This window comes from Phasianus colchicus, chromosome 4, assembly GCF_987193195.1.
Source record: "Phasianus colchicus chromosome 4, bPhaCol1.hap1.1, whole genome shotgun sequence".
NCBI lineage: Eukaryota > Metazoa > Chordata > Aves > Galliformes > Phasianidae > Phasianus > Phasianus colchicus.
This window is the reverse complement of record NC_143439.1, coordinates 62,900,546-63,041,087: the sequence shown is the minus strand read 5'-3', so window position 1 is coordinate 63,041,087 and position 140,542 is coordinate 62,900,546. Positions and strand designations below refer to the sequence as shown.

General features: G+C 38.8%; 3 protein-coding genes and 1 long non-coding RNA gene across 4 annotated transcripts; 2 read left to right on the top strand and 2 right to left on the bottom strand.

Annotated features, from left to right (window-relative positions):
* Positions 1-39,671: 39,671 nt before the first annotated feature.
* LOC149918292 (uncharacterized) lies at positions 39,672-110,228 on the bottom strand. The gene is made up of 4 exons (XM_090140114.1): positions 109,761-110,228; positions 108,561-109,678; positions 48,077-48,178; positions 39,672-40,480 (listed from the first exon to the last, which is right to left on the bottom strand). Exons 1-2 carry the CDS (start codon positions 110,226-110,228, stop codon positions 108,758-108,760), a joined length of 1,389 nt encoding a protein of 462 aa, XP_089996240.1. The 3' UTR covers positions 39,672-40,480; positions 48,077-48,178; positions 108,561-108,757.
* LOC149918293 (uncharacterized) lies at positions 64,304-69,752 on the bottom strand. The gene is made up of 4 exons (XR_016466523.1): positions 69,713-69,752; positions 69,206-69,326; positions 64,508-64,565; positions 64,304-64,387 (listed from the first exon to the last, which is right to left on the bottom strand). It is a non-coding gene; the product is annotated as an uncharacterized LOC149918293 (long non-coding RNA).
* Positions 74,878-75,663, top strand: LOC116225965 (histone H2A-like). Its single transcript, XM_031588686.2, has one exon. The coding sequence runs from the start codon at positions 75,055-75,057 to the stop codon at positions 75,562-75,564; it is 510 nt and encodes a 169-aa protein (XP_031444546.2). The 5' UTR covers positions 74,878-75,054; the 3' UTR covers positions 75,565-75,663.
* Positions 110,189-115,010, top strand: ADRA2C (adrenoceptor alpha 2C). Its single transcript, XM_031588325.2, has one exon. The coding sequence runs from the start codon at positions 110,227-110,229 to the stop codon at positions 111,565-111,567; it is 1,341 nt and encodes a 446-aa protein (XP_031444185.1). The 5' UTR covers positions 110,189-110,226; the 3' UTR covers positions 111,568-115,010.
* Positions 115,011-140,542: the final 25,532 nt, after the last annotated feature.

Here is a 140,542-nt window from a genome sequence, read left to right as displayed (position 1 = left end):
GCCTCTTTAAGGCTGTTTTTTTTTTTTTCTTTCTTTCTTTTTTTCTAAAGACAGAAGTAATTTTCAGTTGTTTGCATATGACGGCTTTCTGACTGAGCTGCTTCGCAGTCACCTGTTTCTAATCCTTCTTGATTTACACAGTGCTTTTGGCAATTTCCCAGCTTTACTCTACTGTACTGTAGAGAGTACACTTAGCACAGGCTCTAGCTGTTAGTTTCTGAGAGGGAGGTCGGTGATTACTTCTGCCTTGCAGCCACAACAAAAGCAAAATGCTTTATGAAATGCTAAGTGATGCTGTGTTCTCCAAGTAAAGCCTTGGTTTCTTGTATCAGCAACAACTGAGCACTGGAAAGCAAGCCTATTTTTGCATTCCTACTCTTGTTATGGAGCCTAACAAAGTCATTCAAATTTTTGTATTTCTGTCTTCTGTTGAAGTTGGTTTTTGTTGTTTTTCTTCCATTAACAGATGGAAAACCATACACAGGCAAGCTTGGAAAGAGAGTACAAGACAGTAAAAGAAAATAGTGCTGTGTTCATGTTAAAAAATTGCTGTCTGTATTATCAAACACACTCAAAAGCTATATGCTTTCAGTGAGAACAGACTGTATTTCAAACAAAAAGTATGTATTTCAGAGACTATGCAAATTTTCCCAATAATATATGCATTTCCTCCTTCACGCAGGCAGGTCATGCAAAGAACCTGGTGGACCTGTGCTATCCAAATTCCCCCAGTAGAGGGAGTTAATCAGGAGTCAAAATATCAGTGTAAGTCAGAAAGCACATACAGACAGGACAGACCAAATGAACCCTGGATATCATGCCAGTGAGGTCTCTGCATTCAACTTCTGGATAGTATTTTCACTTCCATTTCTTAGTTCTCTTGACATTTTCTGACACTTTGAAAATAGGTTCCTATTTGAAAATACTAGCCCTATCACCTTTCCCTAACACAATAAAGAACTGCAACTTTAATTTCTTGGATCTAGCAAATCTAAAAGATACTTCCAGAAAGCATGTGAAATATGAATATTAAATATATATATATATATTCTATTCCTTCATGCAATACGTTCTCCTCTTAAAAACCATGTGAAGTTTAGATACGTTTGCAGATAAATCTCTTCAGGTGATGCATCCAGTGTGTGAAGTGAGCTGATGTGTACTGGCATATGATGATGGCTCTTGAGAGAGGGTTTCCAGCATTTTCCAAGGAGTGAATGAAGACGTAAAGAGAACAGCAGGATGTCGTCTTCTGAAAGTTTGTACCCACACATCTAAGTTTCAACACTACAAGCACCCACTCAGAGAAGATTCAGAGGTCTTGTAATTTCAGCATAATACCCCAAATCGTTCAGTACCTTCAGTCAAAGATGTGTTTAAGGCATACAAAGCCCACTTGTGTTCAAGCCAACATTAGCAGGTTTTGCACGCTGGAGCAAAATCAGCTTATAACTACAGAAATAGGCTAAAGTAACATGGAGCCTTTTGTACCCATGTAAGCGGATGAGCTCTAGGTGGTTCTCTCAGGTTGTGTTTTCAGCTCTTACAAGCCCTTAAACCCTTGATTCTTCTTTCTAGGACACTGCTGCTAAGTACAAATCCCAGTATGAACCAGAGCAAAAGGCCTCAAAACAGTTCTGTTGTTGCGGTAACAACTTCAATAAGCTTTGTCTCTCTGTTACACAAGCAGAGAGGTTGTTATGGGATCTGCAAAGGCAAGAAGAAAGTTAAGAAGTGTGATGCTAACATCAAGGAAGGGTTGGAGGAGGTATTCTTTGTCAAGCATTCCCAATTAGAGTCAGAATGACATTAAACAAGTCACTCAATGTGAGCCACGCGGAGCAGCATCAGCAGTAGAAGACTGAGGGGAAAAAAGAGTAATAGGCCTTGCCATGTATTGTAGAATAGGGGACTGCACATTGACATAGGATACCCAAGGCACATATTCATGGCTTTCATGTGTCCTGAGTCTTTCTTTTAGGAAGCACAGAAGTATACGAGGATTCAAGATGCAGGGTTTGTTTTTGTTTTGTTTTTTGTTTTTTAACAGTATTTGTAATTTAAATGTGATGTTACAGTATGTGTTTGCATTTCCTTAAGGCAGAACTTTTCTGTTTTCCGCCATGAATATATATGCAAAATCTCCATTATTTTCAAACCTCTAATCCTGTCTGTGATCAGAGAAGGTGGATACACACTGGTGGGCACTGACAGTGCTTTGGCAAGACAGCAGAGCAGCACAGGCTGGTAACCTGGGCACAACTGATTATTTTTTTTATTTTTAAATGCAATATCATTTCTGATGTTCAAAATAGCTTGTTTTGCCTTCATATTAAATTCTTCCACAATGTGTTATCAGGAATCAGCATTGACAGTCTAAGGATATAAAATGAAGTAAAATCTGTGGGGAGAAATAATCCTATGTCCAGTAACATACTTTGAAGAAGCAGTTACCCTTCAAAGCCCACATTTTCTCCAGGAAAATTAAAAACCTAATATAGCTTGAGAGCATTTGCTAAGTGTTTAAATTGTTTTCCTGAATGAATGAGTCAGTTTGAGGGAGATGGTGGTCAGTTCTTTTGGAGCACATAGTGATATTAGCAAGGGAAGGAGTGACGCAAATCAGCACATGAAGCAGCAAGGTATTACTCTGGTATAGTAACTATGGCCACGTAAGCAAGGTCTTCACTGAAGTGTTCACTATCACTGAACAAGTTATTCTGTTTTGTAGTGCTGTTAATTGAGTTCTTGTCCTTGTTGCTGTGACTCTCCAAGTTAGCTGGGCTGAAGCTAGAACAAGAGTGCTTGCTTGAGCTGTTACCTGATTTATAATAAGAACAAGCTGTGGGCAACAAATACTGCACAGGCCAACTTTCTTCTCTTCTTCCTTTCTTCCTCACCCTGTCAGCACATCCCCTCATTACTGCTCTCTGATTTTCTAGAAGCCTTCAAATAGAGAATACCATTTATCTGAGTCTCCAGAGCTCTTCTCCTCTCTTCTGATTGTTAGGGCTTCTCCACAGCATTGTGCTTGACAATCAGTTAAGAAAATGCATTAAAAATGTGCTGATTCATCTGAAGTAATAGGATGTTAGAGACAAGAGAAAGATGAATCAGAAGTATAGAACAAGTGCTTCACTCTAGTTTCACAGTTTCAAATAAAAATATATATTTTTCAGATCTGCAGCTCCAAGATCCCCTACTGCTGAGCAGGGGTCAGTATCACAAAGAAGAGGATGGAAGGTATTCCAGCAAAGTTTCACCACATAGAACTGGGGACTCCTAAAATCTATTAGACAAGACAGGATAATAATGGTTAACAGCTCCTAGACTCCAGCTATACACTGGGGTTTCACAATCATATTATTGCTTATGTACACTCCTTCTGTACCACTTTAAGGATGTATTTTAAATGTAATGTTCTAGAATGCTGTAGTAAATATATATGAGGAAAAATCCAATCATTTATGTAATAAACTCAAGGCAGGTTTTGAAGGAGGTTGAAGCAAGAGTATGAAATAATAAAACACTTAGAGACTTATTCTTTGATGCTCTGCCCTTGTGAGGGAATTGCCTGTTCTGCAAGTGTATCATAAAACAAAAGTAGCCAGGACTGTATGAGGGAAAATGCTTAAAAGGGAGAACAGCTTGTAAAGGAAATAAATCTTGGGGCTTTACTGAAGACCATTTAAATGTTTATTACGTATTTATTTATTAAAGATTGCCAAAGTCTACTGAGAGTGGGTTATAATAAACATCTCCAGATGCTCCTTATTAGAGCAACTCCAAACATTTTACAACTACTGATAAATCCTAAAAAACAATTTAAGGCGGACTTTAATGAACCCAGGCCTTAGATGAAGTGACCACAGTAAGAAACAGACAACATGCACAACATTTCTATGAAAAGGGTAGTAGTAAAAGTGACAGAGTGTTTCTCACGTGAAATTAGCTAAGACAGTATATCCTTCTACTACTTTTTATAAAGGTACATGCTACTAGACTGACTGTGAGGAAAACATAATACAACTGGCATCCACCTCTGCTGTGCTAAGGGCTGCATCACTCGTGTACCCAGGTTTCTAAGTCTAGGTGACTGCTATGAATCCAAAGCTGCCTGATGTGCTTATATTTGAAAAATTGATGAAAACTGGCCTTCAGAAAACAAAGGGAGAATGTTCTTTTAAAATTGCTTTGGCTTTTCTCAGCATTGCCGCATTGAATTTAATGTTGTTTCTATGCTGAAGACTACCTCTTCTACCTGATTTTTACTGCAGCAGTAGTGCTGTTGTCACTGTCATGATCAAGGAATATAAACAGGACAAGAAGAGGTCACAACTTATATTAGGCCTGCTTTCAGGCACATGAGTTCTTCTTCGGGTCTGAAACAGAGCAAGCCATTCTCAAATGTAATTTCAGAGTGCTTACATCACCTGGAAACTTACGTGTGAGAAAGATGCTGTCAGGAAGAGAAATGAGGAATTGCTGCTTTGCCACCTACAATTCCTTCCATGCTCTAGCTGTGGTTAAGAGTGAGCCAACAGACTCTCCACCAAGAAAACCCAAACATAAGCCAACCTGCTTGCTACAAGCTAAATGGATGAACCTAGCCCTTATTGCTGCCTTTAAAACCTGGTTCAAGTACAGCCAGTAATGGCAGTGCAGATGTAACCAGCAAGACTCGCAGTAGGGAAGGAATAGAACTTAGGCAACCTTACTGCCAGAGCACTGCAGTGATGTTTTTCATCTTCTGATTACTGCAATCACTTTAAACAGTCAAATGAATGACAAAGCAGTCAGAGGCAGACAAAATTTAAACATCTATAACAAGGCCATGACAAGAATGTCTCTGTAGCTATCTGTCTTCTATCAGTGCTCTTTAAAAAATAGCATACACACAACTTATTTTTCCTATACTTTATCCATGCTTATTAAAACAGTACGTACTAAGACATTAACATATCTAGATTAGATATGACTGAGAGAGTCTTGTGTCATAATGCAGACTTTAAATGGCTTAAAAGTAGTTAGATATTAAGAAAAATAGAAATTCCAATATAAAGAAGTAAATGATTATTAGATACAGTTGGAGATGAGAAAAAGGTGAACCTGGGTCATTAGAAAAGACAAAAACAAATTCACTGTTTTTATGTGAACTCTCTTGAAGTTCTTCGTGTGGAAGAAATATTTTTCCTAAAAAAAATGGATTTTCTGTCTCACTAATGTTTCAATTTTATTCTTACCAGTCAAGGAGAGTTTTTCCTTTGGTAAAAAGGTCTCTGGGTTTCCAGTATAATAAAGTATCATTAAAAAAGCCTGAATTTCAAAAAAAATGATGAGAGGATGTGTCTATTTTACACTAAGTATCAGGAAAGAAATACCATGACAGTTTGGTTTTCCTGAGAGCTTTTTACAAAATAACTCTTCAATCTAATCTCAGCTTTATACCACCTATCATCATAGCTTCAACCATGTGTGGCAATTACTACCTGGGTTCTACTTTAGCTGGAAATGGTGAAGAAGAAGTAAGACCTTCAGCTAAGAAAACATGAAGAGAATGCAGAGGCAAGTAATTTGCTGACTACCATTTCAGTCTACTCCAAATATTGCTAAAGATGTGTGCTGGGGCAGCCATCTTTACTGCAGTGGAATTAGATGATGCAGAGGAACTGAGCACTGTTACTCGGCAAACTATTTTGAAGGAAGATGAATTTGCTTGTATATTATTACTGGTAATTACCTTTAATCTTAGTTTAAATTATGTATTACCAGAGCTACTCCATTGATGTCATTGGCGTTACTCCAATTTTACAATGTAGTGCTACATCTCAGAAAAGAGACCTGGCTGTCTGAATCTGCACTCTTCTTCAGCTAGCACATTATGTGATCAGTCCCAGGAGGACTAGGCGTTGTCCAGTATAAAAATGAAAAAAGAAAAAACTAATACCTTTAACCAAAGTACAAGGATTTGCTAGTGGTTATCAATATGAAAAATTGACATAAAATGCCATCTTTTATGTGTCTCTGAGTACACATGTGGTAGCAGGGTTCTGTGGATGCATTTAAATTAGCAATTTAGATCTCAAGAGGAATTTATTTTGGTGCAAATTTGGCATGCATCTGTACTTGGAATTCAGCAGTGTACATCTGTACACTGAGCTGGATGCACTTTCCCTTCTGATGGAGCCAGGACTGAAGATGTCTGATGGAAAGGTACTTCTCAGTCTATCTTGATACACTGTGCAGTCATGTCTCTCTGTGCAAGAGGTGTTAACCCTGGACAAGCAACTGGGTCAAACTTCACTGCTGCTTCAAACACAAGGTGAACATGTTGTCTTTCAACCACCACAAGCAGCACCAAACTTATCCCTGCTCCTTCCACCTTTGAGCCACTCTAGTAGGTAATGTGATTACCCCCATGCGTAAATTCTGATAACAGATGAGAATATCACATGCAGGTAAAACTTCTAAGAGCCAGCTTTTCTCTTCTGATAGTTTGAAGATTACTGTTCAGAGGGTTTAGGGTGTTTAGCATGTTCGAAGTGTTTGGAATGTTCAGTGTTGTTGATAGAAGGTGCACCTTGCCCGAATTTGTGTTTTTATTATCTCCAAGAATGGGATTCTCCTTTTTCTTTTCACTATTATTTTTCTTCAATTACTTAAGGAAAGAATGTGTAAGTATGTCTTGTGTCCTGTAATTCATAAGAAATCTCATATACTGGTCCTGAGTCAGCACTTATCTTAATGGATTTTCTACAGGAGTATTGGAAGGATTTAATCAAAGCCTGTAGTTTGACCAACATATTTAACATCTGTCTTTTGGACAGTATTAATTTCCACTCAAATTTTCTTTCTTCGTGCTCCTTGTATCTAACTTTGTTTTTATTGTATAAACTGAAATTAAATCATGTGATTATTACTTTAAATCAAATATGGTTTGTTTTCTGTTGGCCAGGGCCATCTCTAAGAACAAATTTAAACTGCAGAGGGAATTCAGCTACTCATACCATGTTTGCTTCCACAAACAAATCTTGCCAAACTAAAGAACTCTGAATTGAGTCATATGGTTTTGATAAAACATGGTGACTTGAAATTTATTTTCACTTTGAAAAACAAAAACGAATGCCAAAATACTGTATGTGAAAAATTCAGCATCAGGAAGATGTCCAGTGTGTCCAAGCACTTGTCACACTGCTTGGGCACAGCATTTCTACAGCTCAAGATGATCCTTTGCAGTGTTAGAAGTGAGAAAAGAGAAACTTGAAGAATAAAAGTTCCGAATGAAAAATGCTCTGATGGGACTAGTGAATGTAGGTGATCATTTTGTAGGATCTGATCATAAGTCTTTCTGAAGAGTTCCCAAAAAGCATTTTGAAAACTTTTTGAAATGAACTTCCTCTTCTTGAGTACCCCAAATTGTTGTTTCGTTTAAAAGAACTGAACCAGTAAATAGCCCGTCAATGAACTTCAGAGAAAGTAGCTATAATGAGTATGAAAGGGAGCTATTTCTGTGCGTGACATGGCTCCTAGTGCAAGGCATGCAGTATCATGCACTGTGTGAGGTGCTGCACTGTCCTTTGTGTCCTAGTGCTGAAATTTGATTTAAAGCCTTCAGTTTCAAATTTCTGAATTATAAGCTTCTGTAAGACTTCATATTTAAAACTTACTGTCCTTTAATGCTGTCCTGATTTGCATACAGACTTTGAAATATCTATTTATGACCAGGGAAATACAACTATTTTGGTTTATTCAGATTTAAGACTGCTTGTGGCTCAGAGTCCTTCCTACCATAATCAGAAAACATAATCACCCAGCGTGACTCTAAAACAGTGGTAACGTGCTCTTATTTTGTAAAGCAAGATGAAATCCTGGAATTCATCATGTCTGCCTGTTGCAAGGGCTGAATTTTTTTGCTCTGTTTACATCATTCTACTTGCATAGCACTTAAAAAGCATATTTTTTTTCTAAATAATTTAACAAAAATATGTAATGTTTTTGTTAAATAAAGCGAGAAAATCATGTTGATGTTGATAGGAAAAACCTTGTTTCTGGAAGTAATACTGGACCCCTGTTAAGAGTTGAGTCTATGCCTAGGCTTGTCTCTGTTGGGGTTGAGAAAAGTGGGTCAGAAGAAGCTTATCCAAATCAGGCCTTCCCGTGAGTTTGGTCTGTAAATCAGATAGTCCATGCAAATGTAAATTAAATTTTAATAAGTACCTAGGGAGAAAATTGGTCAATATATATTCTCTAGGAAGGGTTATAGCTTCTGTAAGCTGAAGCTTTCCAACAAGGAAATTTTTGTACTCAGTGCCTCTCTGTAAGGTGAGAAATAAATATACCTAATCTCAGAGAAATACAGTAAGGATTTAGTTATCCATTGCTCACAAGGCAGTCAGTACTATATAATCAATACTACAGAAAACAATACACTAACTTAAATAATTATGATTGGAAGCACTTATTTAATAATTTGTAACACTGTGAGCATGAGGCTCCCCCTTGGGCAGTGATGAGATGCCAGAAAGCTGTTTATGCACTGGGTGCACCCCTGTTCTTGACTTCAAAAAGATCAAGTCCTGTGGTCACATAGAGAAAGACAACAAATCAAAGCAATGCTTAAGGAGAAAATTAAGGTTGCTTAGGAACTTCCTGATTTTTTCAGTGCAGCTTAATTCCAGGTGTGTGCGTGCATATTCTGCAGTAGTATGGATGGTTCAACATATCAGTGGCTTTCATTCCTGTGATACAGTAATACCAACATTTTTCTCACTGAGCCACCAGTGATGTTAAGACATTCTATTCCTTTTTCAGGCCTTTCTGGGGAGTTTTAGGCGTATTTTGATGTTTTAAGTTGATAGGAGGTGGAATCAAATCTAAGTGATTAATGGAAACAGTGCCAGCAGGAAAACTGCTGAAAATAAAATGATCTGTGCTGTCTTCCAAATGCCCTCCCTCACCAAGCTCATGATTACTGCCCCAGGTCAAGTACTAGGCTGGCACAAGCTACTTAACAGTAAGAACCAGGAGTGCAAAATAATGTAGGCATTGCAGTTTTGGGGATGAACTTTTCCACAAAAATGTGCCCTTTCTGAAGGTGGGCAATGCTCTAGGCCACCACACTGCTTCTCCTGGCCCTGCCCAGGCTGAACCAGAGCCTGCTGGGACAAGGAAGTTGCCTCCTTGTTCATGCCTTGTGATCTGGGCTCACACTGTTCCCCTCTTTCTCTGTCTGCTCTTTTAACCCACCCCACAGGGACACTCATAGGGATGCACATTTAACTTAAATAATTAGTGATGGCAACTGAAAGCTTGTGATGGGAAATTGCCAGACAACTGGCTATGGATAGGATGCCATCCTGACCTATTGCATTAACCCTCTGCTCCTGAGCTCTGGGAGAAACATCACTTTTCAACTTGCTTCCAGCTGATTTTGTGAATTTACATTCCTTTAATAATATATACCATCCTAATATTGATATTTTTTTTTCTGTAATTAAACTAATTTATATTGCAAAACTGTACCAACACAAATGGAATTTCACCTGATAAACCAGCGTAACTGTGAGAAGGATGGCAACACACTTTATATTAGGATATAAGATTGGGATCAAGTAATGTTTCCAGAAGTGTTTGGCCTTCTATAACTTTTCCTATTTTTTTCATTTTTAGTATTGAAAAGTGTAACGATGACCTATTTATCTGCTTCCCAGCAACATAAACCTGTTTGACATAATTCTATGTTTAGTGATTTCAGTATTTAGATTTTAGGGCTTTCTATCCCTTGAATGAGGATTTATAACTTTTCCACAGTTCCCACCTACAGGGAATGTTTCTTGTCAGTACTACTTTGGAATTAAAATTCACCTATACTGTAACTGTTGTTTTGATAATTTTCACTCTTAACTCTAAATTTGAATTTAACTGTTTGCAGTTTAACAGATTTCAGATTTTTTAAAACTTATTTAGTTTTGAGATACAATTTTTTATGTGTGAGTTCTTTAACTTTTTAAACACAAGGTATGACCAGTGTATATCATCTTCCATTGCTGGTCAAAATGTGTAGTGTTTCACAATGTACACAAATCATATGTGGGTACTCTCTTGTCTGTAGCTGGTGTGCTTATTTGGACTTGCACAATGCAAAATTACGAACAAACACAAATGTAGCAATTTCATCTAGAAAGCAACCTGAACTGGAATTGGAGAACTCATCTCAAAGTAAATTTGCATCATTTTGTTTCCATGTAGGTTATTTTTTACTTTCATGATCTCTACAAAATTGCCAAAAAGCTGGACTGAAATGTGATGCCAAATTGAGGTCTCTACTCCTAATAATCATTAGTTTTAGCCCAGTGCATATGTTTTATAGTATGAACTACATGGAGATACTATCTATACAGTCTATAGATATATGGTAAGGGGAGGTCCATTACATGACAAATCTTAGAGGAGAATGGCATGATGGAAAAAGAACAGGAAGTAAACTTTGAACTAATGTTTTCTATTGCTTCAAGAAAGAAGTTGTCTCATTATGACTTATGTTATTAGTTGCAGAACAATATCCACAGATGACTGAAAATAATTGGAGACTTTACAGGAGCTTGTAATTCAAACATACATTAGCAAGATCTCTGATATGTCACCTAAAGCTAAGTCTGGAAGATCAAGCAGTGCTAATGCATTTCTGTAGATAGATGAGCTTCTTCCTCTTTCTCTCTAGCTAAATGGTCTCAGAGTAGACCAAAATGCCCGAGGATAGTCTGACACTCATATTAGTAGGGGCAGAGACAAGCAGATACTATGCAGGCCTTTGACCCATCCTTGGATTCTTGTCTGTTTGCTTTGCATTTCCATGGAGGAGGATGTTGACTTGAGCAACAAGCTCGGTGCAGTGCCTTGGCTTCAGGATGCAATTTTGTCAAAGCCATGAGGAAATGAAGCTTCAGTGATGTCACAATGGTGAACGACATCCATCTGCCTCTGGGGCCTGCTAATAGATTTTTAATTTGCTGGTTATTACTAACTGTAGAGGACAAGAGATCTCAAGGTATTGAGTTTCTACAGGTTTTATAAAAATTAGTCTTGGGATGGAGAAAAACATGCCAATCCTTATTCTAAGAGGACCACTGAGTGTTTTCATCCCTTATTAAACAGTGAGTAAGATTATATTCCAGACACGAAGTGCATTTAAAGTTAACATTCACTGAGCTTGTTGCTTGCAGAAATGCTAAGCAAAATGAATACTCATAAGTCAATCTTAATGAAGCACTGTCTTTGAAGATGGTACTGAAAGGAGTGCTGGACTTGCCTTATATTTTTGCACATCTGGCAAGTAGATGTGTTTACCTAATGCTGAAGCAATGCTGTGGGGCCATGCCTCTTGTTGTCTGTGCTGTGCAGCAGCTTTCAGTGTTGTGAGGAGCACACCCTGTGTGTGGGATGGTGAGCACTCACATTCTGGAGGAAGCAGACTGTTTTTGCTCTGCCTTATGATTCTGCTTCTTCATCCTTTGTGTTTGTCCTGTTGATGCAAAGCCTTCACATAACAGAGGGCTTCTAATCCCTTTATTTGAGGTTCAGGCTCAGCACGAACATAAATACTCTAAGCTACTGAGAACTCACTGTGATAAACAACTAAATACCATAAAACAAGAAAACACTATCACATGGAATTATTTTATTTTCTTAAGAAAATCTCTGAATAATGCTCACATGTCTTCTTTGTGTTGTGTGGCAGTGAAAAAGATCAGTATTCATTCAGGTCACTGAATGCAGTTCTTCTCTTGAAGCAATGATTATCATTTTGTTCTGCCCTGCAAAGTTTTACATCTGCCCCTGGTGCAGTCACCAGAGTAGCCTACCCAAATTAAGCTGGCAGGGGATAAATGTGAAGAAATTACAGAGGAAATGTTTTCCTCAAAGAAAGACAGTGAAAACAACTTTGAGAAATACTTGTTTCCTGCCACTCCTCCGCCAGAGAAGAGGTAACTAAAATGTTTTCCCATTGTAAAACAAGTTTCTCTCCTCATAGAAGGAAGAGTTAATGAGGCCTGGTATCACACACAGGTGCTAAATGCTCATCATTGCACTGAATCCAATCTTTGCCATAAGAATGCCCAACACTCAGTAACTTAATGGCCCAATGATTTCTGCATTTCCACACTCCCTAAGCCTCCTCACAGTACTCTGATATCCAAACCATTTTACTATCTGGTCCCTCTGGCTGTTTTGGGAAGTTGCCAGCCCTGTCTTCCCTTGCACAAGGCTTGAGGTTTTGAATAGCGTGGAGGACTCTACTACGACATCCACAAAAAATGAAGCTCTTTCCCACAGTCCAGGAAGGGTCTAAAACTGGGGCATGTTTGTTAAAGGATTGAGTCCCCAACCACTCCAGGATCCAAGAAGATAGGCAGAAATCACCAAATTTCCAAGTTTTTTGAATTAATGCTGCACGTCTGCAGTTCAAATGTGGGGCCCACCTGCCTTGAGGTGTGTGCTGCTGTACTGGTTTCTGGGGATGTGAGCAGAAGTGAGAGAAGTGTTTCTCTCCCACCCTTTTCCTCTTCCCATGGGTAATTAGCATTGCAATAGGAGTTTGCTGAATCTGCGTGCATAATCTGAAGTCCTTGGATGTCTAGGTTTAGAGACAGATCTTATTCACATTTAAGTAGGCTTAGCTGAATTGATTTCATATGGCTACATGAATATACTCCAGCCAAAGACCTAGACTTTTCAGTTGTTGTTCTGTTAAAAATAAAAGCTTTTAACTTTTGCTGTTGCCTAGAAGAAAGAATTATAAGAATTATAGTGCAGCAATCTCACAGTCAAAATATTTTTATTCAATTCATTCTGCCAGAGGAAACCTCTTTCATGGAGGCTTGGAGATACAGTCCATACCAAAAGCAGAAATAGATATTCCAGTGTTGCTTGTAGGAAAGCCACTTAAGACTTCTAGGGCAATTTTGACTATAGAAGCACAACATTTAATGATACATATCACTGAGTTATTTTTTTGCCCTTTTCAGGAACTGCAGGGGACTTTTTATACTTCTATATGAAATCCTTTCTCTTTCTACTACAAATTTATTTAATTGCATTTCACACTGCAAGCTCTCTTTTTCCTGCTGTTTTTGTTCTGCTCTGGTGCCTAACAGTCTCTTATGTTTGGGACCTGGGGGACAGCTGCAGCTGTAGAGAAAATCTGTTCATATAAGTATTTGGATCTAAAGCAGCGCTTGCTTGTGGTCCTCTATAATCTATTGAATAGTTTTAAGGAACCCAAAAATGTGTCCAAGAAAAGAAAGTTTGGATAATCTACATATATGCAATTTCCAATGGGATACAATGTATGAAGGCTGCTCCAAAGGTAATGCCTCCTATTTTATTATGTTGGCCCACGGTATCAGGAGCGGATGTTGGTGGCATGGCAGTAGAAGTTGAACCTTCCCATCAATTTTCTGTTATATGTTGTTGCTATGCGACAGATGGCAGCAGACGGAATGGGCAGGCTGACAGAATGGTGTCTGACATGGAAGTGCATATGAAGAAAAGGTGTGGAACTGGATTCCTCTAAGTGGAGAAAATGGCACCCATTGACATTCACTGATGCTTTTGGAATGCTTGTGGAGACCAAACAGTGGATGTGAGCACAGTGAGGGGTCGGTGGAATGTTTCAGCAGTGATATGAAAGACAAGCCATGATCTGGACAGATATTTATATAGATTTTTACGAGCGTGGCATGCAGGCTCTTGTTCATTGCTGGAAAAAATGCATAGCTAATGTGATGACTATGTTGAAAAACAGTACTTTGCAGCTGAGAATTTTTTCCATCAAATAGTGTTATTGTATCTGTTGCAGTTTCATGGAAATAAATAGGAGGCATTACTTTTGGAATGGCCTATGTTTGTCCAGTGATCATTTTCTTAGGAATTCTATTTAAGAATTAAATTCCTAAATGCTTAGACATTTTCTGCAGGAATTTTTGCCAATAATTTAGAACTTAGGAATTTAAAGTTTCTGAAAAGTCGTCCCAAGGAATAGTTTTAATCCTATGTTTATAGTCACTCACGGTCAGTTAGCCTGATCTACTCCTTATTCAGTGTTTCACCAATGTTTATGTCCTCTCAAATTTTAGCAGTAACGAGTTAATATTTTCTTCCAAATTTTTCATTAACTTATAAATGAAAATAAGAAACTATCCTTTAAGGACTTTACTATCATTTCCTACTTGTTTTACTGCTTACAGCTATATTTCAAGATACATACATTTGAAAGTGTGTAATTTGTTCAATGTCTCTACTTCCCTTAGAAAACAAATCTCTTGAAGGAGTACTGCCAGCATTTAGCTGAATTGTTTTACTAGGACACAGCAAATATTAGCATTCCAGATATGTGCACAATACATCTACAAAGACTGAGCTAAATTACTGAAGAAAACATTGAAGCAAATCATATTAGACTGGCTGATAAGTATACTGTAAGCCACAAAGAATTTAATTAGAACTTCAGCATTTGATAGCTAGCTACCAGGCTATGAGTATCTGATGATCTAATTTGACATTGTATTACCTTGAAAATTCTTTATCCACAGGCAATAGACCCCAAAACATCAGATTATAAACACTGCATTGTTTTACATATCACTTGAAAAGCACTGAATTTGGCTAAAATACGTGAGCATCTGCAGTGATACTCCTAGCTATACAGTAAATTAGATAGATATTCCACAGATAGACAAATATACATACATATATATTATATGTGCACAAGGAAGAGGCTCATTTAGAAGTCTAAATGTTGGTCTGTACATATGTGCCTCATAGCACAATATATGAACTCTTTGAATCCTTTTCCTCAAGGTAGCTGGACTTTATCTATTGAATGTAGAACTTTCCTTCCCATTTTGTAATGTTAGGAGGTCATGTTGACAACCAATTTGAGGTGAGATATGTTGTCATGAAAGTGCCTCTAGAAAATGAATTGATTTAAAAGAAGTTGGGATCTGGGAAAAAAAAATATATATATTCCTTTGCATTTTGTTCATCTGCTGGTGAAAGTGTGGATGCCTGCTAATTTTTAATCCTGAGCACAGGGCATTTATTCTTCAGTAAATCAGTGATGGACTACCAGAATATTTGGCAGCATGGAAGAGGCGTGGAACAACAAGAAGAATGTAAGAAAGAGAAGGTTTTCCTACTTTAAATAAATTTTATTAGGAGCTGGAAAGGTTCAAAGGAGAAATAGCAAATCAAAAGCAAAGAAATATTTATTATATCAATAGTATCTAGAAGAGAGTTGTCATGACTTTGATCTAGAGGCAAGCTGTAACTCTCCTGCTTCTGCATTTTTCTTCTCCAAACGACTTTCAGTTGTGTTCTGCAGCTACTGGAGCTTGACTCACCTATTGCAGTCTTCAGAATGCTGGGTACATGCAGTTGCAAGCATGTTCAGTGCATGCTTGTTTGTATGCTAGAATTTTCTCCCTTTTACTAATTCTCTGCAACTACAAATACAAACCATAGTTTCAGATTGGACAAGTGATACTAGATTTCCAAATCAGCATGTTGATCAGAACGTTATTTGTTTAAAAAGAAAGTCAAATTAAATTAACTGTCACTGAAGGCAAAGTAAATTAACTGTCATTATGAGCAAAAGCTGAGAATTAGGATCTTGCCACAGGAGGCTAAAGGCTATGGTCCTTCCCACTTAGCTCTACACACATAACTGAAACACCCTACATCATAAGACTGATTGTTTTATATTCTCTCCATAGACAAATGAGAGAACAAGGTATTATGAAGGGTCAGTTTGGGTGTGAGATGGGCTGAATCACTCTCTGCGGGTGACTAAGCTTCAAATTTAGGCCTAATGAATCTGGGCTTTTGCAAAGAGGAGTACTTCTAAGAGGAAAAGCAAATTAACTGCTTTGAGTTCCTGAGGAGATCAGGAAAACCATAATGATAGCACAAGTTTTGCTGTCAAAGAAAAATGAGATGTTAATTGAGTTAAGTGATAGACTAAAAAAAACCCTTTTTCTTGAAGCAAATGGTGAAAATAGGAGTTTCAGAACCTACAATGCTTAAAAAAGATTTAGGGACATGATGATACTAATAGCAGCACAGAGAGTTGTAAGTAATTAAGAAGTATTTCATAGAATCACAGAAAGTCCTGGGTTGAAAAGGACCACAATGATCATCTAGTTTCAACCCCTCTGCCACAAGCTGGGTCACCAACCACCAGACCAGGCTGCCCAGAGCCACATCCAGCCTGGCCTTGATGCCTCCAGGGATGGGGCATCCACAGCCTCCTTGGGCAACCTGCTCCAGTGTGTCACCACCCTCTGTGTGAAAAACTTCCTCCTAATAGCTAACCTAAACCTCTCCTGTCTCTTTTTTTTTCCCCCCCCCAGGACATTTCAGTATTTCTTAGATAAGAATGAGATGATATGTCTTGAACTGGAAATTACTCATGAGGGGCTGGAATGTTCAAAGAGAATATGCGCATGTCATCCATCTGATTTATGAAATGCACTTCCTGCACAATCTGAGGGAAATTAGATGATTGTGGAGGGCACGCCCTCAATCTCACAACAGAGGTATGCTTCATTCGTTGAGTGTGCAGCCACCTGCTTGAGTATGATCCTGGACAGAGATGCAGTATATGGATTTCTATGTTTAGTTCAAGAGGGACAGCAAGAAAGCACATTACTCTGTCCCAAAGCTACGGGCACAGTGTATCACTGCAATTATTAACTTGTTTCTTCAATAAATTTTTCTGGTTGCTGTGGGTTACTGCTTGTCAATGGGCAATTTCATCAGCCAGGGAGTAGAAACAGAGCCCCAGGCTTCAATTCTTTTAAAGTTCCCTTCTTTCAGGCCTTGTTTTTATTATCCACTGGATGACCATAAACCATCTGACAACACTTGAACAATCATGCTGGCAGTTCTGTGACTATTTAGCATAGAGAAGAAAACACATTTTTTTAACCAAGAAAATACAGACAGTAGCCCTATTTCCCATAACTTTTGATGAATGTTTTATGACTCTTCAAACCCAACTCATCTTGGAGGAGGATTGTGTTCTCAGCTCACAAAGAAAAGCCAATGAAGCAAACTCTAAAGAAAGTACTGACCTGGTTATTTGCTTTACTGTTTCACTTGACGCTTGAGTGATACATAGCTTGCTGTTGATGTCCTGTCCTTTTCCATATTCCATGACCAATGATACCCATCTTTCTGAATCACAGAATCACAGAATGGCCAGGATTGGAAGGGACCTCAAGGATCATGAAACTCCAACCCCCCAGCCACATGCAGGGCCACCAACCTCCTCATGAAAACACTAAGCATCTACTCAAAGGTTCCTTGTGGATCTTCTGAGTATTTTCCTTTTCTGGGCTCTTAGAGCCCAGTTCTTTGTGTCACACTGAAAAATTCGTTTTGGCCGATTCTGTACAGATGTCTAAAAAAGTTAACTTAAATAAACGGAGATAATGAACTGTCCCCATTAAAATTGTTGGTAGCGAGGCCTGGATGTTTGGATCTTTCTGAAGAAGAGACACAAAGCTATTAGCAAAAATAAACAGCAACAGGACATTAACTGAGTGTGCTGTCCTGTTGCTAAAAGGGTCAGAAACCATCATTGTAAATGTAAGACTATTACCTATTGCCTTCTTATAGTTTCCACACTGATTCTACCACAAAACTAAAACGTCTGTAAAAACTCATGCCTATTGCTGTAGGACTTCAACTTGCTCTATGATTACTCAGGTTATGCAAATAAAAGATATGCTGGATGATAAAACAAAATTTCCATCTTTGTCCCATTCCACAGAAGCATTTTTATTCACCTGGAAACTTATCATTACCTGTAATTGCAGGAGGCATCTCAATTCTTTCAGAATGAGCTGTAATTCCTGGCTGCGATTACACTCAGCCACTTTTTCTGGGCAACTACTTCTAATGACAACAGATTAAAGATGCTAAAATTTATCTGATTTAAGCATTTCTTAATATATTTGAGTTCTGCTACAGTTATTTCAGGAGTCACAGCTTACAGTATGAGAAAAAAATGGAGTAAATTGTTGTTTTAAGCACTCAATGTAAATCAAACTCAGCTCCTTAAGCACTGAGCAGTCATTGTAAAAAAGCACAGTGCAAAAGCATCAGATGTAAGAGGGCATGAAAGGACAGAGGCAAGGCTGTAGTCTCTTACATATGTAGCTTTTTTTTTGTGAACTCAGTCTGATTTTCCTAAACTGTAACTTCTATCTTAGCTTTTGCTGGAACTCAGCTGTCATTTTCTATTCCATACTGCACAATGTTGTTCAGCAGCAGAAATATTGTGTTATGGGTGAAAAGAAAAGAGCCTCTTATAAATGTTTGTCTTTCTGGAATCTATGTAAAGTCACCTGAAATAATCTGTGCATCTCAGTTCTTGCATCTCTGTGCTGGAGGGCTGCTCTTTCACCCTGGAGAAGGTCAGATGTGCCAGAAACTCCACTGTTACCATAGAGACTCAGAAATGTCACTGTGCACCAATGGGACAGGAGTGAATGCTGACTCTGCTTGTCTCCATAGTAACAGATGAATGTCCCCATCTTCACCTCCAAGGGTTGTCCCTTGAGGAGCTCAGTTGAAGAAGCTCAGTGTTGGCAACAACTTTTGAATTCTGCCAGGCTATCTCAGATGAGCTAATTAAGCTTCTGTGAAGCATGATACATGATGGTTGAGGAGAAGGCTTCATTATTCATCAACGGAGCATGAAGAAGTCTTCTACTGCTGCCTCAAATAGTCAGTTTGTATAAAGTAAAATGACAAGGCATCCGAGGGCAGAGATAACTGGTAGAAAATTGATGCATGTGGTCTTGTCAGTTATCTTGTTACAACACCACACTGACACCAAGGCTGTGTATGATGATAGAAAAGCCTTTTAAAAGTAAACAGAACTATACCTAGTTTCACTATACCTGCTCAACTGACATGGAACTGGAAGAATGTCACTCCTGATATATATATATATTTAACCAAATTAAGTATTCAGTGATCTGTTGTTTGAGATGCTTTCTGAGAATTACATCTCAATGGGAAGCATGAGATGATATAGTAGCAGCTGTGACCATCATCACAGAATCATAGAATGGCTTGGGTTGAAGAGGACAATAATGATCATGTAGTTTAAACCCCCCTGCTATGTGCAGGGTTGCCAACCACCAGACCAGGCTGCCCAGAGCCACATCCAGCCTGGCCTTGAATGTTTCCAGGGATGGGGCATCCACAGCCTCCTTGGGCAACCTGTTCCAGTGAAATCACTAAAATCATCCAGCAAATGGCTTTCCCTCATTCTCATTATAGACAGAAGTCTCAATTTCAGATGAATAGAATTCTTGTAGAACTTCTTTAGTGTGGATCTCAGTGAAAAAATAATGATGTATTGTAATTATGCAATACCATATTTGTTCTGGTAAAGTTTGTCAGAAAAATGCTTCTTTCCATATCACTATTGTCAGTGACAGATGTGTTGACACTGGTGCTGGATACATGCATCTGCCTCAGTTTCTAACATATATCATCAGAGACTGGCAATTGAATTTGCATTAATTTCAAAAATATGAACAATTTATAGCAGTAAAAGATCTAGCAATTTCTAGTAATTCCTGTTATTAATTCTCACGTCTCATATAAAGGTATATTCTTAAAAAAAAAAAACACATGCAGGTGAACCAGAGATAGAAATCAATAAGTATGTCTTGGAATGGCTTATTTTTTATTTTTTTATTTTTTTGTCATTTCAGAATAATTCCTTAAGAAGCTTTAGTGGAAATGCTAAGTCACGGCTTGAATCAGTGACTGAGCACCTGGTGGGAAGGCAGGGACAACCCAAGGGAGCTCAGGTGTATGCAATACACCTGAGTGACCAGAAGAGGTGGAGCCAGGATCCATCCCTTCCCAGACCTCATTTAAGGGTTGGCAGTGGAGGCAAGGGTATCTTACTGGATGTCTCTGTACACCTGAAGCCTTCTGAGGGTAAGTAGCTTCTTTCCTTTAATTTTTGTGCTTGCTGCTGTATTTGAGCAAATCCTCACTTGCTGCAGCATGGGATCTGCTGTTCTGCTGTCGTTGTTGCACTTTCTAATGTATTGTAGAAGCCTATAGAGGCTAGGGTTGGGTTTCTAGCTATGTATCTGTTTATTTTATTGAGTGATGTAAGACTGAAGATGCACAGCCTGCTCTGTGGAATTTGCTTGCTTTGCAGAAGGTGTTCTTTTCCTATGAAGCCCCATGCTTGATGGGGGGGAGGGGGAAACAACACTAAATGTGCTTGCTCCCGTGTAATAGAGCTTTTCAAATGCTTTTCAAATGCAGATCTGCTGTAAGTGAGAAGGCACTTTTCTTTTTTTTCTTTTTTTTTTTGTCTCTCTGCAGACTCATTCTCTCAAACTCTGAAAGGCTTGCCCTGATGGTATACTTAATTATTCTTACCCTTAAAGTACACTTTCTTCCTTGTTGAGCTTTCTCTTCAAAGTTCCATGGGTGTTGGCTTAGAAGATGTGCCTTGAATGATAAACTGTAGAACATCAGCTATTTCTTACAAACAGAATGCAAATACCTTGTGATTATGATTCATACAGCAGTCTCCACACTATCCTACAGAGGTGTTCTTAAATGACCTCATGGGAGTTTAACTGGCAGATGCAGACAACCAAACATGGGCTCTGGAACTGTTGAAGCCTTGCCAGGAAGGGCTGCAGATAATATGAGAGGCACTGACCAGAAGTGCAGATTGTTGGTTTTTGTGGTTTATTTATTTATTCAGAAAGTGGTGACACGCTGGAACAGGTTGCCCAAGGAGGCTGTGGATGCCCCATCCCTGGAGGCATTCAAGGCCAGGCTGGATGTGGCTCTGGGCAGCCTGGTCTGGTGGTTGGTGACCCTGCTTGTGGCAGGGGGGTTGAAACTAGATAATCATTGTTGTCTTTTTTTTTTTTAACCCAGGCCATTCTATAAAGTAGCGAGAGATCTTAGCTGATGAGATAAGGAGTCAGGTGTTAGAGGTTATATAAGTTCCATACTAACGATTGATTCCTGTCAACCTGCTCTCATGGGTGTTGGCTTCCACTCTGACATTCATGTTGCAGTTGTATTTTTTTTTTTATCCCCATATTCTTTCTGGAAGTACCCTCCTTGCCATACCTTTTGTATTTTTCCCTAAGCTAGTTCTCTAATCCTCCCTCAAATCCCAAACAGCTAAATTATCCTAATATTCCTTGACTCCACTTGTGGATAGCTCTTCTCCCATTTCTCATCTGAACAATTTTAAACAGAATTTTTCTGGGACAGTGACCCTCTCAATTTGTGTTCATAAAGCAGAGATTTGGAGATCTGTTCTTGGCTACCATTAGGCGCAACAACGATATATTTGACTGCTGATGTTAGAAGCAAAGGCACAGGTTTGCTCTCCTGCTGTAAGGCAAATCACAGGCAATTCACCGTTTTCTCTGTGGTATTGATGCTGCAGTCACATTTTCTCACAGAAATATAATAAAGATCAAAATTACATCTTGAATCTGGAATCCTTTTATGCCAGTGCAGCTAAATCCTTTTGGGGAAGGCTGTGTCAGGGAACATTGGCCTAGCAAAGAGTTGTAGTAGAGTAATGATGTTAATGTACTAAGACTTGTGATTAAATTCAACATCAAGTCCTGATTCTTAATTTTTTCTTTTTTTAAGAAGTGTGTGTGAGTCTTTCTTGCTCTTTCAGATTAGAGCTGTAATTTAGCATCCGAAGGTAAATTTGGAGAACTCAAATATACAGGAATCAAGCTATTATGCACTTTTTTAATACTGGTTTCATGTTGTGTTTCTTCTTACTAAGACAGGACAACTTGACAATGCAGCAGAGAAATCAGTATTGCTTTAGAGAATTATTGAGCATAGTGTTCTGGAAATGCAGAGAAGGTGTAATTCCCTAAATAATACCTGAATAGGTCTACTAAGACTAAGCTCATTTCTCCTGAACCATAAGAATAAAAGTCTGCTGATCATTGGATGTATTTGGAAACCAAGCAAATCTCTTCACTAGTTCATCATGTTCCTTATGGATTAGCATAAATAGACAACTTGTTAGAAATAATTAACTTTACTGTAAGGTATTTACTATCACACTGACATATGAAGGATTGATTGCAAAGAGTAGTTTTAAGAAAGAAAACCAATGAGAAGCAAAAGTAAGGTAGTAACTTGTTTCAAATAATTGTTTTCTTCAGCATTAGTAAAAACAAAAGCAGCTAGCTTAATTAAACAGAAATAAATGAGGTCTTATTTGTATTTCATACTGTGGAGTGACAACTCCCAGTACTATATTCCAGCTCCTCAAATAACATTGCTATCATTTCAGTTTAAGGGACTAAGATGAATTATTTTCTATCGTGCAGACACTCAGTAAAATGTAGGTCTGAATTTGTTAATTCTAGGCACTTTAAAATTTATTCAACAGGAGTACATTATTTTTTCTTTTTTTTTTTTTCTTTTTGTCTTTGCATATGTCACTGGTGGATTTTCCAGTATTTTAATATCCAGTCAATGATAAGTAACATACAAAACAAGTGAGAAGAAAAACACTATATACTACAAACTAGAGACTTTTTTACAAGCACGTGTTGAATAATAGCACTTGTGCTTTAGCTGGTGAGTTGGGAGTTAGATTACATTTCTTCCAGTTTTCAAAAATTTTTTTGCTTTCAGTTTCCTGAAATACTGTAGGAGGGAAATTAACCTCCCACCATACCTCCATTTCTTATATTCTTAAAACTTCCAAGACTGATTCACTGATGTATGACTTCAGTTTCAAATGATGTTACAATGGATGTGCACAGGAAAAAGTGCAGCTGAAGTAGCATCATGGAGGATCAGACCTGTTATCTTGGCAAGTGATTAATATCGCGCTCCATAGCACAGGCTTTAAAACTGCATCACACTATTTTTATTCAGAACATAACTTTCTGCTTCAATAGAAATGCTTTATTTTTTCCAGGAAAGCCATGCTGAGGTTTAGTTGAGTGGGGGGAAGTAAGCTACCTGGATAAATAACAGGTAGCAAGTTTATCTTCAGTGAGAGACTGGTTATATTACAGATTAAAGAAGAGTGAAGTAGAGATTAGGAATAGTTAGTAAACTCTGGCTAGGATAAAAAATAGACTGCCCAAAATACTGTGAAGATCAACTATTTGTAGTGTTTTCAAATTGAATAAGTCAACAGGAATCCAGTGATATTCAGTGAAGAGAGATTAAGTCTTGTCCCTGGAAAGGATTTTCAGGTCCTGTTTTGATCATTTTACTGATAGAATTTCATAATTGTTACCTCAAAATGCTCTTTTCAAAACAGAATCTGGGGTTGTCAGCTTTGACGTATTGTCCTTAAGCTTTTGTTGAACAGTCACTCCAGGAATGGGTGGCTTAGCAGAGACATGTTATAGCAAAAGGTCAAAGAAAATCACACACAAATCTTGAGTGTATTTTCAAGTGGACACTTAGGAGCTTTCCTGGAATAAAAGGACATTAAGGACTCTTTGTTCCTAGATGTCCTTCAATAAGGATTTATTCTATTTAGTTGTGGTTTTAGAACAAATGTTTAGCTCAACTTTGAAATATTTCACTGAGCATCTCAAATCTAGCAGCAATGTCTGTGCCTTTCAATATGTGAAGTAGAAATAACAAAGAAAAAAAGAATAGGATCCCAAAATTGTCTGAATAGATTTGCTTAACAGAGCATCATGTTTTTTGGCAAGGTTAGAAACATCAAAACTGAGAAAGACAAGTTCAGGTTGCAAGATCATGTTCTAGAAGCAGCAATTCTGAAAATACTTTAAGGTTAATGGTAGATAACCTTGATATGTGCTACCGATGAGATTCTAGGGGCAGTGAGGTGTTGTTTTTTCTTTTAAAGAAAAAATATTAGGAAGAAACAAGAAATGAGATTTCATTGATGTCTACAGAATAGCACTTCCAGGCCTTGTGCCCACACATGAAAGTAACTTTGTAAAATTGCTGAAAGAGCTACAGGACTGATATAAATTCTGGAAAGTACTCTACTCAGACAGATGGAGAGAAGAATCTTCAAATAAAAAACTGTAGTCTGAACAAAGTCATACAAAAAGCAAACTAATATCTCAGTTCAGAGATGTTACAAAATGTAATCTAGCAGGATTAAGAATCTTCCTCATACCTATGAGGACTGCAGCTTCTGGTTTAAAAAAAAAAAAAAGCAAACACTTAAAAACCTTCCTAAAAAAAATCTGATTTCAATCCAGTAGTCAAATATTGAAGTCTTAAAAATGCAAAGTGCAGTATTTTTCTTCTTGTTCAATTAACCAATGAAATACTTGTTAATGGGAGTAATAAACTCGCAGTTACTGGAGTCTTTTGCTCAAGACCGATTTCATTTCCTAAAATATGTTCTGTGTTAGGTATTTATATAGCTCTGTTTGGTATTGGAAGTACAATGACCTACTTTATGCATAAAGTCAGTTCAATTACCATTTTGACTTCCTAATCTTTAAATTTTAAAAAGAAATCTATACAATTTAGGATTTATCTAAGTTTCTAAAACACAATCCTATTTAGGATATGAGGTTTCAAATTCTTGTTTTACTTATGCGCTTAAATGTCTTCAGCTCTCAGAAACAACTGTAATCATAGATCTTTATTTTTTCTGTGCAAATGTGCCACCAATTCCTAATGCTTCTGCAGGACTGATGTGCTGTGGTTACTCTTTGCTCAGCAGTCTGTATGTTTAGCTTTGTTCTGCCAGCTGAGATTGTGGACAAGATTGGCTCCATGCTACTCTGTGAGCAGACCAACATAGATTTCCATTTCATTTAAAACTAGTATTTATGATCTGGTCATTAAAGTTGGAAGGAAACTACCTGTCCTTATTTATAGTATTAAAAACACAACCAGGCAAAATTTTAAAACAGTAGCAATACATAAAAATTACAATAAAAATTACAAAATCAAATGAGGCTAATATCCCATTCAATGCAGTTTATTGAAGGCTTATTGTTTTAATGACAGGCTGAAGGAAAGGCTGATAAAGGCTGATTTGCCATCTGAGCTATTCAAATAATTATCTTGGCGTATTCTGTGGAGAAGTGGAAAAGCAGAATACTTTCCAGAACTTCCAAATTTCAATTCTGATACCTCTTCACTCCATTAGAGTAAGAAATAAGTATACTATAAGAAGCCATTTTATATAGTATTTTTGTATAAAAAGGATTATTTAGCACTAACAGGAATGGCAGATGCCGGCCTGTAAATGCATCAAAAAGAGATGTTATGTAAGAATCTGAGCTTATTTTCTTTAGTGCAACTGTCACTGATTTTGGTGAAGGTATTCCTGCCCTGTTGCTGTGGTTGGGATCTCTTTCTTTATACCTGACTGCAAACACTAATTAGCCTTATGTTTGCAAGAGGACCCTAATTAAGTACTTGCCTCAGCTGATAGGTCTTCATCAGAGATAGCAAAAAGTTTCTGAGATCAATTTTTGAGATGAAATCCATAGTGTGCAATGGATTTCATGTCTGGTGGGCGTGAAATGATGCTCACTCTAACCCTTTCTATAATAATGAAATTATTCTTTGTTCCTGTAATAGTACACTAACTACAGCATTGGTTAGTGCAGAGACAGTGAAGGAAATTTCAGGGAATGTCATAAAATGATCCAAGAGTAACTTTGAAAACTGTGATTGTCAATGTGATGTAAGAAGGGTGAGGGGAAATGGCAACTATTTCTGAGCATGGATCATAATGCATGGGTTGGATATGCTAATGGTAAGTCAATGATATGGTAGTAGAAGTAGGAAACATTTTAAACATTTTAATAGTGAAGGTAAATAATCACTGGCATAATTAACTGGATGTACACTGGATTCTCCACCATTTCATCAAGGCTAGATACCTCTGTTTGAGACTTTGCTGTTTGATAAAGAATCTTGTGTTTATGACTCTGTATGACAAACTTGATCAGAAAGGATTATTGTGCTGATCTCAGCTATTTCTAAAATACCTTCAGTTTCTCCAAAACTAAGTTCCTGTCAGCAATATGAAATTTAAAAATGATCTATTTCATGGACCTACAGCAACAATAACTGTTGATTAGAAGAAAACTTGAGAAAATACTGAATATGGAAGAATATCTTCCATTCTCATCTACTTCTTCTAGAAAGTTATATGCTGAATAAACTCAAATTTTTGAGATCAAGGAAAGCAGAAGAGGGATAACACTCACAGACCAGAACAAGTGCTTGTGTGATTCAAAAGATTAAAGAAAATAGAATAAAAACTAGAAAACCCAAATTCAAACTAAAAATGAAAATTATTTTCTTATGACATCAATTAAGAAAGCCTATATAGTAGTAGAATGTATGCTGCACACCCCTGCTTCCTGCTTTATGGACCCACAGTACTCTAGGAACAAGTCAGAGTAACAAATTCTTTTTGAAAGCAAATGTGAATACTTGCTAGGCGTGCTGAATTGCACTGCAGGAGAGAGTATGCATAAGCCTCTGTTACTCTGTTATGGGCATGTGAGTTCAGAATAAGTTGACTGTACCTAGACTGAAAGAAGGAAGGACTCAGGAACACTCCTAAAGATGTTCTCAGTCATTGCAGCTTGGGCCCAGGGAAGTGCCAATACTGACATATGATACAGGCTGTCAGTTTCCACATTCTGACAAAACATGGTATTTTTTTATGCAGTATTGTCTTTCGGGTAATTGAGCATCATCACAAACTGGGCACATAATGACAATTGGGGAGGGATAGGAATATCCATAATCGTATGTGAGTATTTCTTTATATGGTACCTTTGACTTTCCTGTCCTGGTCATCCAGTAACAGCTAAAAGTAATAATTCTCCAAAGTACCAAAGTCATGAGAAGAGATACTCTTCTCTTGTACTATTATTATCCTTCTGCCACTAATTCTTCAGTGTTCTGCAGATAACAAATGACCTGCCTCTCTTGTTTTACTCTGTTGATACCAACTTCTCATGTAGTCAAATTGAATAACACTGCCAAATAAATTCAGAACTGTTGTTCTTAATCTGAATCCAGCTTTGAACTTTCCAGTTTGTTCTAGATGCATGAAAGAATTTGTATGAAACCAGTCATTTTTATCCTTATTAGATCAGCTAGTGTAGTTATATTACCTCTCCATATAAAACTTGCATTTTAATTTGGGTGTACTGTAAATTCGCATTAATGTTAAGCTGCAATGGACTCCTAGGGAGATCGTCATCAGACTCCAAACTTGAGGTCTTTTTCTACTTTAGTAGACAGACAGCACTCTTTTCTGAGCTGACATCAACTTCTACAACAACAGTTACATGAGAACATTACCACATTTAATGGCTATATATAGTTTCTAGGTTTCTGACATATAAATGAACTCTCTCAAAAACACATGAAGTTGCCAGCACACTTTACACTGCAGTTGCTGCCAGTCCCACTACAATTAGTACTAATGCTAAAGTATGCAGAGAACTAACACGATTCATTATTTTTTTTTTATAAAGAATAATTCTGTGGCCTAAAATGCTGCTGTGTAGAACAGTAAGGCTAGGTCTTGTGCTTATAAATAACATACTTAAAAAGAGTTCTGTATACTTACTCTGAATATGTAACATCCTACAGCTTAAACAGAAATTCAGTGAAGTCACTAGGAACATTTATGTCAAGGATTACTTGTGGGTGTAGATATATCTACTGTACCTAAATTGCTATATACAACAATTTGCATATCTCTCTCTGACTTAGTTTCCATTTGAAAAGAAATCTTCAAAATTAAAGAACAGACCTTCTGTTTTTCCAATGGCATTTTGTTCTATACTGACAAGTCATCTTAACTCGATCATTACCCTTTGCAGTAGAGAACAGCAACTGAGGCAAAGTCATCCTTAAAGTTAAAACAGGAAACATTTTCTTTCATTTCAAAAATAAAACTTGCTTTTAAAGTAAGACTACAAAACCCACAAATAAACTTCCTAGGCCTTAGTCTTCAGGCAACACTTAAGAGATTTGCTATCATGCTAAAGCAGGAGTACATGGTTGTTAGAGCTTCAGTTTCTATGCACAAGTACACATTTTCTGATTGTGGAAAACTATTTTTCATTTTAAGTAAGCAAGAGTGGTAGGATTAAATGTTCTTCAGAGTGAATTGACTGCCACTGAGTGCAACTATTCACGCTGTTTACGTATTACCACAGAGATGTGTGCAACAGACTAATCTGATGGATAGCCTCAGAATTCTGTGTAGACTCATTTGAACTCTACATTTAGCATAGTTTAAATTTTTTACACCAACCTGTGTTTTTAGAACAATTTTGTGATTAAAGTTAGCTTCCTTCCAGCAGTTCTGAGATCTGCAATTCTTCTGTCCTTGCAGACCTCTCCCTTCGGACTACGCTTAACTGTAAAATTGTTTGTTGTGTGTTCTTTGTAAGTTACAGTGCATGAGTTTGTGATCTGGGAACTCCCTTCCAGAAAGATAGTTCTTAATAGAGATTACCTGCGGTCTGAAGTGCAAGGAAGACCCGAACTGCCCGATGCTGTCAGTAACCTCATCATGAGCACATACTGTTAAAAACATTGAAGTCATCACTTTTCCTTGATACCAGTATATAGATTTCTTTTTAATGTTTAAAATGTCCTTGGACATCTCACATTTCACTTGGTGCATGAAATAGATGAACCATTTTATTTTATGATTAATTACTTTCTTTGAGTATTACCATGTGCTTCCCATTACACAGATTTCTAATATGTACAGCAGCTTTTTCTAGTGCAGGAGTTTCAGACTGACATTAGCTGGCTTCATACTATTGTGATCCTTTCTAAGTCATCATTAAGTAGCAGCAAGGAACGTGGAAAACAGCAATCTCAGTTTTGTTTTCTGTGAATAGCATATGCCTTATTAGAAGGAGTACAGCTTCACTGCTGTCCTGATGCACTCTGTTCTATAGTTTCTCCAGACTGGTTCACAGTGGGTGGGATCAGTGCTGTTCTCTGGGCTGAGATGTGACGTTAGCAAGGAAACTTATTTGGGTTCAATCACTTCTCAAGTTGAACTTACTTTTCAACTTTAAACTCTATTCACTGATGTCCATAAGATTTAAAATAAAAAAGAATTGTTCTTCCACAATGGAGCACTCAGTCTAAATAATTCATTGGAACACTGATCCTATTTCATACTTGCTGCCATCAGACTTCTTATTTTTAAAGTAAATTATATTTCTCAAATTGTTTTTGTAATGGGAAGTTACTTCTATTCTTCCTTATTCAAGCAGTATGTGTTTCCTATTAATGAACAGAGAATGCAGGCATTTTAAAAAGAGTCAAGGACTTTACACAGCAGCATTTTTCCTCAAAAGAAAGTGATCTTATATCTTCCTACCTGCATCCAGGAGGGAGCGGACCTTCGTCTTTGCTGCTGACTCCTTGTAGCCTCAATCTTGAAGCATGGGGACTCAATGTTATGTACAAGGAAGTCTTGCACCTCTTCAATGCAGCAATGACTTTCTTGAAGTGTTGGCTGCTTTCAGTGAAGCCTTTGCTGAGAAAGGGAACAGAAATACATAAACCAAAACCTGAGATTTCAGCAGTTTGTGTAACATAAGTGTTCTGCAGAGCAGAAATGCACAAGTAAGAAGGCATGTGACTTGTTAATGGCATACTGAGCATAATTAACCTTTTAACACATTAATACATTTGAAATGTTTGCAGACTAGATAGCAACTATGTTTTGGCATTGAGTGTCCTTGAAGGCAGATTAATTTTTTTTCTAAAATACTTATGAAAATTGATGTCTGACAACTCTGTGACAGCTGGTACTGTAGCAGTGGAGAGATGTAAACACAGTGTTAACAAGCAGTCAATATTTTGAAGATGATCTAATTTACAGTTATTACTTATAGGAGCACACCTTCACTGGATAGGTTAAGGTTAGCCACGTCTGCTAATTGCAGGAGCAAACTCTGCTTTTTCTGTCATTTGTTGCATTGCAGACAATCCAGAGAGACTGACTGTGTTACAGTAATTTCAGTCAAAAACATACTTGACTTTAGTAATAACAAAATGTTTCTACTGTGAAAACAGAGTAGTTCCTTCCCTGTTTTCCAGATGGTTGCTCCATAGGATGAGCCCAGGTTAAGGACTGCTTTCTTAGACCGTCATTAACTACTAGTCATGGACATCTTATACTTAAGAGTTTCTGGTAGGCAAGATTTTCAGAACGCACTGAGCTCATTCTGAAGTATTTCCAATTGGACAACTAAAACTTGAGGCTAGAAGAATTACTAGCTCCTAGTCATTAGAAATTCTGTATGTTGTACGTGGGTGTGTATATCTACACAAACTGAGTCTTAAAGCAGTGTCCATGACTGCAGTGAGTAGTTACCTTGTGTTATGCTGAAGGAAACCCACATTTCATTTGATGAATTAAATGACAGCAATCTCTTTCTGCAAGATACTAATAGTGCAAATGAAAACTATAGTTAACAAGGAACAGCAATAAAGTAAAGGAAACATAATGTAAATTGAAAATGGCTTGACTGTAACTGCATGATTTTTTCCTGAAGTTATAGCACTACAATATTGAACTTCTGGTTTCCATAGCAATGCGGTGCTCACTGAAAGCAAAAAGACCAACATTTTCCCTCAGTAAAACAAATTCCTAAGGAAACAAGAATAAATGGAGGAAAACAGAAACGTCTTGGACAAAGTGGAGAAATTCAGGGTACTTGAGAAGTTTTAGAGAGACAAGGCAGAGATTGTAGCCTTTGGGATTGTCCCTTCTGGAAAAGGAAAGACTGGTGGTGTTTTAGGGGGAAATGGTCACTGTCATCACCTCCCCAAAAAAGGGGCTATAAGAGAAGGGATTCAGGCTTTCCTCAGAGGTACACTGTTGTTATATGCTGCAATGGGGAAGTTCTGATATAAGTAGGAAAAACAAAAGAAACCACAGTGAGAGCAGATGAAAACTTGAATATAAGCCTAAAGAGACTTGAAGGCCCCAGACCCTTTACTATGAGCCCTTCTTTGGGCAGGAGGTTGGATTGGATGAGCTGTAGAGGTTTTTTCTGAACTAAACAGTTCTGATACACTTCAACAGATGCCTTTCCTTTGTCTGGCTTTCTGTCACAAGGCTCAATGGAAAGATCCAACAATGGGAAAACTGATTAGGAATCCTTGCATGTCAGGAGGAGGAGAAAGGCTTTACTTGGAGGAGTGGTATGACATTTTCTTCTTCCAACCTGGCTGCAGGCCTTGCAATGGGGTATATTCTCCCAGTTCTTCCTCACCTACTGCTTTATAATCCAGTCACCTCTTAAGGGAAGGCACCTTACCAATCATGTGACATCCTTAGAAGATAAGGTACCATTAGTTGACTATAATGTTCACCCAACAACAATCCCAGACAATGGTAGTTGCACTGAAATCACTGAAAGCCTAAGTCAACTTCCTACCTCTTCAGACTAACTCATATAAGGCTCTAATCTCAAGGAATAGATTTTTGTCCTTGTGTTAGCAGTGCCTGGATACACGCAGGAGCTGTGCAAATGAGTGACATTAATAAAGAGGAATGAATGCATTACTGAGATGAAATAATTCCGTATCTTCAGTGTGATTAATCATCTGGGTGGTACAGACATCATGTCACTGTATGTAATGTACACTTACATGAGGCTTTTGTCTACAGGTAGGAAGTATGTGCCTTTGTATTTCAAAGTGAAGGAAGCAGAGTGTTTGGTATGGTCTGAGCACAGCTGAAAGGAGTTAAGGAAAAAAAACTGGGGTCTCCATCTGTGGCACTTTTTCATATTTTTTATAGCATATTTAAAAATACAGCCAGCTTAGTTGTTAGTCACTGAAATTACTGTAATCTTTTTATTGTTTCTGTGACATTACAAATATGCTTCCTCAGGTTTTCAAATCTGCTCAGTATTTTAGCTTCTTTGTACATCACTGGCTTAAATAGAAGAAAGATGAAAACCAAAAGAAAATCCAGAAAATATCCCCATTATTCACAATTAAAACTGCATATTATCCATGCAAAATTGAAGGTTCAGTGTAACTGGAGCTTTATTGTTGAAGAGCATATTGAAGTTTTGGGAATAATGCAGGAGAGGCCAAGGTCCCTTCTTTAATTTGAGAGTAGTGGAAGACTTACTCCAGCTACACAAATGGTCATTGCTTAATACTGTGCTGTGGTTTGAAATCAAGTGATCCTATTTGTAGAGATTGGAGGAGTTCTGGAGATACCAGAGAATGGTACAGGAGCCTGGACAGAATAGAAGCTAATTAAATCACTCCATCTGTAATATTTCTGTTAAACTATGTGAGGTGCTATGAATTTGCCATTGGAAACAGAAACATGTAGAAAAAGGAGTTAAGAAAAAAAACTAAGCAAAGGCATCTGCTTTTTAAACACTTTAAAAAGCACCGTACGCCTGAAGAGAGATGATCTTTAGCCCTGCTTTTCAGAAGTATACCTTCACTACACATGCAGATGAACTGAAGAAGTATCTCTGCACATCAGTACTCGCCTGTAATGCCAGTTGTACCAAAGTAGTTATTACTCCTTCCTACCTTGCTTGTAAAGTCATAAATATCCTGAATTAGACAATCTGGGTATCATTACAGTAAGAATACCTCCAAATCATATTTTTCCATGAGAGCTGCAGATCTTTGGCTTTCAAGGGTTAAGTAGGCAAAATTCAGTGAGGGTATAGGTTTGCTTTTCAGTGTGGGATTTCTTTATACCTGGAAGTGAAACTGCAATTAATCTGTTAATAAACCTTAGAGCAGTTTTGTACTTGAAACTTTTTTGCACTCTTGGGTAAAGAAGCTGTTCCACGAAGCTCAAGAGCAAGTGAGATAACAGTGAGATGCTTTCCAATGGGAGAACCAGTTGTGGTACTGAAGGGGCTAAACCAGTTATTGTGTATTTTGTGATGAAGTGCAGCCATGTTACAGGGATGGGATGCATGCAAAATATTTGTAACTTCAGCATGGAGAATGAAATGTGCTCTTCAGCATAAATTTGCTAAATCTTAACAAGCCAAAGCACAGTGGACAGACCAAAATAATAGAATCATAAAATATCTGAAGTTGGAGGGGACTCATGAGGATCATCAAATCAAACTGTGGCTCCACACAAGACCACCCAAAACTCAGACCATGTGTCTGAGAGTGTTGCCTGGACGCTTCTAGAACTCCAGCAAGGTTGGTGCCATGTCTGCTGCCCTGGGGAGCCTTTTCCAGTGCATGGTCATCCTCTGAAGAACCTCCTGATATCCAACATGAACCTCCCCTTTCACAACTTCTTGCTATTCCCTCTGGTTCTCTCTCTTAAAATGCAAAATAACTGACTTAGATCCCTTAATAAAATGAACTTTCCTAAGCTGGGTGATCTCCTACTTCAGTAGTTCCAGTGGTCTCAATGGGGTTGCTCAGGAAGTGAGTGCCCACCATAAAGCTGTCATAATCTGGCTCTTTACAAGAGAGATGTGGACACCCTCAAAATTATGAGGAAAACGCTGTTTCACAGAACACAGACACCTTTAAATAGGTAAGAGATGTGCAGTATCACCTCTCAAGGAACTGAAACAGCACTTCTGTGGAAAAATGTCACAGACTTAACATGAATAGAAACAGTCAGTGGTGAGTGTCTGAGAATTAACATTGGCATGTCAGATTTGGTCTATGATTCTAAGAGGACTCGCTGTTTCTTGTGAGAAGAAAAGAGGGAGAAGAAAGCAAGGGCATGAAGCTTGCATGCAGGGACTTCCCTCAGTAGGACCAGAGCTGCCCCTTCTTAGACTATGCAGTGCTCCAACTGCAGTACACTTGTGATTGAGATTCCTGCAGGTGAGTGGCAGGAAGAGCAAGGAGAAAAGCAAAGATGAGAATAAAATAAAAGAACGCAAGAGGATAAAGAATGAGAGACAAAGAGAAGAAGGGGAAAATATAAGAATTGATGTGGAGATAACAACTGAAACATAGCAAGAATTCATTTTCCTTTCTGGCTGGCTTCATGTCTGAAGGTGTGCTTTTGGAGCTGCCTTATTAACTCTTAACCTGGAAGGCAGGGAAGGCAATATGTTATCATCATGCCCACCAGCAAGACTTCATTCCGGAACCTTATCTGCTAAGAAGCAGATCTCCCTAGGGCAGCTTGTACATTTTTTCCATGCAAGATGAAAAACAGAAAACATTAATTGCCTGCACTTCCCACTTTTTAACATAACTTGGTCCAGAGGCAGGAATCATAGCCCAGGGCTAAGATGCTCCTTGTAGGTGTGGCTGCATCCCCACTGTATGCAGTGTAACAGTCAGCATGTCTCCAGTTCTGGTCCTTTACTTGCTTCCTTATTCCTTCACCCTATCTGAAATAATTTTTTTTTTCATTTTTTAAAATGAAAAAAGCCCCACAAAATAGCAATAGTGTATTTTGGCAATAATAAAATTACAATCCAGATATTAATTTTATTTTATTTATGATGGTTTATTAAACAATGACCATTGATTATTGGAAAAATAAAGTCCATGCACTGTAGAATGCCAAATGAAAATTTATTCACTAGTGTCCAAAACAGTGTCTCATATCAAAGGCACACTGAGTTGAAAATATTCAGTTCAGTCATTATGATGTTTATAAATGATGAAATCTTATTAAATGAGTTCTCTACTGTATTAGCTTAAAAAATTCTGTATTCAACATCAATGTGAACTGCACACTGCTGAAACATGGAAAATTCCATTCCTGGCAGTGAGTACTGGACTGTGTACCTTACTGTAAGCTTGTGGCCCGGTAGCATCAAAAATATTTGTTCTGTAAATTGATATTTCACTGAATTTGGGCCTGATTCAGAAGATTTCTCTTACTCTGCACTTCCAGTAGTTTATAATGTTCTCATTTCTAACATAATTTATCCTGGAAAACTTTCACAAAAAGGTAATAGTGAAAGGAGTGTTACTGTAAAGCGTGAGCTCTAGAGGATGCTCTGGATATTGTAAAGGTCACCTCATATCATCATGGTACATTAAGCTGGGTCAGTGTGAGCCCAATAGGCATGTGTGTGGAGGAAGCAGAGCGTGAGGCATCAGCCAGGAACATAAGCCTCATTGTGGCCTATGGTTTCCTCACAAGGAGAGTGGAGGAGCAAGCACTGATCTCTTCTCTCTGGTGATCAGTGATAAACTGGAGGGAATGGAATGAAGCTATGAAAAAGGAGGTTGAGACTGGATATCAGGTAAAGATTCTTCATCAGAGGGTGGTTTGGGTACTGGAACAGGCTCCCCATGGCAATGGACATGCCACCAATCTAGCCAGCGTTCAAGAATTGCCTGGACAGTGCTCTCAAATGTATGATCTGATTGTGTGTGGAGCTGGGAGTGGGAATCGGTGATCCTTATGGGTCTCTTTCAGCTTGGGATATTCTATGATTCTGTGATTCTATGTAAATCATCTGGCTGAGACACAGATGCATAATAGGTGAATAATGAGCTGAATGTCTGATTTGTCATGATAATTGGAAACAAATTTTGCAAACTGCATCCGACACAACTCACTACTCCTCTAGTTGTCAACTGGAAGTGTTTTATTGATCCTATAAATGGATAATAATATGTATAGGACATATTTTTATTGAAGTTCATCAAGAAAGGAATAACGAACAATGAATAATCTATACTAAAGCATTATCAAGAACCAGACCTCAATACCTACTCCTGCTGGGGCAATCAAACATCTCTGCCTCAGCCTCTTCCTTTCCTTCCCTTCCTCTGGTCCCAAGTATGCTACTAACAACCTGTGGAGGTGCAGGAGGTTTTTCTTCTGGGCAGGATCAAGAACGAAGGGGCACAAAACTCATCTAGAAGACTTGTTTCTTGTCAGAGGTACAGATGGGCAGGAATCTAACTTTAAAACAGGGTTCCTAACATTTCCAGATCTCTATCTGAAAAATGTTTCTTTGCTACACTTTGTTGTGACTTTTGATGGAATTCACCCTATCCAGCTGTTGCAGATGTGAACAGAGCTATCTGTGGTCCTCCAGCAATAGAGGCATTCATTTTCTATATATTCCCTTGAATGCAGAGAGAGCAGAATTCAGAGAGAGAGTTTCTCTCTGTTTGTCTTTAAGATCCTTCTAATTTGTTTGTTTATCTCATAGCTTTATTTTTCTTCAACAAGAATTATGGAAACACTTTTCCCATTTATTAACCTGACCTAACCAGTTTGAAAACAGCTCCCTTCATTGTATCTGCAGCAGTGAAATACTTTCTTTAATTATTAATTTCTGCCATCAATCAAACTTCATCTTTTCTGCAGCTGAAGAAATATCTTGTCACTTCTTGTGTGGAACAGCACACCAATTAAATTTGATTTATACTGTTGTATATTACATTCAGTTAAATTTAATACATAGAGTGTAATTTTCACTTCTCAAAGCCTTAGGAATAAAATCAGTTACAATTTCATTGGTAAATGATAGGATAAGCAGAACCTCTACAACATTAGACACAGAGAAAGGAAACTCCATGATTTCTCGTTATTTTGTGTCAGCCAAGGTACTGAAACTTGGAGATATTTTCAGTTATTCTCATAATTTAAAATTACTGTGCGTTATAACCTCATTTTATCGCTCACCACAATGACCCTGCTGGAGTAAAGCACTACTTTGTTCTGACTGGCAAACGTAAAGAGTTTTTAAGATTTGACTTAGGATTTTTAAGAATCACTGAATCATTTGAGTTGGAAAGGACCCTTAAAGGTCATCTAGTTCAACTCCTGTGCAATGAACAGGGACAAATTTTCTTTCATTCTTTGATTTGTCTCCTTTCTTGTTCCTTCAACCAAATTTGTTTTCGTATTTATATTTTTCTTACTAAAGAAACATTCATGTTTTTTGCACCTTGAGTACAAAGAGGAATTTTTCATTAATAGCAATCCCTACTTTTATGAATTCTGTCAGCTTCTCCAGCTACTCAGCTCTTGGATCTGAGGATGGGAAAAAAAAAGTATGAATAAAGAAATAAGACAAAAATATTTCAATGATAAAAAAAAGCTGTGTGATAATATACAGAAATGTTGTGAAAATGAATGGCTAAACAAAAATATTTTATAAGACAACTGGAATGACACTTGTATGGCGAAGATGTGTATCTTGATACAACTCTTTTAATCAAGTTATATCTGAACTGTTGCAAAAGAAAGGTAGAATATGGACAGTATCATCCTTGTAGATTTTCATGCACACTGCCCACTGTCTAAAAGCATTTTTGCTTTCAGACAAGAATGCAGCTGATCATTCTGGCCCAAGGCAAAAAAATCCCTTGAAGTTGTTTCTTTTCAATTAGACTGTTTTCCCCAAAGCAAAAATCCAAAATTTGATATCTTCCTCAGACAGTACACATTAAAGAGAAAACATCATTTCTTGTCACTGTACATTAAAATAAAGTGGTGAACTCTGGGAAGGGCTTTATCCTGTTGGTGCATAAGCACAACTTCACTGGCAACTTGAATACTGTGGGCTGATAGTGCAATGCCCTGGAGACTTTCACAACCTTTCAACCTGCCCTGAACCCTTTGGGGATGTGTTTCTTGCTGGATTTTCCCCTAGAGCTAAGGCATACCATCACTGCACTATCTAGGCGCTCATTCTCATGTGCAAAACAACTTCAGATACTTGGATCCAATGTGTTATCCAGAGTAGGTTTTTAATTATGTAGTCAGAGTTCTGTCATTAAAAGTACTTTTGTCATTAAAGTATTTACAGAAGATTAGGAAATTCTTTCCATAATGATGCCTATGGATGAAATCATCTGTAGAGTGGGAAGATTAAACAGTGAAGAACCAATCCATTAAATCAAGTGAAGGAAATTCATGGGTAATAATGGAATTAAAGAGTAGCAAAAAGAAACATTTTTATGACAAAATAGGCTGTAGTAAGATTCTCCTTCCCTCTACAACATCCTAAACAGGGAGAAATCCTGGAGGCTATGAAGTAACTGGCAGACAAATTAGTTAATATTCTACTAGAGCAATACAAAAAACAATGCTATTACATGAATATTTCCTGATACCTTTTGAAGAAATCTACAAAAGGTAACCATGATGCTCAGGATTAAGACCTTCATAGATGTAAGGCATACCAAAAGAGAAACAGTGATTGGGGTGGAAGAAGCTGTCACTTGGTTAAAAGCTGCTGTTAAAGGAGGTAACAACCAGACCCACTTAAAACCAAATCACCTAATGAAAAGACGTGACAAAAATCAGTAAAAAGCAGCAAGAGGGAATTTTAAATAAAACAGTACTGCATCTAGGTTAAACAACATATGGTTTATATCAGGCAGCTGTTTATTCAAGTGAAGTAAAATAGGGTGATTGATCATATAGGTCTGAAAATAATTGCAGCAATGGAAAACTACAAGTAAAATTAAATTGTGCATTGAGAGGTTTAGATGTTCCTGTTATAAGTTAATTATCTTAAAAATCATTTTAGTTCAAGTTAATATTTTTGTTTCTTTCTTCTGACAGATGGTATGGGATAAAAATAATGCAGTCACCTCACTAACACACTATCCAGTCAGATGCCATTGGAAATATCTACATTTTACATAATATTCCAGAAGAGAAATAGAAGTTTTTATATAGTGTCTTATGTATCTTAGTTAACTCCAAGGAAATCCAAGGTAGGGTTGGTACTCATATATAGTCTAAAACAACAGCAATATGTTTCCATGGTGCAGGAGAGGAAAGAATTTGAAAATCTCTGGGAGAGGGTCTCTGTGACTGAATCAGTCCTTAGGAACATCTGGCAGCACCTATGACTGTGTCAAGGAACATTAAAATTGGTTTTGTAAGAGTGCTAATGCTGGACTCAAAAGCAGGTCTCACAAACACATTATGAGTCTTCTGCTCTTGGAAGGAGGTTGGTGAGATACTATACCTCAGCACAATGCTTTATACTGTAGCCTGTCTTTTTGGTTCCTATTCTCCCCTTTGAATTAATTAAAAATACTAAATGAATTATTTAATTGTCTGTGTTGGAAGTGACCTTAAAGGTAACCAAGTTCCACCCTGCCTGTTCCGGGACAACTCTCAATAGATAAGGAAGCCCAGGATTCCATCCAACCTGGCCTTCAACCCTATTAGGGATGGTGCACCCACAGCTTCTTTGGGCAACCTGTTCCAGAGCCTCATCAGCCTCATACTAAAGAATTTCCTCCTTACACCTAATCCAAATATATGCTCTTTTCAGAGCAACATATGACTGAAGCTGTCTTTAGGGCAAACTACAGTGATGCAAGTCATTATGGAGAAACTTTTATAGAGAAAAGATGAACAATTTACCAGGGATATCACATTTGATAGAGTGTTCTGATATTTTAAACTAAATCCCAAATTCTAATTTACAGAAATAATCAATATCAACCCACACCATAGCACTCAGTAATTAAGATTTTGTAGAAATTAGCACTACACTTTCTGGAAAAATGATATTTTTACTATTCATCTACTCTGTTACAAAAATCAAAGATCATTTGGAATATAATTTGATATTTCAAATTCTTATGAGGAAGTTCTGTTTTGTAAAATCAACAAGAAAATGTTCATCATATGCCACATTCCATCTCTATTTTTTGAAGTTTCTTTTCTGTCCTGAGGCAGCTGCTTGTGAGGGCATAGATTAGTGTCAAATCAAGTGTTTCTGGTATTTCCCAGGCTGCAGTTCAAACTTTCAGAGGTCTTTCACTCTCTACAGATTTTTGCAGTTTTCATCCAAGTTTTCCCTCAGTCATGGATCAGTGAAATGTTAGAATTTCCCAAGAGACAGAACTACTTGTTTCCAACCATATTCCTATTTTTTCGCATGTATATGAATGAGTGTACTGATTTCCCAGCTGCATTATTCCCAGCTGTATTAATCCCAGCAAAATCATTGAGGTTTGTAGTGTTGGCCCTATGTTTGAAATCCTGGAAGGGCCTTTGGATATAAAACCACAAAATGGCACAATTGTTAGGTTGGCAGGGACCTCTGGGTTCATCTGCTCCATCCTCTCTGGTCAGGCACATCGAACATGTTGCCCAAGATTATGCCCAAGCAGCTTTTGAAGATGTGCAGACAGGGAGTCTTGACAACCTTTGTAGGCAAGCTGTTTTGGTACCTCCTCCCCGTGAGGAGTTATGTTCCAACTTCCACAGTTCATTTTGTTTCTTGTTAGCAAAACTGCAGGCAGCAGTGGAGCTGGTATTTCAGGAACAGGAAGCCCAGGGAAGTGGTGGAGTCTCTGGATGTTTTCAAGAACAGCTAAGATGCGGCACTGAGAAACATGTTTTAGTGGGCATGGTGTTGACGTGCTGATGGTTGGACTGGATGATCTTAGTTGTCTTTTCCAACCTTAATGGCTCTATGATTCTCTGAAAAAGAAACAAGGAAGTGCAAAACGTCACAAAACAATTTGTTTTCCAAAATTAAATGCAAAGATCCTTTGCTATCTTTCAATTCTTAATAAAAAATACCACCTTTGAAGTGTTTTATTTGAACAGATTTTGAAAGGGAATTCAACATCATTATAATTACAATATAATATTAATTATAATTATTAACATTGTTCTGTGTTAAAGTGAGCAGCAAATTTGGCTAGGCTCTGAATGGCCAGATTAAGAACTGATAACAACAAAATTTTCCAAATTACCAGGGAGGCAAGAACTGCAGTTGACTATAACTGAATGATGTTATTTCAACTGAAATAGTCCTCAAAGTGTATGGCAGTATGAAATAGAAAAAGAAAGGAATTTGCATTTCTCAGAAAGAAATTTCCATTTCTCCTGTTGAGTGGACATATCACACATTTGATCTAAGAGGAAAGAACAGGTATCTTTGAAACAGAAAATAAATATTGCTAAATGAAAGCTTCCAACAGTAAAATCCCGTGTGTTCCAATACACTGGGACATGAGTTTCATAACTTGTTTCAAAACAATCTGCTCAGAAATTACTAAAAATATTTCCTATTTTTTAGACCAACACATTCTCCCTGACATAAAATGTAAAACAGCAATGGCAGTTTCTTATGCAACAAAAGGAAAAGTGGTGAAAACTGAAGGCACTGCAAACTGGAGCTCAGCTGAAGATCAGCTGGCAGCATCCCACTGTACTGCTTGAAACACAAATCCCACCCAGCTGGAAGAACTCCTCTAAGCATCATAGGGGAAGCTTTTGATGGATTTAATCTGTTTTGCTTAGTATATTCATGAAAACAAACAGCATTAACTTAGGTTAAAATGATTCAAACAAAAATGTTTCTGTCTCCCTAAATGCAGAATGGTTTCTGATTGTCACACTGGTTTAAACTTTAAAAATGGTTCATTTGTGTTTCAAATTCATTTTGGGAGTAATTCTTTTCATGCCTGTCAGAGCTTTATGTCTTCAGAGAAAAATCAACATGCTTTCCTCTTGCAGCTCTTAAAAAGACAGCCTCTATGACTGGAGACTGAGGAAACTCTTAATGGTTGTGAATAACTAAAAAGTAGACAGGGGCTACTTTCCTGTAATAACCTAAACTCCTTTGCAAATGATGGCTTGTTTGAATGAATTAGCACTGACTGTCCGTACTCTTTATATTTTAAAGAATGAATTTATTTTTCAGGACTTTATGTGAATGTAAAATAGGCATTCCTGCCTCCTCTACATTGTATTAAGGTATTGAGCTGCTTATACGCTTAAAAGATGAAGAGAGGCTCAGACTTGATAATAAATTGTTAATTATGTGAAAAGTTTGGATTTAAATAGACGGAAAAATGTATCTCTGTTTTGTTTAGGAAGGGCTAATTTAGCAAAAAGAATCATACTTTTCTACACGTAATAAATATTTTTGAAGTTTTGTTACAACGGTTTCCCAGCTGGAACAGAGCAAAGAAATAAGTGCAGAAATCATAGATTCAGAATCGTTTGAGTTGGAAGAGACCCTTTAAAGGTCATCAGGTCCAAATTTCTTGCAATGAACAGGGACATTTACAGCTAGATCAGGTGTTGACTGCACATAGCTCAGTGTCATCTGTAAGCTTGTGGAGGGAGCACTCAGTGTGACTGTCAGTGTCACTGATGAAGATATTAAAAAGCACCAGTTCCAGTACTGACCCCTGTGAGAAACTACTTGCCACTGATCTCCATCTGGACATTGAGTCATTGACCACTACGTAAACCACTTACGTTTACCACTAGGTAAAATCTCACTATCAGTTTCTTGTGCATTGAACAGTCTGCTCATAAATCTATAACTTTCCAATTGGAAGAGGAGGATATTTTGGGGCACCATGTCAAAGATCTTTCTGAAGTCCAGATAGATGACATCAGTGGCCCTCACTTGTCCACTGATGCAGCCTATACTGTCATAGAAGGTTGGTCAGATAGTACCTGCCTTTGGTGAAGCCATGCTGGTTGTCTTATATAAGAAATGTCCAGTAGGACTGGAAAGTTCAATCTTAAAAATCATAAAATATCCAATAAATTGTAGTTATTAATTTCTAGACTAAAAGTTTTTCTGTTCTCCAAGTATATATGGCAAAGAAAAATTAAGTACCTGTGAACAACAACAAAGTTCTCCTGGATCTGCAGCTTTTTAGGGCAAAATCATTCTTATTTCAGAAGACATGAGTGTAAAGCAAATATTAAAACAAACTACAGTTACTGCCAAATGAAAGCTATTTTTTTTTTTTCCAGTATGTCAATTTATGAAAAGGTCATGTTATTATACCTAAAGGCAACAGATGATTTTTCAGGCCACCCTTGCCTGATGACATACAGGAGAAAATGACTGAGCAGCAGGAGAGTGAAAGAAGTGTTTATGAGAGGTCAGTCTTGAAACATCATACAGCGAATAAGCACTCCATTAAATCCTGTGCCTAACAAAGACTATGACAAAATCTCTACTGATATCAGTGGGTACTGAATATGCATCTATGAAAAGATGATATTAAGATCCTCGATGACAGAAAAGGTTGTGTCACATCCTGCCTAGGAAGGGAGGAAGAGGTGACCAGATTCACAAATCCTCTGGGTTAGGCTGAGTTGAAATAACACCCAATGTCCATATGTAAAAGAAAAATGGATTAACTTTCTTGGGAGATTTTCACAAAACAGTTATCTTATATGTGTTGACCCTCCCACAGTTATATCTACCTAAGCTGTATGGTTTATGGGAAATTCAAGTAATTGTTGTGTCATTTAAAGTGAGATCTGTGCTCTCTCTTGCCTCTCTTGCATGCTGCAGCTGTACTGAGAGCCACTCTGACTGCAGCTGAGGGAGGTACATGCTAATTTTTCAGACTTACAAAACACTCTTTTGCTTGTTGTTTCTTAGCTCTTGTGACAAAATGGCCTCTGTATTCTACTGAAGCTGAAATTGCTACTATCAGGGAGCCAGAGACATTTAATGACAGCTGGAGCAGATTTCAAGGCACTCTGAACTACTGTCATCTGTTCTCTACTGCTCTCCATTTCCAAAGATGAGGGTTCATAGTGCTGCCACTTTACAAGCTAGAGCTGAAGAGCAGAGGGGCATGCAATCTGTTTATAGTCCCAGGTTTTTCAACAAGCATTTGGAGCTGTTTTATACCAGTTCAGTAGGGTTCCAAGCTGTTCCTGTTAATAGCAAGTATGATTTGAATTTAAATGTTTGTCTTTATGGTAGTCAGTGTAACTGTGGAAATGCTGTCAAACGTTAATGGGGACCTAAAAATCACATCTTTGCCCCCAGAACATAGACATACAGAAGGCAGGACAAAGCATACAGCTTATACAGCAATAGAGGGGTATGGATGAAACAAATTGGCTTATGATTCATTCACAGGTATAGAAAAGAAAGAAAAATCAGATGGTACATAAAGAGATTATTAACAAGGGCTGAATCTCAGAAGGTTCATCTGAAGTTCAGAAAGTAATTCTTGCTCTTGTCAGCTCTCTGAAACTTAGATGTTTCAGCAGAGCTCAAAGTGTAACATGGTGGATTTTTACAATTAGTTTCAGAAACAACGAGCTGTCTTCAATTGCTGCTCCATCCTCCTCCCTCTAGACAGGATGAAATGCCACTAGAAAATCTTCTGTTTGTTGCTTCATTTCAATGAATTCCATCCTAGATCAAGAGTGGAATGTGATAAGGTTTACTGTAGTTCAAAATTTGGGGTTTGACTTTAAATTTAAAAAAAAAAAAAAAAAAAAAGATTACATAGAGTTGTTTGGGCCTTGTTTTGCTCCGTTTTTCCCTTGAAAAACTTTACACACTTCAATGCATTTCTCCTTTTCTGTGCAAGAGAAGAATTTTGGAATCATTTTTCACTTCTGTACTTCAGTTCTTCACTTGGTGCCATGAATTGAAAAGTTGTTGTATGGGTTGTAAGAAGGAAAAAAAAGTATGAGCAGAAAAACAAATACAGATATAGATGAGAGTGTGTAAAGAGTGTGTAAAAATACCAGAACAGGGTGGATAGCAAATGAGTGACAAAATACAACTACAAATCCATTCCTAGGAGGCAGTATTATGGTAGCAAATCTAGCTGAATTTATGTGGTAACCATGATAAGTCCTAAATACAAAAAGACAACAGTATTTCACAAAAGTAAAAAGACATTGGAGAAATAAGTCCCAACCTCAAAGGCATTCAAGGCCAGGTTGGAGGGGGCCCTGGGGAGCCTGAACTGTGGCATCTCACGACAGGGGGTTGGAGCTCAATGATCCCTTCCAAACTAAGCCACAATTCTGTGATGCCATGAAATATGGAAGAAGTTTGTAACAGAGCCAGAAGCAAAGTGCCAGCCTGTTCTTAGAGCTCTGATAAGTTTTTAGATGACTCTGTTCCTGGAAAATTTGGGGGTAATTGTGTGCATCTTGAGTTAAGTGGTCAGCAGTAAAAGGATTTCAGCATTTCCTGCGTTTTGACCACATTTTTAACAGATTTCTTTCCTAGAGTGTAATTACAATTATCATCTGCCTATGGCTATGTTATGCAGAAATGAAGTGTGAGATGATTCACAAAATTAGCACCTGAAAATGCAAATTGGTCTTAAATCAGATACTGTTAGGGATAAGTTCTTTGTTACTCTCTTACTCAAAAATCCCTCTTAAATGCCTTTCCTTTTCAGTAGGTTTCAGCCCCATAAGTGTAAATGTACACACAGAAAAATCCTTTTCTTGGAGACAATGGTGTTTTGATGCAAGTGTAACAGAATCAAAACTTTTTGGTTGAATTTTTTTCCTCTAAAAAATCCTCTGACAGAGATTTTTTGTGATTTCTTAGAGACACAGCAAAGGTCTTGGTTTTGTGCTTTTAAAGAATAATAAGGAATAAGAGAAGGTGAACTGTAGAGGCAGGAATGAAGCTAAACCTGCAATTTTGTGTATATGTCTATAGACTCTGTGCATAAGCAACACATATGCATTCCACATTACGTGTGCTGTTTGTGTGTGTGTGTGTATATATATTTGTGTGCATACATTTTTGTGTGTGTTTTCTGTATGTGCGTATCCACACCCAAGCACAATTAACAAACATCACCAGACTGTTCGCAGTCTCCCTGATGATATGGCAACCTCAGAAGCCAGACCAGCCAATCTGTGCATCCATATGACAAAATTTAATCAAAACACAATTGTTCCAAAGACTTCCCTGTCACTTTATGTTCTCGATGATGAAGAAAACTGACAGTCTTGCTCTTTACTGTGATATATTGCAGTGCTTGAATTTTCAGCCTGCTTTGCTAAGGGCAGGGCTCCACTGACAAATGAACAACACAGTGCAATACACTGACAGCCACAGAAATATTTGTACATCTGCTGACCCAGGGATATCCTTGTATTTAGGCAGCTCCTGACTCGCTTGATAAATCAGAATTATGCTGAATCCCTTGAATTGAACTTATGTATTTCCCCTCACATTGTTTACAGTGGCTGGAAAGGTGACAAGTCACTCTTATATTGTGAATGATTAAGTCCTAGTCAAGGATAACGACAGTAATAACTGGCTGACAAGAGCATCTTCCACATAAATAAGGGCAATATAATCAGTAATTCTGCCACCCTTTTTACATAGTTTCCTGCATGGGTATTTCAAATTCTAAGATGAAGAGAAATATAATAAAAAGCAATCATGATAGTGCCATGCTCTGCATTAAGTATCTGCCACACAATGGCATTTTTTTGCCTGCTATTAGTTTTACATGATGGTATAGCAATTACATTGCTCCTGTGAGGAATTGCTACTCGGTATCTTTGAGGCCAAGAGCATAACCAGGATTTAGAAAAAGGGTGAGAAGTTTACACAACCAGTGACATACTGCTAAGTCGCACAGATATGTGACTCTATGTATACGAAATATTTGCCTGTATGTTTCTGGCAGCAGCCAGAAAATGACTTCTAGATTTGTACATAGCTGGTTTTTGAGTACTTCCCTAAATTTGATGCTGACCTATTTCAGAGATTGAGGGCATTGCTGAATTACTGTGTGCTTTAGTTTGGCAATTTGTATGGTCTTGTAACCACTGTTTTACCACCGGAAACATGATAATTGCTACTGGTGCTTCAGTGCTGTATCTGTAACATGTCAAAAGAAGGGAATGCTGACACAAGGTATGAGTCAAACACAAGCATTTTCTTTGGGACAGAAAGAAAACCAGGTATTCCTGAGCATTAAAGGAGTCCATATGTAAAAAAATAATCATTTTAACCAGTGCCATATGGAATTAAACTAAAAGAAGGGTGATTTAGATTGGATATAAAGAAGATTTCTTTTACAATATGGGTGATGAGGCACTATCACAGATTTCTCAGAGAGGTGGTGGGTGCCCCATCCCTGGAGACACTCAAGATCATCCTGGATGGGGCTGTGAGCAACCTGATCAAGCTGTAGGTATTCCTGTTCATTGCAGAAGAGTTGGACTAGATGGCCTTTAAGGATCCCTTGCAACTAAAAAGATACTATGATTCTATGAACTAGACAAATAGGAAGTTGTCATTGGACCAGGAAATTATACAGCACAGCCTTCATGTGGGATTACCTGCTTGTGTAGCATTGCTACATTTCCATAGATGCCAAGTGACTTTATTTGCTTTTCTCCAGACATGTGAGCCATTCACATTGCCTTTATTCAAGACAGCAAAATACTGTGTATTCTGACGACATTTAGCACCCCATACTCTCATACATAGGCAAGAACTTACCATGACAGGGTCTTTATGAAACCTGATAAAAGCTGATCAAAAGACTCCAACAGACAATGCATGGATTTCAAATGAGAATTAAATGAATTTAAAATGAGTTGGGAGCAAATGAATGTCCATCTAACACACTGAGAAAGCACAGATTGAAATGATCTTGCTGGGACTGAGCTCCTTCAACGCTCCCTGAGAAATTCAAGGCTGCATTTCAGACACAATACTACCACACTGTACTTCTTGTCCAGGCTGATACCCAGACTTCATACAAATGCTCTGTCTGAACCACAAATATCTCTTTTTCGTATCTTTGTTTCTCTTCTTCCTGAGTGCGTCGTGGGAGTGTGTATTTGGGCTGGTGGTGTCTTCTTCCAGATTATGTTAGTGGGTCTCAAAGCTAATAGATAGAGAACTATAGAGAAGAACGGATAGAACTGTAGAGATAGAGATAGAACTATAGAGATAGAATAGATAGAACTAGAGAATAATGTCAATGAATGTAAGAAATTATAGTATCAGTTATTAATCCACATCTAAGTTTCTTCCATGGCTTGTTACAGAACTAATTTTCCACGTGGCTCTGATATCACCAAATTTCAGGAGACAGGTCTTTTTTGGAGTCTAACTACATACGCACCAGTGACATTCTGTGGCTATAAACCACAAAAGAATTTGGTGGAAAATAAATTTTCCTCTAGCATAGAGAAAAAATGATTTCATTTGAAAAGCAATCCACAGTATAGTGCTTGTTAGAAGTAATATCATTCTTTGTTACTCTCTGCTGAATGGTTAAAAAAGTGAAATACCATAGGTCTTTTCCAGCCGAGCCTTCAGAACTGCAGAGCATTCTAGAACTACACTCTATTGTCAAGTCATTTATGCGTCTTCCAGTAGCACTTCCCATTTACCTGTGGGAAGAAGAAAGGGGAAAAAAGGAAGAGAATGCATCAGACAGTGACAGGGAAAAGCAAATGCCTGGTTCCAGGCCTTAAAGGTATTTTCTTGCATGAAAGCTATCTCCTCTATTACCATATTGAGCTTTCAGATGTGAAAAGACACTGAGAAGATTATATGAAAGCCTTGTGTTAAAATTCTGTAGACTCCAAATCTTTGTTTAGCTTGGGTTGAATCTGGCAGGAAAGGTAGGTTAGGGATTTGTGAGGACTTAAAATTCCAGTAACACGAGAGATTCTTTTTTCACGTTTTCCATCTGAGTTGCACTTGAAGAAGCAGACGGATGTTTACAGATGTATGGCTACATGTATAGAATAAGTGCCCTCAGATTTAAAATTATATATCCATGGATAGAACCCATTTTAAGCTTAACACAAGCCTCCCTCTCTAACATTCAGATGCAGATTTCAGGCAGAAGGAAGCCACACTTCAGCATCTGTGTTTAAGTCATCATCAACTCTTTTGCAACAAATCAAAATTCAGAAGAAGTGATGGAGATAAGTACCATAAAAATCCACTGCAACTGTTAGTTTTGTCCCTTTTTCAGTTGGATGAAATTTGGATTGCTGGGTTGGGCAGCGGTACGTTATTAACATTTTCTCTAAATGGCAGATGATCAAAATAATTGGTACAGTTATGAAAATGGGAGGAAAATAAATTTTCTGATGTTTTTGGATTTCTCTAGCACAGGCATTGTTATCAAGTATTCTCAACAGCAAGCAGGCTTTTGTTGTGTTCTTTTTTCCAGCCAAGAAACTCTTGTATTTTGTCAGACTGTATGATTAAGTGAATAACAGGTAAAAGCACTGTCAATTTGTTCTTCTCATGAACAGCCAAGAACCACAACAACCAAGCTCGTTGAAGTGCAATGCCTTGTACTTCAAGCTTAATAAAATCTCCAAATAAAGATTCTTTTCACTACTCAGTTTTATTGCAGCATGTCTGCTCTCTTATTGCTCCTTTGGTCTTCAGGTGCCAAGAGTTTTGAATAAGAAAATAATCATTATTGCTGTTTTTTGTTGTTGTTGTTGTCATTAGTTCATTTTATCTTTTATTTTGTTTCAATAATTCTTTAGGTATTGTATTTTAGGCACTTCTACTATCCTGCGCTAGGCTGCTAGATTGTTAGTACTGATTTTTATTTAAATCCTGCACATAAAATTTGATCTCTGTTACGTTTAAAATTCTGAGTTACATTTCAATTGAAAAATATATTGTGTGTCTGAGAGGCATTTATTGCTGCTGATTTGCCTACTTGCTGTGTCTACCCTCTGCACAGCTTCTTCTGGAGTAAGTGCTTGGCTCAAGGAAATCACTAGGAGTTTCATCCATCATGCAAATGGGTTCAAAATTTAGCTCTAGTCTTCTTGTTACTTTTTAATGTATTTTATGTGTGGTTCTGCCTATATCAAAAGTAACTTGGAGTAGCAAAGATCTGTAGGTTGTTTATGTTTAACTGAGAGACAAAAATACTACATTACACTATTGATAAATAGTATACAAATATTGTACAATAGCTACAAAATAAATAGTGTACAAATAGTGTACAATAGCTACAAAACAACTTTTTCAGCATAGCCACCACCATTTGCTGTGCATTTTTGCCAGTGATGATCAAAAGCCTACATGCCACACTTGTAAATATCTGTACCTGTGGAGGTGACCCACTGTCACTGCTGCCACTCTCTGTACCGCTCACTGCCTCAGTGTGCTCACATCCAGTGTTTGGTCTCCATCAATATTCAGCAAGCATCAATGAATGTCAATGCCTGCAATTTTTTCCCACATGGAGGAATTCAATGACACAACTTTGCTCTTCCATGTCAGACTACCCCTCTGCTGCCAGCTGTCACACTGCAACAACATCTGATGGAGCACTGGTGAGAAGGTTCAACTTCTACTGCCATCTCACCAACACCATGGGCCAATATAATAAAATAGGAGTAATTACTTTTGGAGCAGCCCTTATCTATTTGTTGGAGCCAATAGTTTGATGAATAATGTCACAGATTATATATAAAATGTGCAGGTATAAAATGAAAATCCAGTATATGCAGATCAAAATTAAGTCTCTGAAATAACTGAAGATTTTTGTGATGTCTGATTTGAACTCAATGATGGCAGCACCTCCAGACCTACTTCAGATTCAATGTGGTGTTCTGCTGAGCAGCCACTCTGGCAGTGTATAAAGACAGGACAAAAAGTCAATGGGCTCCATTTTATATCAGTGACCTGATATTTCCAGTTTAACATTAGACTCTTTTTTTTTTTTTTTTTTTTTTTAGCACAATACAAGCTCAGAGGGGCAGCATCCTGGAATGCACTTCTGAAAAAAAAAAAAAAAAAAAGCAAACAATCAACCAAACAAACAAAAAAACACCTGAAAAAGAAAAACCATCACTACAACAACAAAAAAAGAACAGCAGAGATTTTTAAACGGAAGTGCTGCGAGCAGAAAAATAAGCTTCTGTTTTCTCTGCTTAGTTTCTCAAGAATGACACTAGTGACACAAGAATTGTTTACATTTCAATATTTTCAATACAGTTGGACTGGCATGTAAATCTTGGGGGTGGAAAGGACAGATATCTAAACTGGACAGGTGAAAATATTTTTGTGATGGTGAGAATAAATATCTTATTTGAACCAAAATAAAAGACCCTGTAAATAGTAAAAACAGTGCTCATGTTGGAGGAAAGAATGTTCAAGAGCAGCGTATCCTTACAAAAACAATACTGGTGTTACTGTTGCTGCTAAACTGTGATAACAGAGATAAAATTTGGGGAATGTACATGAGATTTTTAAAACAACTCTTTAAAAATTTGCTTTTTGTATACATTAAACTGTATCTTCCCTTTGGTAGGAGGTATTTCAACGCTTCCAGTTCCTTCCCTCTCTTACAAGAGCAGGATTTTGCAGGAACTCCAGTGAATGTATTTAGCTTGGGGGGGTGTATAATAGTGTATAATAGGCACAAATGGAAGATGGGCATCATAAAGATCAAGACTGTTTGGAAAGGACAATCTGGTTGTAGTCCAACATATACAGTTACAAGTAACCTAGAGAAGTAAGCTCTAAACATATGAAATCACTAAGTCTCTTGCTGTTATGGTGACTAGCTTGCTCTCAAGGGATTCATCGGTGACGCACTACTTATATTGAAGTTGGTGGGTTGGTTTCCTGGTTACCAGTCTGGAAAAGTTACAGTTAGGATGAATTCAAAATAATTTCCAGTGAAGTAAATTTTCAATCATTTCCTGAACCACAGTCAAAATTTCATTTTAATCGCGGTTATTTGTAGCTTCATAAATGTTTTCTGCATTTTGTCATGGACCAAAGAGAAACGTCGTATGATCAGGAAATACACAATTTCAGTAAGAGAAGAGAAATAGCTGCCAGGCATCCTGAACAATCCAAAATCCAGACAAGATCCTGAAAAGAGGTATTCTCCAAAAGTACCTACCACTTGTTTAGTGTAAGAATTAAGTACATTTCAAAGACATTCGGGATTTTCAGTGTGAGCTGCATCAAGCTCCATACAAGTTGAAGAAAGAGTTTCTGAAGTACAAAAAGGAGAAAGTAGGAAATGTGTTGCTTACAGACTAAATTCCTGTGTGGAGCCAGGAGTTGGACTAGATGATCCTTCTGGATATTCTATGATATTCTATGATATTCTATGATTCTGTGATTTTAATTCTACTCTTTCTGTTGCAATGGACTCAAGTACTGATGTTTAAAGAAAGAGAGAACAGGTTGCTGTCCAGGAGATTATATGGTTTAAGAAATATCCCAAAATTAATTTTCAGATCTGAATTGCACTATAATTACTTTGGGATGAGCAGAGTAATGAGAATAAAAAGAACTAGGTGAGCAGCGAACACTTAGGGGATTCTCTTCCCTGTTCAGTTTCTACTCCTGACAAAGGGGCCAAGTGCTGTAAAGAGCATCCATAGCAAAATCTGCCCCAATGCCACTTTTCACAGCTATTTGATAGTCACCACTGATCCACTACCAGAGGAGAGCAAGGCTGGGAATCTTCAGTGTGGTGCCATCAGACTATAGTGTAAGAAATTTCATCTCCTCTCATTGCATATGCCCTGATTCTCTGACATAGGCACTGCCTCTCCAGGCAGAAGATATGGAAAGGAAAGTACAGTGTTGGTGACTAGAAAGCAGTGCTCTGCACAGCACCGTGGTACATAGCTGGTGCTCTGCACCATGCACTCACTGAAGGGCTTCTGTCTCATCTACCTCTGTAAAGAACATCACCAGTGTCTGCTCTCCAGAGTGGTAAAACTTGCTTTGATAAGAGCAATGTGGCAAATCTTGTCTAGCTTATCAATCGACCAGCTAGTCACAGAATGGCCAGAGTTGGAAGGGACCTCAAGGATCATGAATCTCCAACCCCTCTGCCACATGCAGGGCCACCAACCTCCTCATTTAATGCTAGACCAGGCTGCCCAGGGCCCCATCCAGTCTGGCCTTCAACACTTCCAGGGACAGGGCAGCCACAACCTCTCTGGGCAGCCTGTTCCAGCACCTCACCACTCTCTGTAAAGAATTTCCCCCTGACGCCCAATAGTCAATACCAGACTCTAAAGCCTTTACAAGCTCTGTATTATTAGGACATTTCAACCTCTATATATTGTGGAATAATAGCAATTTACTACAATAGTTGTTTAAGAGATCACATTGAGAAATAATGCTACTCTATCCTTAGGAAAGCTTTTCTCTATTTTTTCAGCTTATCATGGCACCAGCTAATTACAGCTTTGATGTTCACTGGCCTAGGTCCAAATAACTGAAATCCCACAGGATCTATGTACTGTCATTTTTCAGAAGCTTGAGTTAGAGAAGCAAATCTTCTTCAAACTGGTTTCACAATCTAAAGCTTAAGGGAAAACCATGATTATACTCTCTTTCAGTGTCCAGTGGTTTAGTACATGCTTAAGAACTTATGCAGAAAATATTTAATACATGTGATGATTGTGATTAAGAGCAGAACTTTAGTAAAGCACTTTCAGTACCTTGCTAATTTCTCTTTGTATATTTTATATGAACAAGGAAAGGTGGAAAGGAGGAGATTAGATTCTCATAAAATTGCGTGGTTAATTAAATTGCCTCCTTGGCAAAGAACGAGCCCTATTTAACATTTTTCATGATTACCTTTCTGAAATTGATAAGAAATGTGCTTTAGTCAACTAAGCTATCTCGTTCTTAAAAACCTTCAGATGTCTAGAAGAGGCATTTTATATAAGCTTGTTAAGAAACTGATATTCAAAATAAATCATCTTCTAGAGATTTAACCATGACAAAAGGTGCATTTATGTCACATAAACTTCAAACACAGATGCTTGATTTGTTTTGTGTGTTTAGTTCAGTGTTAGTAGTTTGAGACTCAGCACAATGCCTTTTACTTTTTACTGTTGCATATTCTGTTGCTATAACAATTGTTATAACCATTATAATTGATTGTGCACAGAATCATAGATTCGTTAAGGTTGGAAAAGACCTCCAACATCATCTACTCCAACTGCCAGCCATCCCCATCATGCCCACTAGCCATGTTTCGTAGTACCACATCTACACACTTCTTGAACACCTCCAGACACGGTGACTCTACTCCCTCTCTGGGCAGCCTGTTCCAGTGCATTACCTCTCTTTCAGAGAAGAATTTTTTCCTAAAATCCAACCTGAACTTCCCTTGGTGCAACTTAAGGCCATTACCTCTCATAATCTTCCCTTTCAGATTGATGAAATGCATGTTTCTGACTCATTCTTTTAGCTTGCCCAAATTCCTCACTGCAATAGTCAAAAGTTAACTGGGTCTTCATTTCTTGATATCTTTCTTGGGCTTGCTGTGGGTAAATGCAGGGTACCATCCTTACTATGGCAGTGGCTGAGAGAAAGCATCAGCATGCAGCAATGCAGTTCAAGTTGGGTGAGGTATAAGAGCTGCACTGCTGCAAAGTTTAAGCTGCTGTGTTCCCATGAGTAAACTACTCAGTCTTTAAGCCTTTGAAAAACTCTTTCCATATCAGCAGAGAAGGGCTGGAGCTTAGCAGCTTAATGTGCCAAGGACTCCATTTGGAGTCTAATGGACTGTGCTTGGGGAAGAACCAGGGGTTTGCAGAGAGGTAAGTTGCCCCACTTTGAAACTCTTTCATTTTCTGCAAGAACCTGGAAAGAGATGAAGAACAGAAGGAAGAGTATAGGTATGGCAAGGACAGTCTCATGTGAAAGTGCATTAGCCCTCAAAAAATTAGAAATCTCTGCTCCACAGTTGCCATGAAATTCACATTTACGTGGAAATTCAGACCATGGCCAGAGTGATACACAGACTGCAGTATTTCTGGGGCGGCTTACCTGAAATTTGACCCAGTAATCACTACAGAAGCAAGAAGAATAATCATGATGGTACCTTTCAGAGTTTTCTCATGAGGACAAAGGGCAAAGGAAATAAAAATTTGCAGAATGAACAGTTCAGGTTTTGGTGTCAGAAGAATACCTGACATCTCTCACCTCTAAAGGCAATGCTGAATGTATTTCAGGGACATCTTGTGTGAAATGTTTTCTAAAGAAAAAAAAAAGAAAGAAAAAAAAAAGGGCTTTGTACCAAACTGTGGTGGTGTTTTTTGGTAGTACTGCTCAAGAAAAAGGAGCAAACAAAACTAAGCTCCACTGCTCTTTGAGCTAAGAAGGCAGAAGCAGATATTTGATTACTTCAAATAGATTAGGGCTGGATTGTGTCCCTGGATTATCATTTCCCTGGATTATCATTTCCATGGGAACAGAGATGAAATGGCAAAGAAAATGAGAAAAAAAGAAAGTGGACTTATAACCAATTAAGAACATACAAGGCAAATATGAGAGGCTAGGTGTCGCTAATAGTGTAGTACAGTGTTTGAAAACTTTTAGCGTTTCAGGATTGAAAAGATTTTCCCTTAAATGGAAGAAAAATCAGCCTCGAACCTAATGTATTTCAGCTTTTATAGTTCCTCAGAAAATGGCAGTTTTAGGTCAGCCAACAGAGCTAGCAAGAAGTAAATGAGTAAGCAGTTTGAAAAGAATCAAAGAATATACTGAAGGCAAATCTTTCCAAGAATACTCAGCAGTAATATTGCTTACTGCTTTGCAGTAAATCTCAGTGCAGTCACTCAGCTGTCCTGCTCAACATATCACTGCTCTAAAGTAATTACATCATTAAAGGAGCTTTTGAATCAAAAGTGAAAGGTTTACTGGAGATGACAGAGAAAGTGGAAACTTTACTTTTGTATCTTGTTTGAATTCACTCAAAACAAATCTTGGCTCCATTTGTTGGTGGTGCGTTTTTTGTGTTTGGGGTTTTTTTTTGGTTGGTTGGTTGTTTTTTTGCATTTTGCATTTTACTTTTTTTTTCCCTTAGAAGTTTATTGCAAAGTAATTAATGCAACATGGCAGATTTGAATAACACATCTGGATTGATTTTGTTCTGTGGACTTTCTCAAAACTATTCATTTCACTTTGCCACAGTTGTACTGTGCATATGCCTTGCTGAAAAAAAGTTGTCATTGCCATTTTCAGAGAGGTGCCCAAAATGATCCTAAACTTTAATTTCTGTGTGGTAATACTGTGCTTGTATGTCCATCATTAAACATGGAGAGCTAGGTTAGAGTTCCTGTTCTTTTATGTGGACTAATTACCATTCATCAGCCCTGAATACCATCAGTCTTTTAGCACTGTGAATTTCCTGCACCTCTGCATAGCAGCTTTAGACTTAACTATCCAAAATAATTGCATATCCTCTGCAAAATTTTTTCCCTCACTATTTACCTCTTTTCCTTTATCCTTTACAAACATGCTGTGCATGACATGTGCAACCACATATCCTTTGAGACTTTCAGTTAACTGCTGCGGTATTTATTTGTTAATAAATGTAGTTACAGCAGGATACAAACAATGATTATTCTTCTTGAAAGAGGAAAAACTTTTGCAGCTTATGCTGAAGGCCCCCTTTTTTAAAGTCCAAATATATTTTGTGTCATAATACTGTGGTTGGATGTCCACCATTAAAAACAGAGAACTAGATTAGATTGGTTTTGCCTTACTAACAAACTGATACTTTCAAAGAACACATCATTTCACAAGATATGTGAAATTTCACCTTTGGCTCATGCCATATCTATAATTTCAACCATAATATTAATTTCAGTCTTTATTACAGTTCTTCACCAATCTGGTTGTTGCCAGTAACCAATCTGTCCTTCTCATAATGACCTGAATCACCCTCTGTGACAGTGGCACTGTCTTCCCTATTTCTCTGATTCAGGCTGGGTCAAGCAGTAGATCTTTTGATGAGTAGTTTGGTGAGTCCAAATCTGAAAAGTTTTTAAAAATATCATCTCTCAGAGGTTTGTGTTTAGTTTATTGTTGACTGTTCCAATTGACACAATTCCCTGCCATCCTTTTCTCTGCTCTTATGTATTAGTGATAACTTTCCCACCTTCATTCTGCAAAGAGTGAGGATTAAAGATTTCCTCATTTTCTATACATTCATTGCCTGTTCACCTTACTTAAGCTTCCTAGTATATTTGAATTTTTTATTATAAGCATTTATGTCTTTGTGTTATTTATGTCTTTACCAAGTTGGTCCTTGTATCTTTTTTTCTGATATTTTATGTGCTACAACCCTTTATCATCTTCTCAAATGAATACTGCTTCTGCTTTTAAGGGTGTGGATTTTTTCACTTTTAACATTCTCCTTTAAACTTCTGTTCAGTGATGGTAGCTTTGTGTTGTGGGAATAGAACGTTTAGGGCCTAAGTTTCTAGGATAAGTTTTAGAAGCATTTTACCTCATTATCTGCTCCTTTTAAATGTCTCTATAACAAGCTTCCTCATTTTAGAGTATCTTTTCCTTTTCAGTGTTGGTGCTCAGAGCTACCAGCTGCTTGTCCTCTGCTCTTTTGACAGTTTGCCCACAGAGCAGGCATGAATGTGTGACTTCATCTTGAAATTACATTTACCCATGGTAGATGAGGTGTCTGATATCTCCTAGCGCTGCTCTCCATTTTTTGCCCTGATTTGCACCCTTCCAAAATGATTTTTAGCTCAGCTTTCCAGATCTCACTCCCACTGACAAGGCTGTAGGAGGAAGGCAAACTGCACCAGGAAATGTTCATCTTATTAGGCTCTCTACAAATCATCTCCACAAAGGGAGACAAGCTTGAAGGGCTGCAGATTGGAAGGCAGATGATCCAAGTATCCAGTGACTTTATCTTTCTTGCCACTGCCAGAAAAGACCTTCTCTCTGCCTATGCTTCTCATGTACATCACTGCTACCACACTTACCTGATGTTCTATTGCAGCCACAAAGATTCTTGCAGAAAAAAAGCTACTCAGTTCATGTAGTTTAAATCATTTCAGGGGAGAAGATGTTTAATAATGTAAGGCACATAATTAACTGATAATGAATGGATTATCCATTCAGGACCAATGCATACCGCGCCCTATACCTAGCTGAAGCCAATACATAAAAGGCAGACATCTTGTCTTTTGTTTCAACAGCTAGTTCTTTAGTATACTCTGCAAGCTCTTAAATGATGAAAATCTGTTGTTTTTTATTGTTTGTATTTAATTTTATTTTTTTTTTTAGTGGTAGATAGTATTCATAAAAGTCTATGAACCCAAACAGAGACACATAAAGAGAATTCTTAGACTGTCTTTCATATATTTGGTCCATAACACAGAGGTTCAAAAGAACAAGTGGCTGAAAAGGTAATAAAGATTTTGTAACATGTAAACACTTGGGTCAGTTATTATCATAAAGCACAAGGTTTATGGGGTTTGCGACATGGTGCTTTATGGTAAAAATTGTTAGTAGGCTGAAAATGAACTTCACATCTATCTCTTGCACAGAACAGCCTACTCCAAAGCTGCCTCATATTTCTCTATGCACTAGAGCAGGGAAGAACGTGTTAGGTTCTACAGAGCCCAAACTTCTTGAAGAGACAATTACCTGAAGAGAACTGACTGAAGAAGGCTGAAGGCAGCAGCAGCTAACAATGAAAGAAAAAGAAAGTTTTAAGCTAGCAAAAACAAGACACTTGAATGTCAGAACTTGTAGAACTAATTATATTAGCAAATTAGGTACATTGTGAAGCAGGAAACAAACATATTCTTTGTAATCAAGTTTTCCCTCTACTACTAAAAAATAATCAGTTTGTTGAAATGCAAGAGGGACATTTATCTTCTTTCTTTACAAGATGCCGTGTGAACTTCTCTCTCCTGCCAATTAGTATTGATCTTATTCACTTTATGCTTCCTTTCTACACTGTTAGGTAATAGAATCTGACACATAATTTGCTGAAATAATTTTTTCATTAGACTGCACCAGACCTTGTCAATATCTTGAGATGGTTGGCAGTTCATTGTAACAGTATCTAGTAGTGTTCATTTAATATCTTTATAATAATAAGTTAGTCTGCAAAATAAGTATGCTTAGGGAAGGTTTTGGTGTTCACATTTCTAGCAAAGTTGAGTGTCATATAGCTGAATGCAAACACAAGATGACAATTTGCTTTGATACCACTATGACATTTGGTCTGGTTTTGAATTGCTGGTTTTTGGGTGTTGTTTGTTTGTTTGTTTTTGTTTTTGTTTGTTTCTTTTTTCTTTTTCTTTTTTTTTTTTTTTTTGGAGACAGAAGCACAATGCATCAGCTTTCAGAGATTTATATTAAAGCCAGTTTAAAAGCCAGTTTATTCTGCCTGAATATATTAAAAGCCAGTTTATTCTGCCTGAATATATAAGCAGTTTACTTTTAGCTTAATTTTGAACCTACCAGAAAAATGGCAGTTCTGTTATTCTGTTCCATTATCCCAAATTAGTTGAAGACATGCAAAAAACTAATCTCAATGGAATGATGGAAAGGTCTTCTGCATTTTTCTGGCAGAAATATAGTGAAGATACACAGAGGTTCATACAAAGGTGCACCAGATGTGATAGAAGTAAAAGGTATTTTTAAGGTTTGACTCAGGGATCTCAGCTTAAGACTTTTTCCCACTGACTTCATTTGGCAGTTATAAGGGCCTTTAACATGGTGCATCACAAGTTCTCAACCCCATAGTCTTTCATAATGAATGAAAGACAAAAAAGAGTAAATAAAATGAAATGATCATACAAATTTACAATATAGTGAGATTAAGTAATAGTCCTGTAGAAATTCCACAGATTCCTTGTTGTGAATCTGAAACAGATCTGAAGTAGTCACACAAATTTATGCCCAGAAGGTAGACCTTTATTTCTCTGGATATGATCTGCTCCTAATGTGATACAGACACATAAATGCATAAATAATTATCAGCAGTCAAGCAACTATATGCATATAATTGTACTTATGAAATGTGCTGCTCAAGATTTCCTCAAAAAATCAAGATCATATTCAGAGAAAGGCAACAATGCTGATGACGGGTCTGGAGCACAAGTCTTATGAGGAGTCGCTGACGTAACTGGGATTGTTTAAGCTGGAGAAGAGGAGTTTGAGGTGATCTTATAGCTCTCAACAAAAACCTCCTCAGAAAGGAGGTTGTGGCAAGCAGTGTAACTAGCGATAGGACTAGAGGGAATGGCCTCAAGTTGCACCAGGGACAGTTCAGGTTGGATATTAGGAAAAATTTTTCACCAGAGTGGTCAGGTGCTGGAATGGGCTGTCCAGGGAGGTGCTTGAGTCACTGTCCTTAGAGGGTGTTGAAGACTTGGAGTTGTTTAAGAAATGTTTAGATGTTGTGCTAAGGGACAGTGTTTAGTGGAGAAATATTGGTGGCAGGTAGGTGGTTGGACTGGATGATCTTGGAGGTCTTTCCCACCCTTGGTGATTCTATGATTCTCTGATCAAAACCAACATAAAAGCTGGCTCAGTAAAAACTTTGGCACTGAGACAGAAATGTATACCTAAGTCTCCAAGCAAAAATGAAGAAGTTCATTTTCCATTCCAACTGTAAACAAAGGACAATTACAGAACATATAAAGCCATTTGTAACCTCACAAATGCATAAGAAAATCTGAAAGCAAAAAGCCAGTATTAGAATCTTCTGAATATGAAATATTAGATATACAGAAAAAAACCTCTCAATATAGGCTTCTACAGGAATTTGTGTATAGGAAGAGAGAAATCTATCTCTAGAGAAAAGTGGAGGGCTAAAAATGCAAAAGATACTGTTCTCCACTCCATTCTCTATTTCATTCTCATTGAAAAAATCTATAAAACTGAGCTATTTCCATGATAGCAAAGAAGATAGTCTAACTATTCTCACCCAAAGCTATTTTTTCCCCCTGAAGTCATCCTAATACTTTGAAAAGTCAGTGCAAAATAAAGAAGTGAAACTGACTTCTGCTAGGTGAATTCATGCAGCATGTGGCTCATGAATAACCTTATGGATAAACTATTTGCTCTTTAGGGTATTAAACTGCACTCGCATCGTTCTTTATTCAGAATTCACAGCACTGCCAAAAGTCATAAGCTTTATCTTCAATTTATTACAACAACAGTATTTCCCTTTGGCTCCTGAAATAGATCATTGGAGTGTTTCAACGGGCATGTGCACAGCCTTAATGACCCTAAATGACTGGTCTTAACTGGTTGTTAGAACTGATGAGGAAACAGGCAAGCAAACAAAACACCTAAGGTCAGTATCTCCTTAAGAAATCAATAGAGATAACCACACAGTGGCAACAGCCACTATTCAAATAGCAAAGCTTCAGACATTAAGATGGACCTTAAAAAAAATTCAAAATCAAAGTCAACGCTTTGGAAAAACATAACCCAAACAACACAGCCACTTGCTGGCAGCTTTCCTTTGGCTACAAGAAATTAGATCCTTTGTGGGAAACATTCTAATCTGTAGACAGAACAGAAAAAAGGAACTACAGCAATATTTCTGATTTTGTTGAATACATTAAGATGAAATTTTCAGTAAGCTAGCTTTCAATCAGAGACATTCAACTGAAAGGCATAATTTGGGTGCATACCATCCAAGAATGAAAGCAAAGGGAAAATTAATGTAATGTAATTTAACTACACATGATTGCAAGTGCATGTGAAACCTAAATGTTCCATCCATTTCAATGGGAGTGGGAACAATTCATTTAAAAATAAATACAAAACTAAAGATTGTCAGAATCTTTTGTTGAACTGATTTTGCTGCAAAAACATGGCTTTATTTTGCAACAAAAACTCTTACTGTATTGTACCCAAAAAAGTGTTTCTAGATGCAATTTCTAGAAATTTTGAAATTTTTTAGAGAGGAAGAAAAGTGAGAAGCCTGTGAGCACATAAACCAGCCCTGCTTCAGGTTCTCATTAAAATGAAACTGCTTATTCAAACTATATAAACTGAACTGAATTATTGTTATTTAAAAAAAAAAAAAAAAAAAAAGTTTTTAAATAACTTTAAGCCTTTACTGTTAATTTTATATAATCTATGTTGGTTTTTTTAATGCTTTAATAACATTTTTGTTGAACTTCTGAACATACACAGGAACTACTAAAACAAGCCAAGGGAAATAAAAAACTGGCATTGGACCTCAGTTCTCTTGGTTATTGCAAAGTATGTGCTGAAGTGGTCATTCTGAAAATAAAAGACTGAGGAGTCAAGTCTCCCAGGAAACACAGGCAAGAGTAATTTATGCAAGCATTAAATTAACACATAAATGTCAGTGTAAACTAATTGCGTCAGGACATGGGAGGATGCCCAAGAAACTCCAGTACAGTCAACCAGTTAAAAAGGAAAGCAAAGATGTCATCATGCGAAGAAAAGGGAGATTAAAAGAGTTGTTGCATCAAGACATCTGCTCTTAGATCGTTAATTAAGAGATAGAGTGTATTCTTCTGAAAACAGGAGACTTGAGTGATAGTTTTCCAGTTTCATCAGTAATATCATTTTCCCATGTATAGAACAAAGTAAATATATTCTTATAATGTTCAGCAAAAGGATAATCCAGTCAGAAGTTGGTGTTGGTTTCCCCTTTTTTTTCCTGCTTCTTTTGTCAGTCCTATTTTTACTTTTTCAAAACACACTGAAAGGTGCATGTTCTTTTGCAAAACAAAATTTTTTTTTCAGTCTCTTAGTCTCTCTTACACACATGAACTTATTTTTAAATGTTCAGTTTATTTTAACATAAAAATAGTGGAGTGAATGATAAACACTTTACTTAAAGCCTGCATTTTCATTTAATCATTATATATTTACAGTTTTATAGGTGGGGCACAGGCAGCATGGTCATAAAATGTTTCACCATTAAAAATGATGCAAAACTATTCCCCCTTTTTTCTAACTAAGAAAGTTAGGCTTTGAATTCTCTTCTCATCTCATTGGCCAGTAGACTAAGGGAGATTGGTTCCAGATTTAGATTTTTTAGTCCATCTAGATTACTGTAGGTGAAGATGAGATGCCTACAAGTGTGTTAGAAGTTTTGAGTTCCCATTGAAGCCAATAGATGAAGATCTCAATCTCAAGTAAATGTACAAATAAGTACCTACAATGAACAGAATTCTGCTTGCAAATTTTTCACAGACGCATTCTTTCAGTCTTTCTAAATGAAATATCATAGAATTGAGTTGGAAGAGACTCTTAAAGGCCATCTAGTCCAACTTCGTTGCAACGAACAGGAACACCTACAGCTAGATCAGGGTGCTGTTGGAGAGGGTCTAGAGGAGGGCCACGAAGATGATCAGGGGACTGGAGCACCTCCCCTATGAGGACAGGCTGAAAGAGCTGGGCTTGTTCAGCCTGGAGAAAAGAAGGCTGCGGGGTGACCTCATTGCAGCCTTTCAATACCTAAAGGGAGCCTACAAACAGGAGGGGAATCAACTCTTTGAAAGGGTGAGTGACAGCAGGACAAGGGGAAATGGTTTTAAGCTGAGGGAAGGGAGATTTAGGTTGAACATCAGGGGGAAATTCTTTACGGAGAGAGTGGTGAGGTACTGGAACAGGCTGCCCAGGGAGGTTGTGGATGCCCCGTCCCTGGAGGTGTTCAAGGCCAGATTGGATGGGGCCCTGGGCAGCCTGGTCTAGCATTAGGTGGAATGGTTGGTGGCCCTGCGTGTGGCAGGGGGGTTGGAGATTCATGATCCTTGAGGTCCCTTCCAACCCTGGCAATTCTGTGATTCTGTGCTCAGAGCCTTACACAGCCTCACCCCAGATATCACTATAGAATATCACAATTTCCAGGATTAAAGTCACATCTAAATAGATTTTTATCATTAACATTCAACAGTTCTACCCAGCAGTTTTACTCTCTTGCGAGACAACACCTCGAGGCATACTGAGTTATGAAGAAATAGCCACCTACACCTACAGTATGTGCAAAGCGAGACGTGTGTTCACAGAGCTTCCTGGCTCAACAGAAAGTAAAATTAAAAGAGCAGTTCCTGTGGCTTTTGTTAGGCAGTGTTTTCTGGTCTTGAGAATAAAGCTATGAGCTTTAGATTTGATGTAACACTCAGCAGTTTCAGCAGCTTGCTGTGTGCCGGCAGGAAAACTGCATCTGCAGATTCTCTCTCAGCTGCTGCTTACGAGTTTAAGAGCAGCAGTAACCTACTGGTGATGCTTTTGAGCCCAGTTAATAATCAGATCTCGTAACAAATTCACAGATCATCATGCAGCTCCTGGATTTTGGAAAGTTACTGCTTCCTTACCCTCATCACTAGTTCCCAGTCTCCTTGCAAAACTCATGCCCTGGTGGGTTACAGAGGACCCATATTTTTCCTGTGCTGTGACTGATGTTTGCTAGAGCAGTACTTTTCAGTAAGCTGAGTAAGTGTATTCTTGAAATACACCACATCAGTCATGAAGTATTTTGTTAGTAGGGCAGCATGTTATAAGGGTGATTATGGAATCAATTTCAACCAAGGGGAGAAAATTGAGGCTGAAAAAAACCCCAAACCGTAGCATTTCCCATGAGTCAACACAGCTTTTTCCTTGTACTTCAAATATAAAAGAAAAATATAGATATTCAATTTTTAAAAATTCAGCTTTGTAAGTTGGACAAAAGAAAGCATTGTTTAATTCATGTGAGATATTACATTCATGGACTGTGGATTAAATGAATATGAAGCTTATAGACTATGCATCCCATTTATTTATTTGTTTGTTGCTAGGGCTCAGGTCCTTCGGTTCCCCTCAGATACCTGCAGCAGAACATAAAAAATAATAGAGACCATGCCACTTCATCTAGCTGGGGAACAGATCCAAGCTCTGCAGCTGTCCACAACTATTATGCACATTGATGTAATTTGCAAAAGGCTCACATTTCTAGCATATCCACCCAACTCTGTCAGCATTCCAAATTGTGGTGACTTGCAGTACCTAAAAGAAAAACGAAATTTCTAGAGCAGCACAACCACTAACACACATAAATAGGATTTCATAAGGCTCTTTTTCTTTTTTTTTTCCCTCAATTAGTCCATTTTTTAAACCCAGGTTCTCCAAAGAGACTGTGTAATAAAGAATTAATTCATTCACTACAAATGCCTGAGATTTGCCAAACTATGAATTAATGATAGCCACTCTTTTATGTCAAATCACTCTCACCGCTTTCTCTCACCCAGGAAAGTTCATGACATTTTGTTATCTATTCCAAATGAATTCACTGGATTTTAAGGACACAGGTTCAGCTGTGGACAATTTTTACCCTATGTTGCCTTTCTCAGCAAACCAATAGAAAGGCCTATGGCATTAATTTGTTTGTGCCTGTCTTCAGGGCTGTGTTGTTATTGTGTCCTAGTAGGAATGTATCCAGTAGTCTTCAATGAGCTCAGGATCAAGTAATTAAGAATGCAATAACATTGTGGAAAGGCATGTGGCTTTGTATAAAAGAGATACAAGCTGTGTGTTGTTGAAGGCCATAAAATGGAGCAAGCACACAATCAAGGAAAAACCAGAATCCTCCATCAACCAGGGCTGAATTTCAAGAACCAATCTTTCCAATGGGAGAAAGAAATGGAGCTAGTTCTTATTTTGGTCATAGAATCACAGAATTGTTTGAGTTAGAAGGGACCCTTACAGGTCTTCTATCCAACCTCTTTGCAGTGAACAGGGTCACCTAAATCAGCTAGATCAGGTTGTTCAGAGCTCTGTCCTAGCTGACCTTGAATTTTTCTAGGGATGGGTCAAAGACAGTCTGACAGAATTAAAAAAAAAAAACACACACTTCTTTCCCTCTAAAAAAAAAACAAATCAAGAATGAATAACCAGACCAAAAAAATGAGTTGGAGACAATAAATTGCAGCCTGTAACCTTAATCTTCTCCCTTCAACCAAAACACCTGCTCAGATAGCACAGTCTTGCTGTACACCTTCCCTTTTTCAATTTAGAATGGCACTGATGCCTGGACTTCTGCCTTAATGCATGTTATGTTCTGAGCATCTTGGTGCAAACTCCCTTGAAAGCACTGCTGGTAACCATAAGGTTGACATCGGTAGTTTCATAGAGAAGAACTTGCGGTCAGCATATCCACTGTTTCGTTTGGTGCCAGTGTAAAAAGTAGGTATAGTCCTGGCAACAAAGGCTCTAAGGGTCCTAAGAGTCTTGCTCATTCAGAGATTTCTGTCACTTCTTCTCCCAGGCAACTAGTCAAAGGAGAAGAGGTGATGGCCTTAAGTAGTGCCAGGAGAGGTTCAGGTTGGATATCAGGAAAAAATTTTTCTCAGAAAGAGTGGTAATGCATTGGAACAGGTTGCCCAGGGAAGAGGTAAAGTCACCATCCTGGAGGTGTTCAAGAAAAGTGGAGATGTGGCACTGAGGGACGCGGTCAGTAGGCATGGTGGGGATGGATTGATGGTTGGACTTTTCCAACCTCAGTAATACTATGATTGTGGTACTAATAGGAATGGGAAGGCGGTTGGACTAGATGATCTTGCAGGTCATTTCCAACCTTGTGATTCTATGATTTTAAGTAGTACGTAGTACATCAAAGACATGGAAATTACCTCTACACAGGCCTGCCTACAGACTTTTCTGCTAAGACTAAATATATTAAATATTTATATATAAACATACAAGAAATGAGGTTTGCAGTTTGAGCCCCCGAGACAGCAGAGGACTGAGCTGAACCACACACAATAGCATCCTTCACACTATGTACAGTGGTAACCCCTCCCCTTAATGTTTTGTTCACCACCACTACTGGAAATAACCCAGGCCCTTCTTCACACTGCTGCATCATCATGACTGACCTGAGAGTTCCCCTGCTCTCATCACACCACATAAGCCACACCTGCTACCTTAAATGTCCTGGAACTTTCTGCCTTCAAAACACCTTGCCTTTGTTGCTGATATACAAGAAATCCCATCATCCCACCAGAGCTGCTGCTGGTGCCTAAAAGCAAAGAAAGAAACAAACAAACAAGCAAGAAGAGCTGCCTTAAAATATGGTACTGCAAACAATTCAGGCTTTTTTTTTTTTTAAATAGCATATTCTAAAAGAGCTGGAAGGCTGTGCTCAGAGCTTATCTGCTTTCCAAATACCTATTGCCTGTTCCTCATTAGTACACATTAACACAAGCTGGGGAGACAACCTGGCATTACAAAGGACTGAGGGATTATGAGTTGCTATGGTTTGTGAAATGTAAATTTACATTGGAGTGCAGGCAGGGGACATCAGATATCTCTGTATCCCTGCAGGGCTTTTTTGGAAATTGCACAATATCAGATCATCCAGTGGAAAATGCTTTCAGGCCTGGAGCATGAGGTTAGGAGTCAACTGAGCAACAAAGAACACTTCTGAATGACTTGATGGAGCCTGACTCACTAACAGAAGGATATTTTGTAAATCTGATTGGATGTTTTATGGATGGCACTTTCATATTCATACGTGTGAAATGAAGGACCTGGGAGGCACTGGATTTATTATGAGTATCATCTGTGAAAGAAGAGCTAAGCTACCATTGCTTAGCTTTGGTAGCTTTAGCTGAGGATCCAGCAAAGGGTGACCACAATGTGCCTTTTGCATACCTAAAAAAACTTCAGATGGATTACAGAGAAAAGAGAGCTCATGGCTTTATTTTCAGCATTGTCCTTGGAGCAGATAGGTAGAAGTGTTCATAGAGAAAGATCTGCAGGACACAACTATTTTGCCTGTCCTGAATGAAGCAGTTCCACTGGGCACTGCCAATATCATCCAGTTTGTGAGAGAGTTGAGCAAATGAAGTTTTTAACAACTGTTCTTTTGCTGCAAGAAGGTTGTTACGAGAGATCCTCCTTTTAATTCCCTACATATACGCAGCTTAAGGATGAATCTACACAGCATTTGACTTGGTAGGAGAGGACTGGGTTAGCAATGTCATCCCCCCTCTCTCCCCCCATGTAAGTGACAATCAGGTTTGTGACCACCTGAGGAACCTGAACATCCACAAGTCTATGGGTCTTGATGAAACGCATCTCAGAGCCCTGAGGAAATTAGGCAATGTAATCACCAAGTCACTCTCAATGACATTGAAAATGGCAATCAGGTGAAAATTTGGTGACTGGAAAAAAGACAACATCGCATTTTTAAGAAAGGTTCCCTCAGCAATTTAGCTGATGACGGGATGCCATCCAGAAGGCATATCTTTCTGTTAGCAAGCCAGGCTCCTTCAAGTCGTTCAGAAATGTTCTTTGGGCAGACAGGCTTGAGCACTGGGCCTAGGAGAACCTCATGAGGTTCAATAAATCCAAATGCAAGTTCTTGCACCTGGTTCAAGGCAATCCTCACTACTAATACAAGCTAGAGGATGAAAGGATTGAGTGCAGCCCTGCCGGAAAAGACCTGGAGGTATTGGTGGATGGGAAGCTGGACATGAGCCAGCAATGTGTCCTCACAGACCAAAAAGCCAACCAGATCCTGGGCTGCATCGAAAGAAGTGTGACCAGCAGGATGAGGGAAGTGATCCTGCCCCTCTGCTGGTGAGACCTCACCTGGAGTACTGCGTCCAGATGTGGAGTCCTCAGTATAGGAGAAACATGGACTGTTGGAGCACATCTAAAGGAGGGCCACAAAAACGATCCACAAAATGGAACAGCTATCCTACAAGGACAGACTGAGAGAGCTGGGGCTGTTCATCCTGGAAAAGAGAAGGCTATGAAATGACTTGATAGCACCCTTTCCAGTATCTAAAAGGGAGCTACAGGGAAGAAAGAAATAGTCTCTTTAGCAGGGTCTGTGGTGACAGAACAAGAGGAAATGATTTCAGGCTCAAAGAGGGTAGATTTAGGTTGTATATACAGAAGAAGTCTTTTACAGTGAGGGTGGTGAGACACAGGCTGCTCTGAGATGTGGTTGATGCCTCCTCCCTGGAGACTTTCAAGGTGAGGTTAGATCGTTCCCTGGGCAACCTGATCTTGCAGTGCATGTCCCTGTTCACTGCAGGGGAGCTGGACTAGATGACCTTTAAAAAGTCCATTCCAACTCTAAGGATGCTAAGATTGTAAGTGAAGTTACTGACTAGCTTTATTCCCTGCGCTCAGGCAGGCAGCAATAACATCACATGAGCCTTAGCATGAAGCAATTTTACTGTGACCTAAGTTAATATGTGTTGCATTTGATAGGGGTTGAACAGCAATCTATTTCAGCTGAACTGTGGAAGCTTGATTGCAGCAGAGTCAATGAAAGCTATGGAGTGAGGGTGGCACAGTGTGTCTGAAGATCTATGCCCAGAGCACAGCCACACTCCTATCCCAGAGGGTTTTATCCTTGATGCTCAGCCCACACTGAATCCCATACTATGGAATGAAGACACCAGCTGGTTGCAAGTTCATCCTAGCGGTGTGGTGGGTATCATCACCACGGGCTTCTGCACCACTGGCTGCTACTTGCACTGTTTGATACAAATACCTGCTTCACATCTATTTCTCTCTTTATGCAAAGCCCTTTTTTTTTCCCTCCGTGTTTCTTCATTCAGTGAGAGAGAAAGTAATGTGATTTGGTTGTTTATCTCAGCTCAGATAGCATAAATCATTGGCTGATGCACCTGGTGACAAATGAACATCCTTCCCCTCTCAAAGGCAATGTCTGCGGGGAATAGCAGGTAGAGCTGAGTTTGTTTTGTTTCAGGGATCCTCTGAAAATCCTCTTTGCTTTCCTATGGTGCTCTGCAGAAACATTGTTAAGGATTACATGAATGGTGATGAAGTACAAGCTGCTTTAAAATGGTGAATAATTCATATGTTAGTATATGAAAAGAAAGCTCCAAATTATCACACACTTACATGAAAGATGAACACCCTTAATATTAAAAAGAAAACAGTATAAGGTTCAGTTATTGTGGATTCCATGTATGAACCCAGCCTTACCACTAATTTTGAATTATTTCAAGAGAAAAAAAATATATATAATTTTAAGAGAACGCATACATAATCTGTACTTATACCTTCGTATCTGTATAATCAATGAATGTAAGATGTTATAATTATGAAGTATACCAGAGAGTTTGGCTAGGCAGATTATTATACAAAAGAGAGATAGATAAAATGCTTACCTATGACCTAGACTCACTGTAAAACTCCAAAGGAGGGATCTCCAGAAAGAGATCCTTCCCCCTGGTAGTCAGCTCTTAAATGGGTCTAGGAGAGGTGGAGCCAGGCTCCACCCTTTCCGATAACACAGGTGAATTGCCTTCACCTGTGCTTCCACGGGTGACTCATTGCTTATCTCAGGTGATTAATCAGAGGTTCAGGCTGTGATTCAGCAGTTCCTATACAGGATCATACAGCTATTTTGCACAGACACTCTGACTTATGCAACAGCATTTAATAGATACCAGCTTTTGACATTAGCTGGATCCTCATATACTTTAGAAGAATTTCAAGCAATACTTCATCTAGTTTTACAGTTGCTGGGATGCACAGAAGCACTGTCGAATTGCTGTTCTCATGCTGAAATTCATCTCATCCCCCCGGAGTAAAATAAATGTCACAGGTAACAGTCAGGTTCTCCTCCTCTGAAATATCTCCACTGAACTTCAGTGTCAGGAATCAGTGCTCACTGTACTTATGAATTTTGACTTTCATTCAGTGTCACGGTGATATTTCCAGCCCTCCCCTCACTCCCCATTCAAAAGCATGGGCTCAGTCCACTCCAGAACTTGTTCCAAGCTAGAGAACATATCTTTTTTCCACCAGAACCTGTTGTGGCTTCCAGTACTACTTAACTTCCCATACCTGATTTCAACCTCTTGATACCTGTATAAATTTTCTATTGCTTCCAGTCTAACAACTGACACCATTCAGATACATCAAGGAGTAAATTCACTAGGCCTAGACTGACGTGTTGGCGTGAAACTATTCCCCTCTGAAGATAAAAGTTAGGAGTACCTCTACCTCATGCTGTCCAGTGTGTCAGGTCTATACAGAATACAGAAAGTGAGAAGTAAAGGTAGAGAGGACCAAAAGTAGCAAAATTTGGCCTGATCTCCATATATACCTTTAAAACTGTATAAGCACGTCAGACTAGAAGGGAATCCTTTTATTGTCATGTCTAGTTCCCCAGGTACATGGGATGATCCTTTGTATCTTCCAACTTTATGACTTCTAGTACTGTTCTTTTTCTCATTCTAGAGACTTCGTCTATGCTTCTCATATCATAATCCTGCTGTTATTGCACAGAAGGAACTCACGGTATGGAAGGGTAGTTGTAAAGAGGTAATAGGACTTCTGTTCATGCTATTTTAGAGGTCTTATCTGGTAAGCTAGTGTAGATTCTGTAAGGAGTATTTCTTCTGAATGTAGATGCCAGTAGGAATACTGCTGCAAAGACCACAAACAATAATGCCATATATCCATCTTTTAATTATCTCAAAATTCCTGTGGAGAATGATCTCTAAGCACAACTATGTGTACAGTCCACCCTTATGCAGAATTATACAGTATGTGTTGCTGGTATCAACAGTAGTAATGAATTGCTATTTCACCAACACTTTTTAATTTGCAGAACACAGTGTTGCAAATTACCCTTGATTTGTTTGCATCATTTAGAACAAGCAATCTTCCCCAAGACCAAGTCAAGATGCCCTTCTTATTTATGACTATAGTTTATTTTTAATTCAGCATTTTGGAAATAGTTGATTTTAATTTATTAGTGTCCTAGCACAGAGTAATGTCCCACTATCATACTATTTATACCAGAAGAGAAATCAGCAAGGACTAAATTAGTAAACCCAAAGTTGGATAGCTGTACAGTTTGACTAGTGATTATGAACAGTTGTTTACAAATTAAGAAACCATAGTTTCACATTTCCTGCTATCACAGATGTCTTGTTCCCATGCCTCAATCAACAGCTATGCCAATGTCAAAGTGGCTACTAAGCTTTATAAACAGGCTCATACCAACTAATTTTACCATTGAGTGGATGCCAAAAATACTAAATCCCACAACCAGTTCAAGCAACAAAACACATCTGTAAGAGCGATGAACCTGCTAAGTAGAAGCCAATATTTCTGTATTAGGCAAACACAGCATTAAGGAAATACCCAGAGGAATGACAAAAATTTTCCTTGAGTCTCATGTCTTCAAATTAGCAAACTGCAGACCAGCAAAAACCAAACCAGTCTGAGAATCACTGATATAGGAGTCCAGAACTCAAGTGAATTTTTATTGATCCAACTGAAATCCAAAGTAGATCATCTCTGGCAGTTTTAGCAAGGGGGAAAGGAAGTACAGATGATATAACTGGTAAATCTACTTTTTGCCTGCACTTAATCTTGTTGTGAGCATCATATTTGTTACTGGTTAGCTGGAAGCTAAAATCTGTACAAAATATCTATTTTGTTTATTTCTAGCTTCATTTTGGTGTCCCCTGTTTCTCTGTGTATTCAACTGCTGTGGGATTCATTAACCACTTGTAGGGATCACTCCAGGGAAGGGATTCTCTACAATATTTATATAAAATGGAACTCAATAGGATAAGATTTATGTTCTTCCAGGCGAACAAAATTAAATGATCACCACTGTATGGTTGTTTATTTCTCCAGAAGAATAATACTATAGGAAACATTACTGAAGTAGTAAGTCTGTACTTGTATCTCCTTCTCTGTACTGGTGCACTTCAAGAGTCACTGCAGTTTTGCTCAGTGCTCATGCCTTCAGCTGAAGCAGTCTCCAGTTACAATACCAATTCCAGAGGGCAGGACTGCTCTGTTTGACAGTAAAATTCACTTGTAAAGGGGCATAAAAAATCTACCTGGCTGTTATCTATGTTATAGCTTGCCCGTAATGAAAAACAGAATTCAAGTTTCCAGTTTGGCCAATCCAAACTTGCCATAAGCAATAATTTTCCAAAGTGAAGGACTAAAACAAACTCATAAGACCTATTCCATCTCAGCTACATATTTAGTTCTATAAATGGTTTCAGAAGCCACATTCCTCCCTTCTCCCTATCCTTCCAATCTCACTGCTAGAGATTGATTGATTGATTTTTTCTGTTATTATCTACTGCTATAGATAGTCAAAGAGAAAGTGCTATACTTCGCTTGATTTTTTTTCTTCCTGATTTAACAAAGTTTTTCTTCAATTGGTAAACAGCATGACTGTTAATAAAAAAATTTTAATAAAAATAGTACATCTCCATTGAAGAGTAAAACCAGGAAGTGGGATAATGAACCTCCTGATACTACAGGACCCAGTATATCAATTCTAATCATTTAACCAGAAGAAATTGTTGTAGTATCTTGCAGAGAGTGTGGATGCAATCTTTAAGCTGATTTCACTCGTTTCCCATAGGAAGACAGATCTCATTAAGACTGTTCCTATCAAAAAGAAAATGTTTTTACTAACACTGAGGATTTATAGAACTGCTTGCGAGTCAATCTTGATGAAGATACAAAAATAATATAGGCAAGATAATATTTCCACTGTTTATGAATCCAAGCCATGCTTCATTGAGACCCTAGTGTTTTTTAACAAGTCAATGTGTTTAAATGTTTATCTGTGCCTTCATGGTGTATCGTTTCATATTTGAAATTGGGGCATTAAAAGCCTCCTAAGGAGAATGGCAAAACAAGTGACTGCCTCCTACCCAGGGAGAACTTTGTGGTTCTAACTTGTTGCAACAACAGTGTGCACATTCCCTGGGTGAGATGAGGTGGTGGAATGTCCATAGATACTATCACTAAGAACTGCTGCTTTCTACTGATTTATGGCTGGAAAATTTTATGGGGATGCTTCAATGTGCCATTGGATTATGGCTGTATAGCTATTAGGAACAACTAGGGTAATCTGATCTAACTTCTTCCCAAAACATCTAATATCCTTACTTCGCCAGTGTGGGGTGAAGCAGAACCTGTATGTATCTGCCCCACACTTTCTCCCATCCAAAGATACAAGCCTTCAAAGATAGACTGGGAGTGGAGAGCAGAACCATTTCCAGAGGATGAGGTACTGTAGCCTGGAGCTCTCGAGCATAGTTGAGCATGCTTGAATACCACCCTCTATTCATCTGTTGACCCTTCTGGTACCCCAAAATGTGGTACCCGAAAGAATAATAAATGAGGGACATGGAGAAGATAGAAGAACAGTTTCTTCCAGTTTTGTCTGGTATAGTCACTGTATATATAGTATAGACCAAACCTGCATTTTCTAAATCTAAATTATGAAAATTATGCGTATATCTAAATCAAAATGAGCGCGCACACAATGCAATTGTGAATGGGGCTGCATCTGCAATGTTACATATTCATTCTCATGGATACAGAAAAATACTCGATCCCAACCCTATTACATTACATTTATAGGTTCTGAGTGCCTGCAGAAGGATCAGGCATGTAATAATGCAAATGAAAACCCAAAATACTGCTGTATTTTCGAATGAAATTGGTGCGGGGTTTATTTTTCCTATTAAATATAAAAATTGCAGAATGAGTTAGTCTACAAAAGATATTCTTTCTGTGATCTAGCAACATTTTTAAAGGCTGTAATTATTTTCCGCTTTGTTAAAATCATTGTCTTCACACGTTTCCTAGTAAAAAAAATATTGGTATATTTCATAATCCAGTTTTTCTCTTCCTAAAGAACATGATAAAATTTTTCAAGTAAAGTAATTTTTCTTTTTAGACTTCCTTTAATCTTCAAGAGAAACATTCTTAATGTTCTTCTTAAAAAACTGGCAGCATATTACCACAGAACTCATGTTTTCTGCACTTTAATACTTAAAAATGAGGATTCAGTAATGTAAAGAGCTGATCTCACTAGAGAGACTTCAATTACATCTGTCAGAAAGAAATTACATGTGTCAGGAAACAAACAAAACTGTTTTCCCATGAGAATTTCTGAGACTTTGACATTTATTTAAAATCCATAAAAAGCCAATTTTGAAATATTCATTTTACCATTATGATCCCGAAACAGCCCTTCACCAACACTAAAATACTTATATGTTAATAAAATGTTATTTACATTAATATTATATAAAACTGGGAAAACCTCTGCCATGGGAAAATAGGGAAGGGTTGGATGCAGAGGCCATCCCTGAACAAATGATGAGGCCAGTGGGGATGGGGATGATGTCACAAGCATAGAGGTGAGGTCACAGAAAAAGTCCTTTCCTATTGGTCCTGCCAGATGAGGGGCATCCTGGTTTCCACTGGGTTGGTGAGCAGAGTCTCAGCCTGCAGAGTAGAAGGCCAGAGCTGAAGCCCTGCCTGAGGGAAGCTCAGCCGTGCTGGAGAGGTCCTTGCCCGAGTGTGTGGGGCCACCCAGCCACAGACACTTCTAGACTGGGCTGGTAAAGGTGGAGCAGACAGAAAACAACAGCAAGGGCCAGCAAATACATCAAGAGCAGGCAGGAAAGGCACGGGAAGACAAGCCTTGCACAGCATAGAGAGACCTATGGAAGCAAGCAGCATGGCTGGAACAGATGGGGTCAGCACTGCACCTGAGCAGAAGAGGGAGCCTGAGGCGTCATGCTCTGGGGAGCCCTCCATGCCTCGGAAAGCAAAGGCCAAAAAGAGTCGCTCCTCCCGGGCTGGGCTGCTCTTCCCTGTGAGCCGAATAGAGAGGCAGCTGCGCAAAGGCCAGTTTGCTGAGCGCTTTGGAGCCAGTGCCCCTGTCTACCTGGCCGCTGTGCTGCAGTGGGTGACGCACAAGACCATGGACATGGCTGGGAAGATTTCCAAGAGGAGCAACCAACAGTGCATCTCTCCATCCCACTTGCAGATGTCTGTGAAGAACAGCTCTGTACTCAAGCACCTTCTGAGAAGTGGGCCCAAGCACCGTGGCAGGCCTGACCCAAAAAGCCAGCACGTGGCCTCACCCTCCAAAACAAAGAAGACCAAGAGGATCAAGAGAAGCCACAGGCAACAGGCTGCACCCGCCCATGCTGCTGTCACTGTCGAGTAAAAGCAGAAATCCTGTCCCACATTGGCATGGCAAGGGCTGTCATGTTTGCCAAATTACCTGTTATGGTCTAACAGTTGAATAAAAGCCCTTGCACTACCATACTGTGCTGGAGAGTGAATTGTAAGTGTTAGGCAACAATGCAGAACGAGGCCAAAGGACAGCAATTGCCTGTCACCCCAGGGGCAAGAGGCACCTCACCAGTGGACTGGTTTGTTGAACAGTGACGCCTGGCAGTGTCACAGTGGGGAAGACCCTGCACTGGGTTTGCTCAGGAACCCTGACTGCCTTCTGGTATTTTGCCAGCAGCTGAGCCTCCAGAGCCTTCTTGCTGCTTTGTCTTCCCTGTCCAAATGGTTCCTGTACAGGAGCCTAAGCATGTCTATAGAGAGAGAGGGAGGGAGGGAGGGAGAGGGGGAGGTAGGGAGACATCAGTGAACAGCCCCACAACCTCTGCAGTGATCACTCCATCCACAGCACCACAAATCCCCACGCTCTCCCACAGGTCCCCCAACACTCCTGGCCCTCCCAAAAACCAGGCCTAGCACAACCAAGCACAACTGGCTTTCCCAGCTTCACCAAAATTTCTGGAGCGCACAGCCAGACACAAAAGCCTGAAATTATGATGAAAACACACATGAAAACAAGACAAAGACTGCAAAACTTGCCCATGCCCAGTCAAAAAGCAGATCCTGCAGTTCCAAGTCAAAACCCATGGCCACAATACAGCCAGGGGCAGGGGAGGCCACTGAGTTTCATCCCCCCACCAAACTTATGTATCAGCTTAAATCACACCTCTGACTTCACACCACCAGCCCACAAACCTGTCTGTCATCTCTGGACAAATCACACATGTGAAGATTCTGGTCCATCCAGACTTCTCCTTGTGGGAGTGAACCCAGCCTCCTGCAACCACAATTCCACATGCAGCAATGCAGGACACCCAGCCCTGGGTCCACTGTCCCCCACCACCACCCGCCACATCACCCTCTGAGATGAGCAGTTGAGTTTAGCTAACAGAAGAGCCTATGATTATCCTGAGAGGAGTCTGCGGCACTCCACTACGAGCAATGGAATTGTTTAGGGTTAGGGTTAGGGTAAGGATCCTTGGCTATTTTATTTTTTTTACATCAAACAGTTACTTGATTCAATTATGAATATGGCAGGAAATTGGAAGTGTGAATGTCCTATGACAGTCATGCTGTTGTGTCACACTTGTGCTTACATCTTCTTTCTGGCTAAAAGAGTATTTGATTAACTGATATAAAGTCCAAGAGTTTCAGATAGAGACATGAGGATAAATTCAGTTCCAGAAAACAGATTTGGTTTATAGAGTAGCACTTCTCCCCTCTTAGATGAAAGAAAATAACTGACTTTGAGCATCCCTTGTCTTTTGCCCTGTGAAGAGTAAAAGCAAAATTCCAAGCCACTTTTATTGGTGCTTTAGGAGAAGTATTGCCCTTGTAGAGGAGTCAGTGTACCTGCTGTGTTTGAAGAACAAAAGGTCGGGGATGGCAGGAAGAGAGCAAATAGTGGTACCTCATGCGTGGACAAGAGGTTAGCTCAGAAGTTACTCAAAGGAATGTTTATAAAGCCTAAAGAGGATCGTGAAGAGTGTGCTGTGGTATGAATTCAAAGTGAACAAAATGTGATGTCTTTGATCTCTTTTGAAAATCTGGTTATTTACTTGAGACATCATCCAGATGTAAAAGATAAACCTCTAAGAAAATCAAAGGTTTTCAGATACAAAGTATCTTAGACATTAAATGCTTGTTCAACATGTTTGAAAGTTTAATTCTGAATTTATCAGAACTGACTGGCTTGATGACCACTGTATTAAGATAATTAAATATTTTGGACAAAAAAGGAAAACAAAATCTTGGAGGATCTGGAAAAGGAACGAGTAGCTTCAGGTAACTGGCTCATATTTAAGCAGTGTAACTCATAACATATAGCAACTTTTCTTCTAGGAGATAAGGGCTTTCACTTCACCAGCTCATAATGATGGGCATTTACTAACTTGTAGAACTGACTTTAAAACAGTAATGAAAACTGAAAATCACAGAATCATAAAATCCTAGAATGACTTTGGTTGGAAGGGACCTCAAGGATCATGAATCTCCAACCCCACTGCCACATGCAGGGCCACCAACCTCCACATTTAATGCTAGACCAGGCTGCCCAGGGCCCCATCCAATCTGGCCTTGAACACCTCCAGGGATGAGGTATCCACAGCCTCTCTGGGCAGCCTGTTCCAGCACCTCACCACTCTCTGTAAAGAATTTCCCCCTGACATCCAACCTAAATCTTCCCTCCCTCAAAACCATTTCCTCTTGTCCTGCAGTTGTCAACCCTTTCAAAGAGTTGATTCCCCTCCTGTTAGTAGGCTCCCTTTAGGTACTGAAAGGCTGCAATGAGGTCACCCCGCAGCCTTCTTTTCTCCAGGCTGAACAAGCCCAGCTCTTTCAGCCTGTCTTCATAGGGGAGGTGCTCCAGTCCCCTGATCATCTTCATGGCTCTCCTCTGGACCCTCTCCAACAGCTCCCTGTCCTTCCTGTACTGGGGGCTCCAGACCTGTACACAGTACTCCAGATGGGGCTTCACAAGAGCTGAGTAGAGGGGAACAATCACCTGCTGGCCACCCCTCTTCTGATGGATACTAGATACTACCCACTAGATGCAGGTTATGAGATTAAGACGACCTAAAATGAAAAAGACACCCTAGCTATAATTTGATGCACTGCTTAATTTCACAAGTTGCTAACTGAATGGAAAATACATGCTGATTAATTGGTCTAACAAAAGACCGGACAAATACCTTGGGTCCAAAGGCAGGCAACAGCCTGTGTTCAGCTGCCAGACTGCAGACACTGGCTTTGATGTGGCTCAGTGGTGTGATTTCTGTTATGCAGTATGAGATGGACTGTCCTGTTCCTGGTCCCCAGAGAAACATATAGAGAAAGAGCATAACTCCCCCAGATGACCTCCTTAATTCAGAATAGGAAATAGCTGTAAAAACAATGGTCCTTTTAAACAGACTAACGCATTATTTCCTTTAGGGATGATCTCATCACATAGTTAAAAAGAAATGTAGCCTCAGTGTTTCTGGAAATTGAAGCTGTCAGTGGAGAATGGCTGTTTGCTATGGGGATTAAAAAATTACTGTCCTGAGGAATGTTTACCAAAAAACGTACTATTAGGATTCTGCACATAAGGAGGACCAAAGAGGCACTGAAAATTCAAGGGAATGCCAGAAGTGAAAAGCATTGGCCAGCTTCAGATGCAAACATAGAAATGGAAAGTGCTTGTTATGTAAAAGCCTGTAACATACTAAAAATGGTATCACAGCACCTCAGGAAAGCTGGCAAAAGGGTGACTTAGAGTAAAAACAGCACCATAAAACAAGTGCTTTTTATTATATTTGGCAGCTGACATGGATGGTTGTTACTCATGGTCAAAAATAGTGCATATGACAAATTCCTGCTGTGTACAGTTGATATGATTCAGAATATACTTGACACCCTGAAATTTGGAAATGATGAAATCACAAGTTTCATTCATGATTGAGGGTGCTTACAACACGTTAAGCACCATCCAAGGCAAATGTTTTTTCTGAAGGTGTTTAAAAAGAGAAATGAAGAAGCACCACTAGAAACACCTTTTTCTTGTTAGCGCAACACCCAAGATGTTATTTATTCAGCATCTGTAGCTGTAACCTACAGCTCATGCCATTCTCAAGACAGGTGAGACAATGAGATATTGCATTGTATCAAGAAGACAAGAGCAAGTGGGGTGAGAGGTTGAGGTGTTTTCTTTTGTTTGCCCATTCTTTTCAAGAAAAAACAGCAGTGCTATACTCCAGAAGATGGCCCAAAGCAGTAAATCCCAAACAATGTTCTTGCTGTTTGATAGCTGATGTACAAGTTGCAGAGAAGTGTAAGATTTTAGACCCCCATCATAAGCACGTTGAAGATTTGTGGTGGGTTGGCTTTGTTAATTTTGGTAACAATCCCTAAGAAATTAAAAAAGGAGTGATGGATGCTATTTCAGGGTCAACTTCAGCATCTCAAGACAGCACTTATGATACCTCTAGCCTTAAGAGAATTTAATCACCCTGTTGCCATTGAAATCCTGGGACAGCACTACATCTACAGATACCATATGTGTAATCTCCTATGACTAAGTGATCACTAGGAAGAGTAAAAATACCCCTTAAACGAAGAAGAGGGGAAGGATCCTTCTTCTACCTGAATGATGGCTCTCATATCTCTCAAATTTTTCAGAGGCAGGAGCTGCTTTCCGTATGAATTTTGCTCTCTTGAATGTCCCAAACAGGTGTACACAAGACAAAAAATGAGCTTCTTAACTGTTAAAACTTTTAACAAATAGGTATTTCATTTCATTCCCCCAAACCAGGAATTAGGAGGTTATTAGGAGGGTTATTTTGAAGTCATCATCCCTGACTGGCTTTGTACACGATAGCAGTGACTGATGGCATTCTTCTCATAAAAAGGATTGCTCCTAGGAACAGCTGCTTAAGCTTTCTCTGGAAGGTTGAAGAGCATTGTCTCCAGCTGCTGCAAAGGGTAATCTGCCATAATCCCTCCCTCCACCACAGCCTACCACTGCTCTTTTGTGGTACACAGCCAGTAATGCTCACATAACCGTGCTCTGACCTGCTGTGCTCTCTGCGCACATCAAACAGAAAATGCTCATCTCAATCAAGTAATTAATTTTCTGTTAAAATTAAGCAAACCCTTCCCAGTCATGTCAATGAAGCTACTTGCCTCAGCAAAGACTGCTCACATCCTCCTCCACCTGCCTAACAAATAGCTCCTGGTAGTTGCAAAGGCAGAATGCAGAAATGGCACCTTCCCAACTATAGGTGTATAAAATAAAAGCGTGTTGTTACTTCACTATTTCTCTGTTGACCTGCTAGAATAAGTCAGCTTTAAGATCACAGAAGAGCTTCCAGCAGCTTTGGACTGAATGTTCTACAAACAATACGAGTCGCTAGTTGTAAAGTAGCATCTTTTATTTACATATTTCACACTCAACCTTATCAGCACTTTAAGATTACTTGGCATTTTCCTGTTTCCTTGTTGTATTTTTTTTTTTTTTTTTAATAAGCAGAGGCTTCCTCACTCAATTGTTATAGCCAGAAATAGAAATTCTTCATTCATTGAACCTGGGATGCACAAATATTAAAGCAAATATGCAAATAGACAGCTACACCAGCATTTTTACATCTTCCTCCATCCAGTTCTAGGGATTTGGGACAGCAAAATTGGAATTTTGTTTTCTCTCCATGTTTTCTTTTCTGGAAGAGAAAGGTGTTTAATAAAGATTAAATTGAGGAGTAGCAATGGTGGTTTCCAAGGAAACAACATGGATCTCTATGCATATCAATGAAGCCCTTTTTGTGATTACTGTTGTTTGTTTGTTGTTGTTGTTTTTCCTTCCCCTAACTGTGGTTGCTGAGGGTTTTTTATTACTGTTTTCTTCCATGAAGGCATGAGAAATTCTCTGTAGCACCGCAGCATCACCAGATAATAGAGGAGCTATGTCTACAAAGCAACAGCTGAAAGCAGCTACATACTCTGGACCTGTGGACTGCTGACAGATACTGCATTTAAGAAAAATCATTACAGAGAAATCCTCCATTATGCAGAAGTAAGTGACAATGCACATAGCTGTTAAAGATGCATCATGGGTGGTTCCACAGGCTGCAGATAACTTATAATGAACCTAGAATGATGGCAGAGAATTACTTGCAAGGACTGCGTACAAGGACTGGACTTTGTTCTCTGAAAGAAGCATTATGGAAATTACAGAAGTGAACTGCTGAGAAAAAAAAAAAATGTATTAAGATGAGGATTTTTTTTTGAAAGAGTGATTTTGTGGAAGATCAGTTTCTCCTTAGAAGCAAGTGAAGTTTTTGGGTAACCTGCAGCTCACTGCTCAATGGGGACAGACAGGAAAGATAATTAGGAAGGTATTCAATTAATAAAAGAATAAATAAGAACTAATGTAGCATAAAATCAAGATGTCAAGAACAAAATTAATCTAGGCACCCAGGGACCAGAGGAGAGAAATGGGCTAATTTCCTACATACCAATGCTAGTGACCTGTGCAATAACAGGAATTGCAATGTCCTTATGAACATAAATTCTTCTGGGAAAGAATAAAGCCCGGTGAGAAGATCTGCCTGACTGGAATATTAAAGTCTCAACTTAATACCTGCATAGAGGTAAAATGGTATTCTATGTCAAAAATAGTATTGTTTGTTTGAACTATTGCCAGTTCAGAGGCAAACATTTCACAGATCTTTACAAAACAATACCCTAACAGATAGGACATAGTTACATACACCACAAACATGGGAACAAGATGATGGCCTCTATAAATATTTAGGCTATAAAATCCAAAGACAAAAGATCTGTTATCATGGGGAACATCAGCCTGTGTGATCTACGCTGACAGTTTAATTCTCTCAAATAGCTTCCAAAAGTCTAAATAATGTAGAAGATAACACTTTTGAATTAAGAATTATCTCCATCACAATGTAATTCTATATTTGATGCCATCTTGACAATCTGAGGGGAAATAATTACATAGCTCAGAAGTCTTGTCAATTGTGAATGCTGCATTGTGGAGTTTGGCTGGAGGTATGGAGGTAGAGCAATCGCAGTAATTTTGAGATCCATCATGGAATAGTTTGGACTGGAAAGGTCCTTAAGATCATCAAGTTCTAACCCCACTAGCATGGTAGAGACAGCTTCCACTAAACCAGGTTGCACAGGACCCCATCAAACCTTGCCTTAAACAATTTCAAGTATGGGGCATCCACAGATTCTCTGTCAACGTCTACAGCTATCTTACTAAGAATTTCTGGTATCTAATCTAAATCTACCTTCTTTTAGCTTAATACTCTTGTTCTGCCACTATACTTCCTGTGGAAGCATCCCTCCTTATCTTTTCTGTAGACTCCCTTTAGGTATTGAAAGGCAGCAAGGAGGTATTTTGGAACTTTCTATTTTTCATGCCGAACAAGCCCCGCTCTCTCAGTCTGTCTTCATGAGAGGTACTCCATCCTCACAGCCTCTACTGGACTCTCTTCAGCAGATTCACGTCCTTCTTATACTGTAGGCCTCAGAGCTAAACACAGTACTGCAGGTGGGCATCTCATGAGAGCAGGGCAAAGAGAGAGAACTACCTCCCTCAACCTGCAAGCTACAGATGAGTTATGAGAACAGGCTGACCAGAGAGGAAGCGGAATCACTATCAATGAGGTGCTGAACAAAAGGGTAGATGTGACCCTGAGGAACTTTGTTTAGTGAGTATGGTGATGATGGGCTTCCCAGGGAGGTGCGGGAGTGACCTGGAGGAGATCAAAAAATGCTTAGATATTGTACAGACAGAGTTTCATTAGAAATAATGGTAATAGGCAGACAACTGGACTGGATGATCTTAGAGGTGTTTTCCAACCTTAGTGATTTTATATGGTTGATCTAGATGACTGCAGTGGTCTTTTCCAATCAAAATGATACTATGACTATTATCCTACATGTCTTTCAATACAGCCCAACTGCATCAACTGTACGATTGGCTTTCTAGGCTGACAACTATCAGGCTGATACAACTTTTCTTGATGCAGTTGGGCTGCTCTAATGCAGCTGTATGCAGAAATCATCATGAGTAGGTGTTGGAGGTGGGAGGACTGTGCTTCATAGTTTCAACTCCAAGCTCCTCTTTCCAGTGAGATTCCACTGAGTCACAACATTATACTCATCATGGAGTTGAGAACATAACTAAGTTGTGATCTGTTGTCTCCCACCAAGGTCAGGCACTGGGATTAGCAGACTGGAAGTATCTTTTTTGTTGTTGATGCAGGAACACAGGGAGTTTAGCTGAGTTTTTCAGGTGGGAATGTGTGGGAGCACACTGGATAGTATATGTATTGAAGAAGACTTTGCTGTAGCAGGCAGAGGAACAGGCTGCCTTCTGATCTGGAAACCATCTTGTCTGGAGAAAGTTAATGATCAGCTCTCACCTCCACCTCTGAGCAAGCAAGCATGTAGGTTACTGAACCATGAAGACAAGGGAGTAAAAACAAAGGGATAACACCAAGGTGATACTGTAGGTCTGGTATTCATTAGTAATAGCTCAAGCAAAGAAAAGAAACCATCCAATATTCAGAAGAAAAAAGTACTTACATGACAAGTTATGTAAATGCTAATAAGAGGAATAAACCCTAACAGAGTAGAAAGATGGCAACCTAGAAATATAAGAAATCCTCCCTTTTCAAACAGCAATATACTGACAACCAATTGGTCATTACAGACTCACTGTGTGCCCAGTGGTGGGACTCATATGTTAACAGTCAGGCTGACAATTGCTAGTTCCAGACCATTAAAATATATAAACAAGTAAGACTAGTACTTTCAAGCTGTATGCCTGATCTTACTCTTGAGGCTCTGCAGCTGATAAATGATGACAGAATAAGCATGATTTCAGTATTACACCTTCAGTCATGAGTATTTGCCTCTTCGTAAAGCAACTGTACCTGAGCCAGCTGATTTTGCACCTTGTCAGAAAGTTTCAATAGTCAGATAACTGTGTTTATTGTTGTGTTGCTCATGACTTGATCGTGTGTGCTCTGCACCTCTAATCTTTGTGCTTCATGCAAAGAGTTTCACAGTGTCACAGAGCCAAGAAGTGTTTTGACTATACCAGCTCAAAGTAAAAATCCTAAGAGAAAAGCATGATAATGGTTTAAGAAAAGAAAACAAAAAACAGAACCCTGAAGCAGTAAATGGGAAAAAAAAAGAAAAAAAAAAAAATCACTCCAGCTCAGAGGTCAGACATAGGAAGTAAAATGAGATTATGGTAATAATAATACTAATTAACATCTCACACAATGCATATATCACAAAAAAAGGTGATTCTGAAGCATACAAATTAAGCCATGGAACTGTAGAAACTAGTAAAGGAACAAGGGAAACCACATGGTCAGCAGAAGTGAGGATTACAAAAAAAAATTGGAACAAACTAAAAGCATAATGAAGTGGTGTTTTGTAGGTTTTTTTTTTTATTTTGAGACAGAAAGTGTTGACAATGGAATTGTCTACGATGTGACAGAAGATATAGGATCTTCTCCACATATTTCTCTTTCAGGCTTTTTAGAAAAATCAACATAGTATGATGGCAATTGCATCTTTTATTAATGATGACAATGATGGTGTTTTCTATTCTGACAGTCACTCAAAGATTTTTAAAAGTATCCATAGAATTGGATATTTTTAAATCAGCAGGTATGGACAGCTTGCATCAGAGAGTTTTAGAAGTGCTGCTTGAGTAGCCCTCCGGATCCTTAAAACTGATTTTCAATAAAACTTGGAACAGTAAAATCAGTTTCAGAAAACTGAAAGGAAGCCATATCTGTAAGAAAGTCCTAAAAAAAAAAAAAAAAAAAAAAAAAAAAAAAAAGTAAAGTGAGCAATCTGGTAGGTCTTTCATCTCCAAACAGTGGAGAAATCAAGTATGGGTAATACAATTATTTCTTACTGCCAAAGTCTCAATAACAACAGGTAATGCTAGTTAACTGATATTCTCTCACTGAGGCCATAAACTTTTTCAAGAAAGTTTACGGAAGCACTGAGCCTTCTCTAATGTTCCAGATCACATTTTCATTAGAAATTAAAATATTACAAAGTACACAAAATGCACATTAATTGGGTACATTTCAAATCAGAATTGAAAATGGAGTGCAACAATCTCTAAATACAATCAGCAAATAATGAGAGTATTGGGCATTTTTATTTACAACCTGCTGAAATGATTGAGAGGTGATAAAGAAGTGAGAGTGAAAGAAAGCAAAAAGCCCTCAGGAATGTTAGTCTTGTCCACTGTGGACAAAGCAGGCTTAAGGTCATGGTAGGTAGAAACACAAAGATAGGCTTCAGCTTTGTAGTATTTCCTCTAACTAAAAGGACCTGAAGTACTAAAAGCCAAGAGTGATTTTTTTATACTGAAAAGCATACCAGTGGGTACCACTGATGTGAAAACAAGGAAGTTCTTTTAAGAAAAGTTTTTTTTAAGAAGGTAGTGTAGAGAAGGCACATGGGAAAGATGAAAAGATTAGAAAGAATCTTCATAGTGATGGAATCAAAGAGCTCAGCTGGCTTAGATTTATCCAGAGAAGATTAAGAGGATAATTTCATGTAGGCTTGTAAGCACCTTCATGAGAACAAAAACCTCATAACAAGGTATCCTTCAGCAGAATAAGACATAATAGCATGCATTGGCTAGGAGCTAATGTTAGACAAATCAGATATGATGAATGCCACTGGTTACATCTGTTGCTGAAGTATACTCTTAATCATCAAAAATGTTTAACTTAAAACTACCTTATAGGAAGCACATTACTCTGTTGAATAGTTAAACATTAAGTTCATTAACAGGTATTCCCAGTAATTCCTAACACTAACTCAATGCTCTACACTCAGGCTTTGATTTTCATTGTAATCAAAATAGTAATCTAGATGTCGGCAGATCTTCAGATGCATTCCTGAACTTTATGCTATTGCATAATGTGATATATAGCACAACAATAACAGCAGAGTAACAAGGCCCTAGGCTACAACAAGAGAGCATTTGCTCAAATACAACAGCTACAGGCACAAAAATAAGGAATAGAAATCACTTACCTTTAGAAGGCTTCAGGTACACAGGAATCTCCAAGAAGATACCCTTCCCTCCACTGCCTACCCCTTAAATGAGGTCTGGGAAGGGCTGGATCCTGGCTACACCCCTTCCCATCACTCAGGAACTCTGCATGCAGCTGAGCTCCCCTGGGTTGGCCCTGCCTTCCCACCAGGTGCTCAATCAGTTTCAAGCTGTGACTTAACATTTCCACTACACATACTTCAGGAAATTTCATTTTCTTTACTGAAGCTATTTCAGAATGTGTTTTTACACACCATGTATGTTTTCAAAAGAAGAATGCATGACTAGGAGATTTTTCTAAAATGAGAATGCTCTAGGAACATTCTCTAAATGCTTCTGGACATTTCCAGACATAAGGAATGATGACAAAGAAAGGAAAAGAAGCTAAAGGAATCAACCAAAGAAAGCAAAACCAGACCAATCTACTAAAACTAAAAACTGAAGAATTATATCTGTCACTACTAATTAGGTAAGTTATAGGTGTCATGTTTATAACTTGAGGGGTAAGTGAGGCTCACTGAAAATGTACAGTGTTGATCCTGAATTCTCTTTAAAAGCAGTTCTGAAAACTTCAGAGAGGGATTTTCAGTGTTATTATAGAGAACATATTCAATGGAACAAATTTCTAGACTGCTAAAACTTACATGTTTTTCTCTTAAAAATCTTGTGCTTCTTCAAATTCACGTGGAAACTCCTGCAGTCCCCTTGTAGAATGAAATCAGCTTTTTCTGGACAGAACTCTGGTCGTTTCAGCATTTTTAGAGCAGTTGTATGGAAAAGAATGTAAATAATTGATATATTTTAGCTTTGTTGAGGTAGCTAACCAATAATTGTGCATTTCTTGGTTAATGCTAAATGTGTATGTTTCAATTTAAGACCTACAAAATTATTAACACTGTCAACAAGTGAAATAAATTTCACAGACAACTGCCAGCTGTGTGCTGAGTATAATCTATCTCTTTCATTAATTTTTAGTTTACTTTAAAGTATTAATGCATGCAAATGCACAAAATAACAGTATGTTTGTATGTCTTTGAGCTATAGAATGGCTAGAATGAACTCATTTAAAACTGCCTTTACTTATTTCTCTTAATCCATGTAAATACTTTCACTGACTCATAAGGAAGCAACATGAACAATTTCTGAATAAAGAATGCACAGCAAGCTTAGAACTTAAAAACTACTGTTGTAATTTCTATTATAACAACCGAATAATTGGGTCAGTGTTCTGCCACCCTCGTGAACACAAGCTGATTGCATTCAGGCCACAAGATACCATAAATACAAGGCGCTTGTAATTTAGCTCCTTTGATTTTCTTTGTTGAGATATTAATGATCTACAAGATGTATCTTCATTAAAGTTGTGATTGTTTTTAATCCTTTCATGAATGTGAAATACAATTTTGACAAATGACACAAAAAGGCAGAAATATTTAATGTTTTTCTGCATCTGTCTTCACAAAGCAAATACAAGGAAGTCATTAGGACTTTCAATATCACTAAGAGAGAAATAAATCAGCACAGAACAGAAAAAGAAGAGGTATCACAGCACTTTGACAATTGAATCTTATCATAACTGCTGGCCCCGATGGATTTCGTTCAAGCCAGGTAAAGAAATAACTGAAGCAATCTCAATGCTATTTGGGATTTTCTCAGAGAACTTTCAAAGGGAAGGTAAGATACTGTAAGACAAACATAGCTCACGCTTTTCAAAAACTTCTGAAACAAAAAGTAAATTATTTTGTGGGGATTATTTGGGAAACCACTTCTCAACTAACAAATCTTCTGGAAAGTACAACATGCTGGTTCATAATCATTGTTATAGCTATTGTTGCCTATGGAACTGTACTAGTTACAGAAGGTGGTAAAAAAATCTTCAAATATCAAGCCATGGAAGTGGAAATTGAAGGAGAACAGGAAGGAAAGATCAAAGACTTGCTTATTGTTACAAGTGCCATACAGACTCTGCCTGGAACCAGACCAGCATGATTTAAATGGATTTGAAATTTGCATCTCCATGCAGGAACTGCAAGAAATTACTATCTGGAAGACAATCTCTATATTGCAGTAATACCTTGACCTAAATAGATCTGTCTGATTCTGGGATCAGCATGACAGAATGTCAGCTCTCTGTGACATCAGACTTTGAGGCTGGGCTATGAATAATTGGTAACAACATATATAATACATTTGAACTGGAGCTATCTGGAAAAAATGTATATTATTTTAACAGAAATATTAAAGTTTTAAAACTTTTTCATTGTTTTCTGAGAGGAAGAATTATGACATGTTTTGTAACTTCTGCCAGTGAGACAAGGATGTTTTGTCACAGAATAGCCAGAGCCCTGGGATCTAGGAATTCACATGGAAGTTCCAGCATCAAGCCTCTATTCAGAATTCTTGCAGAGGATTTTTCTGATAGAAAACAGTGTCAGTGAACATTTTCAACACCGATAGATTGAATCAAAATTATTAAATGTGAAGCAATCAATCTATTCTGTTTGATCTTCACTGGAGAAGTATTGCTTCATTCATCGGCATAGCATCAAAGTCAGTCATCTTTTTTCTACCTGAGACAGGCCTAGAATATATTTTGAAAGGAACATATCAGTTTGTCTTTATTTAACTTTATTTTGCAGACACAAGGTTTAACCTTGAATTTTCTTAGTTGGTAGGTTCTTTTCATGCTTTCTTAAGTGTCTTAGCTCAAGTTAGACACTATCGGCCTGAGTTTGATCTTACATATACTGGTTTGACACCAGAAGAATACCATGGGCATCTAGTCCTGATTTAGATTGTTCATTCATGATCCAAATCAGCTCTCATTTGTATTGATATGTGTATAACAATTTAAACACTTAAGGGGATTCAGTTATCTTAAATTAAGACATTTGTGACATAAAACCCTGCATCTGAGTCATCTTAAAGCCGATGGAAGGAAATTTATCTGACCAAATATATGTCTCTGTTTTAGGAAGAGATAAATCAAAACCCAAGAGCAAGTGTTTCTGCACATAGACTAGAAGTGCCCAGCCCACAGACATCCAAGCACTTAATCAGATTATGCTAATTTTTAAAGGCAATGGCCCTTATCTGGGCATATGAAAATACATAATAAAAATAAGTCCAGAAGAGTTTACTGCTAGGGTCCCTAATCCAGCTTGCTCAGGTACACAGCAATCTGATAGATAAATCAAAAAGTTAAAACAAAGCATGGGAAAAAGACAGTTTTGTTATCCTTACTACATCCCCCAAAGATGTTATATACAATTACTCCAGCCTGATTGTGAGTCTTGTAGTTTGAGGCTTGTCAATACAATCTTTTGCAACCCTGAGTAGCCACAGTACTGTACATCAGACATCCCACTGCCTTTGCAAAGCAATTGAACACTTAAATCAGAGTGAGAGTTTCCATCTTGTCTGACCCCCTAACCAAATCATTTTTCCAGCATACATGTTATATTACAAAACATCTAGTTTTTTCAGTTTCAGTTAAACTGCCTTGGACATATATCGACACATACAGTGGAGAAGGTTTAATTTTGAATGATTATCAACAAGCATTTTATTTCATTTCCCGGTACTGGATCTTCACCAAGGACCACTGGGGCTTGGAAATTGCAGATGGTTATTAACAGTTTTTTCGACACAGTTACGTGGGTTGATGCCTAGTCATCAGTGACTTTCATGAAAAAATGGTCCTATGGCAAAGTTTGATCCATCATGGTGTCTGAGATACTTGAATTGAAATGCTACGTCAATCTGCAGTATTAATAGAGCATACAAGTTAATGCATAGAAGTCTCGATAAAAATTTATTTCATTTAAAGTCTGTTTCCAATTCCAGAGCTCCCCAATCCAAATGGCTCTGTTACATCGTTTCCAGTTTGTCAGAATTTTCCCAAGTGCTGTACAAAACCATGGCTAGAGACCCGTTTACCTTTCTCACCTGAATAATTCAGGATGGATATTAGGAAAACATTCTCAGAAAGAGTGGTAAGGCACTGGAACAGGCTGCCCAGGGAGTTGGTGGTGTCACCATCCCTGGAGGCATTCAGGAACTGTGGAGATGTGCCACTGAGGGAAAGGGTTAGTGGACATGGTGGGAATGGGCTGATGGTCGGACTAGATGATGTTAGAAGTCTTTTCCAATCTTAGTGATTCTGTGATTAATTTTTCCTAATCCTTCTTCTGTAAACCAGCAACTTCTCTTTCTAGAAAACACCAGATTTAGAAATCACAGCATATAAGTGGTATTTATGATTAAAATGTAGTACCTTAGCATTTCCCGTGAGAAGTAATTTAGTAAGACAGCCTGATTGTAGATTGAGTGGAGTTCAGAAAATCTGCCAGGCTCCATACTACTTACTACATCCTACATTCTGTAGGGTCCCAGCATGCCTCATTATAGTATTATGGTAGTGCTGCAAAACAGTGCATTAAAATTGGAAAATTAAGGAACAATCACTTGATCACTTGTAGATCGAGGCTATTTAGAGTACTGCAGCAAATGTAGATTCTGTTTGCATGTACACAGAACATCCTGAGAGGTGGTGGATGCCCCATCCCTAGAGGTGTTCAAGGCCAGATTGGATGGGGCCTTGGGCAGGATGGTCTAGTACTGAATGGGGAGATTGGTGGCCATGCATGTGGCAAGGGAGGGGGAGATTCGTGATCCTTGAGGTCCCTTCCAACCCTGGCCATTCTGTGATTCTGTGATTGGAAGGGACTCGTTAGGATCACTGAGTCCGCTTTTTGTTCCACACAGTATTACTCATGCAGAACAGACCATTATTCACTTAGTTTTCCAAAGAGGCTTCTTTTGGGCTGAGACCCTCTATGTGATGATAACAGTCTTCACTGATAGAAGAAAGTGACAAGGAGGGATACTGAAGACTTACAGCCCTTGTAATCTGGAGGAAATCTAATGGTGACCAAAAGACTGCAGTCCCTCAGTAATGAAACTCCAGCCGTCACTGGTTTCCAAAGCCATTAATGAACTTCCTTTTGGTTGCACACCATGCTCCTCCAGGTCTGAGCACGATACACAGCACTGCTTACTGCAGCACCTGCTTTGATCCTTGAAATGTTAATTTTCATTTCAAGCAAAAGTCAGCTTTAATGCTTCTGGCTGTTGCTAATGATGGCTTTGATGTCATTATCAGCACTGGATCAACTCTAAATGCCAATTTATCCACGAAATTCTGAAGAGACTTGCATTTGAAAGTTTTCCTGTTTAGTTCAGCCTGTATCTGCTGGTCTAATAAATTATGTTTCTCTTAAAAAAGTTGTTCTTTTCATCTGTAGACTTTAACAGCCAGGTGGAATCTCCATCCTTGGAGACTTCTAAAACTTTTCTGGACAAGGCTCAAAGCAACTCAGTCCATCTTTGAAGATAGCTTTGCTTTCAGCAGAAGGCTGAAGTACACGATATCCAGAAGTTCCTTCCAACCTTCACCAGTCTATGATTCGATATAGCTTAAATCAGGTAGATTGCAAAGCTGCTTTTTTGAGGTCTCTTTAGTAAAGGATGTGATCAAATACTTCATTTCTGGTAATAGCTTGATCAGGCCAAAAAAGCTATGAGAAAATATAAAGAAAGATGAGTTAAATTGTAATGGGTAATGGGAGGTTCCTTCTAGTTGCTTTGAGCTTCCTGTGGGCATCAGGATGGGTCTGCCCATTTTGTCCTCAAATAAAAGAGCAGTTCAACAGAGAAGTGCATGGCAATAGATACATTTAATCAAATATATGTATATATGAAATGTATATGTGTACACAGTAGGATACGCAGTGGCATAGTTTAATGTATCTTGAGGATAAAGGATAATGCTTCTCCTTCACACTGGAAAGAAAGAGATCTGGGTATGAAAAAAAGGGCCTTTTTGTCACAGCTGTGCGTATGTGTTTAGGGATGTGGCTGTTTAATCAGAGGACTGGAGTATGGCTTTGTTTATACAGAAGAGCACATACAGTATCATCAACTTGAAATACATATTTGAATTTCCACTGCTGAAAAAAAAAAAAAATCTACTTTACATTTGAAGAAAATTTATAGTCAATTTTAAGTAAGTTTTCTAAGATGGTAATACATTTGTTACACCATTAAAGTTGAAAGGAAGCTTTCATTTTCAGCAAGTATTTTGGAATGTAATACTGTGCATCCATAATATCCATATCATACTTAGCATTCACTTTAATGGTTCAAATATTTCCTTAATTGAAAAAACAACTCCAGAGCAACAAGGGTAGTTGAAGTTTTTACTTTAAATAATATTTTACTTCATCAAAAATTAATGATGACTAGTGAGAGCTTATTTATGTACTAGAGTATAATTAAAAATGATGCACTGATTTGGGTTATTCGCTATGGCCTTGATCCTGCAAATACACATGAGAATAACTTTATGCAAAACAGTTTTTATGCTGAATTGCACAGAAATATTCAAGCATATATAAATGCTTAGAGGAAGACAAATTTTTAAAATGAAGATATACACAGACATATTCTCATGCTCAGGATTTTCTGCTGCATTCATACTGTTCTTATTTTACATCTTCCCCTGCCCAACAGCAGTAAGAGCTGGTTCTCTTATCTATAGATAGGAAGCCAAGCTTTCAGTCTCCCTCAAAAACGAGAGACAAGATAGTGGTATTGATGGATGAATTTTTTGCTAATCAAGATTAATTGGTACCTGACACTTTGATTTATATTAACAGATTAACATTCCAGACCAGTTTCAAAGTTGCCAAACTAATCCAGGACTTTGTGAAGCCAAGAAAATTTCACTCAGCTCAAATTCCAAACAACTTGTGAAAAAAATAATATATTAAAAATCCAATATTAGACATTTACAGACCTTGGCTCATATTTTCTTGTAGTACAAATCAATTTGGCTTAGAATTTACTGGGTAAAATGTGCTTCCTGACACCCTGTTCAGATGATAAAAACTACAAAAGCATTTATATCAAACTATATGAACTGCCAAGGAGAATCGATCTTAAAATTTTGTCCATAAACCTCAGTGAGATTTACTGGGGGGGATGCATCTGGTGAGGGTATAAAGAATGTTAAGATCATCAGTAACAATCCTTTTGCTGAGTTGCCTCTAGCAGTCTGTATCCTATATTGAACCAAATGTTGAATTCATGGAGTGATGACGTGTGAGCTAGAAGGCATGAGCTAGCACCAGTCTGCTGAGACTTACTGAGTCAATGAGAAGTTTATCTAAATGCCTTTAAACAGGAGACGCTGGGCAGAGTTAGTATGTGGTCATCTGCCTCAGATCACATGGATGTGACTGATTGTCTTCATCTCCTGCCTAGACCAAACAGACTGCACTGGGGGACTGGGGTTTTACATACCAATTCCCTCTTTGTTTTTTTCTGTACAAAGAGTACTATCTGATAGGCATATATTTAAGGACTTGAAAAAAATGCATATTTTAGCTTTTAGAATTACATTTCCTTATAGACTAAACAGGAAACAAGATAAACTCCTTTCTTAAATAACAGACAAAGATGTGACCAACGTATTCTTTGTATTCACAGTGCATTTTTTAATGTCTGAGCAAATCTGTTTCCCCAGATCTCATTCTGGACAACTAAGCATAATTGCCACAGTGCTTCTGCTACATGACAAGACTGATCCTACATTGGTATGGTAAATGCATCGTTTATCATAGTCACAAATACTTTCATGCTTGTGTTTTTATTTGGGAACCAGAGACTTCTGTAAGTAATACTTAAAGGAAAGCTAAGATTGTTAGAGCACATTAAGAAATCTTTGAAATTTAGAAAAAAGAAGAGAGGTACTCATATCACGATCAAGGAGCTAAACTATTGCTACCCAGTGAAATTAGAAGAATAACTTTAATTTCTGTGAGCTTTTTGTAAGGCTTCTAAGTAAAATCAGCCCAAATTAAGCAAGAGATATTTAAGCAGGACCTTCTTCATGAACATAAAACAACAACTGTTTCTCAAAAGTAATGAACTTTCTCCCTTACTTATCACTGGAGGATATGAGGAGGTTGGTTGCTGCAGTATCCCAGACCGTACAGTTCATGCATTGCAGCTGCTTGCCGTGCTCATCTCCCATTTGCATTTCAGCTTTTCTCAGCACATATATTTGGAGCAGAATTAAAGTGTCTGCACTCAGAGTGAACCGAGAGAAGAGCATAGGGAATGAAAGGACCAGCAGGCTTTTGCTGTAGCATCCATTTCTCCTTTCCTCTACTTCTTTCACTACAGCTTTTCTTTCTGGTCTCCCTAATCAATCAGATTACCTGTAGTTCACTTCTGAAAATCCAAACATTGCATTTTGTCTTCTCATCAGCTTTACTCTCTTTCACTGCTTTGTCCTGTTCATGATAGATTTGAAGGAAATAATGAAACTTGAAAAAGGTATTATAACTTTTTAGAAGACCTGTCCTGTTTTTTATATGCCTCTTGACAATTCCTGACTGCTTGTAGGCTCCCTGTGCTGGACATACAATGACACACCACAGATTCCTTGGATCTTCTGAGAAGTTTGTTTTCCTGCTTCTTTGTTGCGTCTGAACTCATTTATGAAAGCCAAATGCTAAGCATGAGATTAACATTTGTTAAGAACTTCCTGAGCCCAACTGCTAAAATGATTAAGAAAACAAAAAGACATTTTATGATGCTGCAGAAAATGCTAATCTTAATTTTAACAGATCTCAAATCTAAAGCTGAAATGAGATAACATTTAAAATAGCCAAATTGAATGAACTGAAAAATGCACCATCAGGAAAGCATTCCATCTGACTCTCAATTGACATCTACCTAAATCATTTAGTAAACAAATAAGGAAAAGAATTGAAAAGAGGCAGATTGAAAGGGAATGGAAATGCCTGTATAAAAGCTGAATCCCATAGTGTTATGAATTACAGCTGATAACAGAGAAAAGCGATAATTACTAAGTAAATCTCTCATCCTCATGAAATGACTGGAAGGTCTTTACTGCTGGCAAAACAACTATTGATCTTCCCCCAATCAACTTCTCTATCACAAGAAAAGAAGAACATTTATCATCTTTGGGCCTTTATGCAGTCTCTTTTCTAATCCATTGATAAAGTAACTGTTTCATAAATACTGTTATTCTGGAATCCTTTATAGCTAAAGAAAGAAAGAGCTACTTTGACATCCCAATCAAACACGCTGCGAATGCAATTAATTCTTAAAACATCTCAGTGCCTATCCTTATTTCCCATTCCCTTCCTGCAGCAGTGCAGGCACCGAGCGGAGCCATGGACAGCAGTGCCCTCTTACAGCAGGCTCTTCCCTTGTATTTGGCTTGTTTGATCATCTGGCCCATGCTTGTGAAACCTTATTTTTTCCCACGTCAAAGTTGCTAAAGCAACTTTCTGTAACATGTCAAGATTGTTGTCATTAGCTGAAAAATTATGTTCTATTGACTGCAGCTAGCAGAAAACCTTCTAACATTCCTAACTGCCTTTCACATGAGACTACCAATATCTTATGATGTCAATCCTGACATTCTTTATCACACCTTGCGTAAGTTTTTCTTGGAAGTGGAAAGTGGCCTTTCTCTAAGCCCCTGAATTGTTCGTCTCTGCCCTGACAAATCCTATTCCCTTTATATACACATAAAAGACTGTGTCTGATGAATAGAGTGGAGAACTGCAGTTGTCTGGAATGTTGGGTTGAAATATATATCTCTGATTTTCACGTGCAGCACATGAGGATTTTCTTTTCCTAAAATGAAGGGACGTGCTTGAGCCCCAGTTCATGTTCACTCCTTTCTAGTTCACCTGAAAATGTTTTCAGGCAAAAGAATTTTAAGGTATCTATGGTCTGCCATAGAAGCATAAGATTGCAAAGGCCTGTTCTAAATGCATCTCATTGACTTCAATAGACATAACTATGGCAATGCAGCCCAATGGAAGCCCACAGAAGGCTTTTCTCACACAATACATTTATTTTCCTCTCAGGGAAATGCTAGCCGGATCCTTTGAGTACAGAGATCAGCCTCGTTGGGGGAAGAGAGACACAGATGCAGATGAACTGCCATAGATAGGCATCTTACACCAACACCACAGCTGCCACGGCTGGAACCTTTCAGTGGTGCAGCAGGGGAAAAGTTTGTCATGGTGGGAATTGCAGCAATAAATCACTGGTGTAAAAACATGCAGTGGTGAAAGAGTGCAAGATGAATAAAGAACAGTTCTTCAAGGGGGGGAGAATTGATTGCTCCTTTTATCCTCTGCCAGATGTAATGTATTTGGTTTGCAGTTGTCGTAGTACTTCTATTGATCAAACCCATTAAACTTTTCTTTTACTGGAACTCTTTGCTAGAATTATTCTCTTTAATTGTATGTTTATTGCTGCACCACTGAGAAGGATAAATGTAAAATTTCACTGCCTCTTACTACCTTCCTTGATTTTTCCTATCATAAAAATATTACTTAATAAATCTTTATAGACAGTAGAACGGTAAAATCTCTAGTCCTCTTTTATGCAGAAAAAAAATCCAACTTATATGAGGAGAAATAATTTAGAAAATCCACAACTTCAGAGAGTTTCTGCTCCCATTTTTTTTTTTTTTTTTTTTTTTTTTTTTTGCGCTCATAGTTTTTTTTTTTCTATGGGAAATCTTTAAAATAAAACATTATCATATTCTATGACTGAAACAAATACATTTGAGTATTTCAAAGAAAATGCATAAGGGCTTGATCTGTTTGCCTAAATTTTGGCAACATAGCCTAAAGGTAGTGCTGGAGCAGTACCTAGACATTATGGCATCTAGGTTTAGACAACTGAACCAAGCCTTTATGTCTTGTCCCATTTGAGGAGGAAAACAACTGAGAAATCTCAAAATGCCCTATGAAATCAACATTCAAAATTTTGAATCAACATTCAAAATTTTGACACTACTGTATAAAATAAGGATTCAAAATATTGTATGATTACAGATTAATAAAAAATCATATTCCTTGGTCGGATGGCGAGGATCAGATTAAATATGTATGTTCACAGTAGGAAAATCTCTCATTATTAAACAATCTGCATTACATCACTTTAACTGGAACTTCTTGTTTCATATGCCATTTTTTTTTTCTTTCTCCTGAAGACATAAACTCTCCAGATTATTTAAAAAAAGTCTTTCTTCCAGTGAATCCAAATTTAAAACATTTTCAGTAAATGAAGCCATAAAGGGGTGTACTGAAGTTTGCAGGGGACATTATAATGCCAATAATTCAGTACTATAGGAATAGGTATTTTGAATGAAAATGTCTCATAAGTCTTACTGGTTTCTACCTTTAATGTATTTTAAAGTAGTTTCCCAGTACATTCACGTAGTTGTTCTTTTTTAGCCTTCATTTTAAAAATTAATGCAAGATATCAAAAAAGAATATTTTTTAGCCCAAGATACATCAAAGTTCCTGGAACAGCTTATTTGTATCTGTTGCCAATTTTCAGATGCTTTATTTTGTGATAACTCACAGCTTCATGTAAAGGAGGTTGATGACTGTAAGATTCCTCTATAGCACTGATTAGATTTATTCATGTTAGAAATACATTACTTTCTTCATTGGTCAATATTCATTCTGCTGAAACGTCATATTTTATAATTTGATTAATTCTACAAACATCATAGAATTCTCAAGCCTGAGTAGTGCAAACCTGTATCAGAAGTGTTTGCTTCACCACTTGTTATCAAGATTAAATTCTGAAGATATTTGAATATCATTCTATTTTCTTCATTGTATTAATTTTTGAATTCATCAAGTAAAGAACCAGCTGCTGACAGTTTCAGTGTTTTGTTCATTCAGTGTCTTCCTTGTGACTTTCAAAATCAAATAGTGAGACACATTTAAGTAAAATTCACTACTGTTTTCTTGGAACACATACGCCTGTATGCTTAGCTGGCTCATCATGGCTCTTGAAGAAACATTTTGTCTTATTCCTATTAACACTGGATACAGATCTCTGCATATTGGTGACCCACAAGAAGCACTTGAGTTACAGTAATTTAAGAGTTTACCAAGAACACTGCAGCAATACATGCAAAAAGAAGTGCTATATTAGAAATAAAAGGAGATATGTTTTACATTTACCATCAAAAGCAAGAGTCAGATTGCCACTTCTGTTGTAATGTATGTGTACATGTTGTTCATTTTAGTAGCAATCAATTCATAAACACACAGGCATGTATCATTAGCATTTGGAAACAAGCATTTTCTCTTTTCTAAGAGTTGAGAACCTCAAGTGGAGGAACTGATGCCTTTTGTATTTCAATTCAATATTTTTAATATTTATACTCTACTTGCTTCCAAAAAAAAAAAAAAAAAGAGAGAATTAGGTGTGCAATACTATAAATGTTGGCCTTCAGAAGATTTTCCATACTTCCCATCACAGAATCTGATCTTTTAGTCTGCTCTTGAAATTCCATTCCTTTAAGTCTCAAAGATAAAGTAGAAGCTGTCAACCCAGTACATGTTTTGTCAGCTACTGATTGTTTAAAGATTTTTTTTTTAATCATACGATCTACAAGAAACCAGAAAAGAGATTACTTCCTTTTCATATACATAAGACCTATTAAATATTCTTGGCAGTCTCTGACACTGCTATCAGAAAGCCTGAATTAAAAATATCTTCTGTTGTTAGCATGAACTGTAAAGGGAGAAGTCATTGCACACACCATCATCTTGTTCTCTTCTGGGAGTTACTAAACAAAGGACAGTAAACTGACATTTCCACTTGTGTCTCATATTTTCCCAAAATTCAATTGTATTTCCTGAGCCTGCCATTTCCACATCATTAGATGTCTCTGAAGGCCTCCTTCTGACTTAGTCAATGGCAAGCTGTGATATGTTTAGATCTTCTGAAAACAGTCTAGGTTATTGACCTATAGCATTACACTAAGGAAGAATATCACTTGCTGCTGTTATCTGTTTTGCTCCCTGTAGAGCAAAAGCTTGGACTTGCACATTCCCCTGGCCAACATCATCCAGGCTGAGCTTGCCAGCACACAGCACTACACCATGCACTCTGCTTCTGCTTTGGGACCAGAAAACTGCACTAAACATTCAGATGGCACTAAGCAGTGTGCCATTGGCCCAACTCTGCCTCCTGTCTTAGAAGTGACATGTGGAGCATCTGGGTACACCTTGAGAAAAAAGAGCTGTTGATACCAAAAGCACATCTGACAGCATGCCAGAATGGCCGAGACCATTTTCAAAATTCCTCCAGCTGCTGAAAAATCACCACGGGCAACATTACCAGCCAGTCCATCACCACGTGGAAGAACACAAAGGGCTTTCCTCTCCTGTCACTTTCTGCAGTACAAACCAGGATGAATCCTGTGGAATGCAGTCAATTTAGGCTGACATTAACCTGGAACAAATGTCCGTATCTGGCCTCTTTATGTATACTGAGAGACAGGGCTTTGTTGTTGTAATTATATTTTTTTTTAAAGATGTGAGTTGCATAAATCACATAATCATTTCCTCTGCCTATAATGGCTGTAATCTGCAGTTCAAGACGATTCCTAATTAATATTAATTCCCACCCTGCACACAGAGTGTTTTGGCAAGTAATTAGGTCTGAAGGGAAGGCAAAACACACTGATCTTCAAATTTTGAACAATTTAATTACAGGCTTGTTTTCTGTGTGGAGCTGAATAAGCTATGAGTTTAGCAGAGCGCATCAGTGTGGTCCTGTTATTGAGGCTGTCTCTGGAGCAAGCAGCAGCGTATGCTCTGCAGGAGGGAGGACAGACTGCTCAGGCCTTCTGCCCAAAACCATTTGATTTAAATGAAAGACAAACTATCAGTTGAGGTGAATGACTGTTTACCTGGAGGCTGCTCTGCTGGATTGCTGAATTTGCTGCAAATGCTTCCTGAAAGATGCTGGCATTAACACACTAACACAGGACCTGTGTAAACTTGGAAATATGGAGTCACCACTAGAATATTTAAAAATTTTAAATGAGTCCATCAAAGAAGGAGCTGTCCTTGTTACAGACCTATGAAGTAGTTCAGTAGGACTCCCACACATGAGAAATAACCCCATTACACTTTTAGAGACTCAGCTCTTCATTAAACTATGTTGGACAGGGCTTTGGGCAACCTGATCTACTGGAAGGTGTCCCTGGCCACGGCAGGGAGTTGGAACAAGATGGTCTTTAAGGTTTCTTCCAACAGAAACCACTTATGTTTCTATGTTCTTAACATTATTTCTTTGTATTTTTAATCATTAATCTAGACTGACTAATGCCAAGGCCACTTTTAAGGAGGGAACCCTGTCTCTCCCACCCTGTCATTCACTACATGTCATCACTAATGTGATGACACATTAACAGACCTTCAGTGGGAGGGAAAGCTCTGAACATGTTATCCATCCAATTAAAAAATTCCATTAGAACAAAGAAATACCAAAAACTAGCACCAATAAAACAGCTGTTACGTGTCTCACTCCACTTTTCAGAGCCAGTGCCACTGTCCAAAAGCCTTAATACAAAGTGATCAAAGAACCAGAATGAACAAGATTACTAACTTGTCAATGGCTTTATTTGTAGAAAATAATACAGGCAAACTCATTATGATAAACAATAAATGTTTGTAAAAGATTAATGGCATTTTAGCACGTGTTTCTGGAAGGCCTTACTTATAAACTCTTTCCTTGTAACCTAACTCTAATTGAAGTGAGTGAGCCAAGATTTGCACCTGCTGGAATTGCTCAAGTATAAGTAGTATGAACCAGAACATCTGACTAAGTTGCTCATGATTAAAGATCAAGAGAGAAAAAAAAAAAAAAGAAATCAAAACGTATGATGTATTTCCTTGCAGGATACTCATAGCTTGCCTACTTCACTATGCAAAGTATTTACTCATTTTAAGATCAATTATGTTTCAATAGTGAATTATTATTAAGTAGGCAAGATAAGAACACACATCTGTCTAATCTACACCAACATTCTGAATCCTTATCTTTGACCCTGGTGTGCTGCATCATTATTTGCAGCTGTGTATTTCCCTTAGAGCTTATGAATGCTCATTAAGGAAGCCTATGTCAAGAAGGGCAACTTTAAGAGGCAGATATCTGCAAAAGGCACCAAAATATGTATAGCATTTGTGCATTGGTATTTAATGGTGTTTATGGTGATACATTGTGTTTACACAAACATGCACATCTGGGCAGGGTCCTTTTCTGCACTGAGGTCTGAATTAGATATTCACGGTTCTTAATGCTGATATCAATACAAGAGTTTGGGTTAAATTTCATTAATATTATTTAGAATCAAAAAGGTCTTCACTATATTAGGAAAAGATTCCTCAGTAAGAAGGTGGCTGGGCACTGGAATGGGCCCCCCGGGGCAGTAAGCACAGCCCCAGGCTGCTGGAGTTCAAGTTTGGACAATGCTCTCAGACAGGGTTTGAATTTAGAGAGATCCTGCAGGGAGCCAGGAGTTGGACTCAATGACCCTTCTGGGTCCATTCCAACTAGGAGTATTCTGTGTATTTTTTTTGTACATCCTACAGATAATTTGTATGGCTTCTGTGTTTTCATTTTCAAAACTGAAAGACTGCTAGATTTAGCTGGATTTTATACAGCTATGACAAGCAAGTAGAATACAAATAAGAGGATGTTAAGTATCATGCCAAACTGGATCTCATTTCAATAGCTGCAGTAACTTAAGTAATCAAGGCCTGGTAATAATGGTTTTTGATTCATTGTGATCTTTCTATTCCTTATCAATAATCTCACTGAGTTCTATATTTTCTTATCTCCTGAACTTTCTGTGAACTTGAAGTCAGCAATTCCTTTGCATGACAGATAATAGCAGGCTACAATACTTCCTGCTACTCCTGCTGCACACTTCTTGTGAGCTAAAGTATTCTTATTTAGAAAACCCTGTTTTCACCACATTAATAGATGATTTGTTTCTAAATGTACAGTGCTATTTGTAACATGTTTTACCTAGTATTTGTGATGATTGCCCTAAGTTTAGCAACAAACGTAGAACACAATTTACAGCATACTGCGGAAGTTCAAAAAAGATGGATAAGATTAAAAAAAAAGTTCGATTCCAAACTTTTTAGATGTTCTGTGGAATGAAGAGAGGACCAAACTTGTGGGTGCTTCCCTCTCATTTCCTTTCCCCCTTACTTGTTCTCTCACTCCTTTTCTTTATTTCATCTTTCTTCCTGGCAAACGTGAGTAACAAGAATTTAGAATTAATTTTAAGACTTCTTTTCTGCTTTGTAAGACAATTCAAATGAGACATCTTCACTAACAAACTTTGCTGACACTAAGTTATTTACTGATTTGCCATTTCTAAATATAAGGCCTCGTTCATAAAAACACAGAAGGAAGTGCATTATTTGAATTACATGCTTGAGACCAAATCCAAAACAGACTGTAAAATGTCAAACACATATCTTTGACCTGTGAGTGATTCTCCTGAGGACTGTACACCAAGAGATAACACTATAGCAGGGAGGTAAGACCTGCTACAGTTCAATACTCCAAAATCATTCCCAGTTTTGGACTTCTTCCTGCAGTATATGGCTTGTAATATAGGCCTGAAATAGTCTCAAGTCCTCAAAGAAGTCAAATATTGTAACACAAAGTAAAAACATTGAAAAAAATTCTAATATTAAGTGCAAGTGAGGGAAGTGGATACTATCTAAAACCAAGCTGGAACAAATTAGTATGATAAGGAAACAAGCAATATTCTTTATATGGCTTTTACTGGTCCTTGCTTGTAAAGTTCAGAGTGACATCGAAGATGTGTTGACTTGACAAATACAGTGTACACACAGTCAAGGCTTGCCTGACAATACTGAACTGCCCTTTTTGGCAGAGAGATGTTATTCCTGCATAGCAAAGTACATGAAGAAATGCTGAATCTCACCTGAGATAACTCAGCCTTACTAGCAATCAGATAGCTCTTTTCTGTGTATGATGAGAGGTGTGTGAACATCAATTATACGCAATTAACATGAAAATGGAAGAAGAAAAAAAAAGGAAAAAAGAGTATTGCAAGAAAGATGGTCTAAATCTAATGATAATCTAAAATGAAGAATGCAAACGTAATGAATGATTTTTTAAGTATCACATTCAAACAAGCTTTCAGATATGGCAAAAAGTGCATTTGACATTATACAAAAAGTCATTCGTAAATTTTATATTAATTCAGCTGATTGTTCTTTATCAAAAGTAGGAAAGAAAAGTGGATTAGCAATACCACATGGGATGCTATTACAGAAAAAAAGGCAATACTGGTTAAATCTATTCAATAAATTACAGCCAGAAAAATAAACAAAGACAAAAGCAATATAGTGATAACTAATAAAAAGATCAGATAAATAAGAGGCTGTGTTCATAGGCACTGAAAGCAGAAATGGCAGCACTGAAGGGAGACATGAGAACATTTATCCAAATGTTTGAAGAGTTACTGGATATTTTAAGCCATGACAAGGAAATTCCAAAAAGGACTAATGACTAAGAGGAAGAGGGTGGTAACCCAGTTCAACTTATTTTAGAGGAGCAGAGCAAGAAGGCCAAAGATCTCCAAAATACTGCATGAAAAATGTCTTATTTTGCTAGTGAGAGATGGCAGACCTTGATGCCCATCTTGAAGAAGTCAACTGTGCATGTGCTTAAAATAGCTTCTGAAAGATAGAAGAATCATAAATTATCAAATACAATTCAAATTATTATAGCATAGATATAAGGAAATGAAAAGGACAACATCATATTTGTGTATAACCCTCTAGTTTGATGTGAAAGTAGGAATCTAGAATCTGCTCTTGTTCTTGTAGAAAGTCTTCAGTGTAGCCAACTACAATGAGGTAATTCAACTGCACTAATTCAAAGCAGTAGTTTTGGAGTTACCATTCATTACAGGTTCAGGAAATACAGTAATAATTGCTTTAATTGATCTTACATACACAAGAGCATTCTCTTGAACAGGATGACAGAACAGCATACAAGATGGCAGATGTCTATTGGACTGAATTGCATGGGGTTTGATTTGAGAATGGACTGTCATGGCACAGGGTACCAACACTGGAAACCTCTCATGTGGTAGTTCTGGGGAAACGGCCTTAAGTTGCACCAGGGTAAGTTTAGGTTGGGTATCAGGAAAACCTGCTTTACAGAAAGCACTGGAATAAACCCCACAGGGAGATGGTTGAGTCACCATACCTGGATGTGTTTAAAAACCATTTGGATGTGGTGCTCAGAACATGATTTAGCAGAGGATTGTTAATTAGGGTAGTATGGTTAGGCTACATTTGGACTTGATGAACTTGTAGGTCTTTTCCAACCTGAGCAATTCTATGTCTTCTCCTCCCTTACCTTCACTAAAATCCAGTGGAATGAATTCTGCTACACGATCATTATTGTTGAAATAGGTCTTTCTATATAAATGATTTGAGGGAAGACATAAGCATTTGTAGCCAAAAATCTGTCTCATAACTAAAGAAGTTAAAAATATGTGATGAAATATGGCTGTCTTGCCCCAGTGCCAAACACACAGAATGTATAATTAATAGACATAAACAATACTGAAGATATCTACACTTAATTTTCTCTATTGAGAAGCTAAAGCTTTTACAAACTTGCACAACCTTATATTAAAAAAATAATCTGCATTTTGAATAAGTTCAGAACAATCAAGTTCTTCCCATATATATCACTGCCTTGCATGATTAAAAAAAACACTGAGATCATGTAGAAGAGTCCTCAAACACAATGCAGAGTCCTAGAAAAATAATACACTTATCCTGAGCAAACAGCACAGCTATCAGCACAGGTGTTTAAGATGGCTATTTAAAGAACTGACTTAAAAAATAAGAAATGAAGCCTAAAAATGAGATCACATAACAGACACAGTACAAATAGAAAATAATAGGGGATATAGATCTATTTTTTCCATCATTCTGCAGTAATAGTGGGAACCTAACTTATTTCTGCAGTTATCCCAGCTTTGGTCCCAAAGGGTTGAATTAGTGGCACTCTCTATTTTTCCATTACTTTTGGTTCAAATATACTACTGACTTCAGCATGTTGACTTAGTTCTTCATTGAGGAGAAAAAAACAAAAACAAATCAATTGGTTTTTTATTTGGTCTTGATCCCCTACACTGTCAATGAAATATTCTTTCATACAGAAGCATAGATTTCAAACAGATTAATCAAAATTAATTCTGGATGAGGAAACCAAAGGAGCGTGCTGAACAGTAGATGGATGTGTACAGCACAGTATGTACTGGATTAGTTCAGGAAGACAGGGCTATGTCCAGTCTACTGCCTAAAGAAGCCTCATCCAACTTCTAAACCTTGCCTTTTATTCCTGGGAGCCTATTAACTCCTACCAAGCACAAGTTCCAATGCAGGCCAATAGTTTGGAGTTAGTTGTGTCAGAAAACCACTATTGAGAACAAACAAAATACAGTGAGATGAATTTGAATCAGTCTAAGGGCAGGTTTTTGAAATGACGATGAGTAGCAAGGTGACTACCTACCTTACCAGGTTTCTATAAGTCTTATAGCCTTATTCTTTGCTTTATACCAAATCACTGATTTCCAGAAGCACAACTACATTTGATTAACCCTCCATTGTTCACCATGCTCCTACTTTTGTCTCTCAGTAGAACAAGCAGACTTTCATGAGGACAGATTTCTCATACATAACTTTATCCATCTCTGCGTGGCGACAGGCTGCTATTTAGGCACGCAGGATCCAACTGGGTCTCATTTACATATATGAAAATCCAAACACTGTCTTCATTGGCTTCAGTAGCATTAAAGCTGAAATGAAACATGTGCACCTAGGCTCACTCTGTCAGCATGCACTAGTGACTGAGTCATTTCAGTATTACAGTACAAATATGGTGCGAAAGAAATCACAATACAAAGACATTATTGCTCCCCATTTATTTTTAATTTTCCCATATCTTTTACAATTGGCATTTCCCCATTAGAACTGCCAAATAATTGCTCAGACATCCACTTATCTAATTCCTTACTTTAAGAAACTTCTGTATTACTTTGCTCAAAGTTATATCTCTGCTGAAAAAGCATTTTTAATCTGAAGCTCAAATTATTAGCTGAAAGTTTATTTCAAGTTGCAGCTGATACAAATTCAAGACATATTTGCTTGTAAAACTCAGTAGGACAGATAGCTCAGTCTGACTTCCTAACTACCCTAATAAGGGAATTGAATATCATGAAGTTTACATCCCCTTTTTCTGACAGTTAGCTCTTGAATCCCCAAAATTCATGTGATTTTGCATTTTCTATTTAGTACATTTTGAACAGTTTGATCAAGCATTCCAGCTTCTAGCCTAATGTCTGTCACATTAAAGGTTAGACGTTAAATTCCTGAACCTCTTCCTCTAAGTTCATAAACACTGTAATGAAACTTTCAAATATAAAGACCAAACCACAAATATCAGGAATTTGCTTCAGTAGTTTGTCAGCTGCCATGTTTCTAATGTGCAGTTTACTTCATGTTTGAATTTTACTAGCTACAAATTCCATTCATTTAATCTTCCTGAGGCTTTGCAAACTTTTTTAAAGAGCTCTCCTTATCAGATTAGTTGTCTATTTAGGAGAACTTATGGGGCATCAGATCTCTATCTCATTTTGTTCTACACGTTATGCTGTAGTTGTTTAGGTGACTCCAGCTTCTATGTTTCAGTTGTTGAAGCTGAACTGTGCTAGGTAATGGACTCTAATACATTACCTCTTTTCTCTTTTAGATGCACTCACAACAAGGTGTTTGTTAATGAAGCAAACAAAAACTTCAGAGAAAATTGCTTACAAAATAGATTAAATTAGAACATAATCTCCAGAGAGTTTTTCTTTCCTATCAGAGCCAAGCATATTCACTTAGAATCCTTCATAATCTGGTCCATATCCCTAAAATAGCCAACAGATAAAAAAGAGGAGCAGCTCTGGCTGTACTGAAAAAGTAACTGGAATCAGAGTACTCCTTATCACTTCCCAAAGGCAAAGGCTGCTCTATTTCAACGAGTGGACCATTATAACACCAAGCTATGCAGTGAAAAGTTATTTTGGGTACATGTTCCTTCACAATCTAGCTTTGTCATTATAATATGATGATCATGGCAGTAATAACCAGAATACGTCAGTCAGACTATGACCTTCCAAGTCCTAGGGACACCGCATTTTTGGATCCAGATGGGGCACAGAAGGGTGGCATAAGACAGCTGCTCAGACAAGTAATGTTCACAGGGACAACATCAGACCCCTCCCCTTAGAAATCAACAGTGTAAAGATGAAGAAGTTCAGGCAACTCCAAAATTTGGTCTAGCCATGGAATCAGGCTGTGTTTTCCAGTACCACAGCACCCTCCAAGACGTGTCATAGATTTCCACCTCTTCTACCAGATCTTTTACAGCATTACAATGGGAAAACATTGCAAGCTGGTAATGTTGCCACACACATAAAAGGAATGTATTATTATGGACTGAAAGCAACTAGTGAGTTGCATTTCTATGCTGTTTCACCTTAAATGAAAACAGCTAATTCTGTGGGTAAGGTTATGCCACTTTGTCTGTTTTATATAATCACAGGCACTCTTCAGTGTAACACAGAATAATAATAATTATAAAAATAATAAAGACTAGCTAAGAGACCAGTGGAACAGTCCTTGCTTTGAAGAACATGTGATCCAAAATCCAGGCATCAGGCTGCACTCACAGAAGAGAGACACTGTTTATATAGCTTAATTTTACATTTCTGTTTACCTCCTCTTTACATTCCTGTTACCTTAATCTAAGTGTTGCAGAGAATCAGAAGGCTGGAAGAGACCCCTGGAGGCCATCTGGTCCAGTCCGTAAGCAGTGCTCAGGACCACACTCAGAAAGGTGATTTGATGAGTATGAAATATAGGGACACCAGATGCAGGAATGAAGTTGGGAAAATGTATTCTCCAAAACACATCAGAGGTTTTTCTCAGGATCATGTAGAGCACATCATAGACTAGGGCTGTACTGAACTACCTACTCCTACCCTCTCTTAGGTAGATTGAGTTAAAGAAAAAGGTATTACAGCAGCCCTGACTTCGGTTTTGTTGTCATTTCATAGACTGATGGAACAGCTTGGAAGGGATCTCAAAGATCATCCAACTCCAATCCCCTGCATAAAGGGGTGGAAAGCACAACGGCAGCACAGCAGCAAGATCCCAGGCCACAGCAAGTGAGGATTTGCTCAAATGCGGGTACAAAAATAAGGGAAAGAAGCTGCTTACCTTTGGATGGCCTCCAGTAGGCAGGGATCTCCAGTGAGATACCCTTCCCTCCACTGCCAATCCTTAAATGAGGTCTGGGAAGGGCTGGATCCTGGCTCTACCCCTTCCAGTCACTCAGGCACACTGCATGCAGCTGAGCTCCCCTGGGTTGGCCCTGCCTTCCCACCAGGTGCTCAATGACTGATTCAAGCTGTGACTTAGCATTTCCGCTGCACCTTGCCATGGGTAAGGTTGCCAACTGCAACATCAGGCAGCAGCTCAGGCTGTGCAGCGGCGCCATCCAACCTGGCCTTGCACACCTCAGGGATGGGTACCCACAACTTCTCTGGCAGCCTGTGCTGGTGCCTCACCATCCTTTCTGTGAAAAACTTCCCCCTGCCATCCAATCTAAATCTCTCCATTTTTAGTTGAAATCTGTTCCCAGTAAGGTTTCCCTGAAACCTTCTCTTATCCAAGCTGAACAAGCCCAACTCCCTCAACTGTTCTTCACAGCAGAGGTGCTCCAGCCCCTCGAGCATCTTCACCACCTCCTCTGGCCCTGTTCCAACAGCTCTGCATCCTCCTTGTGCTGGGGGCTCTGGATGCAGCAGTCCAGATGGAACCGAACGAGGGCAGAGCAGAACTCCGTGCCTGAAAGTCCAAACTGTGGGAATACCACTGAAAATCTCCTCGGCGCTTTCTTTCCCATGCTGTCTACATCTCTCTGCTTTCACAACCAAATCGTAACACCTTCCCGCTACCACCCTCCCACGCCCGCACTCTGTGAAGCCTGGCGTTAACCACGGGCTCCTCGCGGATCGCGGCCCATCCCGGGCCAGCTGCTCACATTTCACACTGACGCTAAGTTTGTGCCTAACGCCGCGCTCCCTCAGATGCGTCGTACTGCCACCGCCTTCGGCGCTCCCCTCAAGCGCGGCGCCGCCGGACAACGTCGCCCCCTTGCGGGCGCGGGGCTCCCCGCAGGCAGCAGCCGCGGCGCTGCCGGGAGCCGGACCGGAGCCCTTCGCGGCACCGCCAACTTTTGTCCCTGCGCCGCGGCCGCCTCCGCGAGAAGGAGAAACCCCCGGCGGGGTCAAGGCGGCGGGGAGAGCCGAGGAACCGCTCTGCAGCCGCGGTCGCTCAGCCCGGGGCAACGCACGGCTCTCCGTGCGCTTTCCCCCCCGTTGGGGTGTTCCGCCGAGACGGGCGCGGCGGCTTCACCTGGCGGCACTGAGCATGCGCGCGGCGGCGGGGCACGCCGCCGATTGGGAGCGCGATGCAAGAGTAGGACGGAGCCGGCGGGCAGCCGCGACTTCGCGCTGCCGCGCCGCTGGAGCGGAGCCGCCGGGCGCCGCCGCTCCCCATGGGATTTGATGCCGCCGCTTCGGACGCTGCTTCCTGCGAGGATCCAGCACCCGCCGGCGATTCCCCTCGGCTGAGCGGCTGCGCGGAGCTGCCGGGCATGACCGGGCGGGCGGCAGGAGAGAGCCGTGCCCCGCTGTCCCCTCGCCGGGGGCCGGGCGGAGGCAGCGCGGCGGTGCCCTGAGGGTCGGGGGAGGCGCGCGGCGCAGCCTTCGGAGCCGTCGGCTGGGGGCGATGAGGGGGGCGGCGGGGCGGCGGCGGGGCGGTGGGGCGGGGCGGGGGCTCCGCGGGGCTCTGTAGGACGGCGGCGGCCCGCACACCCGCCATGGATCTGCTGCTGCTCGGGAACACCAGCCTGGGCTCCCCCAACGGGTCCCTGGCGCTGCTGCCCCCCTCGTCGCCGTCCTCCGCCGCCCTCCTGCAGCCTCCTTCCCCCTACTCGCCTGCTGCCGTGGCCAGCCTGGCGGCCCTGGTGGGTTTCATCATCGTCTTCACTATCGTGGGCAACGTGCTGGTGGTGATCGCCGTGCTCACCAGCCGGGCGCTGAGAGCCCCCCAGAACCTCTTCCTGGTGTCGCTGGCCAGTGCAGACATCCTGGTGGCTACTCTGGTCATGCCTTTCTCCTTGGCCAACGAGCTGATGAACTACTGGTACTTTGGCAAAGTGTGGTGCAACATCTACCTGGCGCTGGATGTGCTCTTCTGCACCTCCTCCATCGTCCACCTGTGCGCCATCAGCCTTGACAGGTATTGGTCGGTCACGCAGGCGGTGGAGTATAACCTCAAGCGGACACCTCGGCGGATCAAGGCCACCATTGTCACCGTCTGGCTCATTTCTGCTGTCATCTCCTTTCCGCCGTTGATTTCCATGTACCGGGACCCTGAAGGAGATGTCTTTCCCCAGTGCAAGCTCAATGATGAGACATGGTACATTCTTTCTTCTTGCATTGTCTCTTTCTTTGCACCCTGCCTCATCATGGTGTTGGTCTATATCCGTATCTACCGTGTGGCCAAGCTAAGGACCAGGACCCTCTCTGAGAAGCGTACGATGCCAGAGGGGTCCTCCCAGACTGAGAATGGCTTGAGCCGTGCTGCTGGGGGCTGCACGTCCCTGAGGATGCAGCTGGGAGAGAACGGACATTATTCAGTGCACCACTGGCGCAAAGCCTCTGAGCTGGAGGACATTGAGCTGGAGGAGAGCAGCACCTCAGAGAGCAGACGGAGGCGGAGCCGGGAAGAGCATCCTCGCAAAAGCAGCAAGAGCCAGTCCTTCTCCTACTCATATTCCTCCAAGCACTCCAGTAGCCGTCTTTCCCGCTCTAGCAATCGCTCCATGGAATTCTTCTCATATCGCCGTCGTCGGAAGCGTAGCAGTATCTGCCGTAAGAAGGTCACCCAGGCCCGGGAGAAACGCTTTACCTTTGTGCTGGCCGTGGTCATGGGAGTCTTTGTAGTTTGCTGGTTTCCTTTTTTCTTCAGCTACAGCCTCTATGGTATTTGCCGGGAGGCATGTGAGGTCCCTGAGACTCTCTTCAAGTTCTTCTTCTGGATTGGGTATTGCAATAGCTCCCTCAACCCAGTCATCTACACCATCTTCAACCAGGACTTCCGCAGGTCCTTTAAACACATTCTGTTTAAGAAGAAGAAGAAGAACTTTAGGCATTGAGCTGGAGGGATAAGAGGGATGAATTTGCCTTGAGCAGAAGAGGAGTTAAAAGGGAAGGAAAAGGCTCTGTGCTGAAAAAGAAGGGAGGGAAGAGAACATGGGGGTTGGGGCATAGAGAGAAGAAAGAGGGCTCACCCCCTTGGTGGTGCAGAGTGTGGTGGGATATGGGGATGGTATCAGGGAGGCTGAGCACGTTCACTGTGATGCAGAATGGCAACATGGTGCTGAAGGAGCTGTTTTGGGGTACGGATGGGTAAATGGGAAAGGGAGGAATTGTCTTTGAGCCCTGATGGAGGACACAGGAGTCCACAGAGGAAATTGGGTAAGACTGAAATGGAGCAGCCTGGAGCTTATAGAGGCTCTGCATTTTGTGGGAAAACAAGCAGAGACAGCAAGAGGAAAAGATTAAGTGGCAGTTGTGGTGGAATAACAGATCTGAGTATTAACAGAGCAGCTGTGGCCGTGGATGGGCTTGTCCCAGTAAGAAACTGGCTATTACTGCATATTTGGGGAAAAGTGTTAGGCACCAGGCACTGGCAGCCTTCTGAATTATGAAAGGATTTAAATGTTTGCCAAAAAAAAAAAGAAAAACCCACCCTAGAGAACAATCCAAACTCTTTTCTAAATAAACCTTTGTACTGTTAAAACCTTCTGAATGATGATTTTACACAGGGCTTATGTCAAGCATGGGGTATTCTTTTTCTTTAGAGGGATTTTTGCACATAGAACTGGATGGGAAATGTTTTTCCTATCTTTCTGTAAAATTTGTCAGTGGAACAAATCTGGGAGTTTTGCATGTTTTCATGAAATATGATAAAGAGCACATACACACAATGACCTTATTTCCCCCTGTTGGAGATCCAGGCAGTAAATTCCTATTCCATCACTCTCCGATCAGTGGCCTAAGAACCTTGCTGTCCTGGAGCAGGTGGCTTGTTTAAAACAAAGATTCTGTCTTAAACCAATTTCCATTAAAACAAAATCTTTTTGCTGAACCAAACTAAAATTTTTCTGAAGTCAAATTTCTAACTAGCTCAACTTAAATGTACTGTGTGGGGAATTTTCTCCCCATCATTGTAGGTCCCCCTCAAAAGGCTTATCTCAGGGCTGGATGAATGCTGCTCTTATCCTCAGACAGGCAGTCAGAGGCTCTCTGCTATGCAGATTTTCAAAAGAAGAGCAATCACCACACCACTGAGGTCTTTAAATCCTTCGTATTTACAGACTTAGATGAACTAAATCCTTTCTATTTATTTTCCTTAATGAGAAGCATACATTACAGGTTGTCAGTGGTTTGTGTGAACAAATCTCAAATGAAGGTGCAGCTGTTCCAGACCTTTAATATTAATGCTGCCTTCTTTCCCTTTTCCTGTTTGCATTTCTAGTTCATGATTTCAGAATATTTTGTTGGGGGCTGGGGGGCAGAAGGAGTGTTTGAATAGTTATTAAAGCAAGCTGTATTTCCCATGGATTTATGACATATAAAATGTCATAAACTGTAATGAAGAGAGTGAGAGGCAGGGGCTGGTGTCTGTGTATTCCTCACTGAGTGCATACTGAGTGTGAGACTCAGCTGAACATTTACATACTTTTCCCAGCTGTGCTGCTGCAAGATGTGTATTCTGTTTGCAGGGGTAAATACTGCTCCATTTTGTTACGTGTATCACTCCTTCCATAGGCAGTAGGATTTGGCATCTGCCTCAAATGAACCTTTCCATAGTAAACAGCTCTTTGAAAAAATAGAATGAAATATACAGCAGGCTGCTTGAAACAGCTACATTAAATCTATACCTGGAAATCATTAGATATTCCCTTCTTTACTCCCTCTCTTCTGTCTGAGAAGTGTTCTTGCCCTCTCTTCTTTTGAAATCTCTACATCAGAAGAAATGATAGAGCAGTCGGTTTGTTTCATCAGTTTTTCATTCAGTTCACTTAACCCTGGAAAAGCAAGTTGGCAGTGATTACTATTCTGGTGTTAATTCAATAAACAATTCAACTTCAGGGCCAACTCAAGTGGGAGGGAGTTCTGCCTAAGTAAGGATTAGATGATTGCACCAAATGCGTTTAAAGTTTGCTTGATTTCATTAAAGAAGCAACTGAGACATTTTCAATGTCTTAAATCCATAACTTAGTGGGTCCTTTCTTGAAATAAGGCTTAGAGTTGTAAAAAGATTTCAACTTTGTTTAAACATTTGTATTTAAAGAAGGCTTGTTCAGACATTTTCAGGAGCATCTCTATATAAATTACAACTGTTTTGGTACAAGCGTGTACCTGAGACAGACAAATAGAAGAAAAAATAGCAACAGACTGAGAGGAGGAAACTACAAGCCATTTTCTTTTGTGTAAAATGGAGAATTCTTTTTAAAGTGACATCTACAAGAGCAGGGCAAGATCAGATAGTTTCTAGGTAATCATGTAGCTAAAAAGTTCAGGTTTGTTTTTTATGAATAAACTATATAATTGCCAGAGCAACCAAAGCAACATATGGTATATAGCTACTACCTCTGAGCTACTGGATAGTTTCATTAGAGATACCCATTCCTACAGAGATAAGGGTCTGGTTTTGTCACCTAACATTCATTTAGATTGGATTCCCAGTCTGCAGAAACACAGCAGTTTCACTGTTGCACTGTTTTTTAAGTCGGATTTGTTGTCTATAAGTGCAGTCCTTCCCCTTTGTTTTCATAAAATTCAAGGAGTCAAATGAAATTTAACTGACAAGTTTAAAGTGGAGGTGAAATATGGATGGAATGGCTGATGTGCCTTAAAAGTAATTTCTTTGCTATCAAATTATTCTGTAATCATCATATAATGCTTCTGTTTTTGTTTTGCATTTCAAAATGCCTAAAAAGGGATTGATGCAGATACTGAACATCTATGTACAGCAGTATATTAAAACCAGGACATTCTCTGTGGTTTTAATTTCTCTGTTGCTCACCTGTTTCAATGTCTCAAGGATTTTATTTCTCCTGAGCTAGGTGAAAAGTAATATTCATCAATAAGGATGCGCAGTATACACTCCTATTAAGTGCATTTCCCTCTAAATTAGTGAATACAGAGGATTTCTATAAATACTGTTTTTAATGTAACTACTGAATATGCTTCAAGGAAGTAAAATGGGGCTGATTTATTTTTTTAATTAGTGTTCTGTTATTTCTTGTAATCACTGAAGACTGGAATTTGTAACATTGTGTGTTGTTAACATTTCATAACAAGTTATCAGCTCTGCAGCTTGCACTGTGGTTGTACTTCCATTCTAAGTTGGCTCATGGCACAGCGAGAAAAAATGCAGCCAGTGAAGCTTTTACATAAGAAAAAGGGAGAAGATATGTTTCAAATGTATTCATTTGTATCTTTGATTACATCTGATGAGCTGGTGGAAACACTTTTTCTCTACTATTGTGGAAGAAAAAAATGTTACTATAAAGCCATATTGATTTTAACAAGCATCTGATCTTTAACTGTTCATTTGTGTATTTCACCATGAAGAATATTTTCTGTCAGTCTAAAGTGAGAAGCTAATGCTTCATTTTCAGAACCAATTTTCTGAGCAGTACCACTATTGGTTCGTTATTGAAATATCAAACAATACAACTTAGCTAGGATGAGAACTCAGAGCTGTTATCATTCAGCTCCTCTGTGGGAGTTTTGTATGAGTAAGACCCACAGGATCAGCCTCTTCAAGACTTGAGGCAGATGGAGGGTACCTTATATACAGGAGATCTGACAGGATCACAGCTATAAAGCACTGCCTAATATGAGAATCAGTCCCTTGTTGTTCTGTGTGATCACTTCATAAAGAAATCCTGTTGCTCCAAGAAGACTGACAATTTCTGGGAAGTAAAACAGATGAAAGACTGTACCACAACAGCTTTGTGCACACTGAGCTGCATCATCTTTTGTGAGTAATCCCAGAAAACTTCAGTAGAGTTTTCATGTGAATGAGGGAGCTACTCAGTGTGGGCAAGCATGTTGCCTTTTTTCAGTAAATGTGCCCGTGGAATGTAAGTAAGCATTGTAAATGTATAGCTAATTGAAAGCACTCCTCCTGGCTTCACTGTGTTCAAACCTACAGAAAGTGTAGTGTGGGTCAGGGTGTCAAACCCGTAGAAGGTGTGGGTCAAGGGATTTTTGACTACATCAGGGCAGCAAAGCTTACTGTATTTTCAGAGTAAGTTATGTGAAGAATATTATCTGATGGCATCTGTTTTTCAGAGCAGAAAACTGTTGGTCTCTCCCTCACTCCCTGGAAGTTGATATTTGCTAAAACAGCACCTGAGATATAGAAGGATTTTGTAGGACCCGTCAGTAATAGCATACATTTCATGAGAATGCTCTAATTTTAACCTATGACTACAGTCAAGAAGGAAGGAATGCCTACAATTTGTGCAAAGTGAAAGCAAGATGCTATTTGTGGGTTTGTTTTCATGGTCACTCATGAAGTTGGTGAGGAGCGGGCAGCCAGAAGCTTCAGATGAAACACTCTAGACTTAGAGAGAGCACAGCGTGGGAAGAAATGAATACCCAGAGCACCAGATGAATTAATATTTACCCTCTTTGCACCTTAGACAAGAACATTGGAGGTTTATTCCTTGCATGTTAGCAAATCTTAATTTGCCTTCCAGATCTATGGATCAACTAGGCCATACAGAAGATGCTGTGAGAGGAGGAAGGGTTAGGGAATTGCTCGCATCAGTGTTCAACACGTAGCATAAGTTTGTCCTTTGTCCTTGCAACTGAACCAAAATACAACTTGTCACTTTGACTCCTAAGGCCATGTAGCATCAATAATTCTACACTGAGTTCAGTTTACTTTTCACAGAAAGCACTGGTTTTTTACAATCTACCCTCCGCGTCTCTGCTCTGAGGCCACTTTAAGCATGGAAGGAAGGGACAATGAGCAGTTTGAAGAGTTGTGAGTGTGTTGTGAAATTTCCCTGGGTCATATTCTGATAAGTGAGCTGGCTTAAATATTGTGCCTTCCCAATCACTTTGAACTCCTAGGAAAGGCCAACAGAGCTACATGACATGGAAATTGTGGACATACTGCTTCTCAAGGAAGTGGGTGTCAGGTGTCTCAGGCAATATACCAGTAGCCCAGTGATAACTCTGTTACTGTTTTTAACAGGAAAGGCTTGGGTACCTTGAACTCATGGTGACTGTCATGCTTGGTTTGAATTTAGGTGATATCTATATTTGGTATATAGCTTTATTTTAAGTGGTAGCCTTAAAAGTGCCAGAAGGTTTAGTTTCTTAAATATTTACAGAAGTTCAGTTTAATTCATTTCTCTCTCATGCACTTCACCGCACCATCCCACATATTTTGTATTTCAACTGCACAGCAGTTGATAAGGTAGAGGAAGATTGCTGGCATCTTAAAGGAAAAGAGAAAGGGAAAGGAGAAGGAAAAGGAAAAAGGAAAGGAGCACAGGCACAGAAAGTACTATGAAACGAAACCTGCTCTAGTCCCGGCCTAGCATTTTATCACAAGATCTATCAGGTAAAATTGCAGTTCATTTTTTAATAGACTGTGCTAATGGAACTGTTTACACTAGAAAAGAAAAAAGCTTTTCTGTCAATGAATGGCATTCTACTATAAAATAATTCGCTGTGCTTTTCTGAAAAATCTAATGAAAAGTAAAACAGCACTTAATTCAATTTGTCTATATGTAGCTCTCTTAAAAAAATGCTTTATTAAAGGTCCTGAATGTAAAGTACAAAAATGTAGCTGCCTGCTTCGTCAAAATCAATTAATTTTAGGTGTTTCAGCATTTTTGTGAACAGCAGTCGTTCATTTTCGGTGATACTCTTTCCTGACAGCTCTCTGCTGACTGAGAAAACTGTAAATTCCATTGATAACAGGGGAAAAAAAAGATTTGTATTTCCCTTCGTTAGCTCTGTTAATCCCTTCTAATTAATTAAAGTCAGGCCGTGAGAAGTAGTTTTTCTGCTGTGATGTCTAACAAGTGGCATGAGTCAGGGAAATAAGAACCTCACAGGTTCTGAACTGTATGGCACTCACTAGAGAGGTTAACCCTAGGATGCAGGTACACCCTGGTCTTGGTTTTGTTCTCTATGCCTTTGACCCAAAATTGCAAATGATTTCCTCTATGATGTAACAGTTTCAGCACAGCATCTCTTTCAACTCAGTCCATTGGAGTAAGAAATTAATACTGAGGTCTCCCACTTCCTCACTGAGTGCTTTAGCCAACAGACTATTTATGAAGGTGATACAGCTAAAATGCTTTTCCTTTAGGCATATAAATGTTTTATTTGACCTAGCTTTTTGTCTCTCAGTACACTAACACTTTTGTTTCACAAGGACATTCTCTATCTGGAAAGCAAACATATGTCAAATACAGGGAACAGCTGAATAAAGCAAAAGGCTTAATCTTGTCTGTCCTGAGGATGCCCTGCCTGAGACCTACGATACAAGCCATGTGGAGCTGTTCAACTGGGGCCCTTGTAGGTACACAGAGGAATAATCTCAGATGTACAGCAAAGGTTAGAGGAGTAAAATACATGCCTATTGAATTCCATAATCAGAGAGGTTGAAAGGGACTGTTGGAGATCATCTGCTCCAAACCCCCCACTAAAGGTTTCCTAAAGAATCACTCTACACAAGGCAGGAGAGCTCTCTCACTTTGTCTTTCTGTTCCCTGCTTCTGCTCTTGAAAGCTGTACCTGCTTGCAGCCCAAGTACAATACCCAGCAGACTCTTGCTGAGCCTTTACTCTGTATGCCTCGGGATCTGATCTACAAAAGGACGATAGTGCTTGCCCTCCCACCAGCTCTTCTGGGAGGATTCCCCAGAGCATTTTCTGTGAGCTGCTTCCATGCTGCGTTGTGCTGTGTGTAAGTACATCTAACGCAAGCATGCCAGGAGTGATGCTAAAAGTCCTTGACTCACTTAACCCATGCTGCATTACTTTTGGAGAGTTTTATCAAAGTTCAATGATTGTTTGCAGGGTTTTGAAAGCACCTATAAATGTGCATTCACTAACGTTGACATTGATTTTTTTTTTTATTTTTTTTTTTTTACATTAGCAGCAATTTCTGTAACTGATTAAAGGGAAACTTTAAGTTTCATCAGTCTGCTAGTTTTGATTTGCCACGTGGTGTGTCAGCGGTGCTTGATGCACCGTTGTTCCACACAGTTAGTAATAGAACTGACTGAGGATTCTTGAGTGCTGTTGTTTTGGTTGTGTGCTTTTTTTTTGCCAGAAAAATGCTTGTTTGATGAAATCTGATCTTTCCTTAAATAATATATCTGTTTTGCTCCATATAAAATAAGGTCAGAAGACCTTTAATCAGCCCCAGCTGGTCTGACTGCCTGGTGGTTGTCTGGCTGGGCCAGCTGCTAGGTGAGGTGCCAGAAAGCCGAGACTTCCAGACTCCTGGGTGCTGGGCACTCAGCTCTGAGCTCCATTATCACTGTATTTAAATACTTCATAACCTTCATAATGCTTAGTCTGTCAATGCCTTTATGCATTACAAAGGAACTGCCATGCCCTTTTTGCTGATGGGAAATCAAAAGATTAATGGCATTGAGGTAGGCAGATCTTAACAAGCTTCTGCTTTATGCATATCCTTCCAGTGAATCCACTATTGCATCTCAGAACCCTGCTAAGCTCCAATGTTTACAAAGTTCTGCCTGTGCTTTAGAGATCTGCTTCTGGCTCTGTGAACACCACATGCCCACAGACCTTGCACATGAATCCTATTAGGATACACAAACTGTTTCTTTCAGCTTGTTTCTGTCTAGTGGGCAGCCCATTCCATTTCACTTCTACAGAATTAAAAAAAAAAAAAAAAAGAAAAAAAGCAAAGCACAGCCTGTCTAGTTTGTGTGGAGGCACCAGCATCACTGGACTTTGTAATTTTATTTAGTCACAAGTGTTGTATTCAACACTCCCATTTTGAGATGCCCATATTTTCCATGCATTCAGCAGGTACCCTCATAACACCAACTTGCAATTTACACTGCAAAGGGATGGAATTCTTATGTACTTCCAGGGGTATTACTGAAAGAAAAGAAATTTTACCCATATAGATCTAGAGATAACTCCATGACAGATGGTGGAAAGTTGGGCACTGAAATAACCAACCAAATGTCCAGGTCAAGATGCAAACAGGCAGAGAATCAGAGGTAGATGGAGAGATCTTTCGAAGCTCTCATTTCTTTTAGGGTCTGTCCAGTATTTCATGGTACAGTACCGATTACTGTATCATTCTTCTCTCATACTTTGAAGATCCCCTCTCTTCAATTTACTGAACATGTGTCTTCAGAAAGCCGAAAATTTCCCAGAAACCCAATGAAGAAAATGTTATAGAAATAACAAACACATTAGGCAGGATGGGCAATATATGGGAACAAATATTTCAAGCTACTGAGAAATTCTGTATATATTTTTCAAGTAAATTCAACACAGTAAGAGGAAATTTTGAGACCTTTAATACCACATGATCATTTTGTACTGAAGGGGATTCCTGGCAGCATTTGCCACCATCAGAAAACTAGTCAATTCCCATGAAACTCAAGGGGAGGCTTTTTGTAACTAAGCAGAAGGGCTGCCCCAGTGTATGGTATTAAAGTAACGGAGTAGGTAGAAGCAATTTTTAAAAGCAGCCCATGTGCAGTAAATGAGGGAGGAGGATAAACCAGTCTCTTTCCAGATAGAGTTCAGCTACAGCTCAGTCTTACGTAATTCTGCTGTCTCCAGCTTGGGATGACTGATCATCACATAGGTTGGAGCTGCTCTCAGGTTTTCAAAACGTCTCATGACTTTTGTGTGTGTTAACTGGATTTTTGTTGTGGTAACAGTTATTATTAATGAGAGATTTTTTTTTTTTTTCCGCCATTTCTTTTAGAGAAGAAACAAACAGAAAAAAAAAGATACATGACTACAGGAATAACTGTTTCCTTTTCTATTTTGGCAATGCAAAAATAAACATGAGGTATAAACATTAAAAATAGGACTTTTGAATGCAAATTAACTATTTCATTATGTGATTAATCGAGCACAATTCAATTAATTCAATGAAGTTACTTGCCCTTTTATGTCATATAATAAAACATCTTGGTTGCCAAGAGAGGAGGTGATGTCTCTGTGGAGGCTTTCAAGACCTGATTGGATAATGCCTTGTGCAACCTGGTTTGGCCTCATAGCTGACACTGCTTTGAGAAGGAGGCTGGATTAGAGCCATCCCAAGCTCCCTTGCATTCCTAGTCAGTCTATGACTAAGAAATATGGCCCTCCCAACAGTAAAGGAAAATCCTTATAACTGGATAGCATCAAAATAATAGTACTTGTATAGAAAGACACGTATTGCTATAAGTGGGCAAACTTTCCTCATCTCTCCCTTAGACTATTTGGGTCTCTAAATCTTTTTTGCCATGTGCTAATTCTGTCTAACAGACATTTCTGTGGGTCCAGGGCACAATCCTTATTTGTTCAGAATGAATCAGCATGTTCCCTCCTCCTCCTCCACCCCAATGCTTAAAGGACAGTGCACATAAATGTATTTTATAGACAAGAAAAGACACTGTGTTTATGCTCAGCAAGCCAAATAAGTCTTTGTAATCTACTTTCTTTGAAGTGGAGAAGAATATAGATCATAAAACACCAAGTCATGATTTATACCATTGCTGCCATGACTGGGAAAATATAATAAGGAAATAAGCATGTTTCCATACTCAGCTGAAGACTTTAACTAAAGACTGAACAATGAGAGTCTCTGACAATGACGCTTGCTGCATTATTCCTCACTCACTTCTGCATGGTAGGCATCTGACCCTTGTGTAGAAGTAATCAGCATTTCAGAGATTTGAGTGCTAGCTGCTGCATTCATGAATATGTTGTCACATCTGGAATTGAAAATCCTTTTCTTCCTTTCAGAATGTCATAAATGTTTTTCTGCAGTTACAATGCTGATGCTCTTGTAGGACATGGCAACACAGTTGTGTTTTTCACATAAGCTATGAAGCTTGTTATTTGGCTTCCACTAAATATATCACAGAGCCAGAACGTGCTCTAAATAAATGTTTATAATCCTTGATTTAGTATGACAAAGTATCTGTTCCCCACATCCACTCAAGAAAGAAATTTTCCCAGGGTAAGAAGCCTACTTTCAGTCTCAAAACTTTTAAAATTCTGTTTTATAATAAGTTACCAGCAGAGGCATTATTCAGGTCTGGACAAAGGTTCCTATCTAGTTTCATTCTCAGTTTCCATCCCAATGTGTTATGAATCAATCATTTCAATCTCTCACCTTTTTTATTATTATTATTGAAAAGTATTATTATTACTGAATTCATAAATATTTTTGAGTGCTATGTACACTGAATGTGCTACAGAAGTCCTAGATCATAATTATTAGAAATACCTATAATAAAAAGTTGAGAGTAGCTGCTGAGGTACTGCTTGTTTAGGAATTCACTGATTCTCTGCTTTTGCATTAAATGGTTTGAAAGTTAAACTTTGTAATATGCATAGCCAGTGTCTACTTTTATATCTAACTTCTGTAGCTTCCCCAAACTCTCATACAATGAAGTAGATATAAAACCTTGGAATTTGTTGTTATTTTATGTAGCTACAGGAGGTACTACAAAAATCGATGATTTAATACAGTTAGGGGCCAAAAAGATTTTTAGAAAAAAACTTTTGCATCATTTTCCTGCTGAAGTTCATAAATACTCACTATAAAAGCCTCCCACTGTCCAAGATACAGCACTGGGACGGAGGTATTAATCGTCTGGGGAGCTGTGATTCTGAAAATAACATTTACATCAAGATGTTTCTGAGGCAGTTCCTGTTTTGGAGATTCTTACGTGCATTTCAGTGGCTAGAAGCATGATTCCTGCTCAGGATACAAATCATAACAAATTGTCTGAATGTGGAAAAAACTACGGAATGATAAATGTCAACATTTTGTCTACATATATCCAGAAAGCTGCACTCACTCATGAGGATTCTAAATCAGTGTGCTCTATTTGTGTTCCTTGAAGTTATTTATATAACTGTTTCCCAAGCAGTTGCACATCCTACAATGATAACTACATATGTCCCAAGATTAAAATATCAGAAATAAGCCATTTTTAAACCATGAAAGCTCCGAACAGATGATGAGCACTTTACATGCTAGATGAAAGTGCTATTCTATTAAATTTTATTTGGTATTCTTAGAACTGTAAGTTGATCCTTTGAGTTGATTTGATGTGTAGCTGAATGTATAATTTGCTAATTAAGTTAGTTCTTCTCTCAAAGTTCCAGTTTTTTGGTTCTTTTTTGTTTTTTATTTTATTTTATTTTAATGAGCAATGACACATGCATTCAGGTAAATAGTTCCATGAATAGCCTCAGGGTTCTTTGGCAAGAATGTAATTGTCTGTGCACAGACTCTTTAACTGAATTGCCTTCCTTAATAATGGGATATTGGTTTTATAGGTCTCTGACTGCTCATTTTAAACCCCCATTAGTTATGTTTTACTTTTTAAAACAAAAAAACATCCTTCTCTTTTTCTTCCTACATGTTTCTTACATTTCTTTCTCCCGCAGAAGTGCAGCAAGTGCAAGAGAATAAAGCAACAAAATGACTGTAAACTGGCATTTACAGACTCCTTTTCAGGCAGAAGACTCCTGCATTGCAATTACATTAACTACATGATAGAGTTCAGAAAGGGCAGATTTACTCCCATTCACTTCTGCACCACCCTGAAGAGACTCTGCTTTTGTCTTGTACTCTTTTAGATCCAGAGATCTATAATATTAAAAAACAATTAACTTGCATATCTTGTACTCTTTTAGATCCAGAGATCTATATTATTAAAAAACAATTAACTTTTTTGGATATGCATATCTTGGACTACATTTTAGTAAAAGATAAAAAAGAGCTGAGGGGATACCAGTACCATTCTTATATTACTAGTTCTTCCAAAATAAAATGGAGAAATGTGGAAGAATTTATAGCTCTAGCCTTTTTTACAGCAGTATAGCCTCACAGTATTATTAGTAAATCCCACAGAGAGACCATAGAGAAGAAAGTATCATTCATTCATGAAATGGCTGCCACCGAGCAATTACCTTGCATGGGCCAGCTACTCATTATTCCTCTAGAAATGATCCACCATTATACTTGAACTTGGATTCTGGAACTCAGAGGTGAGGAAAATTAAAAAACTTCTACAGAAATTAGAATTTCATAATATTTTTTTCTTGAAAAAATTCTTAAAATCCAAACAAGACAAACAGTAGAAAGACTGGGAAAGAAAATTCTCATGAGTAGTGTTTTCCATATTGAGCTTGTAAGTTATGATATGTGTAGATATAAGCCACTTTTCTGCCTGTGGTGTTGCTCTCTACTAACAGTAAATTTTGTAATGCTTATGTCAGAAGCTAGAATTCTTGATATTAACTAAAGAAATCTCAGTTCTCCAGCAGGAAGACTACCCCCAACAGTTTAGCAGTTCCTGATGGTGTAGCAGTGCTAATGAGCACTGGATGTTTTCAGAAAGAGCTGTTCCACTAACATGGCAAAAAATCAGATTTGTAATTCAGGTCTTCAGAACCTATATTTGCATCTGATCCCAAGCAAAGAGCACTACATTACATCTCTTTGCTAGGATTATAACCAATTTGTATTGTTGTGTTTTTGTAGCTGTTGAAAATCATTTCAGGGAATCTTTTGTTGTCACAAAATAATAGTTTTTATTATAGTTTAGACCTTGCCATCAACACTTCTTGCTTTCATAACATTCTCTCAATAAAGTATTTACTATCACTCAATCACTGTAAACTCTGTTCAGGCTCATTTACTGTACATTTCTTGATGAAAAATTTGTGACAGCTCCAAAGCCAAATGATCAGGGAGCTGATTTTTTTAATCACATGCATGGGTGAAAGTTTTTTACTAAAAAAGGAGACATGAAAAAGAAGTAGATCATTATTACTGAAGCAGAGATTGCTTTATATTTTTATCTTCTGAAAAGCAGCTGAGAAGATCATTATTAAGAAGGGAATGTTGTTTTTCAAAAGAATTTGGAGCAGTAAGAGCTACTGAGGCAATTTTTATTAGCTTCAAGAGGGAATGCCTGTTACATAATATTACAGCAATCATTTCAGGTCACAAAATTCAGTGCGAGATGCTGAGGACAAAACATTCAAAAGGCCAAATATTCAGAAATTTGCTTTAGAAAACTCTACAGAATTGAAATTTGTAGATTTTCTGCATTCTGTGTGGTGAGTAAAGAATGCTATTTCTTAGATAAATGATATTATTGCTTTTACAGTAAGGGTGGTGAGGCACTGGAACAGGTTGCCCAGAGAAGTGTTGGATGCTCCATCCCTGGAGACACTCAAGGTCAGGCTGGACAGGGTTCTGAGCACCTGATGGAGCTGTAGGTGTCCCTGTTCACTGCAGGAGATTTGGACTGGAAGGTCCTTAAAGGTTCCTTCCAACTCAAATAATTCTATGATATAAATTTACTACACAATTCAAAATACTTTCATCTTGCCTTGATATTTATGGAAGCAGTTTCTCCTTCATTAGATCTCAAGCTTCAATAACAATATACTTGGTTTTGGAGAGAAGCCCAAAACCTACAGAAGTTTTGTTCTCAGGGCAGTATGTATAGAATAGTTTTCATTCTGGTATTGAAGAGAGGAAAGTTAAACTTCATTTTCAAGAGTGAATGCACGTTTCAAGCTAAGGTGACTTAATTTCATCTACTTGTTTGCCAGTAGTCGTGACACTTTCATTTCTTTTTGTTTCATTTTCTCCCCAGTAGGCTTCACTTATTGGCACAGATGGATTCTGGTATCAAAGGTAATTTTCAGTTGGCTTTAGGACAACTGTTATTTAATTGTTGTCTTTAACTGTCTTTTCTCTGTCACCAGAGGCTTCTGAAAACTCTTTTATATATATATTAAAAAAAGAAGAAGAAAAAAAAAAAAGGCTGTGGGCCAAATTTCCTGGGATATTTCTTTGGAGCTGTACTAGTAATAAATCGCACCCAGTAAATTCCACTCTCACGGCACTATCTTAAATTTCTCCATGCTTTTTAATGATTCTTTATAAAACTAGATTACATCAATAGCTTGGCCAAATCCCAGTACCAACCTAGCAAAAACATTGTTGCAACATTCTTCACATCTCTCCTGAACTACTGAGTGTAGCTACTGAAAGACACTCGTGGCTGAAGAACACTTGCAAAGGAGGCAATTGCCCAGGAAAATTGAAGGAAAAGACCTTCAAGGTCATCAAGTCCAACCACAATCTAACCACGCTACCCTAACTCTAACAACCCACTGCTAAATCGTGTCCCTGAGCACCACATCCAGATGGTTTTTATAGACATTCAGAGGTGGTGACTCAACCACCGCCCTGGGGAGCCTCTTCCAGTGCTTAACACTTTGTACCACCTCCTGTCATCATTTACCATGATACTAGGGCAGGCACTGGAAGGGATCCCGAGGCATTCTTCAGTTTACTGGCTCCATTAGTTATTTTCAAAGACGGTAACTTAGTGAGGTAGATTGGTCAAACGAGATCAGAAGAAGAACTAGGGCTTTCAGAGCATGCTTACATGATATCCATGGAGAACTGGCTCTGCCCACTGTTGTGCTATATCCAGCAAAGAAGCTTGGAGCCAGCCATGCTGGCATGACATAACTACAATATCCCACAGCATGGGTCAAATGCGTCCCCTCCCATAATGTGCAGACTGAACTGCTTTGGGGATACTGCTCCTTGTGTTGAGATGTGTTATACCAGAGCTGGTAGGAACAGGTGGAGTAGTTGATGGCAATGACAGAAAAGACTGTTCGTAAGCCTACTTTCTCTCCTAGTCAGAGAGGCTTTGGAAACAATTTTTTCATATTTGAGAATTAGTACAAAGAATATACTGAAGACAAATCCACTTCCTTCCCAATTAGTGGATCAAAATTAGCTTTAGTTTTCTAAGGGTCAAGAGGGCATAAAGAGGCTTCAGAATTGTCTTAGACACATCCTATAGAATACAACTGCAACAGTTCATTGTGTTCCATAGTTACTAAACAGCTGTTGGTTGACAGACTAGAAATGGGTACATTTGTGCTTCAGAGCATTATAGCGTGTAAATAGGTGGGCAGAACACTGAAATATTGTTGCTCTCAGCTAGAAAGCTGCAGGGATAATTGGTCTTGGCTCTAAGGGAAGTGGAAACTAGTACAAGAGGGATAATGTGGGAATATCACATTAGCAAAGGAAGGTGCAGAGTTAGGTAATTTCTTTGAATATTTTTGAATACTTTTTTCTCATGCTTATAGCAACTTGAATTTGACAAGCTATTAGAGATGCCAGAGACAAAGACTTTTGCCTTTCTAAGCACATCAAGTTCTTAGAAACTAAATTCTTTTTCTGCTAGATCATGAGACCTTTCTAAGCAAAGTAAATGCCAAAAGCTGCCTGTAGGAAATATCCCCATTAAGAGTTCTGTTCTGAATCTTTTTGCATCAGAGCTTTATTTATTTCATGTACTCTCTCATGCACATTTGCTGCTATCTCAAGAGTGCATAATGAATCCCACAGAAATGCACTCCCAGGCCATGAAGCAAGATTCAATTAAGAATACACTTCTGGTGTGTTTAAAATGGCCCTGCAATAATACTTTTTTTTATACTGACATATATGTCATCTGAGTAAACCCCTCAATCGCACTCCAGATATAAAGCTGTAAGCAAAATAATCCTATAGGCAGATACATTTATGCATTAAAACTTTAAAACAGGAAACATCAATGCTGATGCAATTGTTACACTAATGGGTATAGTCTCTGGGCATTGTTCATTGACAGTCAGCTCTGTGATCAGACTGGGGTATCACAATACTCAAACCATCGCATCAAGTCATTCTCTGGCCTATGCATTGCATGAGGGCGGAGAGCTCATGCAATGAAAGAGATCGAATAAAAATCTGCGAGAAATGCATGCAAAGCACATTGCTGCTGGAAAAAATCCTTAGGGAGGAGCAGAGAGACATTTTTTCAGGGTATTGAGCAGCTAATTGGGCTTCAGGAGAGCACCTCTCTTTCCTTGATATTTACAGGAAAGGTCAATTTCCTGTCATGAAATAAATTGTGGGTAGAAATTGTGCTTTCCTTCCTTCTTGCTCAAGTTCTCTTCAGAACCTTGATCCTTATTTTTTGTGACTTTGCTCTCACCACAGTTCTACAGGGTAATCAGTATGGGCAGAGCCCTTCTTATTCCTAGGTGAAATTTTTCTTCCATGCAGGGAATAATTTAAATAATAGGTTGTCCAGGGTAAAGAGTAAGTGTAACCCATAAGCTTCTGTGTCATAACATTCACAAAAAGAAAAGGGAAACCCAAGCTTCAGCACTGCACTCTCTAGACTGAGACTGAGACAGGAAGAAAATCACACTTTGTGTGGCTCAGCAACCAGGTAATTTTCTTTGGCAGGGAACAGTTCTTACTAAAAAGCAAATATCACAAAATCACAGAATGTCTTGGGTTGCAAGGGACCTTAAAATCCATCCAATTCCAATCTGCTACTGTGGGCTGGTTGCCACCCCTAGATTAGGCTGCCCAGGGCCCCATCAAAGCTAGGCTGGAACACCTGCAGAAATGGGGCAGCCTGTGCCACTGCCTCACTGCTCTCTGAATTAAGATTTTCCACCTAACATCTAATCTAAATCTCCCTTCTTTTAGTTTAAAACCGTCCCCCCTTGTCCTGTCACTATCAGACCATGTAAGAATTCCGTCTCCCTCCTGCTTAAAAGCTCTCTTTAAGTACTGGCAGGCTGCAATGAGGTTTCTCTGCCTTCTCTTCTACAAGATGAACAAGCCCAACTCCCTCAGCCTTTCTTCATAGGAAAGGTGCTCCAGCCCTTTCATCACCTTTGTGGCCCTCCTCTGGACCCACTCCAAGAGCTTCACATTCTTTATGCGCTTGGGGCCCCAGGCCTGGACACAGTACTCCAGGATGGGGTGTCGTGAGGGCAGAGCAAAGGGTTACACCTCCCTGCCTTGCTGGCTATCCCTCATTTGATGCAGCCCAGGATACTGTTGGCCTTCTTGACTGCATCATAAGAAGCAGGCAGGCAGACACACACACACACATACACAGAGCTTATAGCTGTGCTGTCTGCAACGCATCAGGTAGACTTCAGGAGTAGACAAGAGATTATCCACAGCCGTAAGGAGGGAGTGAGAGGAAGAAGATATTGATATATTCCCACACATTATGGGAAATATGGCCTTGCCATTGCAAATTCATTGAATTTTCAATGAAGAGAACAAGGCTTGTTTGTTTGAGCAGACTGCATGAAGAAGATTTCACCAGCAGTCTGATGGCACATCTAAAAGCCCCTTAGAGAAGGATTTGTCCCACTATAGTTTTCATTTAGAAACTCTCTATATTACTGACAAAATGAAGCTGTAATACCAGTTCCATATGTATATATTGTTCCCCTTGTAAAGAGGATTAGTTGTTTATATTAAAAGAAAACTTATTAACTAAAAAAAACATACGGATAATTTATAGTCCTGCTACTGCTTCCATGCATAGAATGAGGCAATGAAGTAAGGAAATGAAATATTCTTTGGTTTTGAGGTTGCTAGTGAAATTATGCAGATAGATCATTTTCCCATCTGAAATCTGAATAATTCAGTTGCCATAGGATCAAAGTATGTGTTATGCTGCCCTCAGTTTACTTCCATGCATTGATTCATCCCTATTCCCCTTAGAACATTTTCCCTTTGATTTGGTAATGCTCATAAAAGCAGTTGGCAGCGAGTGTGGTCAGCATCCAGATTGCTCATTATCACGTTTATTGTTCTAAGCCTTATGTTTGCCTCCTCCTCCTGTAACCATTTATACTTGAGAAGTAAAACCTTACCTTGTATGTGCATCTGTGTAAAAACTCAGGAGGAAGTAAAATCTGTTGCATCTGTTGATACAGTATCAAATATTGCAAAACAGCTTAATCTTCACTCTTTCAAACCCAAGTTTGTGAAGTAAAATATAATAGCATAAAAACAAATTCAGTCATTAATGTTGTTTCTATTAAACTTTCTCTGATACATCAAAGCAGCCTCATTTTGCTTGAAAAATTATACTTGTCAGAGTGAAGGTCTGGGTTAGATGCTGTATTTGAGGGCCACTGGAATTAGACATCTAAGTGATCTACCGAATGGGGTGGGTGCCCTAGCAAGAGGCAGAGCTAATGAACACCTTCTTTGTTTCAGTCTTTACTGCTAAGACTGCCCCTCAGGAATCACAGATCCTGGAAACAAGAAAGTCTAGGGAAAGGAAGATGTCCCCATGATTTAGGAGGATCTGGTTGAAGATCATCTGGGCAAAATCAATGCACACAAATACGAGATCCATGATAGAATACAACCAAGAGTGCTGAGGGAGTTGATGTGATGGCCAAATCATTCTCTATCATCTAAGAAAGGTTGTACCAAATGGGAGAGATGCCTGAAGACTGAAGGAAAGCCAAAGTCACACCTGTCTTCAAGAAGGGTAAGAAGAAGAAGGAAACTACATGCCAGTCATCCTCACCTCTATCCCTGGGAAGAGCAGCTTGTTCTGGATGTGATCTCCAAGCAGTTGGAAGACAAAAAGGTTATCAGAGTAGTCAACATGGATTCACCAATGGGAAATCATGGTTGACCAGTGTGGTAGCCTTCTGTGTCATGACTAGCTGGGTAGATGAGGACAGAGCAGTGGATGTTGAGTACCTTGACTTCAGCAAGGCTTTTGACACTGTCTCCCATAACATCCTGATGGGTATGCTTTGGATGGTGGGATATATGAGTGGATTGAGAACTGGCTGACTGGCAGAGCTCAGAGGGTGGTCATTAGCAGTGCGGAAGGTCTGCTTGCAGACCTCTAATTAGCGGTGTTCCCCAGGGGTCAGTGATGGGTCCAGTCTTGTTCAACATCTTCACCAATAACCTAGATGAAGGGATAGAGGCCATGCTCAACACCTTTGATGAAGATACAAAGCTGGGTGGATTGGCTGACAGTCCCAAAGGCTGTGCTGTCATTCAGTGAGACCTGGAGACTTGGGAGGAGAGGGACCTTACTGGATTCAACAACGGCAAGTACAGAGTCCTACACCTGGGGAGGAATAACCTCATACATCATTACAGGTTAGGGTCTTATCAACTGGAAAGGAGGCCTGCAGAGAAGGGCCTACATTTCCTGGTGGACAACAGGTTGGCCATGAGTCAACAGTGTGCCTTTATGGCCAAGAAGGCCAATGGTTTCCTGGGGTGCATTAAAATGAGTGTGGCCAGCAGGTTGAGGGAGGTGATCCTCCCCCTCTGCTCTGCCCTGATGAGGCCACATCTGGAGTACTGTGTCTAGTTCTGGGCTCCTCAGTTCAAGAAAGACAGGAAACTTCTAGAGAGGAGAGTCCAGCAAGATGATTAAAGGGGTGGTGCATTTTCCTTATGAGGAAAGGCTGAGAGACCTGAGACTGCTCAGCCTGGAAAAGAGAAGATTGAGGGGGGGATCTGATCAATTCTTATAAATATCTAATGGGCAGGATTCAAGTGAATGGGGCTGGGCTATTTTCAATGATGCCCAATGACAGGACAAGGAACAATGGGCACAAACTGGAACATAGGAAGTTCCATAAAAACATGAGGAAAAATTATTTGCATTGAGGGTGACAGAGCACTGGAAGAGGCTGCCCAAAGAGTTTGTGGAGTCTCCTCTGGAGGGATTCAAAACCCTCCTGGACACTTTCCTATGTGACCTACTATAGAAAACTTGCTTTAGCAGGTAGTTGGACTAGATGATTGCCAGAGCTCCCTTCCTACCCCTCTCAGTTCTGTGATTCTGTAACAAACTTAGGTCTTACAAGCCAAGGCCTTTTAATTCACCACTGTACTTTTCCAACAGCATCATTCTAGTTGCCTTGTGTTAAGTAGGCATGAATAAGGGCTCAGCAACATTCTCTGATTATTTACTAACAGAGTGGAGCCTTCTTCATATCATTCTATAATTCTAGTTTTTAGAGACTATACTTTTGTAGAGAATCCCATGGGGAAGGGCACACTCTGAGGCCTGATAATTTTGATTTTTTAGTAATGTATTCCAGAAGTCTCTTTGTGCCTTTCAGGCAGTGCCTCTCATCACCTGACTCTCTTCAGATATGTTTAAAATTCTTGCAGGAAAAAAAAAAAAAGAGAGAGAGAAATGAGATTTGAGCAGATGGCTGTTTTTATCAGAACATAATTTTTACCAGAACAGAATGATTTAAAGGTACACCTCTATTCTTAGTTCTCACATTTGTTTTTGTTTGATTAACAAAATTAAAATTGCAAACTCAATAAACAAAATTGAAAGTTGTCAAAATTACTCAGAAGCAAAAGTTCTCAGGTTTCCTTGATATCAAGTATCAGTTGGCTTTGCAACTGAGTCATCTTGTTTTGTCAATTGGTTAATAAATGTAGTTAACAAAGTTATGTCATCATCTGAGAGAAAATCATAGAGCAATCCAGGGGACCTGGGCACATGGCTGGCATTGCTGCTGTGAATGAGATGAGAACTGAGATGATAGTTCTGAGTTGTTGTAGTGTTGTCAGACTGAAATTCAAATCCTTGATCTAGGCACAAAAGTGCTGCAAATATTACAGTAAATCGTATAAACATAGAATCATAGAATAGCTTAGGTTGGGAGCGAACTTGAAGCCCATTCAGTCCCAACCCCCTGCCATGGGCTGGTTGACCCACACGTTGGACTGCTCAGGGCCCCATCCAACCTCCAGAGAGGAGGCACCCATAGCTTTCTGGCAGCCTGTGCCATGGCCTCAGTGCCCTCTGAATAAAGATTTTCCACCTAACTTCAAACCTAAATCTCCTCTCTCTTTGTTTAAAGCCATTCGCCCTTGTCCTATCACAATCTGCCCTAGGTAAACCATGCTGGCTTTCTTGGTTCATTTCCTCATCTCACATGTGCCTTGTGCTCTTCTAGGATGATCTTCTAGGATGGTCTTCCCAGGCACAGAGGTGAGACTCACCAGCTTGTAGTTCCCCAGGTCCTCCTTTCTCCTTTACTTAAAAATGGGAGAGATGTTTCCTTTCTTTCCAGTCATTGGGAACTTTGCCTGACAGACACAACTTTCCAAATATGATGGAGAGAAATGAGAATATTGCTGAGGAGAAGGGAGAAAAAGAAACTCGCAGCTCCACCGTCAGCACCAGGTATCATCACAAGCACCATGACATCATTCTTCTGATCTCTAGGAATTTTTTTCCCTTTGATCATATTATAGATAGCAATACCACCTCTCTGAGGATTTCCAGCATCTTGAATTAAACATTCCTGGTTTCAGTTGCTCATAACATGGCTAAATTTCAGCTTTTGAGATATATGATTTCTGTGCATGTATACTGAAACATTTTTAGAAAATGTAAGTGAAAGAATTTCAGTCATTTCTGAAAATAAAGTCATAGAAAATGGTTTTTTGTCTATCACAAAAATGGAATCATTCAGAATCAAAGATGCAGTGGTGTTTGTCAGAGTTATATCAGGAAAACCATGCGGTGACATGAAGTGGTTGTTGTCAGAAGGATGGGTATCTTCTGATACAGTGGAGAAACCTTTCTGTCACTCACTACGTTGTTATACCTCACCCAGAGCTATCAGATCTGAATGCGAAGGCTCCACAACATGATATAATGTATCAGAGGGCTTTCAAGCTAACATTATTAAAAGAACAGTAACACTGACAATGTAGCATCTTATAATCTAGGTAATTTTTAGATTGCTTTAACTAAAACTGATAAAAAAAGTTTTTTCTTTTGCTTTTAATCAAATAAAATGTCTGAAGTTTCCAGATGAATGCTAAAAATTCTGTACTGTGGAACTGTAGACAGGGAAAAACATTAAGCCATAAAAGGCTGAAAAAATATTTGATACACTGCTTTGTTTCAGTGAGATCTCTCTGATCAGTTTTAGATCTCATAATCTACATGAGGTTGTGGAACACAGATGGAACATCTAAAGAAATCTTAATGATTGTCAGCGTTACACACCCTGTTGTAAGCACAGCTTCACAGCTAAAAGGATACAAAGGACCTTCACGGATAAGCTAAATTACATCAGTTGATGGCAACATAAAAATTCAAGCTCTACTTTATGGACTTTAGCTTAAAGTTCAAACTATCACACATTTACATGGTTTGTGTTCTAGCAGAACCAATTCACAACCCCCAAGCACCCTACTTCATTTTTCTGGGTATGAGGAGTACTGCATGTCTGAAGGATAAAGTCAGCAAAATGAATACATGGATTTAATCACATCAATTATTTCTAACTTTAAACCATATTCAATTTGCTTAACAGAACTTATTTAGTGCCTGTTGGACATTACCATTGGGATGCAGTAATGAAGAAAGGCTACTCCAAGTTCTAGTAATTGCTTTCTTGTCTTTAATATTTAGTGTAATGTTTATCCATGCTATTATGTTCTATTATTTAAGCATACTTATGCTTTTACCAGCTGTTTCCCTGGGCTGAATGTTGTGATTGATATTTTGTAGGAATGGTGAAATTAAATGAGACCATTATTTGAAGATGTTCTTCTTGTTTAGGGTCAGGAGTTCAAAGAGAAGATAGGCTGAAAACAACTAGAAAAGAGTTACAAGAATGATCTGAGTTCCGAAAAATGGGTTTTATCATGAAGGCATAATGAAAAAAAGTCTATTTATTCTGTTTGAAAGGGTAAAAGACCAAGAGCACAATCAAATGATCAATTTAATTGTGGAATAATTATGTTGCTTTAATCCAGAATAGAGAGATTCAAAGCTTAAAGAATGAATCTTGATATATGTAGGTCTCTCTGAGGGTAATGCCTATTTATTTCTCTGGTAACTACAACAGATACAAAGAGCACAATAACACTATTTGATAGTGAAAATTCTCAGCTACAAAATACCTTTTTTTCAGCATAGTCACCACCATTAGCTGTGCATTTTTGTCACTGATAAACAAGAGCCTGCATGCTTCACTCTTAACAATTTACACAGTCATCCAGAATGTGGCTTGTCTTTCACACCACTGTCACTGCTGCTGAAACACACCACACACCTCTCACTGTGCTCACATACACATTCAGCAAGCATTGATGAATATCAGTGGGTGCCATTTTTTTCTGCATGGAGGAATTCAATTCCACACCTTTACTCCATACAAACTTCCATGCCAGATGCCATTTTGTCAGACAAAACATAACAGAATATTGGTGGGAATGTTCAGTTTCTTGTGCCATAGCACCAACATCTGCCTCTGATGGCATGGACAAATATAATAAAATAGGAGGCATTGCTTTTGAAACAGCCCCCATAGGAAGAAGACATACACAAATTTTAAGGATAACTAGTTGTTGGAACTAAGGGATGTGATGGGTCTTCCAATCAAGTTAGAATGCTTTTTTGAAGCGAGGTTGTAGCTTAGTGTTGTAGTCTGGATGCAGGAATGATTGGTGAATGTCTTTGGTCTGTGTTATGCAGTGGAGTCAGACTAGATTATCATAACAGCCTTTATGTCTGTAGAAATCTATGCATATAAGAATTAATCATAGCTAAGGGCAGATGTTAGTGGCATAAGCAAGTAACTTCTGCTTTAGTGCCTTTAAATCACAGCCTTTTCACTGTTATTTAAAAAAAAAAAAAAAAAAGGAAGGAAGGAAGGAAAGAAAAGCAATCTAAAAACCTTCTTTTCATAGATGTCTTGGAACATTTCACAAGAAAAGTTAAAAATATAAAAATTGAAACTATTTAAATTAGTTAGACATCAGTGCTCAGTGCATAGAAATTAAGCAGGCTGCCCTCAGGGAGGTTTAAGTGTGAGGAGCAATTTTTAAAGTCATCTAAGGTAAGAGAAAGATCTTAAAGAACTCACCTCCTCCATTTATAAGCCCAAGGAAAGAATAACCGTGAACAAATTGTGACTGAAAATCTGATATAAATGCTTCACTTAGGGGAATTCCATGGCTCAGCTTATTGCAATATTTAAAACTTATAAGAAGTTGTTCTTCTTTTAATACAGATGGCCTTTGCAATGGACTTTATTTTTCTCTAGGTCAATTCTATCAGACAAACCAAATGATGCTTCCAATACTAATTACACTAAATTCATATAAAATACAAATGAATCCAAGATAACGACATGTGAACATAAAGAAGATAAAGGCAGGGAAGAAAAATTATGAAAGATTTTTCTTTTGATCTTCTGTGGAGATTTGTAATGGTTGGCCCCATGACCATCTGATGATGCAATTTGCAAAATTTGGATAATAATTTCTCTGTAGTCTCTATTAGATAGGAAAATTCTCAAGTATTACTTTCTATTATACCTTATATAGATATAAATGCTCTACAATGGGGAAAAAAAAGTAGAACCCTTTGTGCAGAGGTGCAGTGAATGGAGGTGTCCCAGCGTAGAAAGGCTCTGTTGAGCTTTCATGAGAATAGATCAATGTGATCATTATTTTTTCCCAGTCTCTGCAACCTACAGGTTCCCAACTGGAAGATCACTAAGTGGAACCACTGAAGTGGTTATGGGTAAGGGAAGGGTGGCCAAGCTCATATCCAAGGGAAGGATGCCTGGAATCAGTGCTGAAGCTGAGCAGAGAACCTTCTGGAAAGGCAGGTTGATAAATATGCCTACTTTTGGAATGAGTTTGTCTAGTATCTTTGAAGCTTTCCAAAGAAGGAAGATGACTGGTGTTTATGACTAGGAGAATATGATTATACTGAACTATAAAAATGGTTAGAAATCAAACCAGTGGCAGAAATAAAAACTTAAATGCTTTCTATCAGGTATTTCCTGTGACTTTTTATGCCAAACATACAACTTCAGGACCCTGCTAAGAGCTAGAACAGCATGCAGGATCAGCCATGCAGATTTTTACGGTGAGGCATGCAAGCTCTTGTTAACCAAGATGATTGAAGGTCATCTTGAGGGTATTGTCAAACAAGCAATGGCTTCTGTGTGAAAAGATGGCACAAAATGCTTTCCACTGAGGATATAAAAATGCATGTGAATGGAGGAAGAAGTCAAACGTGGGTAGTACTGGTGTAGTGAAAAGGGAGAAATGGATGGTGCATAAAGAACATCTTTCATGTGCCTCAGAAACTTCCACAAATAAACAAGATATATGAGCAATATTGGTGGTAGGTGGACATTTGGACCAGATGATCTTAGAGGATTTTTCCAGCCTTAATGATTCTATGATTCTACATCAGCTGTTACAAGAGGCTGCTACTAGACATAGGCAGCAGGGATGAAAGGGAGTGGTTTCATCAAAAGGTACTTTATGAATTTTTTTTCATATGTTTTCTCACAGTTTTTTCCCCTCTGTAGTTTTCTCATCTACCGCTATCAGCTTTCTATTTTAAGTCTTACCCCAATTATGTCCTTCTGCATGGTCAAACTTCTCACACTGCTGTACAGGGAAGTTTTAGCTCCCTAATGGTAGGCATTAGGCCCTTAAGCCTAGAATCTCACTCATATTATCACTCTGAGAAATTCATTCTGATACCCAAGGCTTGGAAAATTATTCACGTAGTCTTAAGCACATTTGAGATTGAAACTGGCAGGCTTTACACTGCAAGGCTGAAAACCTATCAGTCACTTTCACAAGAGAAGTCTGAAGTCAGATAGCAAATGATGGATTTTGTGAATGATGAGGGAAAAAATATGGCACTGAATCAGCAAGAGATGAAGTGTTTAACCTACCCAGGATGATTAATAAGGTCCTCTTAGTGTTTAGAAGCACTTGGTAAAAGTCTGTGTGATGTTTTTAATGTTTCTGAAAGACCAAACTCTCAGGAAAGCCATGATGTAATTCACAATTAAACTTTCCTTTCTGACACCTAATGATTTTCATTTACTAGCTCATTCCTATCATCCCACGGCTCTAGCAACAAGTTGGTTCAGATCTTACCTGCAGTCTGGGAGATACCAAACATTTTGCCACCTGCAGTTCCACTCATTTTTAATGCCACCATTAAAACTAGTGGTGAGTGAGATGACAGAGCTGGATCATTTGAATTCTGGAGACAGAAGATATTAAGGGCATCTTAGTTTAAACAGAATTTCATGGTATGACCAAGCATTAAAAGGCCCTGAAAGCACTCCTAGGAAGGACAATACTGCTTATTTTTATGTCATAATGAAATCAAGTAAGCTTTCAGGCCTCACTGAAGGATGCTGGCCTTGTTTTTAGAGAATTTAGAGATTATAATTTGTGATTGTTTCCACCAGCTTTATTCCACCAACATTCTTATCCAAACTCCATGAACTGCACTTTTGTATTGATTGTGACTTTCTTTTTGTGAAGTTGGATTGGCTTTAATGATGTAAAAATATCATGATGAAAGTGGTTAATTCAATCTTAAAGTTGCAGCGCAGCATTCAGAGATAGCTTTTAGTCCTTAGGTAAGTTGACAAATTTAATTTAGGGTTTCTGGTCGGGGGACATGTTTTTGTGATTCCTTCTATTCATGTCGTATTATGCTCTCTGATATTTTGCATGGAAGCTCAGACTTATTTTACTTATAGACTTCGTAAACTGGGAGGGATGAGAGAAAGAGAGAGAGGTAGGTAGGCAAGAAGAGAGATTAATAAGGAGAACCACCTGCTAAGTGGTAAGAATGCTTGTGTGGTGACCAAGTAAGACATGGAGCTGATCCTTTTCCTCTTAAAAGTGGTGAAAATTTGAAGATGGAAATAGAGGGACAGTTTTTTGTGACACACTGAACTGAATGGAAAGGTGTCATGAAGGATTTGCCATTAGAGATGGAGCAAGATCCTCTTCCAGGCAGATCTCTCTTCCAACAGCCTTTTTAATGCAAAGCTCCAAACCACCACAGTGGACAAAATTTGTTCTTTCACAGTTGAGCACTTCTGATACCACCAAATTGAATTTTTTCCCACATAGATTTATGTAAAACACATGTACATTACAAAACAATTTTGCTTTATATTTGCATATCATCATATTGTATTCAGTCTGTAAAAGCTGGAGGGAAATGAGGCAAACAAATGCCATCTCTCTTTTAGGAGAAAACAGAACCTCAGAAGCAAAACTGTCTCACTTTTGACCAGTTTTCACTGTGTTCACTGATAAACCATTTGCAAAAGCAAACTGATTGATCCCAGAACAAGCCAGAAACAGTACTGGCTAATCTTGAATTTATTACTCTCCAGGTGAAATTTTGTTGATAATACAACAAAACTGTTGATAATTTCTGCAATATGTACAGAATCCTAGATAGGATTTCTCTACATATCTAATTAAAGTTTCTATCTCACTGCTACCTACTTCTATCAGGTAGCATTAGCTCCTGACAGAATTGAGATTCATTTTTTACTTAATGACGAGGGCATACACTTGCAAATTAATCCATGACAGTGGCCTTTGCAACGTAACACAAATCAAGACAAAGTTCTGCCTCTTCACACTAGGTTCCAGTCATTGAAGCCTGAGAATCTTCTTTGTGCAGCCGATGTGAAAGCTATCACAAGCTTCACTGCAAGCTTAAATAAAGTTATGCTTTTGTTTCTGTGCATTGCTTTGGGCAATTCAGCAACACATCTCCTAAAGCCAACAAATTCTGCTCGTTATAATGTATTTGCTTCAGCAATTGATTTAAATCTTCAGAATGCTTGTTTTTCACAGCTTCAAGTTTCTGATAAATTAATCTGCAGTTTATCCAGTAGGCTCTGAATCATTTACAACATGAAATTTCCTTGTTTTGCTACTAGAGAAAGCACTGAAGATTTCTAAAACTTAAAGTGGCTCAGATGAGTAATATCTTGGACAAGCAGGCTTGACACTTGCATGGAGTTTGGTGAGCTGAGCCTCCTGCATCCACAAGTCTCCTGCATGATCACTGATGTACCAAGTCCAACACTGTGAGGATTTGAGTATTGCTGAAACAGTGCTGTGTGGCAGGATGAGTGGGGCAACTTGCAGCTGTAAATGCAGAAGCCTGTAATAATTGCTCTGTTCCTCAGTTCATTCAGGCAGAAAACAGGGGCTGTGACGTTTGCCTGCTTCTTAAGGAGCTGTGAGGCTTAATTAATCAGCATCTGCAAAGTGTTTAGGGATTTTTGCCGGAGGGTATTTTGCATATAAACCATTTTTCCTTTCAGTCTTCTGGAATTATTAATTGTACTCTTGAAGCATCAAATGGCATAAGTAGGAACCAAGCTCCTGTGCAAAGTCATCTGGATAGTGCACACACCAAAGCCAATCTACCGTCCAGTAATTTCACAGCAAGATAAAGGAAATGTGCAGAGGAAGGAGAAGAGAAGCACTAATTCAATCATGCATTTTCATGATGAGGGCTGGAGCAGAGCTAACTACTTTTAAGCCGTTTCAGATCCTTTAGATATGTAGCTTTCTCCGTAAATGAGTAAATTTTCAGACCTTCTGCACTTAACATCTTTCTCTTATTTGTTACGTCTGGGTATTATCTAGGCCATAGCGTGCTTTTAATACTGACTTCTTCAGGAACAAGTTATCTAGAACTTTACAAACAAATCTATGAACATCTTCATTGTCTTGGTCATTTTGTTAAGCCTGAGGTTTTAGTTACAAGGCTAAATTTCCATTCAGCAGTCTCCTGGCATGAAAGCTATCACAACAATACTTCCAGAAAAATGTGCTTTGTTAAATCCTTGTTTATAAATTTGGCATTGACTTCACACCCTGACATATGGCTGAAAACTACAAGCTTCCTAGTTTGTTAATGAATGGCTCCGAAGTCATGAAGCAAACCAGCATTAGCCAACTATTAATTTCCTTCTGACTATAATTAAGATTTATGGTTCTTAGTGCTTGTGTTTCCGCTCAGTTTTAGTACTAACTTATTAATATAATATTGTATCACTGCATTTAAACAAAATTAGGAATTTAATTTTCATTACTAACAAACAGAAGGCTCTT

What these genes read in the sequence shown, in the direction of transcription:
- LOC149918292 (XM_090140114.1), bottom strand. Translation starts at nt 110,228, where the DNA reads ATGGCGGGTGTGCGGGCCGCCGCCGTCCTACAGAGCCCCGCGGAGCCC. An exon ending in CGCATGCTCAGTGCCGCCAG is followed by an intron (nt 109,679 to 109,760) that starts GTGAAGCCGCCG and finishes CCCCGGGCTGAG; the next exon opens with CGACCGCGGCTGCAGAGCGG.
- ADRA2C (XM_031588325.2), top strand. Translation starts at nt 110,227, where the DNA reads ATGGATCTGCTGCTGCTCGGGAACACCAGCCTGGGCTCCCCCAACGGG.
- LOC116225965 (XM_031588686.2), top strand. Translation starts at nt 75,055, where the DNA reads ATGGAAGCAAGCAGCATGGCTGGAACAGATGGGGTCAGCACTGCACCT.